The sequence below is a fragment of the Microtus oregoni genome, unplaced genomic scaffold (assembly GCF_018167655.1).
Source record: "Microtus oregoni isolate MIOR12 unplaced genomic scaffold, Mior012 000016F_ref0000370, whole genome shotgun sequence".
NCBI lineage: Eukaryota > Metazoa > Chordata > Mammalia > Rodentia > Cricetidae > Microtus > Microtus oregoni.
Genome location: NW_024543075.1, coordinates 21678938 through 21823116, shown reverse-complemented (window position 1 = coordinate 21823116; position 144179 = coordinate 21678938). Strand labels below are relative to the sequence as shown.

Below are 144179 nucleotides of genomic sequence, written 5' to 3'. Positions count from 1 at the left end.
CCCTCTCTCCTGCTTGCAGTACAGGCAATGAATGGAAAGGGATGGGAGTGGGAAGGGGGCTTGCTCACATTAGGTAAGCACTCTGTCCTTGAGATGAGGTGTTGCTAGAAAGCTCAGGCTGACCTCAAACTGATGACCCTCCTGCCCGAACCTCCCAAATGTTGGGGTGACAGGTATGTGCTACCGTGACTCATGGCTCAGTCTCTGTAATCTGAAATGCTGTTTGTCATATTTGGTCTTTTGAGATGGTCCTCTTGGAAAAACTGAAGCATTGACTATTTTTAGCTTTGTTCCCTTGTTTTAAAGACTCCTTTGTCTTCTTGCTTATGTAAGAATAATAAATTCAAACTCACCCAGCAAACATTCAAATGGTTTTAGGATTTAGCATCAGGAAGGCAAGCAAAATGAGGATAGAAACTGGCTGCCAAATTTGGCAGCCTACAGGATCTTGATGGTGTTACTGGAAGTCACATTACCGGGGCGGAGGCAGCAGATGCCAGACTGCAGAGGTTTGAAAGGGAAGGAGCCGTGAGGATCTGCAGTCTGAATGCTGGCCCGGAGTGCAGCCTAGCAGAACAGCCTCGCACAGCCAGAAGGAGCTGCAGGCCTCCGTCTCCTGCCACAATCAAATATAGAGAATACTTACAAATATTTTTAGTGCTTCCCTTTCAAATTTAGATTTGTTTTTGGGTTTTTTAGCGTTTTTTATTTCTTGGGGCAGGGTCTCTCTCGACAGCCAGTACTGGCCTTGAATTCACTAAGTACTCAAGGCTAACCTTGAGTTTCTGCCCCTCCTGCCTCTACCCAAGAACTGAGGTTACTAGTGTGGGCTGCCACACCCAGTTTATTCAGGGCTAGAGATTGAACCCAGGACTTCCTGTATGGTAGGCAAACACTCTACTAACTAGCTGTATCCCTAGCCCTTTGTTTTCGGTGTTTGTGTGAACGTTAATCCCGCAAGACAAGAAAAGTCCAGAGCTTTCACGCTTAAAGGGGACCAACAGACAAGACTAGCTGTGTTCAGTCGTTGACTTTCATGCAAGTACTTGTTTGTTATACCAGCCTCTGCATTTTTATGTGTTTAGTTCTACTGGTGTTCTTTCTGAGATAAGTTAGCACCTGTTGGTCTAGAAAGAGATCCTCCTGCCTCAGCTTTTTCAGTGCTGCAGCTGCAGCCATGTACCCCAATAAACTCTGATCGCTGTTCCCCAGGGAACTCTGATATCTGTTTTGTTGGTTTTAAATTTTAAAAGGTGTAATGTGACTGAGTGTTTTGCCTGTGCACCACGAAAAGGGGATTGATGGGATCCTCTAGAGCTGGAGTTACAGATGGTTGTGTGAGCCTACTTGTGGGTGCTGGGAATGAAACCTAGGCACTCTAGAAGAGCTGCCAGCACTCTCAACTGCTAAATCATCTCCCCAGCACCTTAATTTTTTTAAAAGTGATACCCTTTCTTCAAGAAGACAACAGCTAAAAGATTCAAATTCTGATAGCTCAATTAATAGACATAGCTAAGTGGCATTTCTCTTAGTCGTGTAGAAAAGAGAACCAGGTACTGGTGACATCTGGCAATATCCCAGCAGCCTGATGGTAGGCAGGACCTTAGAAACCACCTGTCTCTAAGAGCCAGGCGGTGGTGGCACACACCTTTAATCCCAGTCCTCGGGAGGCAGAGGCAGGTGGAGCTCTGTGAGAAGGCCAACGTGGTCTACAAGAGCTAGTTCCAGGACAGGCTCCAAAGCTACAGAAAAATCTTGTTTTGAAAAACCAAAACGAAGAAGAAGAAGAAGAGGAGGAGGAGGAAGAGGAGGAAGGGGAGGGGGAGGAGGAGGAGGAGGAGAAGGAGGAGGAGGAGGAAGAAACCAATTGGTTCTGAAGCTGTCAGTGTTGCTCACAAAAGAAGCAAGCACATAAGGTGACTCATGAAACCTATGAGTCCGATGAGCCGAGGTCTGCAGTGGCATCTCGAATGAGCCCAAATGGCCATGAAAACGGCTGCACCAGGCACAGCGTGTGATCTCATCATCTTCCTGCAGCGTGGGCACAGATTCACTGCACATGAGCTGGCATCATTGGCTGGCATCGTTTAGGGGCTTCGGTGGTTAGTGGATTATTGCTGTTGCTGTTGTTGTATTTTTGCTCTGTTTTGTTTGAGACAAGGTCTTAGTCCTGGAACTCTTTACATAGACCAAGCTGGCCTTAAACACATAGAGATCCACCTGCCTCTGCCTCTGCAGTGCCGGGATTAAAGGTGTGCATCCTCACTGAGCTGTCTTTCCACTTGCCTTGTGGATGCAGCCTGACCAGTGCCCTCAGGCTTCTGCCATTGTGACTCCATCACAGCCTTCAAGTGTTTCATCACAGCAACGGGAACAGAAGTGAAGACAGGGACCTTGGATAAAATTGGTCTTTAACATTAGTATTGAATTACCACTTGCCTGACAGTCTAATTCCAAAGGCCAACCTCTTATCCACTGCATTCAGCTGCCTGCCCTCGGACCCTCGAAACCAGCTTCCAAGTCTGGTAGCATCTCCTTTCTCCCCAACTGTGTTCCCTCCCTCTCTCTCTCTCTCTCTCTCTCTCTCTCTCTCTTTCTCTCTCTTTCTCTGTCTGTCTCTCTGTCTCTTTCTGTCTCCGGCTCTCCCTTCTCTACTCTTAAACTATACATTTAAATCTTCAGTAAGTGTAGCTCTATTATAGTCAAAATACTATGCTCAAGGGTTTGGTTTGGTTTGGTTTTCTAGTGTTGAGGACCAAACCTTGGGCCTTGCACATGCTAGGAAAATGCTCTTATTACTGAACTAGAGCCCCAGACCAAAGATGGGTTATTTTTCAGTTCCATTCTTCGCTTTGGTATAGTAGGTTTTCTTGAAGGAAAGGGACACAGGTTTGCATCGGAAGTTGCACACGGTGCATGTTTCATGGGGAAACATGCTTGGGCTCTGTTTGTGGGTGGGGGATGGGTGTTCAGCGGCAAATGAATGACCTGCAATTCCTTCATTTCCCAGGTGTGGAAACTGAGGCCCAGAGAGGTGATGTGATTTGCCTAAAGTCATGCAACTAGTGGCAGAGCCCGGCCTCGAAGCCAGGTGTCCTGGATCGCAAGATACCCCCCTGCCTGAGGAATGGAACAGGTAACGTACCTCACAATGGGGGTACGGGTCAGTCCTTGCAGCCTGAGGTGCCTGATGTGTATTGAGTAAGCAGAGGGGGCAGGCCCTCCCAATCTGACACACTGCATGGGGTTGAAGCCAAAGAATTGAAATTCAGCCCCTAAGACCCAGAGACAGCAGCTAACAGCCACACCCCCATGTCGCTATCCCCACCTGAAGGTGGTTCTTCTCTGGTCATACACATGTCCATCTCCAAACAGCTTGGCAGTGACTCGCCTGGCCATTCTGCTGCTCAGGCTCTCATCAGTGCAAGTCCCGGTGTCATAGAATGCAGTGACTGCTTGCAGAAGATGCGTGAGGAGGTCAGAGGGAAAGCAAATCAGGGACCCACTTGGAGGCTCCTCTGGAGATCCAGGAGGAAGCCAGAGAAAAGGCTCGCGATGGGGGAAGGGGGCACACGGTCTGCTGGTCGCCCTGGCATGCCGTGGTTATTAGCTGGTAAAATTGGTCAGTAGGAACGCTGCAAGACAGACAGGAAATAAAGCCCACCAAAACGGGAAGGGAAGGGAACCCTGGTTTCGTATATTTCCATTGGTTTCTATGAAGGAATTTCTTAAGCCAAGTATCGGCAAGGTCATATCTCACATATAGTAACCTGTAGTAACCACCTAAGTTACTCTAAGTGAGATGGAGCCTGAGTGTTAAATGTAAACCTTGATACCAGCCATTGATGCTATGTATCCATATCTCTTAAGAATTGTCATATTTTTCTATTCACTCAGTGGTTATTTATGTGCCAGGAATATATCAAGTATTCTATATAAATATCCTTAACCCCCCTGGAATTCAGTCAGAAGAAGGTGTCCAAATAAGCTAGTCTCTTGGACAAGTTAATGGGACAAAAAAGGCTTAGGAGAAATGACTCAATTCAATACTATTGATTCAGGTAAAAGCTTCAAAAGACTGTATTTGTAGGTTGACTTTGCCTAGGTCCCTTTGAGACTTTTCATTCCTGGTGAACACCACCGAAGACCTACCTGAGCTGATATCTCTGACTCTGGCGTTCCCGATAGAGCGGACACCTGGGTACACACGGCAGCCAGGAGACCCTGGGGAAAAGGCTTGTAGAACAGAATGTTACAAAGGAACATCTTAAGCAGGTAGTTAGGTGCCAAGGAATCACGGCATTTTGTTACAGGTGTGTGGTTACTCACTGAGGGAGCCTAGAAGCATCTACCCTCCATGTGATTGACAAGCAGGGTGTGAGCAGGAGGCAGTGGGCAGTAAGTGGTCCATGAATCACTTCTGACCTCTGCGAGAAGAACATTCTATGCCATACGAGGTGTTGGAACGAGGATTCAGGTAGAGGACTAAGGTGCAGCGACCTCGAAACGGGCGAAGAAGACAGGATTATAGGAGGCCAGGCACAAGCCTGAATATAAAGTCAGATTGAGCATCCAGAACCTCCAAGTCCCTCTTGAATAAGGACAGACTCCATCCCATTCACACAGAGGCCTGGGCTACAGAGGAGGGAAGATGAGGGAACACCCATCTGGAGGCATCCAAGCAGGAGAGGAAGAGGGGGGACGTAACACTTGTTGCTCCTTTCCTTTTGTCTGTACAAATCCCCACTAGTCCTTTCACGGTTGCCATGACAACTACAGCTCCTGAGAGTCCTCATTAATTAACCCAGGTACTCACTCCCAAACTCAAGAGGACGTTTTCTCGGCACTGTTGACCAGGGCCAGCTCTCAGCGCTAAGCTGTTCCGGGATCTCCGGCTGGCCATCTTGGGTACCCCTCAGATACGCACCATTCATTCACACATGTAGCTCTCCTGTCCTTGAAATTCATCCTCCACAACACAGTCTTTCCCTTTTCTACATCCCCCGCCTTCCAGTCTCTGTCATTCTGTTCCCTCTCGAGACTTACCTATCTCACTGACTTCGGGGCTTGGCACACTTTCTTAGCCACACTTCTGAACTGGAAACTCTGCTTGACTGTCTACGAGCCACCCTCGTCAGAGGCAGCACAGTTCAGTTAGGCTCCTGATACCGTTGTTTGGCTCTTCTTGCTGCAGAGTCAAAGTCCCAGAAGTCGGCATCTAAGGGCTCAGGTCCACCACCAGATGCTTAGATCCAGGGAGGTCCTTCCATTTGGGGGCAGAAGTCAGGTGTCTCACAATGTGTTCTTGTTTGACATAATCTCAGGAGCTGATTCTCCCAAGAAAAGAGGCATTAATAATGGGAAGTGATTTTAGCTTTACACTGCAGAATAAAATGAAAATATAAGCCTCCTATCATTCATGCGTGTATGCGTGCATTTATTTTGTAGTGCTAGGGACCAAACCCAGGGCCTTCAGCATGTCAGGTAAACGTTGTACCCCTGAGTCACAACCCCAGCCCAGCAATGTAATTTTCAAGTGTTTACTAGTTGTGCGTTTTCTAATGATAGAACTACATAAAATTAATTTAGGATTTCTATTGAATCTAGCACTCTAAAATACCATGGCAACATGTGATCAATATAAAAATGAGGCAGTAATATGTTCCTCTCCACTGCTCTTTTAAATCTTTGAAATCCAGGATGATTTTTTTTAACTCTTAACAGCTCAGTTCAATTATGCTGCTAAACTTCTAAATTTTCTTTGGAGATGTATGATCTACATTTATAGTCACAGCTGAAAAAGAATGACATACCCGTGTTGTTCTGGACATCTTCCCATTAGTGAGGCATTGCCCAGTGGACTTTTGTTTTCTGATATCTAATATGCATTTCCGTCATAGCCATCTTTGTAGCTCTTTTGTTTTTATTTTTGCTTTTGTTTTTCAAGACAGAGTTTCTTTGTAGCTTTGGAACCTGTCCTGAAACTAGCTCTTGCAGATCAGGCTAGCCTCAAACTCATGAACTGACAGAGATCTGCCTGTCTCTGCCTCCCAAATGCTGGGATAAAAGGTGTGCACCACCTCTGCCCAGCCTTTGTAGCTCATCTTTGTCACAATTGTTTGACCTTGTAGCAAAAGCTTGTCTGCTTCAGTAGGTTTATTTTATTTTAATTTTATATACGCTAGTGTATTGCCTGCATGTATGTCTGTGTGAGGGCATCAGATCCCCTGGAACTGGAATTACAGACAGTTGTGAACTGCCATGTGGGTGCTGGGAATTGAACCTGGGTCCTCTGGAAGAGCAGCCAGTGTTCTTAACCATTGAGCCATCTTTCCAGCCCATTTCATCAGTTTTAAAACTGCTTTTGTCCAAACCGTGTCAACACACTGTCTCTGACACTGACCCAACACTGAGAGCAGGGGGTGCAAAGGGGATCATATACAGCAAAAATACTCACAGCTTGTTTGTTTGTTTGCTTGTGTTTCTGGTTTTTTTTTTCAAGAAAGGGTTTCTCTGTGTAGCCCTAGCTGTCATGGAACTTGTTCTGTAGATCAGGCTTGACTCAGAATCACAGAGATCTGCCTGCCTCTGTCTCCTTTCAACTTTTGTTCATATCAGCAATATGTTCTTAAAAGTATTCTTGTTGATTCTGTAGAAAATTTACATACTAGTCGGGCAGTGGTGGCACACACCTTTAATCCCAGCACTTGGGAGGCAGAGGCAGGTGGATCTTTGTGCGTTTGAAGCCAGCCTGGTCTACAAGAGCTAGTTCCAGCACAGGTTCCAAAGCTACAGAGAAACCCTGTCTCAAAAACAAAAACATACAAGCAATATATAGATACATACATACACACATATACACACACAAATACACACACTGTTGACCCATCACCACTGAAAATATGCATATAGCTTCATGGATTTTTTTTAAAAAAGATTTTATAATATTTTATGTATCTGGGTGTTTTATCCAAATGTCTGTCTGTGAAACACATGTGTGCAGTGATGGTGTTGGAGTCCCTAGACCTGTTACAGACAATTGTGAGCTGCCATGTGAGGGCTGGGGATCTGGGTCCTCAGGAAGGACACCTGTGCTCTTAACCACCCGACCATGTCCAGCCCTGGATTCATGTTTGAAAGTGCACCAAATCATCCTAACTGATTTGCACCATGAAAGTTACATCTTAATATAAATTCCAATCCTTTTCTAGATAGGGAAAAGGAAATGTTTCTTTCCTTTTGAGCTTCATGGTTATCCTCTTCATGTCTACTGTAATATTGACAAAAATAACAGCAAGCGCCGTCATTTTCTGCCTTCGGCTATTAAGTACCTTTTTGTTTCAAGAAGATCTTGAATTGGAACTGACAGTCCCATGAGTCTTTGTGAAACCCGTGCACAATTCAAGCCGCGAGCGTTGGCTTGGTCCCAACGTTCCTCCCTTCCCAGCCTTGTACTCCCTTTGGAGGAGGTTCCATACATTGGCAGTGAGTCACCGCATTGTACATACACACTGAACAGTTTTAGCAACTGTATCCATGACACTTTCTCGTCTGCTCCTGAAAGCCACGCAGATATTTTGAGTATACATCATACGGTGGGATGAAGCAATAAAAGGAAACATCAGTCTCCCTCCTGTTTGGAGATCCCGATGAGTCTGCATTTCTGGAGTACCATCTGGCACGGCAGGAACAACTTTCCCATAGCGAACTGAAAACTCTTCCACACCGAATGCAAAAGATTACAACAATCCTTTCCACAATTGTGACTTGGCAAGGCTTCATGATAAATTTGGAAGATGTTTAAGAGTGAATATGCCCAATTTTCATAGGGCACTGTCTCGGTTTCCTTTCTGTTGCTGTGATTTGAAAACAAACCAGGGGCTGGAGAGATGGCTCAGTGGTTAAGAGCCCTGGCTGCTCTTCCAGAGGACCCGGGTTCCATTCCCAACACCCACACGTTGACTTACAACTTTCAATAATTCTAGTTCAAGGGGATCTGATGCCCCCTTCTGGCCTTCTTAGGTACTGCATACATATGGCGTATAGACATGCATACAGGCAAAACACTCACACATTAAATAAAAATAAGAAGTAAATGATAGTAGAGAGATAAACAGGAAGCAACCAGTATACTTTGGAGATGGCTCAATTAGTGCTTCACAAATGTGAAGACCTAAGTCTGATCCCCAGCACCCACTTAAAAAGCCACATGGGGCTGTGCACGACCATAGTCCTAGCAAGCAGGCTTTGTTTGCCAGGTTGCCAGACTGAATTGATGAGCTCTGGGTTTAGTGAAAGACCCTGTCTCAAAAAATAAAGCGGTGCATGATTGAGGAAGGAAGACATCTGACGTTAATATCCTGGCTTGGTTTCCTTATTTTTATTTGTTTGTTTTTGTCTATTTGACACAGCTAGAGTTATCTGGGAAGAGGGAACGTCAGTTGAGAAAATGAGATGTCTCTATCAGACTGGCCTGTAGGCAGCTCAGAGGGGCATTTTCTTGATTAACGGTTGATGTGGGAAGGCCCCTGGATAGGCAGTCCTGACTGGTGTAAGGAAATAGACTGAGCAAGCCACGTGGACCAAGACAGTCAGAAGGCTCTTCCATAGTCTCTGCTTCAGTTCCTGCCTTCAGGTTCCTGACTGAGTCTGGTGCCCCTCAAATAATAATATAGTGTGACAGGGACATGTAAGTTGAACACACCCTTTCCTTTTCAAGTTGTGTTTGGTCATGATCTTTATTGCAGCAATAGAAAGCAAACTAGGAGAGTTAACCCCTGGCCTCTGTACTTGACACATGTATAGCATGCAAATGCAACCCCCTCCCTCCCCCCCACACACATGGGTGGCTACCTCTGAACTTCTTTGGAGGGAGAAAGACAGCCCAGATCTACTTGGATTGGGTAAGAAGTTGAGCCTTCAAGTATTACTTATATAATTAAAATTAAGTTAGAAGAAAGAACTTAAGAAAGAGGAAGTCATGACAGAAGTAGGAAAATGAACAAAGCATCCAATTAAATAGAACTAATTGCAGCACACATTAGAAGGCGGCTAAATAAGTTATCCCGTGGCACAATATTTAATACAAATGTTAAAAGTAAGTCTTCAAAGGGAAGATACACAAATTACAGGGTGGCCTCTCCGTAAGTCGAAAATGGGAAATGCCAGGCAGTGATCAAAACTAATCTACGAAGCTTTTCGCCACCAGTACTTGGCTACCGGCCAGGGAATGCATCCCAAGCTACTGCTGCTGCAGAAACTCGCGACCGCAGGACCATAGGCATCCAGTCCCCCTGCTTAATGGTTCTCAGCCCGCACAGCGCTTGTTCCTGGTCCTTCTTTCAAACCCAGCCCCACTGTTCTTTCTTCCTTTGGCTTTCTCTTTTCTCATTGCTTAGATGTGTGTGTTGGTAAATGGTAATTGGGTAACAGAATCCAAACAACACAGCCTTCCTTCCGGGTAGGACAGAAGCAGGGAAATGGTTGCTAAAGCCTATATGGGACACGCATGGACGCATTTAATTTTTAGTTCAGACTCAAAATTACCCTAACCCCTCCTGACACTGACTAAATAAGTTAGCCAAGAATGGTAATTGAATTACAAGAGGCGTGAGAATCATCTTGAACTCTGTTGAAAAAGCACCCTGGACTCAGAGCTTCTCAGCGCGTTAGCTGAGTTGAAACGGTACTTTCCTCAGCCAGGATTGCGGTCATTCTGAACTCTCTAAGCCCAAGATGTGTGCCCGAGAGTGAGGCACAAATGGACAAATCCTAAAAAATAGAACACGAACACTGACAGCCCAGGACAGCGTGATTCATGCTGCAAACGACAGAGGGTTTCGACCTCAGGAAGGACAAAGCGCGAGGCCACCCAGTGGAACAGCACAGACGAGAGCCTTATATTGCTTGTTCTGCCGTACTTCCAGGCCTGCCTAATGCAAAGTGAACCAGAAGTGCCCAAAGACAAGACAAAGGATGTCTAAAATAACCAGAAGACAAAAGTAAAAGAAACAGAACAGCCACACTAGCTGGATGGAAGAGGACACGCACACAAAACATTCGAGACAGAGCGTTATTCCGTCTCGGAGAGTACATTCCCCCAGCATGGTAACATTCACAGAGTCTATTAGTGAAAAAGCGTAGCATTGACAGAGCTAAAAAAAAAAAATAATAATGGATATTGGGCAGGCGAAATGGCATGATGGGTAAAAGGACCTGCTGCCAAGCTGGACAGTGAGTTCAGTCCACTGAACCCCTGTGGTGGAAGGAGAGAACCACTCCCATAGGATGCTCCCTGACCTCCACACGCGTGTCATGTCATGGTATGTGAGCCCACACACATATACACAGGAACCCACAAAAATAGATGAATAAAATATCTCAGTAATAGATATTGTCCAAGAAAGTGCAATTCTATTTTTAAGCATATCTGCCATAATTGCTACATGTTTCTGTTGCAGGAGCAGTCCTGAGGAGCTGCTCCTCTTCACGTAGCATGCACTGAGCATTCTGAGAAATGTTTTCCTTACTCTGGAGCATGCTAAGACACCTGGTACCTACTGGAGACCAGACTGCTGACAACGAAATAATTTAATTGGACGTTTGGCAGTGATGGTTCATTTTGTTTACTTATTTATTTATTATTTGTTTCATTTTATTGTAAGTAAAGAGGACAAGGGAGATGGCTCAGTCAGCAAAATAATTCCACAACCTCAGTTCAACTCTCAGAACCCACATAAAAACCTGCCCGTGAGCTGGAGAGATGGCTCAGCGGTTAAGATCACTGGTGGCTCTTGCAGGGGGACCTGGGTTCTGCGTCCCAGCACCCATGTGGTAGCTCACAACCATTTGTAACTCCAGTCTCGGAATCAGAAACTCTCTGATTTGGCTTCCGTGGGTGCCAGGTACACATGTAGTTCATAGATCTACATGCATGCAAACACTCATATACATTAATTATATAAAAGCCTAAAAAGAAAAAGGGAAAAATCCTATCACTGGGGAGGTGGCAATAAGTGGATCCCTGGGTTCACTGATCTGGCTTTCTTGGTAAGCTCCTGGCCAGCGAGAAAGCCTGTCTCAAAACAAACAAACAAATAAAACAGCACCTGAGAAACAACACTACATAAACACATGCATGGGGACCCTTAAACATGCACACGCATACACAGAAACTGAAGACATGTGTCTTATACTGTCCCTTATCTTGAAGATGTCCTTGGATCCAGGAATGTGTACACAATTCATATACTGGCCGAGTCCATTATTACTAGATGCGTGAGAAGGCGCCACTCCAATGCCAAGTGTAGCTTGAGACATCAAGGAAGCATGCGCCTTTCTCCATGACACCCTTCTGGCAGGCCTGGTGTGCAGCTCCACGCAGAGTGCTTGCCTGACATGTGCAGATGGTTTGACGCCCACCCCGCTGCACCTCAAAGCAAACAAACAAGTGGATACCCTGGCAAATGCTGTTGTCATACCAGATGTTTATTGTTTTATTATTTTAACTTTGGCGCTGCTGAAACCAACTTCTGAAGCTAAGCGTTCTTGCCATTCTCAGACTTCGACACAAAGGAAGAAAAGATAGGAATACGTGAAAGTACATGGAGAGTTTAATTTTCTGTTCTGTAGCATCCAGCATAGTTTTAGAGTGCTTAGAATGTTTTGGAACTCTAGCCAGAGCAGGCGAGATGGCTCAGCAGGGAAAGGCACTGGCCTCAAAGACTGACGACCTGACTTCTGTCCCTGTGCTAGGAGGAGAGTCCCCTGACCTCCCTCTACGTACCGTGGCACACATACCTATGCATACACATGCCATAATTCACAATAATAGTAACTAAAAGTAAGCATTCAAAAATCTTCAGAAATCTCTTTAGATAAAAGTCCATGTTTTGTATTCTAAAAATATTTGGATCCCACAGCTTATATCTTAGAGGGTTTGGGGTGGGGCCATTGAGTTGATTGCCCCATGAGCTTCAAGTGAAGCCTTGACAAAGAACATCGAAATGTTAAAAATGTTGAGAAGTCCAAAACCAAGCAAGAAAGCAACTATTTCCAGTCAGACAGAACAGAATACAATAATGTAAATATCTTAAAAATGGAATCGACAAACACAAGATGATAGATAAGCAGCAAGAGTGTACATGCTTTTCAAACATATAGAACACATATAAACACAGGAATGTGTGAGGACGAATGGAAGGGAAGTGGTTCCCAGGGCAGATGTTAGAGAGTCAAGTACTAGATAGAAGCAAATAACAAATTATATCAAGTTAATTTTTAATTAAGAGAGTGTGTGTGAGTGTGTGTGAGTGTGTGTATGTGTGTGAGTGTGTGTGTGTGTGAGTGTGTGTGAGTGTGTGAGTGTGTGTGAGTGTGTGTGTGTGTGAGTGTGTGTGTGTGCGCACAGGCAGGCAACACGTGTGGCAATCAGAGGACAACTCTTTGGGGTCTCCTGCTACCTCGTGTGATTGGGGATCAAACTCTGGTCATCAGGCCTGTCTGTGTGCAAGTACCTTCACCTCTTAGCCATCTCTCTGGCCCTCGAGGTTTCTTGATGTTGTTGCTGTCGTTTGTTTTGTTTTTTAGAAATCAAAACACTTAAAAGTCTTGAAAAAAATCATCCAGGCCAGGCACAATGGGGCCCACCTGGAATTCTATATCCCAGACTCTGAGGCACAAGGATCTTGGGTTCAAGGCCAGTCAGAATGCAGAGTGAGGGAATGGGGGTTAGGAGAAGGAGGAAGAGCTCCGGAGAGAAGGAGAATGATCCAACTCTTGAGGAAACTAGAGCTACAGTTTCTGTTTTTGTAAAAAATGATAAAAAGGCCAGGCAGTGATGGTGCATGCCTTTAATCCTAGCACAGGCTGATCTCTGGGAGTTCCAGGCTAGCCTGGTCTACAGAGTGAGTTCCAGGACAGCCAGGGCTACACAGGGAAACCCTGTCTTGAAAAGCAAAATAAAACAAAAATAACATGGACCTTTCAAAGCTGATTAAGATGTAGACAATCCTGTAACCAGAGGCAAAATCATAATCTGAAATGTTTTTATTACGGAAGAATGAAAAGACAGGGTCAGGAGTGGCTCTGTGGGGAAGTTCTTACCGTACAAGCATGAGACCTGGAATCCAAATCCTCAGCACTAACAAAAATTCCTAAATGATGGGTGGGCATGAAGGCCCGCCTGTAACCCCTGAAGTGCAGGAAACAGGTTTCTCAGCATAAATTGGCTTCCTAGACTGGAAAGCTCTGAGTTCAAGTGAGAGATCCTATCTCATCCAATAAAGGAGAATTACTGAGAAAAGGAACTCGGTATTAACCCGTGGCCTCCACATGTCTGTAAACTCCAAGCCCCTGGCACATTCTAGTATACATACAAGCAGGCAGGGATACCAGACACAAAAAGACAAAAAGCAAAGATCCATGAGAAAGGACCAAAAGACTGTAAATGACAGGTAAACAGAACAACTCATGATGGAAACAGGCATTACTAACTTAAGTGATAGAGAGGAAAAACATTAAATAAAATCATAATCTGAGCCTTTGGTAAAAATCAATAAACTAAAACTAAAGCTCTAGACAGACTTATCAAGGGAAATGAAATCAATACAATAATAATATTTTGAAATAAAAAAGGGTTTTAGACACCTGCAGGGGAATAGTGAGAAAATATTTTGTAATACTCTGCTAATTAAATTTTCAAGAATTTTTTTCTTTTTTTCTTTTCTTTTCTTTTTTTTTTTTTTTTTTTTTTTTTTTTTTTTTTTTTTTTTTTTTTTTTTGAGACAGGTTTTCTCTCTGTGTAACAGCTCTGACTGTCCTGGATCTCACTTTCTACAACAGGCTGGCCTCGAACTCACAGAGACTCACCTGCTTCTGCTTCCCAAGTGCTGGGATTAAAGACATGTGCCACCACCACCTGGCTAAGATTTTCTTTCTTTTAAGGCAAAATAGGGACTTAAAAGGGAATGGCCCAGCAGGCAAAGCTTTTGCTGAGGAAGCTTGAGAACCAGAGTTTGGATCCCAGGAACCCACATAAATGCCAGAAAGATGTTGTGGCCCATCTGTAATTTCAGCAGAGACATGGCAACTCTGGAGCAAGCTGCCTAGCCAGACTAGCTAAAGGATGCACTCTGGGTTCATGCGAGACTTCGCCTCAATATATAACAAGGAGGGCAATTGAGGAAGGTACCATAGATCAGCCTTGCATCTCCACATACATATGCACACACATGACCATGTACCTACCCACATACATCTTTACAGGCATACATACCACACACATGAAAAGCCAAAACATAGAGTGAACGATGCCTGTTGGCACACTTACATTCGGAGTATATCCTACCTTCCTACATTCCTAGACCATGCTATGTCCCATGATCATGCTGTGTTTAGCCAGTATCATTTCTAAGTGATCATGGAGCAATAATTTTATAATGTTGTGGATTTTAATTTTTAGTTTTTATGTGGTTTTCCCAAAGAAAGAAAGAAAGAAGTCTTTGTTTTCTCTGTGCTCTGGTATCGTTGGTAAGAAAGTTGAATGGCCTGTTTCCGGAAGCCAACTCAAAGGAAGTTCTTCCCCAAGAAAACATGCATGGCTGATAGATTTTAGGTGGTGAGCTGGGCAGGGTTCCTGTTTACTTAACTCTTTAAGATGCCCAGGGCTGGGGATGAAGCTCAGTGGTTGAACACTTACCTTGCATATGCGAAGCCTCGGGTTCTACCCTTGAACCAAATAATAAGAATAATCAATAGTGGTAGTACTTATAAAAATTCACAGTAGTAGTCCTAGTTGAAGTAAAATTTAAGGACAACTCACTTTCAAGCCCCTTTCTTTGCTTCTCAGTAAATGTTACTCCATGCTCTTCAAAGAAAATGGTTCTGTGATTAAGAGCACTGGCTGTTCTTGCTGAGGACCCAGATTCAATTCCCAGCACCCACAGGGAACTCTCTGGAACTGGAGTTCCAGATGCTTTCTTCTGGCCTTCCTGAGCACTGCACTGGTATACAGACACATAAGCAGGCAAAAACACTCACACACACATTTTAAATAGTGATCAAATATGAACCAAATCTTGTGTTTATTCTCGTAATTATTTGTGTTGTTCTCGAAAAAGAGATCAATTTGATTGTGCAAAGTTTTGCAAAATATTGTCTTCCCATTTGGTCTGTAACAGTACCTACACTTCATATTCCAGGTGGTAAGTTTTTGAACTGTCTCTCTTTTTTTCTGATCGTTCAACTCATAATTTACCTTTTTCCAGATTTATTTTTATTTTTAATAATGTGTACATACACACTTAAGAGGGTCTTCTGTGAGAACAAGTTCTCTTCACCACCGAACCATCTCTTCAGCTCCCTTCCTCTTCCACTCTGTTCTTTCTTTCTTGAATCAAGCTTAGAAAAGGAACTTTACCATAGCTGCTTTTGGGATCTTGTTAAGATTTTCCTCCCAGACTGTTAATAGACTTCATTACTATAAAAATTCCTCAGGACCACAAACAATGTTGTTCTCTGTTGTATATTGTAGCACTTGACACTAAATTGCAAAGATGACCTTTAAAAATATCCACATTCAGAATGGATACAATCCACAATGAGAATGTACCTCAGTCCGCGGAGAGTTTACCTAACACACAGGAAGCCCTGAGTCCCATCCTCAGTACTGGGAGTGGTGGCGCCCACCTGTTATCTCAGTGCCTGGGAGGTGGAGGCAGGGGAATCAAGAGTTCAAGGGCTACCCTTGGCTACATAACAAGTTTGAAGACAGTCTGGACTATACAAGACCTGCTACAAAGTAATTAAGTAAGACAGATAGACAGACAAACTTTCTTTTGATTTTTCTTCCCAGACTGCTGGCCGGGAGTTGGTCCTTCAGGTCTGCTGAATTCTCTTCTTGTGTGGTGCTTTCCACATCAGTGAAGTTCCGCCCTCTGTGTTCTGACTCAGTATCCCTGTTTGTCTTGGTTGCCTTCCTTAGTCTTGGATCTAAATTCATCTGATACTTATAGCTCTGTGTTATCTTTTATCTGCTATGTGCTTGTTTAGACTTTTAATTCCAGTCTTATATTTAAAAAAAAAAGGTTTGGTGTATTCTTTTCAACCCAAAGCTGAGTTTTCATTTTAAAAAATTATTATTTTTATTTATTTTAGGTGTGTCTGTGCATGAGAGAGAGAGCAAAAGTGCAGAGAACAGCTAGTGGGAATCAGTCCTTTCCTTGTGCCCTGGGTTCAGACTCAGGAAATGAACTCAAATTGTTAGGCTTGGCACTGAGCCCTTTCATCTGGCCAGCTCAGGAGCTTTGTTTTGTTTTGAAATGTGCATTGGTGTTTGCCTACATGTATGTCTGTCTTCTACATGTGTATCTGGCACCAATGGAAACCAAAAGGGTGTGTCACATCCCCTGGAGTCACAGATGATTGTCAGTGCACGATGGAGTTCCCCATCCTGTCGGTGCTGGGAATCAAACCCAGCTCTTCTGAAAGAACAGTGGGTGCTCTTAATCATGGAACCTTCTCTCTAGTCCCCAACCGTGGGTTTGGTTCATATTGTTGTTGGTTGTAAAGGTTTTATTTTAGTGTGTGTGTGCATGTGTGTGTGTGTGTGCACGAGCGTGTGTGCACGAGAGTGCAGAGAGCAGGTGATTTGGGGGTCAAAACAGATCTCCCTCTCTTTTTATTAATTAATTAATTAAATTTTTTTTGGGGGGGGGGTTTCAAGACAGGGTTTCTCTGTGTAACAGCTCTGGCTGTCTTGGAATTAGCTCTTGTAGACCAGGCTGGCCTCAAACTCACAGAGATCTGCCTGCCTCTGCCTCCCAAGTGCTGGGATTAAAGGTGTGTGCCACTATCACCCAGCATCTTTTTTTATTGTTTTTATTGAGATATACGTTTTCCCCACTCCCTTTCCTTCCTCCCCTCTTCCCTCTCCGCTCCCACCCTCTCCCTTACTCAGGAAATCTCGTCTTTTTCTCCTTCGGCAGATCCATATATGTCTCTCTTAGGATCCTCTTTGTTGCCTGGGTTCTCTGGGGTTGTGGACTGTAGGCTGGGTTGCCCTTCGCTTTCTGTCTAATATCTGCTTACAAGTGAATACATACTTTATTTGCCTTTCTGGGTCTGGGTTACCTCACTCAATAGGCTTTTTTTCTAGCTCTGTCTCTTTGTCAGCAAATTTCAAGATGTCACTATTTTTTTCCTTGCTGATTAGTACTCCATTGTGTAAAAGCACCAGTTTCCTTATCTCAAAACAGATCTCTTAAAAAGGTGGAGCTTCAGGCAGCTGTGAGCTCCTGCTGTAGCTTTTACTTTTTTGAGCTCATCTGAATATTTTTCTCTTTATCAAATTTGAATTTGATCCTTTGGGGGATTTATATTCCAAGTTCATTGATGAAATTTTCAAATATTATTTGTCATAATTCGGTCATCTTGTGCTCTAACATCTCCTGTGTGTTCAATAATCTGATACAAGGACCGTTTGCTGTGCTGTACTCTGTATTTATTTCTGTATGCCGTTTTCATCTTTGTTTTAAATGTATTCCTTTAGAAAATTCAAATCTGCTCAGGCAGGAGTGGTGCACACCTTTAATCCTAGCACTCAGGAGGCAGAAGCAGGTGGATCCCTGTTTGTTTGAAGTCGCCCTGGTCTGGAGAGTGAGTTCCAGGACAGTCAAGGCTACAGAGAGAAACCTGTCTTAAAAAACTAAATTAATAATAATAATAGAAGAAGGAAGAGGAGGAGGGAAGGAAGGAAGGAAGGAAGGAAGGAAGGAAGGAAGGAAGGTTGATTTAACTCTGTTCCCAGAATTGCCAATTTTTGGAAATATCTATTGACCTCCAAAAGTAAAAGAAAAATAACTGTTTGCTGGTATACTGTATTCTGTTCAGCTTTCTCTCAGAGATAGGAGGAGCAGGCAGCAAAAAGAAACAGGTGATGAGCCCCTCTTCTACAGGTTTGTTAAACCCCGTACCTGGTAGGCTTGGCCCTGGGTGTTCCCTCCCCAGCCTTACTTGGGGGCTCCACCCTCAATCTGCTCACTAGGTGTGGTGAGGAAGTAGACAGCAGGGTGTCTCTGCCTGCCACACAGGCCACAGTCCCCCAAAGATGGTTATTTTTCTTGGGTTCCTCTTCTGTTTGGTCTCTTTTATGGAAGGCAATGGTAATAGCAAACTCCCTCTCAACTAAATAGTGCCAGATCTGGATGCCTTGTGGCTCTCCCTTGGGCCTAGACATGAGCAAGGGGCTGCTAGTGTTCCCACCCTCTGGCCCCTCTCTTTACCTGCTTCTCTCCAAATTGCAGGACCTGCTGATATTTCCAGGGTTGTCACCCTTTGCCTTCTGTGTTGCTTTCCGATTGCTGTGATGGCATACCTGGAAGAAACGCCTGAAGGGAGGAGGCTTTATTCGGGCTCACAGTATGAGAGCAAACCGTCCGTTCTGGAAGCCAAGGCCCAGTGGCTAGGACAGCTCATAGATGAAGAGGCTGGCTCCATTCAGTCAGCAGTGAGGAAGCAGAGAAGCTGAAGCTGGTATAGGACTAGAACCCATGAGGCCTGCCCTCCAGTGACCCATCCTCCAGTTAGGCCCCGACTCCTCGGGTGTCCCTCACATCCCCAGTTCCATGAACATCTGTGAACAAAACGTCTCTTGAATTGAGAAATTCCTGTGTAGAAATGTGTCTCGAGGTAATAATGACAGACGTGTCTAGTGCCTCCTCCCCAGGAATCATTGCTGGTCCATCTAAGTAGCCATGAATAGAGAACTGCAGGAGAAAGCTATAGAACTTCCATGCAGTAGAATCTATGTGGCCTCTAGTGGTGTGAGGATTGGTTAAGGAGCCTTCCCCTTATTTACATAGAGCCAAACAGAGGGATGCTGCATTTGTACAAATATGCTCACATAGCAGAGTTTCGCAAAAGGACAGACCATGCTGGAGCAAAACCATTATCACTAGCATCGAGTCCATGGGCAGAAGAAATTTGCGAATGGGCCACTTAGGAGACGGTGTGAGATCACAGGTGATCCCAGATGGTCGGAACCATCTGACCAGAAGCAAGTAGAACAGTTTCACTTACTCCAGCAGAGAAGGTGAGAAGAGGGAGGAGAGGGTGAGAAGACAGGTCAGAGAGTTCCTAAGACATGCCCAGCTTGATGGTTAGCTGCCAGAACTCCAGAGCTCAGAAAGCCCCTGAAGTCAGAGTGACAGTTTATGACAATGACGGATGCATACTAAAATCAGCCCGGGAAAGACATGCACAGGGCAGAGGTAACTGTACTTCATTGGCCAGTGTGGATGATGGGCGACCCTGCGAACTTAATGTGTCCAGGGCTGCTAAGCCATGCCTCAGCATCCATGGTTTTTATTTGGGATCAGGTACCCAGTCTTCTTAAGTTCCTGGGTCAATGGTGAACCTGATGTGTGTGTGTGTGTGTGTGTGTGTGTGTGTGTGTGTGTGATAGATAGATAGATAGATAGATAGATAGCACTGCCCAATGCCCCCATCATAAACCACACAACATGAGCTACTAGACATAACTACCCCATTCCACCCCACCCTGCCCCATCCAGCTGATTAAGGCTCTTAGCAGGCAAGATAGCCCCAGGGCTAAGAGGCTACCTCCCAGGAGCAGACCAAAGAGAAGTCCTTCCTTTGAACTGTTGCTAGGTTTGGACATCTTTCTTGAAGGAGGTATAAATGGAATCACGGACTTGTCGGAAGATACATGGTCGTGGTTCCCAGCCAACAACTCTTTCAGAAGAATAGGCTGTGAGAATTCCTGAAAAGGATTTATTCACCAAGGTCTGGTGGAGATTTGTGAGCAGGCAGAGTCTTGCATCAGAGAAAAAGTGTTTGACAGGGGGAAGGGTAGTAAGTGAAAGTCCCAACGAGCTGGGGAAAGCAGGTACGCACCAGATGGAATCAGGCATGAACTTAGATTGTAATATTAGCGGACAAGACTTGGAGGTGGGGAGGGCATTCTGACGAGAATGAAAAACTAACATAATACATGTGTGTATGCATATGTATATGTGTACATTTACACATAGTGCTATGTGTGGGGGTGTGCACATGGGTATATGTATATGTAGTGCTTTTGTGTGAGTATGTGTATGCATGTGTCCATCTGTTTCAGTTTAAGTGCTATGCATATGAACACCAAATGTCAATGTCAAGTGTTCCTCCCCAGCTGCTGTGTCTCTTCTCTCACTGGGGTTTGTTGATTAGGCTAAACTGGGTGAGCAGTGTGCTCCAGGAATCTGCCTGTCTCCCCCTCTCCAGGGCTGGGCTTACAAGCATACAGCACTGTGTTGGCTTTTAACACACACGCTAAACCATACCTCCCTGACCCCAGCATACATTTTAAAACATTATTCTGTCCATTTCACTTTGGGTGGGAAGCTACACGTGTGGTTATAGAGACATTGTAAGCTTCATGAGCATTCATGAGAAACACGTGTTAGAGGCGCAGCATGAGGGGAGGGCACACCTGGGATGAGCCCCAACGCTGGCATCGACTCTCTGACCTATCTTGATCTTTCAGTTCACTTTCACTAACCAAAGACAGTCCAAAACTTAATGGCGCAAACCCTCATGACTCCTAATTGTTTGTGAGTTCGTGGGTCAGCAAGGTAGTTCCTCTGGGCTGGGCTGGACTTCTTCATGTGGTCAGCTGCAGGCTGGAGACAGCAAGTCTGCTGATAGAGGCTGGGCTCTGCCAATGCCCAGGCCTCAGCTGGAATTGGGCTTCACTCTAACAGGCCTCCTGAGAAGCTGGCCTGATCTTGGATGTGTGGCAGTGGTCAGTATTCAAAAAGCAGATGAAACTGTGTATGGTCTCTTGCAACCTAGGCTTAGAACCAGCCTGCCATCTTTTGCCTGCATTCCCAGTCCACGTAGACAAGGCCAGTAAGGGAGAAAATAGATTCCCCTTTCAGTGAGAGAGAGGCTGCTGTCACTTTGCAGAATGACAGCGATGTAACAGGTAAGGAGGGGTGGAGAACTCTGATCATCCTTCCACCGTGGTTGTCTGAATGAAAATGGCCCCACGGGCTCATAGGGATTGGCACTATTTGGAGGTGTGGCCTTGTTGGTGTAGGTGTGGCCTTGTTGGAGGAAGAGTGTCTCTGGGGGCAGGCTTCAAGGTCTCAGAAGCTCAAGCTTCTGAGTATATTTTCTGAGTACATTCTAGCATATTTTGTATTCTCTTCCTGCTGCCTGTGGATTTAGACATAGAACTCAGATACCGCTCCTGTATCACGTCTGCCTGTGTGCCAACACACTTCCCGCCATGATGATAATGGGCGAAACCTTTGATCTGTAAGCCACCTCAATGAAATGATTTCCTTTGTAAGAGCTGCCATAGTCATGATGTCTCTTCACAGCAAAAAAACCTTAACTAAGACAGCTACCATGTGTGAGCAAGCTTTTGGGGACCTCTGAAGTCCTCAATGGCTTTGTCTACAGGACAGAGACAACGTCTCCCATCTCAGAATTGTGACAATTCAGTGGCTGGTGCCTGGGAAGATCCTGCTTCTAGCATAATGACTGTTACTCTGTGTGCTTCTTCTACTTGTTCATGTCTGTCTGTCTGTCTTTCTTCATTTTTCGTTTGGTTTTTTTTTTTGTTTTGTTTTGTTTTTTGTGGTTTTTCAAGACAAAGTTCTCTATAGCTTTGGTTCCTGTCCTGGAACTAGCTCTTGTAGACCAGACTGGCCTCAAACTCACAGAGATTCTCCTGCCTCTACCTCCCGAGTGCTGGGATTAAAGGCGTGCGCCACCATCGCCCATCTCATGTATTTCTTCTTCTTCTTTTAAATCAACTTTTTATGCTTAAAACCAGACTCATTATCAACACCACCATGGCTTTGAACTGTCTTGAGTACTGAATTCTCCTCACACGTATCAGCCCTCATACTGAACAAGTTCTGACCTGTAAAAGACGACTTCTTTTTGCTCCTATCTTCCAGCCTTTGTCCACAAGCTCAAGAACATCTTGTGTATTTCAAAGGTTGGGCTTAGGGGAGGAAATTGCTTTTGCTCAGCACAGTTAATAAGGCCTGTGTGACTCATCTTCCTTCCTGGGTACTGTGACTCCAAACTGGCTGGAATGGCCTGAGGGAACCCCACGAGGCCTATCTTGGAGCGTTCCCACATCTGTCTTCATTGCCACAGTCAGATGCACTGGGGTGCAGTGGGCTCTGGCTCCTGCTTCCCATCCACATCTCCCGAGGAGAGGTCACCCTTTGCTCTTCCTTGAGGTCAGCGGTGGCTTCAGGTAGAGATGCCCTGGAGACCAGACAGCAGTCCGTAAGCAGCACTCCCTTGCTGTGTCTCAGCCCTGATTAGTGGAGAGAATTACAGTTTGCTTTCACACCTTCTACAATTTGCTAGCTTCCCTTTTTAGCAGAGTCTCCCAAGTTCCTCTACGAAGAGCGCCCCAGCCAGACGTAATGATCCTGCGGGGACCCATGGTTTTTAACTTTCCCGCTTTCTTTCATGGTCCCTGATCCTAGCTTCACAGTTTCTTCGTGGTACTCTATGTTTCCTTTAGAACCACATTTAACCAATACAAAGGAATCGACTTAAAGGAAAAACAGCCTTACGTAAAGAATCGTGTGGGTGAACCCGCAGGACAAAATAAAGTGGGATGCTTCAAAGATCAGCTCGGTAAGCTCATTTAAGAAAAAAGTCTTAGCCGGGCGATGGTGGCGCACGCCTTTAATCCCAGCACTCGGGAGGCAGAGGCAGGCGGATCTCTGTGAGTTCGAGACCAGCCTGGTCTACAAGAGCTAGTTCCAGGACAGGCTCCAAAACCACAGAGAAATCCTGTCTCGAAAAACCAAAAAAAAAAAAAAAAAAAGATAAAAAAAAAAAAGAAAAAAGTCTTATAGCTACCAGCTAAAACATAAGCTTTCTTTCACTGGAAAGAAAATACTCAGAGCAGAAGATGTAGCTTGCAGAATGCTTGAGTCGGAACCACAGAGCCCCGGGTTCAGGCCCCAGCACCACATAAATCAGGTGAGGGGCATCTGTAAGCCCAGCACAGGAGGTAGGCAGGAGGATCAGAAATTCAGGTTTGTCTACATATTGGGTTCAAGGCCTGCCTAAGACCCTGTTTCAAAGACATAGTAGACAGCTGGGCTTGGTGCCTCCGGCCTGTAAGGCAACACTTCTGCGTTCCGTGGCTCTGCCTATAACTCAGCACTTGTTAAGGCAGGGGGACTGTGAGTTTAAGGGTAGCCTGGACTACATCGAGCACTCTTGTCTCTAATAAATAGTGGATTCATAGTTATCTTCCCCCTATTATATTCCCCAGCAGTTTGATGTGTCAGCCATGGTCTGCGGCTGTATGTGCGCAATACCTGTGTCTCCCCAGCCTTGGAGCCCCAGCTTCTCACTGAAGGGCTGTGAGGTTGGACACTCTGCTCCCCTCCGTGGGGAAGGACTGGCTACCAGTGACTCATGGTCATGCTTTGCCAAATAGTGTCACTACCACAGTGGCAGCAAAGGAGGTGGTGGGGCGCTAGTTGTAGTTGTGGGGTAACAGTAGCAGCCCCAGCCATGGGAGCGTTTCGGGGGGCGGGGGGGGGGGGAAGAGCTGAAGCAAGAGTATCAACCACACTACTGAGCGCCTAAGGGAGACCCGATATCCACACCACCCTCATCCCTGCGTACATTTAGTTCTCACCATGACCCTGAAGCAGCCGACATTTTTTTAGTGTCCACATTTTGCAGATGCGGACATTGAGGCTTAGCAAGGGAACAATAAGAAAGCCAGCACTGCACAGATGCAAGTTTGCAATACTTAGGTTCGCCTGGATGTCCAGGTTCATGGTCTCCCAGATGACCCCTCCCATAGGAATGCTGCTTCCGGGTGTGTAACTGAAAGGAACTCTGAGGCAGCTTGAATCTTTAACTGATGTCTCAGCCATGTGCAAATCTGCTTCTTCTCTTCCATCTGCATCCCCCAGAAAGTCAATAAAACCGTGGAGATGGATCCTGTCTCTCCTGCACCCCCAGCCCCACCAGTGCCGTCTGAAGCCTTCTGTGCTGAAGAGATTCAGATGGAAAAGTGCTGGCACCAGGTTGAGCAGGGTTCTCTAATAAAGACACTGCGCATCACACATCAGCTGCCTTTGTTGCTATGGTGACAGCCACAATTCCTCCCAGACAGCTCGGGTCTGCAGGGAGGGTGGACCCTGGGGGAAGCAAGTGTATTTCTCTAACCTGTCAGACCCTGTCACCTTTCCTGTTTCTCTCACCTCTCCCACCAGCGCCCCCCCCCACTTCCTTCCATGGGATGACAGGGGCGCTGGCACCCCCAGGCCGTCATAATTAGCATCTGGCCAGGAGCCCAGAGTTCTGGCAGCACATTCCTCACTTTCCTTGCCAGCCAATCTCCTTTCCCCAGCATCCCTTCAACAGCACTGCAGCAGCTGTGCGCAGACAGCCCCAGCCCCAAGGTCACCGCGGCACCAGCAATGACGAAGCATCCCCTTCCTCCCCGGGTGGGCAGGGCACTAGCTGATGTTTCCCTGTTGCCCTAGCCATTTGGAGGTTATAACCTTAGGGTTATGGAAAAAGAAGCTAGCCTTAGGAAGATGGAGAAGGCTAAACTCTGTCTAGTTCTTGGAGGGGTTAAGAGATTCTTCTGGCTGAGATTCACCAATTAGGTTCAGAGAGAGAGAGAGAGAGAGAGAGAGAGAGAGAGAGAAAGAGAGAGAGAGAGAGAAAGAGAGAGAGAAGAGGAGAGGAGAGGGAGAGGGGCAAGATATCCCAGAAGGTTGAGGAAGTAATCAAAAAGTCTGTATGTCAATATTCCTTGAAGTTTAAGGGGTTAAAGATGGCGGTGGCAATAACAGCCAAAGAGAGCTAGTTGCTATGGTGACAGCAGCACCACTCATGGAAGCTGTGTTCCAGGCACTGTACTGAGCACTTTACAGGCATTAGTTTGTGGAGTCCTGACCTTGACTGCATATGTAGAAAACTACATGGAGCTACTCTGGTCACTTCCCAGAAGGGAATATAAGGCCAGGAGGAGTTAGCACTCATTCCCTAGCAAGCAATCAGGCGAGCCGAGAAGTGGTACGCTCTGCAAGATGAGTCCCCTAGATCCTTCCAAACTCAGTGTTATTTACAAGTGGGTAAACAAAATTTGCCGGAAAAAAAAAATGTTAAGAGACATTAAGAAGGGGCTGGAGAGATGGCTCAGTGGTTAAGAACACTGTGGCTCTTCCAGAGGACCTGGGTTCAATTCCCAGCACCCACATGGCACAACTGTATGTTACGTGCAGACCACAACTGTCTGTAACTCCTGTTCCGGGAACCCAACACACTCACACAGACATACATGCAGGCAAAACACCAATGTACATAAAATAAAATGTAAAGAGAGAGACAGACATAAGAAATGTGGTTTATTCCACCAGATTGGAGTCTTACTGGAAGAATTTAAACCACCATAAAGAACCTTGAGGGATATTTGATGGAACACAGACTCTGCAGTGAGACAGCAGCAAGCGGTCATGATCAACGTTCCTTGAATGGGATTCTGGCATTGTGCTTATGTAGGAGAATACTATTTTTAGGCAATACAGGTCAAAATATCTAGGGAGATGTACAAAGCCTTTAATTACTGGCACATATGATGGTGTCTTACAGAGCAACACAGTGATATGTGTATTGTGTAACAAGGAGAGCACAATATTGACAATGGTTGAATTCAGGCAGGTCGAAAGGATGGAGCATTGGCCGCATGTGTCCAGGTTAGCTGACCTGTGTCCCAGATGACACTGGATAGCAGTGTCAAAAGCTTGGGCATAGTGAGATGGCTCAATGTTGCTCAAGCCAGGTCCCTTCAGTCAGATCCTAGAACCTAGAACACAGTATTGTCTGTTAGTCTGCCTGCCTCTCTCTCTCTCTTCTCTCTCTCTCTCCTCTCTCTCTCTCTCTCTCTCTCTCTTCCTCCCTCCTTCCCCCTCTCTCCCTCTCTCCATCCCTCCCTCTTTCCCTCTCTCTCCCTCTCTCTTCCTCTCCCTTGCCCCTCCCTCCTTTCCTCTATTTCCTCCCCCCCCCCTCTCTCTCTCTCACACACACACACACACACACACCACACAAAGAAATGATATAAAATAACTATTAAAAGGCTGATGCCCCCGAATGGCTCATCACAGGTCATCAGCAGCATGTCGTCAGAGCTCTTCCCAGAGAGAGGCCTGCACTCACCCAGGGGTGCCTGCTGTGTTCAGAGAGGAGCTGTAGTGGCAGCAAAGAGGAGAAGGGGGTGTGAAGAGCAAATTCATTCTCAGCTTCCAAAGCTCTGATCCATCTTTTCTAAATGCTCACTTTCCAGTATAAGGCTATTTGAGGTCCGGTGCTTGTCAAGGTCCACTTTGTATTTCCAGCATGTGATTCAGATAGTTGGTGGGGCTGAACACGGTGTGGCTCCGTGACAGAGCACATGCTTGGAGTGCCTAACGCCCTGGGTTTAATTCCTTGGCACCGAAGAATAAAATAATAACTAAATATAGTATTAAATGATTCCAGTGAACCTCACTCTGGACCTCCATAGAAAGGGACTTGCAGCATGACAGAGCCTGGATTTGAGATGGAGGTGGGGCAGCTCTTTCTCACTATTGCAATAGGACTACACAGACAAGCAGATAAATTCCTCAACGCGTTGATTGCAACGGATGGTGAGGTTTCATAAACCGATCCGTGCAGACCTTACTTATTCTCTTAAAATACAGACCCCTCACCCCACCCACACACACTCCCCATGGTCCTGATCTGCACAAGCATGTTAGAACAGTTGTCTCATAAAGGGTCACCGAAACGTTACAGAAAGGAAGCTAACACAATCCAACGTCTTCACTCAACACTACTGACTCCGCGCAGTTTTCTGAGTCCTCAGGAGAAAATGGGAAATGAAGAAACAGAGAGTCTGCAGATGGACAGGGATGACATATTGGAATGGGCAGAAATGTACAGAAAGATGTGTCTGCGTGAAAAATAAAATCTTATGATTCTCAATATGTATTACTAAGTGCAAAGGGGAGCTAGAGAAGGGGCGTTACTAAGAACAGCCATTATGACATGATTGTTTGGAAAGCAAGTAAAAATGAAAATACTGTTGCCGGGGAGGTGGCACAGGCCTGCCACCCCCAGAACTCGCCAAGACTACCTCCAGGGTGAATGCCCGAAGTTGCTCTAGGTCCTAGAGTCTAGGCCATGGGTACATTTTAACTAAAAGATTTGTTTCAGAGGGTGGGAAGATGTGCAGTGGTAGCTTGCTTGCTGTGCAAAGCAAACCCGAGTCAGGATCCTCCTCAGCGCCCACATAAAAAGCTGGGCAACCTGGCGGTGGTGGGCATGCCTTTAATCCCAGCACTCGGGAGGCAGAGGCAGGCAGATCTCTGTGAGTTCGAAGCCAGCCTGGTCTACAAGAGCTAGTTCCAGGACAGGCTCCAAAGCCACAGAGAAACTTTGTCTTGAAAAAAAAAAAAAAAAAAGCTGGGCACAATGGTACTCATGTGTGCTAAGGGGAAGGAGAGTGGAAACAAGATAGTCCCAGGGCTTACTGGCCAGTCCGCCTAACCTAATATATGAGCCTGAGTGATCTGTCTCAAAAGACAAGGAGGCCATCTCCGCACTCACTCAGGGACCAGCTTTGTGAACTGTCTTTGCAAGGTAAGGTGAGCCTTAACTCTCCCATCCACCCCTGTCATTATCTCCTCAGACCCACCCTACACCCCCAGCCTCAAACCGCCTTTATTCATGGGCTCTCTTTGCTTGATAAATGTAGCTCTCACCTCTCATTCAAAAAACCCTCATTTTTCGGCAGAGAGCAGCACAGACAGAAAGCCACCAATGTTCAAGATCCAGAGAGCAACCAAGTGCGGGGTGCCAGCCCCAGTGGACATCTCTACAGTGCAATCCCTACACCTGAGGCTCAGGGAACATCTCAAGAGGAGGCTGAAACATAGTGAGAGCCAAAGTTGTGACCTTGGCTGTGGGATCCATGTCTCCTAGAAATGCCCAGGAAACTGTACCCACTCGTGATACCACAGCAATGTGGCTGCCTAGACAAGACCTGAGCCAAGATAGCAACAATAGATTAGATTGCTAAAGTGGAAGGGGGGAAATCTCATGGGGCCCCCCACCCCTTGACAAAGAACTTCAGGAGCTGACGACTGCCGATAGAGGGGGGAACTAGTCCTTCAGGGGTGAATCTCCTAATTAATTATCCAGTATCATGTGGTCAGCCCCGAAATCCTATGCATCCCAGCAATGCTAAACAGATTCGTTCAACAGATTGTATTTATATATTTATGCATATGTAACAATAATAAAGAAAAAGAGGATATGAGTTTGAGAGGGAGTCGGGGGACAAAGGAGGGGTTGGGGAGGGAAAGAGAAGGGATGTATGATGTAATTATGTTTTAATTGAAAATTGTAAATTACTTAGAAAAAAAAACACGGTGGAGGGCAATCAAGAAAGCCATTGTCAACCTGTGCTTTCCACGTACATCCACCCAGAGGGAGGAGGGAGAGGAGGATGGTCGCTTCTGATTCTGAACATCACATCTGGGAGCTCAGACCATCTGCTGTTTGTGTTCTGAGAGCCTCTGCTTCGCTGTCCACTGGACATTTTGCTGCTTCCTGTCTCAGAGCCCAGCACGGGTCACTCTATCCCCTCTCTTCGCGAGCAGTCCTATTCACCTGGCCTAATGGAACGATGCATTAGGAGCTAAGCAAAGAGGAAGGGCTGGCAGCCTCCCAGACGCTCAATGCTTCCGGGAAGGACATTTCATTAGATAATAGCTCCTGTCCGGGCGTGTGTCCACAGGATGTGAACACTCCACACTGCTCTGCACTCAAACTCTCCATCCTCCCTGCCTCTCAATCGGTCCTTTCTTCTCCCCACTCCCCATCTCTTTAGTATCTCTCAGCAGGCAATGACCTCCTTTCTGGACTGATGGAGACACACTGGGTTCCTGCTGGTATTACTTACTCGGTCATTATTTTCACCACCAAGTCTCTTTACAGAATCCATGACACCCTTCCGGCTTCTCTGAGTCCTCCGTGGTCTTCTTTCTTCCTCTCCTCTTTTCTCTCTCCTTTTCTTCCTTTTTTTCCTTACAAATTACCAGTTTCTAGGCTCCGCGAGCCTTTTCTCTCTGCATTTACTGGAATGGCTTTAAATATGACCACGGCACCCCTCACTTACGGCCATCTGGCATCACTCCAACACCCTCCATTGCTGTCTGTTCTGCTCCTGAATATCACCTGGTAAAAAGAATCTTTAAAATTCTTTTTATTTCCATACTGAGAATTGAATCCAGGACATGCTAGGCAAGCACTGGGCCACTGAATTATATCGCCAGACCTTTAAACAAATAGTTTATGTTTTATTTGTTTGTTTATTGAGACAAGGTCTTACTGTATAGTCTGGTTGGCCTAAAACTCACTCTGTAGACCCGGCTGGATTTGAACTCACAGAAGTCTGCCTGTTGCTACCTTCTGAATGCTGGGATTAAAGATGTGTGATTCTATGCCCAGTGGGTGAGGGGGGTTCCAAAGGTGTGTGATTCTATGCCCAGTTAGGAGGGGGGTTGTTTGTTTTTATTTGTTTGTTTTGTTGTTTTGGGGGAGGTTGTTTTTGTTTTGTTTTGTTTAAGTTAAGGTCTTCCTGAATTGTCCAGGCTGGTCTTGAACCCTCTCTCTCTGTAGATCAGGCAGGTCTTAGACCTGTGACTGATTCTCTTCCTTCCTAAGTAGCCGGGGTGCTGGGCCTATGTCAGTGTGGATTCCTTAAATTCCACACAGCAGACGCCAGGGTGTATTAGCCTTCACTAGATCTAGTCTCCTCCCAGCTTCCTTTCTGCAAAGATAAGCTCCAGAATCCACCAGCTGCCCCTCACTCACCAGCATCCTACAGTCACAGACTGCGGTGATTTACTGTGAATGGCCTGAGGCCACTGCTTTGTTTCTTATGCCTTTAGCTTTTTGGTGGCCTCGGCTCGTCTCTGCCGACATCAAGGGGGCTTACATAGACATGAGGCCAGGGGAGCAAGCAGGCACTCCACACACATTTGTTGAATTAATGAAACCAGCTCCTGCCTTAGACAACTGATACCTCTTCCATTGTCCCCCTTCAAACCCACTGTTCATACCCACTTTGTGATCAGCTTTCTATGGCAGGAACCTAGAATGACTTTAAAAAAAAACAAAAAAAACAAAAAAACAAAACATGGTTTCTCTATATAGCTCTGGCTGTCCTGGAAGTTGCTATGTAGACCAGGCTGGCCTCAAACTCAGAGATCCGCCTGCCTCTGCCTCCTGAGTGCTAGAATTAAGGCTTATATTCCATTATACCCAAATTTTTTGTTTGTCCACTTTTGAGTCAGAGTCTCACTATGTAGTCTTGGTTGGCCAGGAACTCACCATGCAGACTGGGCTGGCTTTGAGCTCATAGAGACTTTCCTGTCTCCTAAGTATTGGGATTAAGGTATACCACCGCGGCTGGCATGTCTCCCTAGTGATTACTTTCTGCTATCCTTGCCCCTATAAAATCTCTCCCCCTTGAATGTGGGAGAGAGCAAGACACTTCTCATAAATTGAACCTGTCAACTTGATGAGATGCCATGTCCCTGTGTGGTGAGAAGGCTCTGGCTTCCTCCCTGGGTGGTCCTTCTTACTGGGTCTCTGAGTCAACCCCTGTGTTTCTCTGTAGCCTATGGAGAGGCCCATGTGTCAAGAGATCTGCCTGCATCTGCCTCCAGAGTGCTGGGATTAAAGGTGTGTACCACCACTGCCCGGCGAACAAGACAACTCTTAAAAAAGAAAGCATTTAATTGGTGCTTGCTTACAGTTTCAGAGGTTTAGTCCATTATCATGGCAGGGAGCATGGCGGCACACAGGCAGACATGGTGCTGGAGAAGTAGTTGGAAGTTCTACGTTTGGATTCGCAGGCAGCAGGAAGAGAGCCACTGGGATTGACTTGGACTTTTGAAACCCCAGAACTCATCACAAGTGACACACTTCTTCCAACAAGGCCACACCTCCTAATCCCTCTCAAGCAGTGCCACTCCCTGCCGACCAAGCATTCAAACATATGAGCATATGGGGACCATTCTTAGTCAAACCTTCACAGAAAAAGGTTTGAATAAAACTAGCTTTCCAGATAGCTCAGTTACTCCTGTGCCTCTTCCAGGAAACTTAGCTGTTCTTAGAGTATCTCTCAGTAGTCCTTACAGCTTATATAAACTTGGGAAGGGAGGGTCTTAGTAAATCTGGGACTTAGTTAGTTTCAGGGACTTCCTGAAGCTATTTTGAGTTGTATATGCCTACTCTTAACAAACTTCCCTGCAGGAAGGAGTGTTCCACCTCCATTCTGTCTTCATGAGCCTCCCCCTTAGATGGAGGTTTTCATCTCAGAGGAATCTGCTGCTCAGCGGAGAACAAGGAGTCTATGTGTCCAGCACAAACTCAACAAAGTAGCAGAATTTCCAGCCCCACCTGCAACTTTTATGCCAAATGAAGTAGCAGCTCCGGTAAGGTTCAGTGTGAGAGTCACTCCTCTACCTCCCCAACATCTGGCATATACCCTCTCCCAGAGAGAGGGGTACGGTGCTGAGAGCTAAGATTCTGGAGGCTCTAGTTCATAGCCTGGCTCTGGCACCTCCTATATTAATTGTTTTTCTAGTACTATGCTAAAACACCATGGCTAAGGCAACTTACAGAAGGAAGGGTTTATTTGGACTTACAGTTCCGGAGGGAGAAGCGTCTGTCATGATGAAGAATCATGGCAGCAGGCAGCAGGCATGGCGCAATACGAAGGATGCTGAGAGCTCCCATCTTGAGCCACAAGCACAAAACAGAGTGAACAGGGATTGGTGCTAGTCTTTAAGCTCTCAAAAGCCAGTGGCCAGTGACCTATTTCCTCCAGCGAGGCTACAGTGTTCACAAACAGCACCACCAGCTGGGGAACCAGTGTTCAAATACAGCTGAGGTTATGGGGACATTCTCTTTCAAACCACCACACCTGTATCAGGGCGGGGAAGGCGTGAGAGAAGAACGCAGCTCGCAGCATCAGGACCCTGCAGTGGAAGCTATTCATGGGCTGGCTGACCAGGAAACAGGAAGCGAGACAGGAAGGGGCCAGGGAGGATATTACCAAGGACTTGCTCCCCATGAACTGCTTCCGCCAGCCATGAGGAAACCCATTGCTTTAGACGTTAACCTAAAAGGTAATAATTTTAAAAAGACAAATAAACCTGGTGGGCACATTTTGACATTCAGCCTGAAGGAGCTAGCCCCTGGTCCATGGTGGGCATCCTGGCAGTGCCCGTGAACTTGTCTGTCTTCAGGGCTTCCTGAGTCAGAAGTGGAACAAACCCCACCTCTGTCAATTAGAAATTAATCTCCCTTGCTCCCTATGTGATCAAGCCTTTGTTTCTTCAGCACCTCTGGCTTCTTTTTCCTTCTCCCAAGGAGCCAACTTGCTCCCACCTGGGGATTTCCAGAAGCATCCCGTCTTTCTGTACCAAAAGCTGTGTGTCTCTGGTATCATCTTTGTCTCTTTCCTGTTATACTAACCGTGCTGGATATGGTGCCTGTGATACACAGTAGGTGCTTAATAAATGCACATTGAATTTAGCATCATACAATCTTTGAAGGTAGTGAATCATCAAATGGCTGGTGGGGGTGGTGGTTAATACTATACTGTGAGTCTGTACTCGGAACATTGTCAAAGTACCTTAGATCCTGGTGATCTTAGAAGGACCTCCGAGTCTCCGTTTCCTCACTGGTAAAAGGAATATCATAATAATGGTTGCTATGAGGACTGAATAAGTTAATAAATCCAAAGAAGGTAGACTCTGGCATACAGCAAACACAATATAAATGTTTAAGTCTAAAGAAGGTAGGATCTGGCATACAGCAGACACAATATAAATGTTTAAGTCTAAAGAAGGTAGAATCTGGCATACAGCAGACACAATATAAATGTTTAGGCATTGTCAGACTTCAGTTGCCGGCTGCGAGAGTCTGAGAAGGTCTGAGGCTGAAGTACAAAATGGCTGCTTCTTCCATCCCCCACACTTATGTTGCCCCAGGGACACTGCCTGGGCCAAGTAACCACTCAGCCCTTGATGTCGAGGGTACTTGGAGGAGAGGCCACTGGAAGTTTCTGGAGAAAACCAAGGTCTCACTGGCTAGGAGATGAGGCCACCACGGCTTGGTGGGGGTTAAGTCCAACCCGAGTGTGTTTATTTTCCCCTCTGTCTGGAAAGGCCTCTCTGGTCTCCATGGCAACATGATTTCCTGTCCTGGTTTTCCCTTGGAGGAGATACCTGCTAAATACAGAGGCTGAATACAGGGTGGAGGCCAACATGGGGGCTGCTTTCTTCAACCGCCTCCCCCATGTAAGCTGAGTGGCTAGCCTGGCCAGGGGCCATGTCACAAGAGCCTTTGTTTACGAGTGCAGACATCCAACTTGGGGTGACGTCATGGAATCTAGTCTGGAATCCTTGCTACGCCCCATTTTCTTTCTTTCTTCCTTTTGGAGGGCTTTGTTACTGGGGCCGAGGGCAGGCTCAGGCACAATCTCCGGTTTGCTAAGAATATTTTCAAATCCTCCTAGCCGCAGGCCATACCCGGGATCTGGAAGCTTCCCTAGCAGTCATTCAGTCATTCCTTCATCCAGTTTATCAGTTATTTAGTTCATTCAGCAAACATCTGGGTCGTGGTTAAATGCCAAAACTGTTGTAGGGTTGACGAAGCAGAGACGAAGAGACCTGGTCTTTTCTCTTAAGCAGCTGTGACCTTAGTGAATGGAGACAGGGTGAATGACTAGACCCTGCAGGAGGGCTGAGGCTCCCACACAGGCCCCGGCAGAGATGCTGTGGGGCTCTAGTGAACAGCAAAATCTCTTAGACCTGCCTGCATTCTGATTTGGTTCCTAGACTCAGTAGCCTTGATCAGATTCTGCCCCGAGTCTCCTCATCTTCTCGCCTGTAAAATGGGGACAGCAATGGGGGTAACCATGGGGAAGCAGTATACTGCATGGTGATTAAGAGTTTTCATTTTGCCAGGAGTCGGCTCAGCTCTTAGCTCTCCCTGGCCCAGCTCTGTGTCTTGTGGCAAGCGGCTTAGCCTGTCTGCCAGAAGTTGCCTTCTGAACTTGGCATCCTGTTCTGTGTGGTGCCTTCAGCCCTTCTCCACGTTCCCACTGCCTCGGGGCCTCCTGTTAGCCTACAGGAGCAATCTCCCGGCTCTACCTGAAGTCCTGGGGGGGGGGGGGGGGGGGCAATAGGAAGCAGATCCTCAGCAAAAGCTGGAGCACCTATGTGATTAGCCTTTTTCATGTGTATTTGGATGTATGCATGCATGAGCATGTGGCGTGTGTGTTGCGGGGGTGTCCTCACACACATGACACCCAGGACGACCTTGGGTGTCATCTTCAGGGATCTCACCTGCCTCCTTTGACTGTCTCCTTCCTTTGTCTGGAGCTCACCTGCTAGGCCAGACTGGAATCTGCCTGTCTCCCCCTCCGCATGTGGGCCACCACAGCCAGCATTTTTACACGGCTCCTGGGCATCAAACTGAGGTCCTCGGGCTTGTGCAGCAAACTCATTACCACCTGAGCCATCCTCCCAGTCCCCCGCAATTACCTCTTCATGTCATTATCTGGGGTTTTGTTGTTAGTGCTGCCGAGGAGGGGATAATGTTGTGTTGTGTCTTGCCGGAAATCCAGATCAGGTCCCATGCTTGCAAAGCCAGCTCTACCACTGAGACGTACTCCAGCCCTAACTATCTGTTTATTGCCTGTCCCTCCTCCCTGCCGGAAATAAGAAGCCACATGCGCCTCAATTTACCATCTTACCTCTACCTCCAAGAATGTGGGTGGAGCTAGAGATCAAGGAAGCGGAAGGGTGGAAATGACTGAAGGATGAAGTCAGCTCAGTGTGGCAGCTCACGCCTGTTATCTCAACACGTTGGAGGCTGAGGCAGGAGGATTATTGTGAGTTTGAAGCCAGGCAGGGCTACATAATGAATCCCAGGCCAGTTTAGGCCATCACAAAAATAAAACCCATGAGGAAGTCAAACTTCCTCTTTTACCATATGATCTTTCTAGTGCAATTTAAGACTCACCAGGCTCTTGTATTATGCTCTAGGCACACCAGTCTGAGAAGCCATGCAGCTGCACACTACTGAGCTCTCTAGAACAGATCTTCTTTCTTCCCTATCTGGTAGTGCTGTCCTCATACATGAGCTTACCTGTGTTCCAAACAACTGTTTGAAGGAGACAGTGTGCGGGGCGTGCTGCTGTTTATTCAAGGCCTTTCCCACCCCCTCTCCATCACTGTAGAGCCTCGTGAGGCGTTCATTGATCCTCAGCTCCAGGGAAGCAGGGACACTCTGGAGCCTGTTTCAGTGACAGATTAGGAAATCCAGACCTTGGGCAACTGGAGTGAGCTCTTCTTCTGACAAAGATTGGGCTAACGGTGGTGTGATGGTGATTAGATTATCACTTTAGTCTCCTAAAAGATGAGCCTCTGGGCATGTTTGGGAAGGGCTTTCTCGGTGAGGTTAACTGAGGTGGGAAGGCCTGTCCGGTGCCGCGGCCCCATCCCATTCATTCATGTGCCAGACTGAATGAAAAGGAGAAAGCAAGCTGAGTACCAGCATCCGTTTCCTCCTGCTTCCTGACTTTGAGTGTCTTGTGACCCTTAAGCCATAGCCACCGCTATGACTTCACCAAGCATGATGCGCTCTGCCCTGGAATTGTGAGCTGCTTCTGTCAACTTACACAAGTCACAAATTCTCAGTATGGAAAGAATATGTCGTAGTCCCATATCCTTGGACACGGTTGAGTGAAGAAGTGAAGCTATCAATCTCCTAAGGCTGTGTTCTCTCACTGAACCTCAGAGAGCTATCTACGAAGAGCCGAGCCACTGAAGCTAGTGACTATCAGGGTTGTCAGCTCTCTATCAGGGCTCCTTATGGCGTCAAAGCCAGCTGGAAATATGTTTTCTGGCCTTAGAAATGCCCAGGAACATTGTAAGTGATATAAACCTGTAACATGGGAGTAGAACCCAGATAGGGAGCTGGCATTCAAGCAAGTTTTAAGAGATGGCAAATGTTATTCATAAGTGACAGGATGGGGACAAGGTATTCCAAAAAGCCCTCTGGCGGCAGTGACAAGGTGGACGGTCTTTAGGACGAGAGGCAGGACCATGCTGTGAGTGGATGCGTGGTGTAGATGTGGTCAGGGCAGATGATGAGAGAAGACATTAGACAAAATGTACCCACTGCCCTGACCAGCAAGGTGGCATGTATCTCAGGCAGAAGAATCACTTGAGCCAAGGAGTTCAAGGCTAACTTGACCAGCAAAGCAATTCCTCCCTTTTATAAATATGTAAACTAGGGGCTGGAAGATGGATTCGTAGGTAAAGAATCTGCTGCACATGTAAGGACCTGAGTCTGGATCCCCAGAACTCACATGAAGTCAGACATGGTAGCATACATCTATACTAAGTGCTTCCACAAGATAGGAGGTGGAGACAGGAGCATCCCTGGGAGCTCACTGGTCAGCTAGCTTGGTATATGTGGTAGTGGATGATGGGGGACCTATCTCAGAGATAGTAGAAGGTGAGTACCAACACCTGTTCTTGTGGCACACATGCATGTGCATACACAAAGATAATTAATTAATATATTAATATGTTAGATGATATTATAACATATTAATCTCTATATAGAGATATATAAATTCTCCCTCTCACTCCAGATGCTCTTTGTGGGCCCAGAGAAAACTAGTGTTATTTGTTCATTCGTTCGTTCGTTTGTTCAGGGCTTTTCCATTCTGCTGGTTGCTAGGTGCACAGCAATGAATCAGACAGAGAAAACAACTGCCTTTTCCAAGCTCACAGATCAGTGAAGGAGCAGACAGTGAACAGGACGAGCAAGTGCACTCACCATGCTGGTTGGCTAGATGTTGATGCAGCCATGAAGACAAAGCTTTCAGGGGAGAATGAAGAGATGATCGAGTATAGCAAATGATTTAGCCATAAAGTTTCCAATACGTGGTCTTCAAAAACGAGACTTTTTTTTCTCAAACAAAATCTTCCAAAAATCATCCTAACAAACACATACACACAAACACTTTTTCTTTCTTCTTTCTTTCTTTGTTTTGTTTTTATGGTTTTTTTTTTTTTTTGAGACATGGTTTCTCTGTAGCTTTAGAACCTGTCCTGCCTCCCGAGTGCTGAGATTAAAGGTGTGCACCATCACCGCCTGGCTTACTTTTTCTTTAAACTGAAGCATTTCTTCATTATGCAGCTCTCGGTTGGTCTTGAACTCTCAATCTTCTCCCTACGTCCCCACAGCTGGAATCCTGGGTGTGCACCATCCACTTTTTAAAAAATTACCATTATGATTAAAACCATCTTTCTACATAAAAGCCAAAGCATTGACCAGTGGTGCACACCTTTAATTCCAGCATTCAGGAGGCAAAGGCAGGCAGAGCTCTGTGGGTTTGAGGTCAGCATGATCTATAGAGTGAGTTGCCAGGGCTACACAGTGAAACCCTGTTTCAAAAAGCCAACAAAACAAAAGCCAAAGCATTGATCCAAACTGTTTATAAATATTAATTTATTTATCTCCATTCTGTGGAAAAGGAACTCAAAAGTCTATGATGGACTATTAGCCAATTAAAATGTCACAGTGGTAAGCTGTGTATGGTAGGATATGCCTTTAATTTCAGGCAGAGGCAGATAGATCTCTGTGAGTTCAAAGTCAGTTTGGTTTATATAGTGAGTTCCAGATCATCCAGAACTACATGGTAAAACCCTGTCTATAAAAAAAGAAATGTCACAGCGGCTGCAGCTCAGGACTTCAGAACTTCCATCTAATTAACACACCAAAACCTTGAGACGGGTTATTGCTTGAGACAGGATCTCATGTAGCTTGGAACTCACTGTGTAGCCAAGGATGGCCTTGAACTTCTGTCTCCTCTTTCCATCTCCTAAGTCTTGGGATCAGAAACATGTGGGACACCACACCTGTTTTTACACAGTGTTGGAGATCAAACCCAGGGTTTGGGACTTGCTAGGTAAGCTTTCTACCAACTAAGCTCTGTCACCAGCTTTCTTGCTGTTTCGACTGTACAAAGCCCCAAGCAAAATGAATTTCCTTGAAGGCTGTGTTTGATTAGATAAGTGAAATCTTTCCAATGTGTTCCAAGAGACAAAAGGTTTTAAGCAGGTGACGTGAGTCAAACCTGCCTGCAGGACCAGGCTAGTCTTGTTGCCATTCTTCCTGATTAACACCCATTCTGTTGTCTTATATAGCTGTATGCTCTCTTTTTTAAAAAAATTATTTATTATGTATATAGCGTTCTGAGCTACCAGATCTCATTATAGATGGGTGTGAGCCACCATGTGGTTGCTGGGAATTGAACTCAGGACCTCCAGAACAGCAGTCAGTTCTCTAAACCTCTGAGCCATCTCTCCAGCCCTCATTTGTTTTTTAAATTCCAAAGTTCCAGTCTTCAAGGAAGGACTGCCTGGAATGCACTGGAGACCTGGTGTTTTAGTTTGGTTTTCTAGCGCTAGTTCAAAACAAACCAAAAACACCTTGGGGAGAAAAAGTTTATTTGGCTTACATATCCTGCTCACAGTCCGTCATCAAGGGAAGTCAGGAACCTGGAGGCAGAAACTTAAGCAGAAGCCATGGAGGAATGCTTCTTAGTGGCTTGCTCTACACAGCTTGCTCAGCCTGTTTTCTTTTACACCCCAGGACCACCTGCCCGTGAGTGGCACTGCCCACAGTGGGCTGAACCCTTCCACATGGATCATGGGTTAAGAAGGTGCCCCCACAAATTCGCCTGATGGTCAATCTGAGGTTTTTTTCTTTCCAGATGACCTAGACAACCCTAGACAATCCACACCTAACCAGCAGCCGGTTTGAGGGAGAAAACTGTTATGTACCATGGTTGTTGTAGGTGGCAGACGTTGTATTAAATTATTTGTCAAAAAATCTTAGACTTGAGCCAAAGTCTTTTACTTACCCAGTGGCAAACTGGTAACATTGCCATCTGTAGCTTGCAGAGAATAATGATAATCCTAAAAGATAATCACTGAAACAGTCACTACCTGGCACCGTCATTTTGTGAGATATTAATTCTTAGTTTGTTCCTGGTGGATTAGTCCCTCCCTTCATCCCAGAAGTAAAATGGCTCTTTGAGTTTTCTCACTAAAAGAGGTTCTGTTGACAAGGCAGGAAGTGGAAGCGAGTGAACAGCCAAACATGGTGTCACCCACCTGGAACCCCAGAACATGGGAGGCGGAGGCAGGAGAATCACTAGAAGTTCAAATCCATCCTGGGCTACAAGCAAGTTCCAGGCTAACCAAGGCTACACGTGGAGACCCTGTCTCACAATAGTAAGAAGAGAAGGGAAAGGAAGGAAGGGGAGAGAAAAGAAAGCTAGAATCTTCATTTCCAGTTTGGTTTTCAGAACGTTATTTATGGGGTGGCCACAGGTTGGGTCTTCCCTGAGAACAAGAAAAGGTCAGTGTCTCTCTCTGGTGGAGGGAGGTGGAGGGCAAGCCAAGGCAGAAGAGCTTCGGGTTAGAAACAGGTAGATCTAGGGAGAACAAATGACTCTCTCCACCTTTTCTACCTGTTGGGAAGCAGGCTGCTTCCCAGAGAAATGATCTCATGTTGGGCATTTGGACTGGGGCCTGAGGCTCACAGCCTAGCCTTGGCTCCTTGCCCAGGTGGGCACAGCAGCAGCCAAGCTGCTTATCTTCCAAATACCAACAGCACACGGATCCAGATACCGATCTGAACTGTAGCGAGCAAGCAGCAGACCTGCGAGCCCTTCCGCCTGCCGCTGTGACCGTCCTCAAGGACATTTAGTTCCTTCCGCTCACTGATGGCTGAGTGGGCGTGTCCAGCAGCTGCCCCCCATCCCTGATCCCCAACACACACTAACCCTTGCCCCCAGCCGCACTGGATCATGTGCTGAGCCCTTCCCAGACATCTTGTTCAATCTCATCCCGAGGGCTAATGTTTTTCCACTTTCGTAGATAAGGAAACTGAGGTTCAGCAATAAGCGGCCTGGGGTAGGGGTAGGTTCCACACCAAGCGGTCTCACCCCGGAAGCTGGGGCTGTGAATCACAGAGGCCCTGTGTGTAGCTAAATCCATGGAACCGAGGAAATCGGGATACCAAACTGATGGCTTAGCCCTGTGTAACTGAATCTATGGAACCAAGGAAATCAGAATACCAAACTGATGGCTTAGCCCTGTGTAGCTGAATCCATGGATCAAGGAAATCAGAATACCAAACTGATGGCTTGAGCATGGGTTACCCAGCGTAGGCAACTTTCCCATTCTTTCTCCCCATTCCATCTTCTCATAGTATGACTGTGTTTTCAGTTATGTCTGTGTTGTTCAAGAAGGTTGCCAGAAGCTTCTACAGCTACGGCTATCCTTGTGGATATGCAAGTCTGCTTCTTTGGTGTCTCAAGCAAAAGCACTTGTTAAAAAAAAAAAGCACCTCTTTAAAAAACAAAAACAAAACAAAACAAACAAAACCAGAGTCCCCTGTGTTGCCCAGCCTGGCTTAGAACTCAGAGATCTGCCTGCCTCTGCCTCTGGTGGCGGAGCTGATAGTTGATCTGGTCTGATCTGGTCACGTCACAAATCTTCATGCTCTGATTTTCTAATAAAGCAACTTTGCCCAAGAGTGACTTCCCCAGCAGAGTGACAGCCGATGGGTGAGGGAAGGAAAAACTGTGCTGCTCGGTGGAACCAGAGTCTGAGAGGCTCCCTTTAAAAAAATCTGTGACCACGGTGCCTATTTAGCTTGAAGATGAGGGGCCAGAAATGAAGGTTGATTCTGGGACCGGTGTTCAAATAATCGCCTACCACTCCAGCAGTGGCGCCAGAGCATCAGAGGTGGGAGATGCTGCGTTAGTGACCCTGTCATCTGGAGGGTGACAAGCGGCGTGCTGCTGGTTTTAATAGTTGCTTGCCTAGTGTCCACTTTTCCTTTCCTTGGTCATTGTGTTTGGGGCGAACTGAGCCAAGTTAAACGGTCCCTCATCCTTCTTTGAACGTTGGAGTGTGAGCAGGCTTTGTTTCAGGGATCCGGGTGTAAAATGCACCGTTGCAATAATGGGTCGCACACTCAGAACTTGTTCTTGCCCTTACCTGTCTCTTCTCTCTGCCCTAGTCATGGGCTTGATGGCTGGAGCTTAAGCAGTCCTTCTGAGGCCAGGAGACTCACACACACCGAGGCCCTGATAGCATGTGAACTGTTGAAACAATGGAGGAAGACTACTTATGCCTGGGCAGCTTTGTTTGCCTTTTAAGAAGTGTTTTAGAATTCATTATTCCATACGTGTGTTCACATGTAGTACCAGTGTGTGAATGTCGGTGTGCTCGTGCCATTGCGTGTGCACAGAAGTCAGAGGTCAACTTTTAGGAGTCGGTTCTCTCCTTCCCACATCTTTCTGTGGATAGAACTCAGGTCACCAGGCTTGGGTGGCCAGCACTTTGTCCCTGGGAGCCATCTTACCAGCCCTGCATTTCCTCTTACTAACCTTCTTTGGATCCTTTGTTGGTATGCTTGCTTCTTCTCTCTTCGCCTCACTACACAGATTTGTGAGAACGAGGAGCTCTCATTGTTTAGGGTCTCATAAGGTGAAGCGTGGTCTGTGGGCCCACAGCAGCAGCACCTGGGATCTAGACAGAGATGCAGCTTTGGGCCCAGCCCCAGATCCCAAACGGCACACACAAGCTCCTCAATGACCTCACGGTTGCGTTGAAATACAAAAGATGGGAAGTTGGGGGTGGGGGTGGTTCTACAGGTATCATCAATGCTTGCTGCTTAAGCATGAGGACCTGAGTTTGGACCCCAAGACCCAGGCGAAAACTCCTGGTGCACCTGTAATCTCAGCACTGTTGTGTCCCTGGGGTTGGCTAGCCAGCCACAGTAGCCAAAATGGCAATCACCAGGCCCCACGAGAGATCCTTGATGCAAAAAAAATAGTGTGGCGAATGATTGAGGGCATTCATTATTGGTCTCTGGCCTCCACACATATGTGCACCTCACACACATACACGTGCACACACATGTACATACACAGCTCATTGCATTCCTTTTCCATAGTAAACTTTTGCTAAAACTAAAATTAAGCAATTCTAAAGCACGAAGACCCATAAGTAGCTACAAACTGTGACTGATGGCCACCTCACTGATACAACGAGGTTGTTTGGACTCCACCAGATTGGATTAAGTGACATTTGTGGTAGATCAGCCGCGATGGTTTGAGTCTGAAATGTGCCCAGGCTTAGGAGTTTGAACACTGGCTCTGCTCTGGTGAAGCTCTTTAGGGAGGCCATGGAAACATTGGGAGCAGGAGATACATCTGGCAGAGATTTGTCACTAGGACAGGCCTTTAAAGGTTAGAGGCTAGCCCACTTCTGGTCGGAGCTCTCTGCTTCCTGTCTGCCACCACATTGTGACGTGCTACAAACTCCTCTCCACACCACACTGATGAAGCTGTCCCAGACTCTCCAATCACCTCCATTTTCCCAACACCGTGGACTGATATCCCCTAAAATGTGAGACAAAATAAAACCTTCCTCCTTTGAGTGGCTCGTGTCGGATATTTTGTCAGGGCAATGGGGAAAAGTAATTAATTTAATTGGCTTAGCTCACCATCGCCAGCGTTAGTGAAAGAGAAGGAACTCGTGGGGGCAGCCAGGAAGAAGGATGTGCAGAGAGTAAGTTCCTATACGGGTATTTACTATGTTCCAGGCACTGTGAGAAGCCGCTTATTTAGTCTCCCTGGCAACCGTGTGACTCATTCTATAGATGAGTAAGCCGAGGCACAGAAAGGGCAAGTTACCGAGCTGATAAGTTACAGAGCCAAGACTATAGCAGCCATATGGTCTCTGCAGAGTCTGGGTTGTCTTCCTTGAGCTTGGCCCAGTCTCTAGGGAGAGTTTAAGAGTACCTATGAGCTGGCAGAGAGAGCGTACAGGTCAGATAAGAGTTCATGTTTCTGTTTCCCCTCCAAGTCAGTGCTGCTCAGGAAGGGAGAGTTAGAAAGCGCTCGATTTTAAACCTCACCCCATCAGCATGCGCTTGCTGAGCACCTGGTGCCGTGAACTGGGGACTCCCACGCAGGAGCTTTCTTCTGCCGTCACCGACAAGGGGGCAGGTGGGCAGGTGACGAACGAGTCCTAGGAGGAAGCAGGCAGAGTGAGAAAATCCATGGGAACACAGACCAGGGACACTAGTCCTGGCTGTTTCCATGAAGAAAGATGCGGTAGACATTCCACTGTGCCCAGTGTGCCACTGTGCAGGGGGTTTGCAGAGGGGGTGATAACACATACAGAAGCTCAGAGGCGGCCAGGGGAGCCCTGTTTCTTATAGCCAGCCCTCAGGGGTGGGTTTGATGATCTTGCATTTTTCGGATAAGGAAATCGAAGTTCGGAGAGGTTTAGGAACAAGTCGGAAGCTAGTGTGGCCCAGGAAGTTCAGCAGCTGAAGCGGGCTCTAAACCCAGATCTGAGGCAAAGACTGTGTTGTTCCTTTCACATGCCACCCTGCCCCTTGCTGCCAGACCCCCTATGTTGTCTGTGCCTAGATACAATTCCAGTGCTGGGTGGCAGCCACAGTCCTGTGGATTTCTTTGCTTTCACCCCTTTCTCTTGACATTTGGAGCTCCAAGTGGCCTGGATCATGACAGTGAGGGTGTTCTGTGGCTGTGTTCAGTGAGTAGGCTCAAGATGTGTGACTGCTCCCTTGCCTAACTGGCTGGCTTAAACCAATAAGAAACCAGCAAATCTTATATTGAAGGGTGCCAACCCCAGATCCTTGACCCTATTCCTCTGTGTGTGGTTCACCAACTATCGTGCTAACATCTCAGGGTAACGTCTTAACAAACCACTATCCCCTACCACCCCTGTGCTATCAGATCCCTCTGCGGTTTTGTTTGTTTGTTTGTTGTTTGGTTTTGTTTTTTTTTTTTATCTTTCACTGTCCCAATGCAAGGAAATAATGAGATGTGTTACAGCCATTATGATTTATTATTAATAAATGCATGTGGTACAGAACCAGGGAAGTGGATTTGAGTCGGCCCTCACTAGGGAAGAACATTCAGTTCTGGGAGGAAGGATGCCAACAGGCCATCCATCCAGTGGAGGGTGTCCAGAGAGTGAAAGGCTCAAAGCCAAAACGAGTGAGTAACATTGAAAGCATTTGGGGTTGTCTGGCCTGCCTCAGATGACTCAGGAGGAGACCGCGCTTGCTCTGAGCTCTGAGCTCTTGCTCACGGGCCCCTGCACACTTCATTTGCTTACTTGCAGCTGAGGCTCCAGTGGGCCTCTCTCAGGCCTGCTTAACTTTCCTGACTTTCCTCCTTCGAGCCCAGGGCCCCGCTCTCTCCTCTCCCATTTACCACTTTCTTTCCTTAACGAGACAAACAAGAGGAAACAAAGTGCTGTGCACTGAGTGGTTGCTGTCTAAACAGATCCTCCTGTCCATCGTCTGTCCGTCTGTCTGAGCTTACAGAAGATGGCACCGCTTCTGCCTGTGTCATCCCCAGCCGACATCCATCTACATCCTCCCACTCTCCCACCCTTCTACAAGGAGGCTCCAATCTCGAGCTGATGTGACGGTTTAGTGAGGAGTCAGGGTACCTGCCGAGGGTCCTGATGACCAGAGATTGAGCTAGGAATCCACGTGGTAGAAAGACAGAAGCCATCTCTCAAAAGTGTCCTCTGACCTCTACACATGCGCCATGGCATGTGCCTGCCCACACACATGCATGCAAAATAAAAGAATCAGTGTACAAAGTAGGTAAGAAGCTTAATTTTTTTCTGTCTTCTAAACGGGCCCCACTCCCACCCCTCTGCTCACTTAGTTTCCCATGGTCCAGTGAAAGGATGTGCATGTCATTTTGTTTACTTATTTGTTTGTTTGTCTTGAGCCAGGTCGCACGTATAGCTCAGGCTGCCTGATGCTCAAAATCCTCCTGCTTTAGGCTCCTGGGTGCAGAGACCACCAGGAGTCCGTGCCATCATGCTTGGCTCCGTGCCAGCACTTTTTTTTTGCCTTCTTACCGAGCTAGCTCTGTTAAATCCTTCAGCTCATACCACAGAACCCAACATCCCACTAAACAATGGCACAATGTTTGATTGCCACTTCTGGCAACAGCGTGTTTGAACTATAATCCACAGACTATAAAAATTCACACATTTAAAAGCACGCAATGCAATGGGCTTTGCAATGGGATATTCATAGAACCGTAAGTACAGTGTGAGAACATTGTCACTACTATAACCCCATAATCTTCCAATTTCCTACCCCAGTCTTAGGTAACCATTAATTTGCTTCCCATCTCTATGGATTTGCCTGTTCAGAACAATTCGTGTGAATGGAATCAAGTGATAGCATGTACTCTTTCTTGTTTGACTTTCTTCTTAGCAAAATGTTCCCAAGTTTTATCCTCTTGATGGCACGGGTCAGTTGTCCCCTGGCTTTTGTGACAAGTAACTTTACTGAGCAGATCTGCTGCACATTCGTCTCTGCATGCCTCGGGTGATGGACTTTTGAGTGATGTGCACTCCACTCCTGGCCGCTAGGAAGAAAAGTGCAATACACATGTGTATGGTTTTGAGTTGGCACATGCTTGCCTCTCTCTTGGTCACACGCCTAGCACTGGTAGAGTCCAGGGAAAGTTCAGGCTTGGTTTTGTGCAAATCTGCCATTCCCCTTGGTAAGGTGGGAGGATTCTATTTCCCCCTGTTCTTGTTATTGCTTGCTATTAACTGCCTTTTTTCACGACAGCCTTCCTTGTGGTGTAAAATGGAATTCTGCTGTGCCTTTGGTCTGTGTTTCCATGATGACTCTTAGACCTCCCATTTTTGTCCCAGATCCTGAACATCTTTTGATGTTCATTAGCCTATGTGGTACCTCGTCCTTACAGACACACCATGCAGCTCCTTTGCATGTTTAAAGCTTTGGAGCTGGTGTGTTTTTGTTACTGTGTTGTACAGATTCCTCACTTATATTCCACATGCTAGTCTCTTACTAAAAATGTGATTTGCAAATATTGTCTCCCATAATCAAGTGATATGCTTTCACCTTATTAGAATTTCCTTAGATACATCCACTGTCTACTTTGGCTGATGTCCAGTTTACCTTTTCATTGCTGTTGCTTGTGCTTTTTAGTGTCACAGCTAAGGAATTATTGCCAAGCCTGGGACCATAAATATTTATGAGCCCAACATTATAAAGATCTATCTTTTCTTCTAGGGGTTTTGTAGTTAATAGCTTTCATCTCTGATCCAGCTTGAGTTAATCTTTATATATAATATATGGTATGAACAATAACCAAAGAAAGCAAAAAGCATAGTTTGTTGTAGGGCTTGCCTTCATTCTTTTGCTTTCGGATATTTAGTTGCTTCGGAGTCACTTGTTTAAAAAATACTCCTTCCTTGTTGAATTGTTTTGACTTTCTTATTGCAATTACATTGAGCACACGTGTGAGATTGATTTCGGGACCCTTGCCTCCATTCCTTTATCAGCGTAACCATCCTTATAGCAATCTCCAACTGTTTAGTTATTGTGCTCTCTTGGTAACCAGGAATACCAACTTTGTTCGTATGTGTATGGGAGGGGATGGAGAGTGGAGGGAGAGAAGGAGATGGGAGGGAGAGAGGGAGATAGGAGCAGGAGAGGAGAGAGAGAGAGACCCAGAAAGAAAGAGAGATTCAGAGAGAGCAAGAGAGATTCAGAGAGAGGAGAGAGATTCAGATAGAGGAGAGAGATTCAGAGAGAGGAGAGAGATTCAGAGAGAGGAGAGAGATTCAGAGAGAGCAAGAGAGATTCAGAGAGAGGAGAGAGATTCAGAGAGAGGAGAGAGATTCAGAGAGAGGAGAGAGATTCAGAGAGAGGAGAGAGTGCGTGTGGTGTGGGACTCTGAGTCTTCTCACACTAATCAAGTCCTCTACCGTGGAGCAACACTCTGAGCCCCAACTTTGTTAATAAAAGATTATTCTGTCCATTCTGGATCCACTAGATTTCTCCATCAATTTAAGATTGACTCGTTAATTTTCACAAAGAATCTAGCTGTGATTCCAACGTTGATGGAACCAAATAAATAAATTTGGTAAAGAAATTTGTGTTTTATCATCTTTTTTTTTTTTTCTTTCCAAGTCCTGGAACTGGCTTTGTAGACCAGGCTGGTCTCGAACTCAAAGAGATCCTCCTGCTTTGGCCTCCAAAGTGCTGGGATTAAAGGTGTGCATCACTACCACCCAGTTGAGTTTTCTCATACATGAGTGTATGTATTCTTGGATACCCACACACACATGTTTACACATACATACACAAAAAATGTTAAGAGAAAGAAGGAAGGACAAGGATCCCATAGTTTCCTCAAGAACACACCCCAATGACCTGCTCGCCTCCCATGAAGCCTCACTTCTTAAAGTTTTCATTCCTAGGTCTAGAAAGATGGTTCAGCAGTGGAGTGTGCACTGCTCCTGCAGTAGACAGAGCTCAGCTCTAAGCCCCAGCATGCAGTGGCTCAAAACCACCTGCAACTCCAGCTCTAGGGGATCTGACGGCCTCTTCTGCCCTCCGTGGGCACTCATACCCAGCCACATGCAAATACATAGAATTAAAAATAAAGGAAGTGTGTTTGTGCCTTTTAAAGAAAGTTTCCACAACTCGGTGGTACCAACCTGGGGGGTAATCTTTGAAGGAATACTAATGATCTAAACTATAGGACTGGCAGAAAATAAGGTGAAACACAAGTAATGGCCACGGGAACAAAAAGAAAACACTAGGGGACGGTGTCCCTACCATCTTGAATTGGGGGATAATTTTAAAAGTAAGATCTCAAAAGTCACACACTAAAAAAAAAGCAAAAAATTAATGCATAAACTTAAAATAACTACAGAACAGTAAAGTATCTGAGACCAAGCTAAAAGCACTGCTGTATGAGCTCAGTGGCAGAGTTGTTCTTAGCATGCCTAATATCTAGGGTGCTGTCCCCAGGACAATCATTTAAGGAGTTGAAAATTTTAAACAGTTTACTTAAAAATAAAGTTTACAGACCATACCATAAACAAAGAGACAACTGCTTTAATATACAAAGAGCTCTCATAATTATAAAGAATAGGAACTGCTCATAGAGAAATTTGGATTATTTATAAGTAGACACACACAATATACATTTAATGAAGAGTTTGCTGTGAAGCCATAAAGACCTGAGTTCAGATCTCCAGAACCCATGTAAAATCTGGTTGTGGCAGAGCAAACTGTAACCCTAACGTTGGGGCATAGAAACAGGTAGATCATAAGGGGCACTGCCGAGCCAGACTATCCCAAACAGCAAGTGCTAGGTTTAGTGAGAGACCCTGCCTCAAATACTAGGGTGGAGAAGTAACTGAGGAAGACATCCTGATATCAGCCTGCACACACATACAGGAAGGAAGGAAGGAAGGAAGGAAGGAAGGAAGGAAGGAAGGAGGGAGGGAAGAAGGGAGGGAGGGAGGGAGGGAGGGAGGGAAGGAAGGAAGGAAGGAAAGAAGGAAAGAAGGAAGAAAGGGAAAGGAGAGACTGATAACTAAGCTAATTAAGGTAAGGGAATGGATTGACAAGCACTCTTCACAATGGGAAAGAACATGGATGTGTTTCTAGTGGCCTACAAGGATCTGAGCTGGTACAATCCCTTTTGGTATTTGATACAACCAAACAGTCTATTTCTATGAGTCTCTGCCACCAATGTTTCAAATATATCAACAAATGTGTAAGCAAAAGGAATTTTAGAATAACTGCAAACTAACAGAAAAGTTTGAAGTACCCTAAAGAGCTCTTTCTTCCTGAATCAAAGGAAAATAAATTGCTGACCATCTAAAAATACATCCAAATGCATGCTAATTGCTTTGGGATAAAGTCACATCTGATTTCCTGAAAGCTGGGAAGTTCTAGTTAGTCTCACTACAACCACCAAAGGCAAGAAATTAACATGGACACCATCCAAGCCCCACATTTCTTTTAGTCTCTGGATTGCATTCACACAGAGGATCCAGTTTGCAATCAAACATTGCTTTTTAATATTTCCTTTCTCCTCTCCTTCTCCTCTCTTGACTGGGGGCAGAAACCAAGGGCTTACTCAGCTTAGGCAAATGCTCTACCACTGAACTACACCCCCAACCTTAAAAAAATTCCCTAAATTGCCCACACTGGCCTTGACTATTCGATCCTCCTCAATAGCAATCTCCCAAGTAGTTGGGATCTCAGGCCTGCTTCACCAGGCCTGGCTTTGGTCTTCAGTCAGCAACAGTTCCTTCATCTTTTCTTACTAGTTAAAGTCTTGACACCCTAAAAACCACCAGCTTGCTCTTGGAAAATTTAATTTGTGTGAGTTCTTCACGATCAGATTCAAGTTGTACATCTTGAAAAACACAGGAGTGCAGGGCGGCAGTGGCTCACGCCTTTAATCCCAGCACTTGGGAGGCAGAAGCAGATGGATCTCTCTCAGTTTGAGAAAAACCTGGTGTACAGAGCTAGTTCCAGGACAGGCTCTAAAGCTACAGAGAAACCCTGCCTTGAAAAACCAAAAAGAAGAAGAAGAAGAAGAAGAAGAAGAAGAAGAAGAAGAAGAAGAAGAAGAAGAAGAAGAAGAAGAACAACAACAACAACAACAACAACAACAACAACAACAAGAGAAGAAAGACACAGGAGTGATGCTATATATCTCTCGAGGATGCTGGGCTCGCATGTGTTGGCTCCTGTGATGCTAACTTCGATCACTTCCCTGAGATGGTATCTTTTTTTCCCCTTTTCAGTTCATAAGCAATTTGTGGGAGATATTTTAAAATTATGTAAACACCCTGTTTCTCATCAGAGACTTTTTGAAACAGCTTTATTGATTCGCATATTTAAAGTGCATAATTTGATGAGTTTTGACATATGTCTACAGCTGTGAAAACATCCCCACAATCACGCTCGCAAACCTATCTGTCATCTCCTAACATTTCCCCTTTTTCTTTCCTGTCATCCTTCCTTCTCATCCTTTCCCACACTCTTCCTATCTGCAGGCAACCACTGATGGCTTTTCTGTCACCACAGAATAATTTATGTTGTCTGAGACTTGGTACATTGAATCATCCGTTCTTTGTCGCCCCCTTCCCCCTCCTGTCCCCTGTGGCCTGGATTCTGTCACTATGATAACCCTGAAATTCCTCCACGTTGTGTATGTCAGCAGCCCACCTCTTTGCTGATACACACCACACCCTTCTGTGCAGAATTCACAGTTTCTATGCCTTGGTTGGGTTTAATTAATTGATTCATTTTTTTTAAACTTTGTATTAAAGGCACAGTTTTGTTTTTCATAGTTCTGGGGCTTGGGTCAAGATCAAGATACTGACTGTTTGGCGAGGGTTGCTTCCTGCTTTCCCAGGTGCCATCTTGTTGCTATTTCTAGAATCAGGAAACCACTGGAACAATTTTGTCTCTTGTTTCTCATCTCTCATAGATCACCATCTCCATTGCTTGATGTCTGCTGTTTTTAAAGCCATTGTCTCATAATTTGTCTAGCATTTTTTTACTTGTTTTTTTTTTGGGGTGGGGGATCATCCTAGCCAATCCATTTGGTTGGAATCATCAGACTTTGAATGAATGAATGAATGAATGAATGAATAGATTTTATGAATATATTTGTCTATTGATAGACATTTAATTTCCTATTGTGTTGCTATGATTCTTTACTACCATAATGCATTTTAGTGTTCAAATTATCTTCCACTTGGTCAGGAGGCATAAGCATCACTAATGTAAAATAGCATTTCTCTGCTAAAACCTATAGAGCGGGAGTGGAGGAAGGTAGCCAGGATGACAAGACAAGGGACATTATCAGAGAAAGGAGGGAACAATATTATTGCTTTAGCTGTAACTGTCTGAGGGACCTACTCAAAAGAAGAGGTACCCATTTGATCCTCACTAAAGCCACGAAGATGCCTGGTGGGTCTGGTGGCAAGCCATAGAACTATTGAAAGGTTGCTCTTTGTATTTGTAACATAAATCAAAATAGCAGTTGAAGAGACCATTGGGGAGACTAGACGAATCCTATTCCTGCCAGTAGTCCTGATGGTGACAGACGGCTGCCTGGCAGAAGAATGATGCTTCTTGACACTATTAAGGAAATACTAGAGAAGGGGAGGTGACATTTGTTCTTCTTTGTTCTAAAAATACCTTTAGTTAAATGGTTGGGCCTCCCAAGCACTTAGTCAGGTACTGGCAATACAGCAAATGCAATGGACATGCTCTACTCTCTGGGACCTGACATGTCAGGTAAATACGTTTAAATAAGATAACATAAGTTGTCTCATGAAAACACATGAGATTCCGACCCTGAATACGTCAGTTCTTTACAGAGAACTGGGCTCCCACTTCAATAGCAGAGAACTAGAATGATGCCAATTTACTAGTCGTACTTGACTCATTTCTGCATTCTGATGAGAATCAGAGAATCTCAGGGATGGTTTGCAAAGGAGATGGCATTTGAACTCGGCTTTGAAGTGGAATTTGTGAGGTAGACACAGTGGGGAGCAAAGGCCTCCCGTTCACACAGAACAGCATGTTCAAGCCACAGAGCTACTGAAAGACACAATAAACTGGCTGTAGTTCAATGTCACTGGATCACGAAATAGGGATTCTGAGAAATGGGGTAGGGTAGGCTCCTGAAGGCCTTTATGTTACGTGAGGGGTTTCAGATGGCGTTCTATAGAATGCAGCTATTCAGGAAATTTTTAGCCTTCGAGCCGTTCAAGAGCATTTAGCGGCCGTGGGAGCTCATCAGATTTACTGGCTAGGGAAACCTCTTTGCCAGCAAAATAGATACTTAGGTGAAGGAGATAAGCAGGTGGTAGGAAGATCATACGTTCATTAGCAAGAACTACAAAGAGCCTAATATGTACTAATATGTAATTCTTCTACATGCGGAGATTCGAGGAACAGGGCAGACATGTGCCTTGTTCTCCCAAACTTCCCAGAGAATCAGAGACTCAAAGAATAAACAGATGGCAAAGAAGTTTTGTTACAAATGTGATTAACGCTATGGAAAGTCTAGAATAGCCTCAGAGTACATGACTGGGAGAGTCAAAGTGAGTGAAGAGCATGAAGAGATGAGACGGGAGAAGGCAAGGCTTTCTTGAGCAAGGAGACGGGAGCCTTTTAGAAAACGAAAGGCTGAATGCTTGAAGCAAGGTGAACAAGGAGGTGATGAAAGGTCATGGCTAGGGTAATGTTGGGGATGACAAAGATACTACATGTGGAGCCAAGAGCCCTCAGCGCCTTGGCATTATTTTAAGATGGACCGTAAGAGGATGATGGTGTTTTTATTTAAAGTTAGAACATCCAGGCTGTTGGATGGGAATTGTCCAAACACACGGCAAACAGAATGAGCATGCGCACTGCTGGCGACAGCGAAATCATGACCCTTCACCCACTTGGGAATGCAAATGGGCACAGATTATTTTAATAGCATTCTGTTGTTTCTCATCCAGTTAAATATGTATGTATTCTGGGGTGCGGCAATTCTGTTCTAGAGGTATGCTAGTCAGCTCTCTTCTTACAAATACCTGAGATAATCTACTATGAGAATAAGAAAAGGGTTTGGTGTTGTTTGTTTGTTTGTTTGTTTGTTTCCAGCTCACCATTTTGGAGCGTTCAGCCATTGATCAGTTGATCCCATTGCTTATGAGCTTGTGGTTCAGAATATACTACTGCAGAAGTACAAGGCAGAGCAGAAATACCTTGTGGCTGAGAAGGCCAAGAGAAAAGGAACAGGGGTTCCCACTATCCCTGTCAAAGATAGATACACCCACAAAGACTTGAGAAGCTCTCACAAGGCACCTAAAAACTCCCCCATTTCCCAGTGGTTCCATGCTGGGGAAAAACCTTTACCACATGGCCTTTCGAAGGCATTTTGTAACTCAAACTATAGCACCAGGTATAGTTGAGAGAAATGAAGACATGTACAATTGTTGTGCCAACGTTTCCTGGGGAGATGCAAAATAATGTCTACTCATCCCAGATGGGGCATCTACCACAGACCAGAGTCATAGTGCCACCAAAGGCCAGCTTTAATAAACAAGGGGTTTACTGGGTCCCTTACAGGGATATAGGTGAGGAAGTACAGGAGCAGAGGTAACGCAAAGGCCACTGCATCACTGATAAGCTCACCTCACCCTGGATAACCGCTCAGGAAAGCTGCACCTGGAAGCTTTCAGAATGAACACATGAAACTCCTTCAGTTACAGTCTTTTCTCCCTGGCAATTGTTCATTGCTGATAGGACCTTGGAGGGTAACCTTGTGAACTTGACCGGTTTCAGCATTTCCCAAACTTGTGAGAGTTTTCTTCCTCCCTCCAGGAGGGAATGTTTGAATTCAGATGAAATTGTTCCACAGATGTCCACTGTGTAATAGTAATAGTCCCTAACTAGAAGCAATAACTGATCAATAGAAGGACTGGCAAGCAAGTTTTGGTATATCTATTCAATGGATATTACCCACAAAAAAGAAACAAATTTGGCACACAGAGCATATAAATAAATCTTCGATTTGTTCAGCTAGAGAAATCAGACGGAAAAGGGTATATAGGGCGTGACTCCATTATATGAGCTTCCAGAATGAGAGTACTGATTTGTGGAGATGTAAACTGTAGAAGTAGTTTTTAGGTGCTCAGTGTATGGGAGAGGATGGGAGAAAGGGACTGAGAAGAGGCACAAGGGAATTTTCTTGAGTGACAGAACCCTTTTATATTGATTGTGGTTGTGGTTACATGAATACCTTTGTCATAATACATGAGGGTTTCCCCTTTAAATGGGTGAATCATGTTTTGTGGAAAGCATAGCACCATAAGGAAAAAAGAAGAAAAAAGGGATTGAGAAAGGGACACTGGAGTTTTCAGGGTGTGCTGGAGGGGGTGTCAGTGAGAAAAGAGAGGAAGAAAAAACGAAGAGAATATTTCCAAAATAAAATGTCCTGCAGTTGCATTGAAAGAAGGGGGTGGTGGTGTTAAAATTAATTTTTAGGTCTCTAGTTGGGACAGCTTATGGACTGGTCCTTTTCCTATTGGCCTGCCACTTGACTCCATTACAACATGCTTACCCTGTTTCCCCCTCCCGTCTTGATAATTCTATCACTGGAGTATCAGGCTTTCTCAGGGTGCATTCCTTGGCTCTTTTATGGTATCATAGGAATGTTCATTAATGAAGTCTCTAGCTGGGGTCCACATCTTCAGCTTCAATCAGTTGCACATAGAAAGTACTTATGACAACGTTGCGTCAGTCCCGGGTACTCACAGACTTCTGTTATTATTTCCTTAGTAATACAGTTTAGTAACTCTTTGTGGATATTCACTTTGTACTGGGTATTATAAATACTTCAGAGGTGATTTAAAGTTCATAAGAAAGCCAGGTGTGGTGGCATGTCCCTTTAATCTCAGCACTCAGGAAGCAGAGTCAGGGGGGGATCTTGGTGAGCTGGAGGCCAACCTTGTCTGCATAGTGAGAACCTATCTAAACACAAAAGCAAAACTGCACTCACTATATAAGTGAATTTATTTTCTGTTTGCTCAGGACTTGTCTGTTCTAGAGCTATGGTGTGTGCAGTGTAATTTCGGTCTTTGAGGTGTAATTGACTAGCCTCTGCCATGTCAGTCTTTGTGTGGGGCACAGTTCCTCCATGGAGTCCTCAGAGCATTTACAGACTGAGTGACATTTGATTTCCTTTCAGTTACTCTGTCTCCTTTACAGCATATGTATGTATACACATATGTATATATTTAAAATGATTGTGTTTGGTTGATAGATTATATTATCTGTGATCATCATTTTTGGGTGGCAAAAGGTTGTAGTTATAAAGTATCATCAAAAAATATGTTAGGTCTAATGCATTTGAGATCTGCAATATAGTGGTTAGGAGGGGGCTTTAGAATCAAACTATATATACACACACACACATACATATATGATGTGGGAGTTGATGTATGCTGTGAATATGTTTTTATTGCTATTGGTGAGTAAAGCTGCTTTCAGCCAATGGCTTAACAGAGTAAAGCCAGGCTGAAAGAGATGTACAGAGAGAGTAGGCAGAATCAGGGAGAAGCCACGTAGCCTCCACTAGAGGAGCCTGCCAAAAACTTTGCCGGTAGGCCATAACTTCATGGTGATGCACAGATTAATGGAGATGGGTTAGTTTAGGATATGAGAGCTAGCTATCAATATGCTTAAGCTATTGGCCAAACAGTATTATAAATAATATAGTTTCTGAATGATTATTTCGGGTCTAAGTGTCTGGGAACAAATGAGCAGCATTCCAACAACAATTTGGCGCCACTAACGTGGTAGACTATATCCATGTAAAACACACACACACACATACACACACATATAAAATCTTAATCACAACCGGGCTGTGTTGGCACACACCTTTAATCTCTGCGGGAGGCAGAGGAAGGTGGATCTCTGTGAGTTCAAGGCCAGCCTGGTCTACAGAGCTAGTTCTAGGACAGGCTCTAAAAGCTACAGAGAAACCCTGTCTCGAAAACAAAACAAAACAAAAAAATCTTAAATCACTTATTACTTACGTGATTTTGGGAAAATTAATCACAACTGCTAGTAAAAGGGGTGTTAACACTCCCACCTCATTGGGTGTAGAAAGACAACAATTAGTGACTAATTAGTATTTGTAAAGTACTTAGAATAGTTTGGGATAGCACATTAAATACTGAAGAAATTGTAATTAATGATGTAAACACACTCTCTCCTGGAAAGCTTATCCATGTTCATGTTTTCAACTTCTTTCTCTTCATTACTGTGAAGACTTTCTCAATTTAAAAATATTGGTTGGGGATGTAGCTCAGTGGTATAGTGCTACTTAGCATACATTTTTGCTATGCTGAGCATTGCAAAGAAAAATTTGTATATATGAATGTTTTGCTTGTGTATATGTGTGTACACCACATGTGTGCCTGATGTCTGAAGAGGCCAGAAGAGGACAATGGATGTCCTGGAACCAGAATTACAGACAGTTGTGAACTACGGTATGGGTGTTGGGAACTGAACTTGGGTCCTCTGGAAGAGTACCAAGTGCTCTTCACTATTGAGCTGTTTCTGCAGTCTCCATTTTGGTTTTTGATAAAGAGGAAAAATTAATCCTTGCCTTCCAAATACATAATTTGTGAATTATTAGTCCAGTCATTTAGCCTTCTCAGTAAGGTAAGGATGAGAGATTGGAGAAAATTCGTGCTGAAGCAACCGTAGGAACTGAACAGAAAGACAAGTGAATAAATAGAGGAAAGGCCCTGTCTTAGTTTGCCTTCTTATTACTGTGATGGACACCACAATGACAAGCAACTTGGGGAGGAGAGGGTTTGTTTCAGCTCACAGTTTATAGTTCATCATACAGGGAAGTCAGAGCAGGAACTCAAGGCAGGAACTGAAGCAGAGGCATGGAGGAGTGCTTACTGGCTTGCTCCCAATGGCTTGGAACCCACTTTCTTTTTTTCTACTTTTTTTTCCCTACTCCCTCCCTCCCCCCAGAGTTTCTCTGTATGATAGCCCTGACTGTCCTGGAACTTGCTTTGTAGACCAGGCTGGCCTCAAACTCACGGATATCCACCTTCCTCTGCCTCCCAAGTACCTGTAGCTTACTTTCTTATACAGCCTGGGATTGTAGGCCCAGGGATGGTGCTACCCACAGTGAGCTGAGCCTCTCCACCCCCATCAATCAAGAAAATGCCGATAGATCCACCTATAGGCAAACTCTGTCGGGGTTCTTCTTCCTAGATGATTCCAGTTTGTGTCAGTTTAACAAAGAAACTAACCAGGATAGGTCCTATTTAACTTTGAAGCTGGGGATTTATGGTAAAGCACTAGCATTCAGGAAACAGAGGCAGGCAGACCACTGAGAGTTTGAGGCCAGTCTGGCCTACATAGAGAGTTCTAGGCTAACCAGGCTACATAGTAAGTCAGACCCACGTCTCAAAGCTTACTGGCCTTTACTTGGTACTCTTCATTTTATATTTTATAATTTTTTTCAAAAAATGTTTATAGGCTCATAAAATTAAAAACACTAATTTATTTATTTACTACAACACACATTTCTCCCAGAACAGAACAGACAGTGACATAGCTTGTTTCATGGGAGAGAGTGGAGCATCTCTAAGCCAGTTGGAGGATTTAGGACAGAAAAGAGCAAAAGGAAGTAATCTGCAGAGTGAGTTTTCTGAGAAAGCAAAAGGGAACAGGCTTTAAGTAGAGGAGAAATATGGCAATCACAAGAAGCCCTGTGTGCATCGAATATACAAGAATATATATACCTATGTGCACTTAATATACAAGAATATATGTACCTATGTGCACTTAACGCCTTATATTGCCTCATCTACCTGTAGGTCTGCATCTTATTGTATTTACGTTCAGGTATGCGCCTACATTGTACTTTTTTACAATTATTGCACTAATTATAGCTCCATGATTTATGTTGCTGTATCTTATTGTATCTATATATAGATTTATATGCTTTACGGGTATTTATCTTACAGTATTCACAATTAGGTGTTCACATGTTTTTCTGCGGACTAGTCTGGAATCTGCCTTTTCATTCTTTTATTGTAACCAAGTCCTCCGGCCGGTATTTTCCCACTCCACCTTTTCCTGCCGCCGCAAGTGGCTGGATGCTTTTCATGCCATCTCACGTCGCCGGACTTCGGAGCTAGTTAACAGTTTTCACCCTTCCCAGTGTCGTGAGTTAGTATCTTGACGATGAAGTACTTAAAAGCGATACCCCCAAGTGATTATTTCTTGAGTAGAAATGAGTGGAAGTGGAATTTGCTGAGTCAAGGGTGTGTAAAATTTTAGGCGTAAAATCGTATAGAAACCTCACAACCGGCCTCAGGTACGCGTTCGTCACCTGAGGAGAGGCTCGAGCAGAGAGGTTAAATAATCTGGCTCAAGGTCAAAAGTAATTAGAGGTGGGTGAATTTAAAAACGGGGCGGGCTCCTCCGGCAGCAGCAAGGGTGGAATTTGCGGTTTGGTGGATTTTTTTTTTTTTAAAGGCGTGTTTCTGTGAGGGAGGGGGGCCGGGCAGAGGGGAAGGAAACTTGTGTCGCAGTAAAGAAGGAGGAGGGGAGGATCGGACTCAAACCCGAGCCGGCCTCGGCGAGAAAGGCTGCGGTCTGCTGTCGCCAGGCCCCGAAGACATTTGCGGGGAGCCTCGGAGTTCCCCGACAGCTCCGGTGAGGTCCCGGCCGCGTCGGGCCGTTGCCAAGCGTCTGCCCTGTCCAGCAGGCCTAGTTGCTAGGGCCTCCATCTTGGGGCTCCGAGCCCCGCGCCCCCGGAAGGGGTTGCCAGTAGGGCATTCACTTCCGGTCTGGGGCCTGCGGCGGCAGCGGTGGCGGCGGCGGCGGCGGCAGCGGGTCGGTGTAGAAAATGGCGCTGGTGCAGCGGCTCGGGCCTGTCCCCGCGGCGCTGCGGAGGGCTTGAGGCTCGCGAGCCTCGTTCCCCGCGCCCCACGCGCTCGTGCACTTTACACACATGAGGTGAGCGGACCGGAGGGGAGTCTCGCTCGGGGTCGGGAGGCAGCCGTCGGCGCTGCCGCAGGACCCCTTGGGCTGCGGGGCGGCGGTAGCACGGGGCAGTCCCCGGGGTGCGCAGGCCTGGGTGGGAGGCCGCGGGCGGCCTGGGAAGCTTCGGCCCCGCGCGGGCTGCGGCGCTGGGCTCGGTCGTCCTGGGCTCGGAGGCCCGCAGCGCTGCAGCCCGCAGCCCCGCCCCTCCCCCACCGCGCGGGCGCTCTGCCGCAGAAGCTCTGTTTTCACGCGCATCCCCCCTCCCCCGTTTTTTTTTTTTTTGTTTTTGTTTCCTATTTCAGAGAATTGGAAGCTAAAGCTACCAAAGACGTAGAGAGAAATCTTAGCAGGTAAGATGGGCGAGCCCTCAGTCTCCCGCCCCCTTTATAATAGTGTGTTTCTACTCTGCTTCTGCTTCGCCCTTCCTGGGTTTACGGACTCTACCCCTCCCGCCCCCCCATCCCGTGTCATTTGCTTTCGCACGCAGGGAACAGACATTCGGGAGAAACGTCCTCAGGGAATATTGCATGGGGGGGGGAGGGCATTGCAGGGAGACGCGTAATTAAGAGTGTGTTCGTTCTTAAAAAGAAAAGCAAAAGGCAGTTCTTGTAAACTTAGTTAAAGCATTCTCACCCTTTTAGAATTTAATTAGGGGACTTGTGCATTAATTACTATTGTAAATGGTTGCAGGCATTGTGTGACTCATGATTGAGGCGGCCCTTATGGCGGGCTGTCAAACTGTTTTGGCTTCCCCGTTATTACTTTGTAGCTAAATTGTTGCCTTTATAAAAAGATACTATGTGTTCGCATTTTTTTCCTCTCTGTCTCTGCACATTGTAGTCAGGCGGATTCTGTTGCATTGGAAACAGTTTTGTCCTTGAACTTCATCGAGCATAAACTGCGTTTTGTTTTCTTTGAAACTACATTTTAGTCTGTGTTCAGTGTGTGCTCTTTTTATCAGCTGGGAAAGTAATTAAAAATCGTTCTCAGTAAGTGATTATCACTTCTGTTGGGCCTGAGTGCTCTGAGTGCTTTTTCACTGGTAACTTAAGCATCAAATACTACCTCAAAGAAAAGGGTTGTTTCTTGTCCCCCACCCCCAAGTGATGCATTTCTGGAAAACGTTTGGTTTTATTGAGCTGTAATTGCTTCACCATCAGGGAATTGTGCTATACTTAACCCTTTTTCAGAGCCATTTTAAAACAGGCTTTCCCTTCCCTATTCACTTTTTTCTTTTGCATCATATTTGGACTCAGAGAAACTTCGAGATTAATACAATCTGAACAGCTTCATTTATGACTTACGTTTGTTTGTTGGAAGTTCTAGGCTTATGTTGGGGTTATTAACACACTTGTAATTGCACAAATACTTTCCACCATGTAGAAATTATTCCAAATTTCTGGCTCTTTGAATTTATGTTAATCTGTTGGGGTGACTGTTAAAGAATCTGTTCTGTTGGCAAAGGAACAGGATTGGCTTACCCAGTGAGAGGTTTTCTGGAACTCTAAATAATTACGGAACCATTTAAAGGGACATTAAAGCTGCTATCAGTGGCTAAATAACTGTCATCTGTATGCTTAAACAAGTTATGTTGTCAAAAACTGGGAAAGAAATAATAAGATACACAGCCAAACAAAATAGATTGAATTATTAAGGTGTAATTTTAGTAACAGTGTAGGTGTTGGGTCTTTTTCTCCCTCCATTTTTGTTTCGGCAGGCAGCCACATAGGTCTTGTTTCTGTGAGGGTACCTAGACCTTAGGTAAACATTGTAATACAAGCATGGTTTTTACTTCATCATGATCGGGCAGAACTTGGACTCTCTTCTATTGGCCTTGTATCAGAGTTTGAATTCCAGCTCTGCCTCTTAAAATGACCTTGACTCTTGGCAAGTCAATTGGCCTTTCTCTGTCTAATCTATGAAATGAGAGGCTTGGTCCATCCAGTTGCTAAGGTCTCTTAGGCCCCTTGGGTTACATAAAAAGGAATCCATTGCTGTCACTGTCCATAGAAGGCATGTACAATCTGGTGGGGAAACTATAATATGTGCATAAATAATGGTAATACAAGGTAGGTGATGTAGGGGTCAGAAGGGGATGGTGGTCCACCATGTGCTTGAAGCACCTCAGTTGATCATATAATGTGAAAAAGAAAAATATTGAGATTTTTTTTAAAGCACTGTCCAGTGAGAAGGGAGCAATTAAGGTGCTTTGAGTAGAGAAAGAGGTGATTAGATTAGATGGACACATGCTTCAAGTAAAAAGTGTCAATCTTTGCCTGGTGGTGGTGGTGCAAACCTTTAATCCCAGCACTCGGAAGGCAGAGACAGCCTGGTCTACAAGAGCTAGTTCCAAGACAGGCCCCAAAGCTACAGAGAAATCCTGATTGGGAAAACAAAAAAACAAAAAAAAAAAATCAATCTTTATTAGTACCCTACTCAGGACTCCGTGGCAGGTAGTATTCATCCTAGTAAACTTAGCATTTTCTAGGAACCAGTGAGGGATGAATGTGGGTAAACTTAACAACTAATCATCATCTGCTTGCTGTACTCATCCAAAGACTTTGCATGCCTCCTTACCCTCAAGAGGCTGGGTGAATTAATGGTTCTTAGCCTTGCTTTACATATAAGAGGTTTGAGGTATAAAGAGGTTGAGTAACTACAGGAGGTCTTACCACTGGTAATTGCAGGAGTCATCAGCCTTCATGCTCTGTTTAAACTCTTACTGAAGGTAACACGCTTCACTTTGAAAAATTGGAACATTTCTTTTCAAAAGTAGACCCTACAGCCGCATGCGATATGTTTATCTTGGACCTTTTCACTATGGACACTGCTTATATTTTACAGCAGCTAATTAAATTATTTGAGGACTGTCCTTTGTAGTGTAGGATGTCCAGCATCTACCAGGAGTACTCCCTACTCAGTGTTTGTAATGATCAGAGTGTTTTCAGATTCTGACAAACATCTCTGGTAGAAGGTGGGGATGGGGGGCAGGACTGTTAGAGATCTTGGTTCAGGTTTTGAAAAGTCCTAAGTATATAAATGATGAATTCATATAAGCCTCTTTTTTTTGTATAATGGAAGCCCAGCAAACCCCAATATGTGTGTCCAGCTTGAAAGCTCTGTTTTGTGTGTGTCAGAGCTGTGTTGCCATTCTTCTTTCCAGGGATAGTGGCAAACCCTTACCAAGATAGTCCAGGTGTCCAGTGGCAGTTAAGCAAAATGGTAAAACAGACATTTTTCTCATTAGGTTAGCTAGCATTTAAAATTCACTTTTTGACCTTTAGAATTGTCTCACTTTGCAGTACCATGTACTTCATTCAAAAGAGGGAGCTGTGATGTCTAGATGAGGGTGACTACCATGGGAGTGGAGCTTAGGAATCAAATCCAAGTTCAGAGAGGATGTTAGAACAGAAGAAATGAAGACTCCAAATCCAGTAAGCATGTAGGAATTTGGTCTAGCAGAAAGAGCAAGTAATTAATCAGACTCTCTTAAGGTATGTTATCTGGAGGGCTTTGAATGTCAGGCTGAGAACTTACACATTTAGATGGTCTAAGGGGCCTCTGCCTGCCTTATGGTAAGATGCCAGTGTGATAGGAAACTCTTCTAGCCTAGCAGTTGTGACCAGGTGTGTACATGCTGGTAGAGAGAGGTGAGAAGATGAGTTACTGAGGAAGTGGAACCTGGGATTTCAAAGCAGATTAGTAGTGAGGGGTGTTCTGCATTTAGGGTAAATGAGAGATTGACCCAGTCTCCAATGAAATTTATTGAAATAGAAATTTATGTGAGGAGAAACAATGATAAGTTACAGTCACAGTTTAGAGGGGAGACAGAAACCCTCCATTAACTACTACAACTCAGTTGATGCAAAACAAACTTTTTTTTTTTTTTTTTTTTGCATGTATGGGTGTCCAGAAGAGGGAAAGGGAGTTGGATCCCCTGGAAGTGGTGTTACGGATGGTTCTGAGGTGCCGTGTGAATCAAGCCTGGATCTTTTAGAAAAGCAGCCAGTGCTTTTAACTGCTGAGTCATTCCTCTAGCCCCCAGTTGTTACACTTTTTGAAAGTATATTTGGAGGTTAAAGTTACAGAGTTAGTGAATAGTCAGAGCTAGATCTTAAGGCATCAGTTGGTGTCTATTACTTCTTAAGTGAGAATGCTGATTAAGGGACTATCTAGATTTACAGAACTGGGACTCCAACAGGTCTTCTCACTCAATTCTGGTCTTTTCATTGCACAGTAGATAAAACATAATGTACATTTCTGCTCTTTGGACAGAAAAACAAAACAAAACAATTATCTCACTATGTCTCATGCCCATTCTAGTGCTTTCTATAATTTAGGAGTATTGTGTAAGTAGAAGTTAGCAAAATTTGTGATAGTGATCCCTGCTCCCCAAACCAACTGTTAAATGCCATTGCACAGCAAATATAAAAGGTTGCCCGTATAGCATCTAACCTAGGATACTTTTGACTGAACCATGAATATCTGAAACAGATGCTATATCGCAAGAGACCCAAGACAACAGAAGTGAGCCAGGCTGTACCTCTCTCTAGATAAGGCTATTTGTTGTTGCTGGTCTCCAGTTGTTTAGGTGAAAAATCATCCTGATTTGCTAGGCTTTGCTGTTGTTTGCTCTGATGTGGTTTGTAAACTAGGCTTCTTTCTAGCTTAATTTGGAGATGATGTGGTGAATTAGCTGCTAGGATTAATGAATACAGACTTGGGGCTTAGCTTAAAACTGACTCTGCTCTGGAAAATTTGAACATAAACATTATAAAAAGAATAGTTTATAATCTCTTTTGAATTTTGGCATATTAAATATATCTGAAAGTATAATTTGAAAGGCATAAAGTCTTTTACAGTTTGATTTTATGACAAACTCAGAAGTATTCCCCACGATTGGAAATACTAAAATGGCATGCGTTATATGTATTCTTTTCAGTTTGGATACTCTTACTCCAGATTGAGATAGTGTTCACCAAATTTTCATTTTAAAAAAAAATTATTTGAGGGCTGGAGAGATGGCTAGGCAATTAAGAGCTCTTGTTGCTCTTGCAGAGGACCCAAGTTGCACTCAGTTCAGTTCTTAGTGCCTGAGTTGGCTGGCTCACAACCACTTGTAACTCCAGCTCTGGGGGATCTACTAGCCTCTTCTGGACTCCATGGGTACTTGGCACTCACATATGCACATGCACACATAATTAAAAATACAATTAATCTTAACAAAAAGTCATTTGTAACCTTAAGCAAAGGACCAAAACTAGCGTAACATGCTCGTGCTTTTCATGATTCTTTATCATTACACTCTATCCCCAAAATACAGCATTATAGTACATAACAGTCAAATGACCAAACATGTAACATTTAACTTTACACTAGGGTCTGGAGGATGGCCCAGCGGTTCAGAGCACTGTCTGCTCTTCCAAAGGTCCTGAGTTTAATTCCCAGCAACCATACGGTGGCTCACAACCATCTGTATGAGATCTCGTGCCATCTTAAGGAAGAGACCTGGTCAGTAGTCCTCATCAACTTAGACCATGTAATCATGGACAAGTTCAACAGAACTGCCGTATATGGGCTGCCCATGCATGCTTCAGCATTGCCAGGGCATAAATTTCATAGGTTTATATTTACTTATTTTCAGTTGTCATGGTGGGTTTTCTTTTCACCATTTCTTTTTTTTTTTTTTTTTTTTTTTTTTTTTTTTTTTTTAAAATATTTATTTATTATGTACACAATATTCTGCCTCCGTGTATGCCTGCAGGTCAGAAGAGGGCACCAGATCTCATTACAGATGGTTGTGAGCCACCATGTGGTTGCCGGGAATTGAACTCAGGACCTTTGGAAGAGCAGGCAATGCTCTTAACCACTGAGCCATCTCTCCAGCCCCCTTTTCACCATTTCTTGATCCAGGGTTGCATTAGCTGTCTTGTCTCTGAAGCTTCCTTGCTACCCCTTTTGTGAGAGTGCAATTTTTGATTAGTTGTTTTACATAATTCAATTTGGGGTTGTCCTATCGCTTCTGAATGATCAGATTGAGGTTAAATCTTCTTGGTTGAAGTGTGTCTCACCATTGGTGATGTATGTGTTCTCAGCACATCTCTGCAGGTGTTCTTGACCATTTGAAAGGAATTTCCTGTAGCATTATTCAACACTTGCACCTTTATGCTGGCCTAGTTAATGTTTCTTTCATTATAGGAAATGCTATAATTTCAGTTTAGTTTAAACTGAAACCCAAGTTTTAAAATTACAGAAATTTTAAATCTACTTTAAATTGACTAGTGGTTGTGATTGCTACTTTTTTTTTTTAAAGAGGGTATCTTTTTCTTTCTTTCTTTTTGTTAAGACAGGTTTCTCTGTAGCTTTGGAGCCTGTCCTAGAACTTGCTCTGTAGACTAGGCTGGCCTTGAACTCATAGAGATCCGCCTGTCTCTGCCTCCCAAATGCTGGGATTAAACCACCTGGTGTTTAAAAGTGTTTTTGAAGATAGCTTCCTTGTTAGTGGACATAAAGGTTGTTTTCAACTTTGATCAATGATGGTTGGTAAGAAAATGAAACATTGGTTAGGTTTGTAATTTGTATTCTATATTTTATTTATTTTGTTTTTGAGACAAATTCTCACTAGGAAGCCCAGCTTGACCTAAAATTTGGGATCTTGCCATATACTTCTCAGTTCAGTACGCTCTGCCTCATTGTGCTGGGTATTTAGATTATCTTGGCATTGTGGCCGCAGACAAGGTAAGGTGCTCATGCTGTGAGTGTACAGGGTATGGCAGCTGAAGAGAAGTACTTTGGAAAATTGATTATGTATTTGAACAGAACAACAAAACAAACACACTCAGAACCGAAGACTTGGTATGCATTAGAGTTAGAGGAGCTCGAAGAGGAGTTCCATGAACATAAATAGAGTTAAAAGTTCTATTTAAGATGTCTTACTTTAAATATCATTTGCATACTCTGATGAGTTGGCTAGGCAGCAGAAATCCTAGCATTTCCTTTCTTGTAACCAGGGAGAAACATTTGAATTTTCGGCAGTAAGTAGTGTTATGTGACAATGACTCAGCTTCCCATTTGAAGTGGAATGTTCAAAACAGATTGAAACCTAGTTGAAGAATTTTATACTTTGAACCTTAAGAGATATTTTGTGCAAACAGCAATTGATTGAATTTTGTATAACAACAAACAAGACTGAGCTAGTTCACTTGTTTTGCTGTCCTTAGTGCATTGCAATCTGATAGTGTTTATTGGGCAGTTTGCTGCAGAGATATTGGATGTTTTTGTAGGGATGATGTCTGTGTTTTTGTTGACTTTAGTCCCTTTTTTCTTTCTTTTTTTTTTTTTTTTTGTCCCTTCTTTCTTCTGTTTTGTCCCCTGAAAAATGCATATGTGAGCTAGCAGGAGGAAATGGTGCTGCCTGGTACCAAATATTCTCTGACCTGAAGAGCATTCTAGTATCGCTTACCTGTTGTTAATTGCCATAGAAGGGCAAGAGAAATGCATTCTTGTGAATCCTCAAGCAGGTGTGAGGCACGTACAGGAAGCTTAGTGAGCATGTAACAGGTTTATTGCTTATGTAGCTAAGGCTCTTCTGGATCCCATTCCTAGTGGGGTACACCTGTAATCTCAGCTCTTCTGAGGTAGAGGCAGGGGGCACCCAAATTCAAGGTCAGCAAGTTTAAGGCCATCTGGGCTACCTGAGACCTTGCCACAAAGTATAAAAATGGAAAGGGACGTAAATAAGCTTTCTCTGCATTGCTTACTGCAGGGTAGCAGTTGTAAGCCAACTACTGGAGACTTCTGATTCCTCAGTGGCTGTGGAATCAGAGGCAACTGTGCTCAGTACTAAGATTTTATTAGTGCTGTCCTGCTTTTGATCTATTCTCAAGTTCGTTTCTAAAGTGTCATTCTCTGTTCCTTCTGCTCCTCCTTGCATCATGTTGTCCTCACTGGCCCTGAACTCAGCCTCTCAGCTGTTTTTGTTTTGTTTTTTTGAGACAGGGTTTCTCTGTAGCTTTGGTTCCTGTCCTGGAACTAGCTCTTGTAGACCAAGCTGGCCTCGAACTCACAGAGATCTGCCTGCCTCTGCCTCCTGAGTGCTGGGATTAAAGGCGTGCTCCACCACTGCCTGGCTGACTCTGTTTTTTAATATTAGCGCTATTGAGATCAAATCGCCATGCATGTGAAGTATGTGTCTTATATTCATCACTTCTGTGATTCCAGACCATGTTCACACTCACACACCCTCTCCCCAAACCCCAAATACTAAGCAGTCACTCTTCATTTAGTGTGCCTTCCAGCTCCTGTCAGCCACTAGTGGAATTTTCTGTTCTGGGCATTTCATAAATATGGAATCACACACTAGAATTCTTCAGTGTGTGTGTGTTATTTGGTGCATTCTCAAGCTTTACCCATGGTGTGTCATTGTCACTATTTCATTCCTTTTAATGGGTGAAAAATACCATCCCATTGTGCAGGCCCCATTTGTCATCTTTTGCTGATATAAATATGTGATATTTTTGGTCTGAATTGATAGGAATTGAACTCAGGGCCTCAAATGCCAAGCATGTACTGCGTTGCTAAGGTGCGACCTCAGCACTGTGCCACATTGTATTTATCTCTGCATCACTTAGTAGGTGTTTCAGTTGTTTTCACTTAAGAGTTGACTAATGCTCCATTAACATTTGTGTGCTAGTATATTTGTATGGATGGTTTACTTCTATTGAATATCTACCTAGGAATGGAATTAATTACTGGGTCGTCTGGTAGCTGTAACCTTTTGAGGAACTGCCAGGAGGTGTACAATGTAGTCAAGTCATTCTCTTCACCAGCAGCTGCCCTTGTACACATCCTTGCTGACACTTGTCCTTATTAATTGGTAGGCAGGCATCTTTGTGGATGAAGACAACTCGTTGTGGTTCTGATTTGCATTTCCCTAATGACTGATGAAGTTGAGCATTTTTTCATGGCCTTTATTGGATGTTTGACTTGGAGAAATGTCTATTTATAGTCTCTGTCTTTAAATTCCAGCTTTGTCCTCTCCTCCCTTCACGGTCTCACTGCTACTCTGGCCTGGAACCTGTTTTGCTTTCTTTCTAAGTTCTGGGGTTAAAAATGTCCACCACCATGTCTGGCTTGTTTTTAAATTTTTAAGTGGATTGGTTTTCAGTTTTTTGAAGCAGGGTTTCAAGTAGCACAGGCTAGCCTCAAACCTGATATGTAGCTGAGGATGACTTTGAACTCCTTGACCTTCTTGCTTCTCCTCCTCCTCCAAAAACTGGGTGTATAAGCATGCATACCACATAAGTTTTGGGGTGTATTTTGTATTGTTGAGTTTTGAGAGTTCTTAATGTGTTATATCTATATATTATGTATTTATGCTTATGATTTACAAGTATTTTCTCCTATGTAATTTTTCACTTTCTTGTTGGTTCCTTGAAGCACAAATATTTAGGTCTACTTACCTATAATACTGTTGCTTGTGCTATTGGTACTCATTCTAAGGTTGCAAAAAATTTTGTTTCCCAACAGTTTTATGGTATGTATGTATGTATTTATTTATTATGTATACAATATTCTGTCTGTGTATATGTCTGCAGGCCAGAAGAGGGCACCAGACCTCATTACAGATGGTTGTGAGCCACCATGTGGTTGCCTGGAATTGAACTCAGGACCTTTGGAAGAGCAGGCAATGCTCTTAAGTACTGAGCCATCTCTCCAGCCCCAGTTTTATGGTTTTTACACTTAGGTCTGTCATCGCATTTTGAGTTGTTTTTGTGCATGATATGAAGGCTCCAATTTCATTCTTCCAATTTTCCAGTTGTTTGGCACCATTTGTTGAAAAGATGGTTTCTCTGGTGTTCTTGAAGGTCAGTTGCTCATTCTGAAGGGCGTTGTCTCAGGATTCTGTAGCTGTAACATTTGGTTGGTCAGCTATCTGTAGGCCAGTTTCCAGTCTCTTTGTTACTGTGGCGTTGTAGTTAGCAGGCTTGAAATGAATCCTCCATTCTCCTTCTCAGGAGTGCATTAGTTCCCCTTGTGTGAATTTTAGGATCAGCTTGTCAGTTTTAATGAAAAAGTAGAGTTTTTTTTAAGATCAGTTTGTAGATCAGCTTAGATAATATCACCATTTTAATGACACTAAGTCTTCTAGTTGTTCATAAATATAGAATCTTTCCAGTTATTTTGGCCTTTACTTTTTCAAAGATATACTGTGTTTTAAATATACGGTTTGTACTTCTTTTGTAAAATTTATTCCTAAGTATTATATATTTTTAATTGGTACCAAGGATCGACACTAGGACCTTACTAAGTATGCTGAGCTTGTACTACATCACAGCTATTCTACCGTCTATGCTATCTGTGAATAGAGATAGGTGTACCATATTCCTTTCTGATCTTGCTGTGTGTTTGAGTGAACCCTCCTTCCCTTTCACTTTGGCCAGCCAGCCAGCCTGCCTACCCGCGGCCTTCCTTTTTTCTTGTTATTTTATGCATGCGTATGGGTGTTTTGCCTGCAAGTGTGTCTGTGCCTGTGAAGGTCAGAAGAGGCTGTTGAATCCCCTGGCACTGGAGTTACAAATGGTTGTGAGCTGCCACCAAACTGGAGTTCTCTGAAAGAACAGTGTTCTTAACTAGTGTGTTATATCTCCAGCCCCTGTTGTTTTTGTTTTGTCTGTTTCGTATAGTGTTGAAAGACAAGTGTCCTAAACTCTGGGCTTTTCTGTAACTGCCCTCTGTCAGTTTAATGACATTTTCTAAATCCAGTTGGATTTATTTTCTTGGTGAAAGCATTTTTCATTTTTGTGACTGCTGCTCTTGTGTACTGATGGCATCATGTAGAGCTGTCTTCATTCTGTTAACATTGTAATTGATTTTGACTTGGAATCTGGGGGGTTAGCTGTTGCTTTGGGGTGTTTCATATGCTGCACTGAGTTGTTTTTATGTATTCATTTCTATTTTCTCTATATTCTTGCTCCAACTTCTTTCTGTCCCAGCTTGTCACTCACAGTGTCCTGAGTTTTCTGTAGCCTGATGATTAGTGTACCCTTACTATGTGCCTTCAGTTAGCACTTTATCTGTATTGCCTAATTTAATCTTCACAACAGCCTTTTCAGAGAGGTACAGCTGGACGTCACTAATTAGAGGACAGAGGCTTGTGAGATGTTACACACCTTTGGAAGGCCACACAAGCTGCTGCTGGAGTTGAGGGTTAACTTCTCCTCTTCTTGACATGGGCCCCAGAACTCTGCACTGCAAGCTGTGCTTAGAAAGGGCTGCTTTGATCCCGTCTTTGAAGAAGTAATATGTGGTGGGAATAAATGAAAGGAGCACAGTTAGGGAATGTTAGTAAAGGGAAGGAAGCAGGAATTGTTGTCTAATTAAGAGCCTCTCTCTGCCAGGGAGTACAGTTCAAGTAGAACTGGTTTTGTCCCTGGACCAGTAATTAGTCCTTTCTGGAGCAGTGAGATTAACATCTAAAATAATTAGACCATGTATATTGTTTAATTGAAGGTCAAGGGTGAGGTTTGTATTGGTTGGAAAGAAATGTGAAGGAAGTAGTAATTGAGCTAAGCTTCAGAAGGGAAGTGGGACTTAGGGATTTAGGTAGGCAGCTTTACCTTAGCCTGTACCTGACAAGCTATGGAAGAGTGTTTTTAACAGTCGATGGGAATGGAACTAGTATTTCAGGTTGTAGGTCCAAAATAAATAGTTCCAACCCTGTAGACTACAGAGTGCTGCTTTCCTCGTGGTGGGATATCTATTTGACTAACTTTTCTCAACCTAAACTTTCATTATTAGTCCTCCTTTTTATATGCATAGTATTTTTACTGCTTGAGAGAAACTTGCTTGTAACAAGATGCTCTTCTACCCCTAAAAGCTTGCATTTTCTAAAATCAAAGGTATTTTCTTAGTAATTAGAGTGCAGTTCTCATAGTTGGGGAAATAACACTGACATTCGTAATTGCTAATGAGAAGACCTTATTAACATTTTATGTATTGTTTCAGTAATGTTCGTCATATCAAGGCAAAAAGAAAAAATATTTATTTTATTTTTTCTGGTTGGAGAGTCAATGTAAGGCCACAGGTTATATTTGGTTTACCTGCCTGTACTCTGGCACTGGGTTGCAGTTCTTTGTTGTGCAGATTTTTGGTGTATAAAGAGTGAAGCTGTTTTGTAGGTTGACTCTCTGTTTCTGTTTGCCTGGAGCTCCTCATTAGGTCCAGAGCTGTGTTTTGGACAGAAGCAGCATAGGGGACCGAGGTGCTTTTCTTTGTGTGGGGAAATTCATGAAGTCACTTCGTCTCATTGCCACGGATGTTAACTGTACATCAGGTTTCGTCATACTTTGACAACATGTACGTATTCTTTTTCATCAGTGTATATTTTACAGTGAAGATCAATCTTCATTCTTTATTTACTTGATGATTCATCCACATCAATGTGGAATCACAGATTCTTTTCAGAGGCTTATAATTTTTTATTAATGTTATTTTATTGCACAAGTTCTGGGAGTAATGGGAGGTCTAGTGAGACCCGGATTATGTGTCACCTGGAGCCTCATTGCTTTTGGTTTGCCTATTGTCTCTTCCTTTTCTTACCTTACATAGTTTGAAAGAGAGTATCTTGTACTTCAAGCTGGTGTCTTGAAATCTCAGTGTAGCTGAGGCAGACCTTGAATCTTCCTGTTTATACCTTCCAACTGCTGGGATTACAGACATGTGTTGCTGGGTTTGACTTGTTTTTAAGTTAATATTTTGTAGTTTGCATGAAAAGTAATTCATTTGGATATGGTGTTTTCATACATATATGTCAGTCTACTCTGCTGCTCTTCCTCTTTCTCCCTCAGTGTCTTCTCCATCCCCCGTCCTTCCTTCGTGCTGGTCACCTTCCATCTCCACGTAGTATAGCCCCTTTTCCTTTCATTTCTTTTTACTACAGGAGTTATTGGAGAAACTGACTCAGCTGACTCATTCCCTTACCAGTTTATGCTGTGATTGGGTTTCCATCCTACTATCTGCTGATGTTAATTAGGTTACCAGTGACTTTACTGTCTAGCACTGACTAGTTTATTGATCAACACAGAAATCAAGACTGAGGAGAATGTGAAGAGGAAAGCAGTAAAGCCATGAGGAATGGGTGGGGGGCATCAGGAGAAAAGAGGGTAGATAGGGGTTTATAACAAGAGTGAGCATGCACTTGATGTGTGTGTGAGGGTGGCCCTGACTGGGCCATCAGAAACGTTACCTCTTGTTTCTGTTCCTACAGCAACTCTAACCACCCATCCGTGCTTCATTGTTGTTTTTCTGACCAACTTTAAAGTCTAGTTACCATCAGTATTTTTCCTTCATGCTGTCAGCTGCCCCACTGTGCTGGCTTTGCTTTTCCTTTGCATTGAGGTTTGGGCATTACACATTCACTTGGATTACTTCTCACTGTACATTCTGCTGCCTATTTTTACCCAACACTTACTTCTTGTCAAGATTCCATTGTGTATCAATCCTGTTAACCTGTCAGGCTAACCAGTCTTTATGCTTCCCGGGATTCATGTCATTCTGTGCTCTCTTGACTGGAAAAGCTACTTTTTTTTTTTTTTTTTTTTTTTTTTTGTCTGTAGAAATTCTCCCTCTCAGGTTTTATAGTTGGTGAGGAAGACCTACAGGATTCAGCATGTAGTTGTATGGAATATTTGTGCAGCCGTTACTGCTCAGGGATCCTGATCGGGTTCACTTTCCCTGACAATTAAATAATTAAAAGGCAGGGGGGAAAGTTTCGAGAATGACAAGTAGAAGTGGGGAAATTCTTAAACACAGTAGACAGACTCTACCAATAAAGGCTTTTATTGGGGAGAGAAAACACACACAGAAAGCACACAAAAATGACTGCAAAGCAAAGTAGGGACCTTGGAAGCTGAAGCCTAGCCTCTCCTTGAGTGGTGGGGATTTAAAAAGTTTTTGAAGGATTTTTTCCCCTAATTTAGGGTTGGTCAGTTTGAAGAAAGCCAGAATGGCTGATTGACCCTCAGTAGGGAACCAGTGGAGGGAGAAAATGCCCACAAGGCCTTTGTTTTAAACTGTCAGGCTTTTGTCCTAGGTTAGGAGGGTGAGGAAGAAGCCAGCCTTCTTGGAAGTTCACCACCTTCATTAGCTAGTCATGGATGGTCCCTCTCCTTGTCTTTCTGCCTATCAGGGAATATGTCTTAACTCCAGGTCCCTCAAAATGAAAGGAAATTGAAAAAAAAAATCAACAAAGGAAACAGGTATATAGGTTAAATCTCTGAGGAAACTAGGTGTCAGCTTCCAGAGTTCCACTCCATGCAGTTAAAGAAGATATGCTTAATTTTCCTCCTGTCAAAGGGAAACATTTTTAAGATAATTTGCCAGAGGCAAGGCTTGTTAGAAATTTATTGTCCTTGGGCTGGAGTGATGACTCAGCAGTTAAAAGCACTTGTTCTTGTGGAGGACTTAGGTTAGATTCCCACCGTCTACATAGTGGCTCACAACCACCTATAACTCAAGTTCCAGAGGGTGTGAAGCTGTCTTCTGACTTCCTCGGGTACCAGGCACACGTGCACAGACACACATGCAAACAAAAGCATTTGTACACATAAAAATAAATAAAAGTAGATAAAAAATAAATTTATTGCTCAAGGCTTCTCTTGGAGACTGGTTTCATGTCATATTTGGAGGAAACAATAAGGTGTTGAGGTGGATTGTAGTACTTGTGCAGTTCAGGCACCGGTACCTACTCTCATCAGTTATGGAATGAACGCCATTGAAATCCAATTTTCTGATATAGGCCAAGGATCAGTTTGTAGTTAACACCTACTGTGCTGATTTTATTAACTCATTTCAGCACACCATGCAAGCCTAGTTCCATCAACATTTAACTGTCTGGCATGCCTATACTATAGCTTAATGTTTTCCTCTGGATTAGTCTGCTGCTATTGTTTTATAGTATTCACTTATGTATTATTCCCTTTCCAGTGGCTTGGGATTAATGAATCACCTGAGAATCATCTTGAATGTGTAATGTAACACTGACACACTACTTAAAAAATAGAGAATCTGCAACTTGTGTTTTCCCTTTCCTACATTAGGGGCATTCCTTCCAGTGAGTAAGCAGATAGGCTCCTTTTCATTATGCTTTTCATGCAGCAGCGGCTTCCTCATTGATGGGACTTGCAGTGTTTGCTTTCAGAGAGACTTGCAGTGAACTTTCATATGCATATGCCTTATGCTCTAGTGCTTCACTGCTGTAAGACATCCTCAAGGATGGTGGTAGAATGATAGCTGTCTGTCTGTCTGTCTGTCTGTCTGTTATATTACTTGCCATACCGCTGCCATACTTCCAAAAAGTTTTATGATTTTGTGTTTTACTTTTTTGATTTTTATTTTGTTACTGTGTTTATTTACTGTGAGCACGTGTGTATGTCATAATGTAATGCAAGTCAGAGGACAACTAAGAAGGAGCCATTTCTCTCCCCTTTCACATGTGATTCCTGGGACTCAAACTCAGGTTATCAGTCAGGTTTGGTGGTAGGCACCTTTATCTGAGGTGCTATCTCACTAGCTCGTTTCTCTTATGTTTTTAAAACTCTCCAACTGCACAGGGCCAGATTTTACAGTATTTACTTGTTATGGTCTAGTTTGTCCCTTATCATTGTCTCATATACATTCACAGGAGAAAAAAATGAAATTTCTTAAAATTTTTAAAACCATTTATTTATTGTCTGGTGGGGGGTAGTGGAAAGGGGCAGGTCAGAGGACCACCTGCAGAAACCACTTCTCGCCTACTGGGTGGGTCCTGAGGATAGAACTCATATGGTCAAGCCGGGTGGTGGTGGCGCACGCCTTTAATCCCAGTACTCGGGAGGCAGAGGCAGGTGGATCTCTGTGAGTTCGAGACCAGCCTGGTCTACAGAGCTAGTTCCAGGACAGGCTCCAAAGCCACAGAGAAACCCTGTCTCGAAAATCCAAAAAAGAAAAAAAAAAAGAAAGAAAAGAACTCACATGGTCAAGCTTGGTGACACCCTCTGATTCATTTTGCTGGCCCCTGAAAGTTTAAGGTCCCTAGTGCTGCCTGGCAGCATACACATAAAATTAAAATTAAAATTAAAATTAAAAGAAAATCACATGGGAGATGCAGTTTATATACAATGACATTTACATTTTGATTCTAGGTAGTAGGTGTAGCAAATGTATACAGCTATATAAACTCCACTCCAGTCAGAGCATTTCTGATTCCTACAAGATTCCCTTTGGGCACTCAGAGGCTTTATATGTGGTGCAGGCTATAAGTAAGAATACTAAGTTCTCGTAGAAGGAGAGCCTTTCAGGGGGAGCCCAGTTTCTGTTTAGCAGCATGTAGATTCATAGAATGATAGCTTTGAAATATCCTCCTACTAGCCTTGAAGGGAGTATGACTAAAATATTGGAACTGTGGAACATGTGAAAACTGAGAGGGGGGGAGGGAGAGGGACAGGGACAGAGATAGACAGTCTGTATGTTTCTCTTTGGGGAAAGCATGAGTGGTAAGGACAGTATTGAATAACTTTTCCCCTATCCTTTGAATGCCAATTATTAACCCCTATTACATTTTGAGATCTGCAGCATGTGCCATAAATACTAAGAAGACACTTGCTAACTTTGGAAAACAAGTACTAAATAAAGTTTAAGAAAGGAGAAGAATCAGAAAAGGATGAGCTTGTAGTTGCCAGAAGGCCATGAAGAACAAATGCTATTAAGAGTGATATCTTGACACAAGTGGGGTCATTCTTTGGATGCCACTGGAGACCATGGTAGTTAATAAACACTCCTTATCTTAGCCTTGGGAAATACTGTGATGCAAACATGTTTTTGTTTTTTCTGATATAGGACCTACCTCACTATGTAGCATAGGCTAGCCTCAAACTTGTGATCCTCTTGCGTATGCACACTGGTATTTACAGGCATGTGCCACCATATGTGACTGTATCCCAGTTCTGACATGGTGACAGTAAGGCTTTTGTTTTTGAGTTCTCCCTATGTCCCTGTGGACATACCCTTATCTTTGTGTATGCCATTCAATCTGCCACTCTTGTATACTGTGGTCACCTTGGCCTTTGACTTTGTTGGGATGGTCCTTACATAGAATATAAAGGAGTCTAATTATGCATCTGGCGTGAATCTGTTATTTCAGTTGTGCATGATGCCAGTCTTTTCTGTTTTCTCAGTCTATTTACATCCCTCCCTCACTTCCATCAGAAAGGCTAGATTTAAGCTCTTCCAGTTTCCAGATTTATCTATCTTTCTGGTTTTATTTTGTTACATCCCCACTGTCATTCAGCCTTAACAAATGGTTATGTTTCCCACTGAACCTCTTCATGACTGCCTGTTGTTTATAGTGTGTCCTCCAGAAAACTTATTTAGGGCAGTTAGATACTGTTTTTGGATATGATGGTTTTCTTCAATATGCAGAACAGTTCTTATTCGTATTATGAAACTTAGACTCTAGGCTGACTAATGAAGGTAGCTAGAGAGGTTCCTCCGTATTTTCATAGCTTTCTTTTCTGAGTAGACTGTCCTTGAATGATAGGACTAATCCAAAGCACCATGTGAATGGACAGGCCCCACTTGAGTGATGGATGGAGAACCAGTAGCCTCCAATAAGGAGAGCTGTGCACTTTGGGAAGAGACCTGTGAGCCTCCTTTGGAAGTTTTAGTTTCCTTAGAGAGCATTCTTTTCAGTTTTAGGTAGGTTTTTAAAGCAGATACTTCCTGTAACCATGCAGACAGGAAGGACTCAGGGATTAGAGTTGTTGATGTGGTTGTGGCTGTAGTGGATCTGGCTTTTCTGTTCCTTATGTTGTCCCCCCTTCCCCCGCCAGTGTCTGCCTTTTCTATTCCTTATGTAATCCCTCCACCAATGTCTTTCTGCTCCTGTTGTTCCCGTCTTAAATGTTTTCTAGCGCTCTACTAAAGGGGTGGCAGGTATATCTACCTAAAACTTGTATGTTTATCATTGGACATGATTCCCTTTGTTGTAGTTCATTATTAATTTCTCTCTGAATTTCAGTGAGGTGGAGGGAGAAAGAGGAAGCAGTTTCTCTAGTCCTGATACCCTGAACAAGAGGATCTTTCTGTTGGCAACTTTGAAATTTTGAGTTTCTAAAAATTTAAACAAACTTAAATGAATATATTATTGTTTCCAAAGAAAGAATAGTTTGAGATTATTATAATGCTAAAATACATGTTATCTATTTATGAATAACTTGTATTTGAACAATGTGTATGACTGGGTGTGTAGCTCAGTGATGGAACTCTTGCCTAACATATGCAGGGCTCTGAGTTCTTTGATTCATATTCACAAAGTATGTTCACTCATGCACACACATACCCACAAACATATGCACACACTACTGTAAGAGAGCAGAGAAAGCCCATCCTAGGACCATCCCAGCCCATCACCATTAGGTACTGCTTGATAATTGGGACCCTTAGCAAGCTAACTACAACTTACACAGTGTTTATATCCTAGAATTGGAAGGAACTTGAATTTCCCAGTGTAAAACTTGTCATTTTTTTTGTTGCCTTCCTTGATATGACATTAAGATGAAAGCCTTCATACTTGTGAAGGAAGGCTATGTCAATTAAAGAAAAGTAAATTGTACTACATGGTAGCTGTGTGGCTAGGTCGCAAATTGTGTTGAATAAAGACAAATTTGCTCTATTTCTTATAAGTGAAAATGAACCTGTTTGCAACATTATTTTTATTTCCAAATCCATTTTGGGAAAGTTAATTGCAACTGTGTGGTTCAGGGATTTAGTGCAAGAAGAAGAACAGTTGATGGAAGAAAAGAAAAAGAAAAAAGACGACAAGAAAAAGAAGGAAGCTGCTCAAAAGAAGGTAGTATGTATGTGATAAACTTTGTTAAGCAGTTTGAACGTAGAGTAAAAGGAAATTACTCATGGCTTTGTTAAAGCATCTGCTTAAGTTTGTTAACTTCATTGAAGATTCATGTTAATATTTAATGTCTTTGAATGTGCATATATAGTAGTTTGCTGAATGTGTAATTCAATGCATAGATAATCTTACTGGTTTTGAGTTTTTCAAAGGTAAGTACATCTCATAGGTCTTTTTCTTTCAATTAGTGATTTCTATGTATTTCATTATAATTTTATAAATTGGAAGAGCACAGAATTTGTAGCTGTACAGTTATATATAACTTAGTGACTATGAAGATAGACATGGTTTTGAAGTCTTACTTGCTCATATACTCATAGAATGATGTGTCCATCAATTTTATTTAGACTTCCTAGGCCTCAGTTTCTTTACATTTTGTAAGTGTTGAGTTAAATGAGGTGATAAAATACATGTGCAAAAGTAGGAAATAATGTAAACTATATTTAAGCAAGTTTTGACAGGATAAAGAATAAAAGTCCCTTTTTATTTGATACTAGTCCTGACTTTATATATTTTCAGTTTAAATTAAGATACTTTAAAACAAGGCCTAAAGCATTTACTGGAGAGAAGAACTGTGGCACACAAAATACAGGATAAGAAGCTGACCCGAAGCAGAGCATGCCAAGTTAGCAAACCTAACTAACCCTCAGTCTTCTCTGTCGAAATTCTCAAGGACTTTCAATTGCTCTAAAAGACCCAGCAGTTACTGTTCATTCTTTTAATGAAAAAGTCCTGCTATGCTTTTACAGTGCATCCCTCTCTTAGGTGCTAGGAACTGGACTAAGTACAGCAGGGCACTTCGCTTCTCGTCATTCATTAAGAAACAGCACACATCAGGGCACATAAATAAAGTGTATCTTTATGGGCATCTCTAGAGGCACAGAGGAAGATCCTTAGCCTGAGATGGAGTGAGAGAAACAGGACATTTTCCTAGGATAGAAATGAGTCAGGTGATTAAGGAGCAGAAAAGTACCCGAAGCACAGTAAACTCAGAATGAGGAATTTGTAGTCTGTACATCCTAAAATGTGGAAGCTTGGTGTGAGGTGGGGGGAGGGTGTAGGAATATCAGGAGATGACTCAGAAGCAGGTAGTGGTAGGCAAATTCTCTTCTTGAGGAAGTTATTGACAATTTTTTAGTGAATGACATGAAAGTTTGTATTTTACCTTAGGAAAGTGTTGAGTTGCATTGGAAGGGATTGACTGGCTTAAGGGATTATTGACATAACCCATAGAATTTGCTTAGTGGCTATGAAGATAGAACATCTAGCTTGACTTTTAGATTCTGTATTGAGTGATGAAGTATATTTGGGATCAGTTAACCTACTTAGATAATACAGACCAAGGAGAAGTGATAAATCAGTTCTAGGTGGTGCACCTAGCAGGTATTCTGGGGCGGGATGGAGTACAGAGCTCTTTGGAGGACTGAGTGTGAAGAGGAATGGTAGGGGACACTAATCTGTCAGTCTAGTCTGGTTGCTCTCAGGGGAAGCAGAAAAGAATACATAGTATATGCATAGTATGAGTTTGTATAGGGCTCTTACGTTGGCTCATGCCATGGGCTTCCACCAGAGGCTTTTTGATATTGTATGGTCTTAGCAGTTTGGTCCATCTTTATTTGGTATTTATGAAAGAGTTGTGTCCTCTATGTCTAAGGTTAGAAAAAGCTTACTGTATTCTTGGGCCATGGTGTCATTTGCCCTTAAAAGAACTTCTGAAATAAACTAGAAGCTGGTGAGTAGGCTGCTTGGTGTACTTAATGTAGAATCTTGTTTGACAAGCGTCTTAGTGTTTGTTGCCTTAGGCCTTGTTGGTCCTAAGTAGTTCAAGATTTAGCTGGTAAGCTACAGTACAAAATATCTGGGAAAGAGCCTAAGTAATGTTTAGGCATATGTGTTTGGAATAAGCCCTGCTCACTGAGAAAATTCTGCAAAAGGAAGACATTTAGTAGAATAATTTCTCTAAGCACTATTTTGTAGTGTAATTTTAAATCATAGCATATAGAAATAATGACTCAATTACTAAAGTTTATTTTTTCCCCTCACAATCAACTTTTTAAATCACCAAGTCAGTAAAACTACTCCCTTATGTATGCATAAATTTACATGTAGCACTTGAATGGGATTTATCCTGTTATTTGGCATCTCATCAAATCTGCAGTGACAAGTTTTTACTCTTTTCCCACTTAGCTATTGTTTCCACCTTCACATTCTCATCATGTCCCACTAGAACCATCAGAGGCTGAGAGATAAAAATGTCTTGTTTACTAGATCTCCCACATGAACAGGTTATTGTGTGTATCCTATCTATCCACTGAACAGTCTAAAGGAAAGGCTAAAGCCCTCAGTTATTGTTAAATTTCGTTGTCTAGACTGTCACTGTAAATACAGCTTCTCTAAGTTGCAGAAAACTGAATTTGAATGCAACCTGTTGGCAAAATAAGGACAGCTGGTATTTCCATACACTGCTACCAAATAGTTCCTTAAAAAAGAGGAAACTTCCAGATTGGCTCATATGAAAGACCGTGAGTCACAAACTGTTAAGACAAGCTTTGTGGAGCTTTCTTTTTGTTTCATGTAGGAGCCAGCAAGTAAACTCCAGTAGGTGGTAGGAGACAAACATGAGTCAGGTGGGCAGGACCATTTTCACATGAGTATTTGAACATCCGCTCATCATAATCTGCCTGCTCTAGGATGTATTAGCCATGCACTCTCACTTCTGAAGACTTCAGCTGCTACCTGTTCTAATCTGTTTGTGTTCAGTATACGTGATTTCAGTGGCTAACCTTAGTTTCATCAAGGCAACAGAAGCAGAAGTAAAATTGAAACCTTCTTTTCCCATTAGGGTTTCTATTCAAAACTATCACAGCACTCTGCTTTCTATGCAGTGTTACCTTGTAAACTTTTAAATTGAGATATAATATATTAAGGAAAATTTTATAATAGGAGATAAAATGTAGTTTATCTTGCTACGAATACAGAAAACATGTAGATTTAATTTCCTAACAGCCCCTGTGTGCCTTTGAAATATAAGTTCATATCATGCGCTTTTTTTTTGCTTCAAATAAAGAACCGAGTAACACAATTTCTTTATTTGAGTGAGATATTAAACACAGCTTTGAGCCTACTAAGTAAGGAAGCTCTACACTAAACCAGAGTCCTATGCCCTTCCCCCCTTGATAGCTTATTAGAAACCTCAAAATTCACTCTAGTATTTTAACTATAAGTCTTTCTTATTTTGTTATTAAAGTATATGTTTAAATATTTAGTAAATTGGGTACTTTTAAAAATGACATTTTCTACCCTAGTAAATGAACATGGAGCTCAGTGAGTTTATGACTGCATTTTTCCCCCAGGTTTTTTAAAAAATTGTTTTTATTGAGCTATACATTTTTCCTCCTCTCCCCTCTACCCTCCCACTTTGCCCCCCATGCTCCCAATTTACTCAAGAGATCTTGCTTTTCCTCTTTCCTAAGCAGATCCATGTATGTCTTTCTTAGAGTCTTCTTTGTTGTCTGGGTTCTCTGAGATGATGGACTGTAGGCTGGTTATCCTTTGCTTTATGGATGACTTCATTTTTAACATTTTTCTGTTATAAAAATGTGGCTATGTATGTACAGTGCTTTTCATATAATGAAGAACCTTCTGATTCTTAGACCTAGAAAATAATTTGATGGCGCACAGGCATAGTTTCAGCCATTAAGAGGGGATAGGGCAACAGCAGCAACACAAGGGCTAGCACAAATCTCTCCCCAGGTTCCATTTTTAGAAGAAAAATTTCAAAAGGGATCTTCAGGGAACTGCAGTGAAGAAAAGGGAGGTTGAGAAATAGGTTAATTATGGAGGGATAATTTAGAATATCCTTCACTTAAACATGTAATTGTAGTTTCTAGAAAGCTATAATAGTGAAGGGTTGGGGAAAACAATAATACAAACTGGTATTTCCTGATATAAAGTATATTTTAACATTAATGCTATTTTAGTTGCTGTTACTGTTTGAATTGAAGGGACTTTTACAGGTTTTATGGATGTGAGTTACTAAAGCCTAAAAGAGACTTAGGTTGTAGAAACATCTAACTTCTTTCCTCCCTTTGGGGATAATGCATAGAGTCTCATCAGTGCGTTTCTCTGTAACCTTGGTGATAACAGGACCAGACTGAGGAGCACTCATTGAGGGCGCTGAAATGCTGTCCCTATGGCTCTGTCCTTTCACACCCCTGTTCTTCCTCAGACTAGCTACCATTTGCTAACTCATAGGAAAGACTATTGGGTAGTACTTACCTCATTTTTAAAAAGTTGAGCCTGGTGTGACTCAGGCCTTTAACCCTAGCACTCAGGAGACAGAGACAGGCAAGTGGATCTTTGAGTTTGAGGCCAGCCTGGTCTACAGAATTGAGTTCCAGGACAGTCAGGGCTACACAGAAAAACAGCAAAACCCTGCCTTGAAAAACAAACAAAAAAAAAAAAAGGAAGAAAAAAAGTGAGTTGAACTAGATTAATTCTTTATTCTTTTGTGTCTTTGTTACTTTAAAAAAAACATCATGACTGCAGTTTCTCCTCCCTCTTCTCTTCCCAGTTCCCTCACTCCACCCACCCCTCTGTTTCTGTTCAGAAAAGGACAGGCCTCCCATGGATATCTTAGTTACTTTTCTATGTGAAGAGACACCATGACCAAGGCAATTCACAGAAGAGTTTACCAGGACTCAATTCCAGAGGATAAGAGTCCGTGACCATCGTGGCAGGCAGACATGGCATTGGGGCAATTGATCCACAAGCAAGAGGCAGAGAGAGCTCACTGAGAAATGGTGTGGGCTTTTGAACCACAAAGCTTATTCCCAAGGATATATTTCCTTCAACAGTGCCTCACTTTTAATTCAGTTGACAAACTGGGGACCAAGTATTCAAACATTTGAGCCTGTGGGAGGCATTCTTATTCACACCACCACTGTTCAATTATAATATTGGGAAGGTGTTGTAGATGATCAGAAAGGAGAAAGACGAAGAACTGGCGGGGGCGGGGGGGGGTGTCAGCACATTTACAAATGTGAGAGGTAGAAATGAGCTAACGCTCAGGTAGGCAGTTTAGCTGACAGCAGCAGGAACGTATACCTACTGACTGCTCCCCAGTGTCCTGTTCCTTCATTTGAGCCAATCTGAAGTCCTGAGCCTCATGACAGTGCGGAGAGAAGGGCATTCGCCTCTGTTTTGCAGATGAGGTAGAACGTTAGCTAATTTAGAAAAGTTGAGTAGTTTGATTAAGTCACACATTGTCAGTAATAAAGGCATGGTTCAGAACCTGAGCCCCTATAGTTTGCTTAGACACTTTGAAAGTTAGGCAGGCACTGCAGAACTACTGGGAATGAAGCATCCATTGTCCTGTCCACTCCTATCTAGTGTCTCCATTTGTAGAATCACAACGAAAGATTGTTTTAAAGTGAAAAATGTTAAATATTTAAAATGCCAACTGTTTGCTTCCATGTTTGATTTGTTAGAACCTTGTAATTGTTTTGTAGAGTAACTATATCTATAATGTCATGTATTTTCCTAATCTAATCTGTAATGTTTTATTGCTTAATCCTCAAAATAATTCTGAAATATGAACTGGTAACTTCCCCTTTTGAAGAACTAGGAAGTGAGACTCAGAGAGTTGAAAAGGAAGGATCATTTAAAAGTAAAAAAGAAACAGTTTTTAGTCCCAGCACTTGGGAGGCAGAGACAGAAAGAAGCATTTCTGTTAGTTCCATGGCAGTCAGGGATACATAGTGAAACCTATTTAAAAAACAACACAAGAAAATATAAAGGACAATTCTAATATATTTATGTAATTTAGTATAGAGCCCAAATATTGCTGTTTTAATATATAATTCATACACAATATTTTTAATAAAGTAGCTTTTATTCTTTGAAAATTTTTCACTATTAGAAATCTGGTATATATTTTGAAGATCTCCACTTAAACTGGCCTTATTTCCATGGTCAGTAGTCATATGTATGACTAATGGCTACAGTTTAAGGCAATAGAGACAATCACTATTAAAATACGGGGCCCACTTGGAAACTCCCATTATAATAATTTGTTGATCATACTGTGTTCTTGGACGAGGTTCCAGAAACCTGCTTTAAAGAAGCAAAATTCTACCACTTGCATTTACTTCTCTTCAGTTGTAGGGAGCTCTTGATTTCTATTGCCGATGTTCCTTCACCCTGTTAGGTTAGTGTTTTCAGGGTTAGAGACCTTGGATTACCTCCTCAGGGCCATTCTCTATAGGAGACAGGAATACTGGTGAGGCTGTCAATTATTCTAGAACAGCTACTCTTAACCTGTGGGTCGTGACCCCTTTGGTGAGGAGGGTCAAACTCTTGGTTGCTTAAGATCATTGGAAAACACAGTTATTTACCTTATGATTCATAACAGTAACACAATTACAGTTATGAAGTAGTAATGAAAAGAATTTTATGGCTGGGGGTTCCACAACATGAGCTGTATTAAAGGGCTGCAGCAGTAGGAAGATTGAGAACCACTGCTCTAAACAACATAAAACTGCTTTCCCACACCAGCACAGTCGGGGAAAGTCACACTGGATACCTTTGGTTTTAATGTCATAATTTCTGCGTCTTGCAATGTATCTTCTTTGAAAAAAATATGTAATTTTTTTAGAATGACTTTGGGCTTACAAAGTAATTCTTATGCTGATTCTTTGGCTTTATAGTTATAGCATATATAACACTTCTAACACTTTGTAGAATTCTTACTGAGTTCTCTGAAGGAATTATTTTTTTTCTATAATCTGATTTTCAAAATTACTTCTCCCTAAAATAAATAATTATTGTCAAGGTAGTTGACAGGCCTCTTAGCATTACCCTTCCATCACTGTTTTCCTTTTAATTTTGATCCATAAAATATAAGATGGGCCTCCATTATTTTATATATCTAGTGCTTTAAAACTGGACATAGCATCATAATGAAGATGAACATTTGGTGTGGCTTCAAAAGTAGAGTAATTGTTACATTTTTTATTACATATATTTATAATGATAAAACTTAAAATGGAATTTTTGGTAGCTTAATAATTTTATTTGACAAAGCAAAATGAATTATGCCTTGAGGCAGTTAGGTAAAACTTTGTCTAAATTTAGAAATAATTCTTTGTTATTCAGCTACTAATATTTAGCCTTTCTAGTCAACCCGAAAATTCTTGAATCTTACTTTCAGGTCTCCATACCAATTCTGATGAGAAGGTGATTTTGCTTGGGGACATCTCTTGCAGATTCTTGTTCTTGTCAAGGCCCTTACAGTTTGAGCTGGTTGCCTATGTGAGCCTCACTGTCCTCCAGCCTTCTCCTCGGTGTTGGTGTCAGAGAACTAGCTAGTAAACATGGGCACAGGTTCAGCTGCTCAGCTGCTCATCAGTCATTTCATGAGACATTAGATGTGTCAGAAGCTACAAGTTAGTTAAAAAAGTTTTCTCACCTAACAAATATTGAAAAGTTGACTGTATTAACTATACTAATATATGTAATAAAATTTGTATATTATATAGATATATAATTTATATAATATATATTGTCTAGATATCTATGTATAATATATTGTATATAATTAATAATATATTAACTCGATATCCAGAAGTTTATTACAGATTTGGCCAAAGTGGTTATTTATAACTTTTGTAGAAAATATAATTAGTCTTTGATTATTTGAAGCTATTGAGACATACAAAATTTGTAAGAAACCTTTTTATACAAAGGTGATAATTACAAAATATTTTAAACATAACATGAGAAAAATATAGCTCACATTTGAAAAATTATAAGCCACCATAAAATGTCTTCTATGCTTTATGTCTAATGAATGATTACAGAAATTTTTATTACTAAACATAATATCAAGAACAATGGGGCACATCTATGGGAAAAGAATGCTTTGCATGTCTTTTCCTATACGGTTCATCTAAATGATAATTTCTTTAATAAAATGTATATCTTATATAGTAATATGAGCATTTTATCATAACAATTCATTTCTTTCAGTTTCATATTTACATTGTTTTTTGTTTGTTTGTTTTCATTTTAGGCCACTGAACAAAAAATCAAAGGTACGTTATTTAAAGCTATTTCTTCTTCTTTCATTGAAAGAAAGTTGTTTATGTGCATTTTTTTTTTCACTTTGGGACGGTAAAGAAGTTTATGAAGAAACCTGGGGTGGGACAGACTAATGCTGTGTGGTCACCTTGGTGTCTTCCTTTGGGGCTTTTTTATGGTAAATGTCACCATGTGGAAAAGGTACTGCCCTAGGGCTGTTTTCTGAGTAGTCCCGTTTTCTAATACTGTGAGAGTTTGGGGGCAAATGCCTTCCCTTCGGTCTTTCATTCTAAAATCTTATGTGCAGGGGTGGGGAAAGTTTCTGCCTGCTTCGTTCCTGTCCTCTGTCCTTTGTAAAGACATAGTAGTGACGTCTGTTCCTGTATTGCCATTTAAGTAATAGGATGCTAACCCAGCAGTCATTGAGCCAGGAGTCCTTCAGCTACCCAGCCCTGAGTACTGAGTAGTGAAAGTTGTACAGCTCAGAGACTGAACTTAATTGGCTCCAGCATACGAAATTGGGGTTTTAGCTGTGTCAGAAGTGTGTGTTATGGTTATGAGGTTAACACTATTTAAGATGACATCTATTAGAGTTTCTTGTATAAGAGTAAATAACAGATAAACCCTCTATTTTACTGAAGAAAGTGTTTACATGAACCTAAGGAAAATTTGAGAGACAGAATTTGAGGATTTATTTACAGTTTTGAAAAAAGATGGAGAGAAATCCTTAGTGTTTTGACACTTTGCAATACCAGTGTTGATTTATGGAAAAGATTCAACAGAATCCAAGAAATATGCATATGTAGATTCAGCCATGAATTTAGGTTAAACACCTCCTGGGAAAGGAGAAATGTCCTATTCTGTTCTGCTTCAGGGCTCCCATAAGTGTCCTGTCCTTACCCCACCTGGTAGTTTCTGGAGAACTTCTAGTCTCTGACTGGGAGGTAAGTCAGACCTGTATTGAACCTCAAGGACCCGTGTAAAGTACTGAGCATGGCAGCTTGCTTTTATAGCCCCAGTGCTGGGATGCAGGTGGGAATCAAGTCACAGTGAGCTTTATGAGTGTATTATGTAAATGTTATGCATTCATATGTGAACATACCAAGGAACTTGGAGTTTAATAGGCAGCTGGGAGCCACTAATAAAGAACTTAAATAAAGTGGCATGGCTTATTTATTTTGTTTTGAGACAGGGTTGTTTCTGTATCATAGGCTAGGCTGGAACTAGGAGCTCTGAATGGTAGACATGTGTCACCATGTCCAGCGTCTTTCATGTTTTCAAACTGTTAACCTCTATGTGTGGAAAACTGGCTGAAACATGAGTGGAGATTTTAAGAGTGCTAAGACAAATACATTTCTGGACAGAGGAGATTGGTAGACAAAACTGGTAATAAGGATGGAATATTTGTCTCTGCGTCGGGATATAAAGGGGATTGACGGCATACCAGCCTAGAGACGTCGTGATCACAGAGAAGGAAGACCAGAGAGGGATGATAAAGAATATAGGGTAAAGAGAAGAGATGCCAGGTATAACAGTAGTAGTAGCTGCTGAGCTGCTCTATGATGGCACATACCTTTAATCCCAGAGACCGAGGCAGGAGGAGCTCTGAGAGCAAGGCCAACCTGGTCTAAATAGTGAGTTTGAGGCCAGTCAGAGCTACATTGTGAGATCTCTGGTGAGAAGTCTTCATGTTACCTCTTTGGAATGTCAAGGAATCCGTTTTTGATGCTGAAGAACATTCCAGTGTGTGTGTGTGTGTGTGTGTCTTCCCATCTGTTTGTCTCTGTGTGCTCATGCACAAGTGTATGCTACAGTTTGTCTACTGACACATTCGTGTTTTGCCATATCTTTGCTAATGTAAGTAAGTCTGCAGTGGGCCTGGAGTCAAGGTGCTGCCTTTGTCTCTTTGGGTATGTACTTGAGGAGGTACTGCTGTGTCGTATGATGCATTTAGTTTTCATTTTAGAGATGCCATTTGTTCTTCTCTCTCAAAGATCAGACCTCATGCTGAACAAAGTTCAGGGACTTAAGTGATTTTGTAGTGCTCAGAGTAGTAAACAACCATCAGAAAGCTGTGGCTTCAAGCATGTAATATGGTGTAGGTGATTGAGGCTGTTGAGTAAATGGAAGTTGTTTGCAGCTGATGTGATACCCCAGAGAATCTGGTACACGTAGCTGCAGTTCATTCTGTCACTTAGGTGGGAGATTAATCCCTAGGAGAATTAGAGTAGTGGTGAGATTAGTCTGGCTTATTGTTTTGTGTACCATTGTTCTACTTTGTGAGATAATTTGGAGACCAATATGTGTGCTGACGTTTGAAACAGAACACAGATGATGCTGATTAAGAACCTCCTAGTGGCAGATTCTCTTCGTCCTGTGAGAGACGCTTTGAGTTGTGTAGCAAATAAGATTTGTAATTCTGTACTAACAAGATAGAAAAAAAAAATAGCCACCTACTTTCATGGAAAATAGTTAAGAAAACAATTTTGTTTGATTTTCAGAATCCCCATTTTTTTCCCCTTGCGAAGGAGGGAAGATGACTTACACACGTCAGCTTCGATTAATGTACACGGTACTTTCACAATAATTAGGACTTTCTCTTTTAAGCTTTTGAAGAAGAATTAAGATGAGTTAGTAAGAGTAGCTATATCAGTTATAAGTCCTCCAAGAAGACACACACCAAAACATTTCACCTGTATTAATATGTACACTTACTGTTCCTTTAATTCTGATAAAAGGAGCATTTATGTTTTAGATTGTATTCTGAATAAGAGCCCTTGTTCTGCTGTGTCCTAAGGGAAATATTGCTGGGATGGCCAAAGACTGAGAGCTTTGAATCACTGCTAAAAGACAGTAACTGGGAATGACTGTCACCTTTGCAGTCTTTATTTCTGTGGTTTTGGACAAGTTCCTTGATAATCCAGCCAATGTCTGTGTTGTAGAATGAAAAGGTAGTGGATTAGAAGCTGTAGGGCCTAGAGGCCGAGTGTTGGATAGGTATTGTGCATTCAGGTATGTGGGTAGAAAATTTGGGTTTTTAGAGAGCAGCACTTTGAGCTAAAATCTACAACTGTGGCTCATCCCTGTCAGAAGTGAATGCGGATCTTGGTTTGTTTTCCTTTGTTTTTCCATTAATGTTAACTCATTGAGCCCACATTAATGTCTTATTTTAATTGAGATGAAATCATTTTTAAAGTGGTTAGTCCATTATTAGCCATTCCCCTGTTAGAGAGTTTGGCTCTCTTTATAGTAGGGGAATGGCTATACTCTTAATTTCAAGTTAAGATGAAAGTTAGTGTTGTACACTAAAAATGACAATTGTTTTGGGATCACACTGATTTAACCTAGCTCTGTTTAGCATTTTACTAGATGCTTTTGCATGCACAGCTTGCTTCTGTGTCTCTGTCCATTTATCTGTAAAATGGGAATAATACCTCTGGTAATAATACCTCAATAGTATGGAATTATGATGAAAACAGACATACATTGGGTTAGATAGTCCTAGCCATCTTTCAGCTTTTTGAAATAACATGGTAGGAGATAACTGCAGCAGTTTCTGGGCCTTCCTACCCAGATAATGATTTGCTTTTTACTTCCATTAAAGTAGAGCCCAATCCATTCAAGGTAAATCATAGTGTATTGTGTATTGTGTTTACATTTAGGCATGAGTTGTATCATCTTTAACACTTGGGGGTGGGCGTGGGGCGTGGTAGCCAAGGCAGGCTGGAGAGATGGTGAGGTTAAGATTCTGACAGTTCTTATAGAGGATTGGATTTAATTTTCTAGCATCTATACTGCCTCTAAATCCAGCCTCAGAAGATCTGACATCTTCTGGTCTCTTGGATGGACGGGCAGACAGGACCCCCACCACACACACACACACATACACACACATACACACACACACACACACACACACACACACACACTCTCTCAGTAAAAGAGTCAATCTAAGATTAGTAGGTTAAGATTAGAATTTTCTTGCCTTTTTTAAAAATTATTTTTGTGGGGCTGGAGAGATGGCTCAGAGGTTGAGAGCATTGCTTGCTCTTCCAAAGGTCCTGAGTTCAATTCCCAGCAACCACATGGTGGCTCACAACCATCTGTAATGGGGTCTGGTGCCCTCTTCTGGCCTGCAGGCATACACACAGACAGAATATTGTATACATAATAAATAAATAAATATTTAAAAAAAATTATTTTTGTGTGCATTGATATTTTGCCTGCATATATGTCTGTGTGAGGGTATCAGATCTTGGAGTTACAGACAGTTGTGAGCTTCCATGTAGGTGTTGGGAATTGAACTCAGGTCCTCTGGAAGTGCAGTCAGTGCTCATAACCCTTGAACCATCTCTCCAGGCCCTTCTTGATTTTACTAATATTTACTGTACTAATTTTTAATGATTTGCCCATTCTTGTTTACCTGTTTAACTTTGAATTTTTGTTAGTAATTCACATGCGTTAACTGTACATGCTTATTTGTTATTGTTGGATTAGTGATTGCTGTATTTCTCACGTTATATAGAGTTCTAATCTGAGATCTAGGATTGTGGCCATGAGGGAAAAAATGCCATGTATCGAGAGAGCCATGCCTGAAGTCAATCTACAGATGGGAGAATATCTGATTAGGAGCACTAGGCCCCACAGACACACATACACAGAAAAGGAAAATATATACTCAAAGGGAAACAGAATCAGATAGCTTTTATAATGTTAGCTTTGACTTCCAGGTCTGAGTTATGTGGTTGTGTTGAATGTTTTCTTAAATTAGGCTTTCATGAAACTGAAACAGTGCATTCATCTTATGTCAGGGAAGGTGGGGATAGAGGAGGAAAAGAACAGATCCTTTTTACTTAAAATATATGTCTGTTTTAAAACTGGAACAATTTTATCTGGTTAAATTATATGTTTTTAAACCTTATTTCTTATTTGACTTTGTTTGTTTGTTTGTTTAGATAACCCACTTTTGATCCAGATTTCTGTTAGAAAATTTTGCCTATGATCCTAAAGATCGTGGAAACTTAAGCATTCTGTAGCATTAATTATTCACTAGGTATTTTCTATTAACTTCCAGCTGAATTTTTAGGTATTGTCACTTTATTTTTGAGTCAGAAAAGAAGTTAGAGCTCTGTTGGTGTTGATCTATAGTATGTTGTAGAACAGTTTTCCAGACTTGCTTGGACATGTGTACTCTGTTTCAAAAGCATAAATTTTGATAAGAAGTATGTCTATGAGGCTGAAGAACCTCGTGTAGTTAAATTAGTTCTAACAAATTTGGAGAGAGCTGTTGGAACTTAAGAAGGACAATGTGGCCCTTTTCTTCTCTAGGGTGTGCCTCTTGGTGAGAAGTAGATCTTTTATTATCTTTTTTCTGAATCTTACATATTTGGACAAGATTCAGCAGTAGTGTATATTGTGAACACTGTAAACAAGTTTCATGTCCAATGAAGCCCCTGTATTTTAGAGTAGACAGAGCTAGCCTTCTGTTAAGAGAAGTTTCATCCTGTGTTTAGCTAACAAGGCCACCTACAGCAGAGCTGTCAAGAATCTGCTACTTAAGGAATTGGGGGGGTGGGGAGGAGGCCTTGAGTAGGAAAGTAGGTAGAGTCTGTTTAGGGAGCAGAGCTGTTCTCTAGAATTTGTGAGATAAATTAAAACTAAGTGAACTCAATTTAATATTTTTTATTTGCTATTTAATTTTGAACTGGTACTTTATGTTATCTTGCTGTTTGATATTTTTCCTTGGGGACTTTTCTGTTCTTATTCCTTCAGTTTTTTGAGACAGGGTTTCTCTGTGTAGCCCTGGCTGTCCTGAAACTCATTCTGTAGACCAGGCTAGCCTCAAATTCAGAGATCCACCTGCCTCTGCCTCCCGAGTGCTATGATTAGGCATGTGCCACCACCACAACACTGGCCGGGCCCCTAGGGACTTCTCAGCAGAAATATTAAGGTTTGCTCATGCCTACATAAAATAAACTTTTAAATATTTTCTAACAGCCATTCAAGTCGTACCACTTAGTAAGAGTTAATTAGTAGGAGTTAGTGGATTGACAGGGAGCTAGTTCCTAGACTAACTCTTAAAACCTTAAAACACTACTTATCAGTAAAAATATTAGCATTTTATCTTAGGGCTTTCCAGTTTAAAGACTTTTTTTTTGTTGTTGTTGTTGTTTTTTTTGCATTCAGCATTTCAAAATTGGCTGGTTACTGCAGAATATGAAATTTTTGTTATGCTGGGGAAGTATCTGCAAGACAGTGTTGTTTATACCAGTATAGTGTTTTTCATGCTTTCGGTAAATTTGATTTATAAACTCATTTATATTGGTAAAAGCTATTTATTATTCTTATTGTTCAACTAATTGGCTTCTTTCCCTGTCTTGCTGTCTCAAAAATGCAAGGAAATGGAAGTTAAGAGACCATAGTACTTCTGAGGCAATAAACTGTTCAAATGCTTTCCCTTGATACCTTACTAAAAGATACAAAGTGGAAAAGCAACAGAAGTTGGAAACCCCTTTTACTGAAAAGTTTTGTTGTGGATACCTGTCTGATAAGTGTTGATATTCTCATTGGGTACATGTCATATGAAAGTCTGTGCTGAGGTTGTGGCTCTCGGGAGGTTGGAGAGATGAGAGGAAGAGCAATGTCTCCTTGTGAAGAACACAGAGTAGGGAAACAGCTAGAATAATTGACTTTGAGTGGTTAAGATTTTAAGGGGACACTGTTTTGTATTGGAGTTGCTTTTACACTAGGGAGGACCCATGTGGTATTGTCTGACAGCTAAATTTTGGATATGCTGTTTTGTTATGTGTTAACTTTCTTCTATCTGCAATGATCTTGTTTTCCTGACACAGAGTTTCACATAGCCCAAGCTGGCCTTAAACTACGTAGCTGAGAAGGACCTTGAACTTTTGAGTCTCTTGTCTCACCTCACCGTTGGGATTACAGATTATAGATGTGAGCCACCTACATCTAGTTTATACTATGCCAGGAATCAAACCCAGGCTTTATGTATGTTAGACAATCACTCTGCCAACTGAGCCACATTCCCAGCCCCTATTCTGTATAAAACTTTTAAAGAATATTTACAAATAGTATGTGAAAAAAATATATCATTTGAACAACTGTATTTTAAGATTTTTTTTTCTTTTTGGTTTGAGATAGGGTTTCTTAGTATAATAGCCTAGCTGTCCTAGAACGAGCTCTATAGACCAGGCTGGCCTCAAACTCCCAGATATTCCTGCCTCTGCGTCCCAAGTGCTAGGATTAAAGGTGTGTGCCATAGTTGTATTTTAATATTTTTTTTCAAATTTCTGATAATTTTATACATGTGTACAATGAAATGATCATGTCAACTAACTCCCACCACTACCCGGCTTAGGTTTTGTTTTGTGGTTTGTTTTTTTTTTAAGCTAATTAGGGGAACTTTCTGTATTTTTCATGTTATTTACATTGAGTAAGTGAACTTGTTTTCTACATATGACTTTAGATTTTATTATGATTGATTTGTTCAGCAAACTAGTGAACTTCATCATCTTTTTCCTCTTGATCATCATGTAGTTTCAGAGCTATTTCATGGTACTCTATGGATCCTGTACCTCATTATGCTGGATCTTGAACATTTTATTGAAAGAGGATTCAGTAACCAGCACTTGCAGACTATATATGTACTGCAGCCTCAGGATTTGTCTGAATGGTGGAGAGTAAAACTTTTGGTCCTAGGAAATAGTTAGAAGGCTGCTGTAGAGGGCATTGATGAATTGTTTTCTAGGCATAATGGGCAGAGATCTTTAAGGAAACTGTCAAAGTATTTTGGGCAGAAAAAATTGCATGGACGACCATGATAACTCATTTTGAGAACTGCTAGCATTTGGTACAGTGGAAGAGAAAGGAACTGTATTATGGACATAACAGTATATGGATTTGGAAAAATGATGGAGAGGATTCATTTCAATGAGTTAGATTCATTCTGAAAATAGTTTTATGATAGTTATGACTGGAGGCAGGTAGGTAGGTGATAGGCTTAGGGTGTTGTGAAAGTGTCTGGGGCAGGATAAGACCAAGCAAGTGTAGGAAGTTTTTGCAGAGTAAATTAATACACACCTCACTCACAGCAGCACCACAGGGGACATGAAGTTCATTTGCATCCCATCAAAGAGGTCATCTGTTGGACCTGCTTTGCTTATTAGTTAGATCTAGAGAGCTTGGGATTAACTGAGGAAGCTATCCTGTTTGAGCAACCATATCTACTGAAACAAACAGCCTCTGACCTTCTGCCTTTGACTTAACTTGTTCTTGTGATTTCTTCTCTTTGATTCATAAATCTCTTTTCTGTACCATACCGTTTTCATTTTATAACTCTTTAGGACTTCTTTTTCTGTCTATGTTGAATCTTAAACTTATATTTTTAGTTCAGTCTGCTTTGAATTCTAGGACTATATATTCAATTACATTGTATGCATGGATTTTTCTATAGTGATGGTGTTCAAAATTGAGTATAGGAACCCTCAAAGGTGCTCTAAAATTATTTCTTGAGAACTGTAAGAGCCCCAAGATTCTCTTCAGGATTCAGATTGGATGCTACAACAAGTGAAATGAATCTTTTTCGTAGAATATCTGGGGCAAATGTATGAACTCTCACACTCTGTGCTTTTCCAAATCAGTGTCTTTTTTTCTATTCTGCCTCTCCTATCTTCTTTTTAATCTCTCCTAGCTTCCCCTAGCTTCTTCTCCCTACAGGAGCTTTGAAGTGATTAAAAAAAAAAAATTACAAGAGTTAACTCTCATTAGTCAAAAGCACATCCCTAGGGTAAAAAGATAAGGAACTGAGCCTTTGCCGTGCCGTGGTAACCCAAGGTTACAGGAGTAAGACTGTGAGCAGACCCTAGACCAGGGGTGGGGGTGAGGGATATAAGGCACAGTGCCCAGTGACAAACTTTGAGACATAGGTCTATTGTCAGCAGACTGGCAAGCAAAGAATTGGCATGCTTTTCTTAAGATGCTTTATGTAGTAACCTTGGTTGGACATCTGTGACTCTGACTTTGTGCATAGCTGTAAGGTTTTAAACTCATGATCTATTTACAAAAAGCCTTTAGTCTACTTTTGAACTAAGTGAGCTAATTATGTGCAGTTAGCCTGAGCAAAAAGGAACAAAACAAACTTTTTTTTGAAGAGTCTACGATCTTCAACAGGCAAATAGATCTAGTTATAAAGCATGCCCCAGCACATTTTCTATAGACCAGAACTATACAGCTAAATGAAAAGTCATCTTCCTGACAATCCACAGATATATGTGCCCGTAAGATTGAGTTGTAATCATGAGATTACATATACACGTCACATGAGATTGCACACTACAATGCAGGTATTAGGGGGACACCAGGCTGCTTTAGCAAAAGTGAGCAACAGTTTCCAGAGTTGATGGTCCTGCAGGCCTTGCCTGGACAGGATTAACCTCCATCAGAATCACTCCTCTGGTGGGTTGACATCTGAAATCAGTTGCCATATGCTGTACATTTCCATGGTGTCTGACAGTAGTATTATATTGGTATTCTTTTACTGTGCTCTGGGACCATAAAAAGACAGATGCATGTGTCTTAAAGTAGTATAAGGCACACAAACAAAAAACACAGTGGTGTAGATAAATGACCCAGACCTAATGGGTATGTTCATAATTTTCTGTTTCTTCTATGCTAATTAGTTCACCTGTTTACTTTTCCCATTTCTTTGTTGGTATTAAACATTCCCTTCTCTAGACTTTCAACTAGCTACAGGGTTGAGGGTTTTGTTTTGTTTTAAACTTATTTTTAAATTTAATGTTATTTTTTTGAAATAGGATCATGAGTAGCCCAGACTGGCCTCAGACTTGATGTGTAGCCAAGGATGACCTTGGATTTCTGATCCTCCTGCTGAGAATCAAGCCCAGGGTAGCTTTATGCATGTTAGGCAAGCGCTCTGCCATTTGAGTCAAATACCCTGCCCTTGAGAGTAATTTTTAGAAAAGTTTTTTTTCATTTCCCTTAAAAATATGTTAACTGGTTGTTTTGCTGTAATATAATCAAGCCTGTCAGTTCACTTTATAATCATTGATTTCTGGACCTAGTAAGATGGCTCAGTAGATAAAGATGCTAGCTACTAAGCTCAACACCCTGAGTTTGGTCCTTTGAATCCATCTGATAGGAGAGAACTGATTGCCACATATTGTCCTCTGACTGCTGTGACAAATGAATAACCTCACATACACACAAAATGTAACTTTAAATTTTTTAAAATTGGTTTTTGTTAGTACTTTACTGATTCATTCTTTCTGTTGCCTTTAGTTTATTTGCCTTCCTGAGTTGTCTATTTTATATCTTGATTGTTCGAAATAATTACACTATAAATTTATCTTTGAGCACTAGCTTAGCTGAACCTCAATATGTTTTATTTTAGTGCTTTATACTATTTCCTAGTCTTGCAATTTTGGTAATTAAGGCAGTTTTATTTACTAGCTTTGTCATTTATAATGATGATGTTTTTGACCCAGAAAATTTGTTGTTTATATAGTTGTTTATATTTATACAGTTTATAACTTATCAAATGATTTCTTTGGTTTTTTTGAGACAGGGTTTCTCTGTGTAACAGTCCTAATTGTCCTGGAATTAGCTCTGTAGACTAGGCTGGCTTTAAACTCACAGAGATCTTCCTGTCTCTGCTCCCAAGTGCTGGCAGTGAAGGCATGCACCACCACCATCCAGTGAGGCTTTACCTTTAAACAAATGAACTTAACTCTTTCATATTTGTGGTGATTATACATATTATGAGGGCTTGTTCTTTGTATTTTAAGCATTTTATATTAATCACAATTTTGAAATTTTTATTTTATTTTCATGTCTTTTGAACATGTTTTTAGTTTTTTTCCCCCTTCTGTCTAATGGTTTGGGTTCTTACTGACATAATTAAGTATTTAAATATATATGTACAACAGCCAGAATTACCCACTACTGATTACCTATACCCTTTAAATTCATTTATTAGCTTTATTTTTTTGAGATTTAAAATTTTTTAAATCTAATATGTGTGGTATATCTATACACCATATGCATGTCTGATCTCTACAGGGGTCAGAAGAGAACATCCTGTTTTCTGGGCCTTACAGACAATTATGAGTTGCCATGTGGGTGCTGGGAATTGAACCTAGATCCTTTGGTAGAACAGTTAGTGCTCTTAACCACTCCAGTCCTGTGTTTTGATTTTCAGTAATATAATTGATATTAATAAACCCTCTATTCTAGGATCAACAGCTTACTTTACTAACTTAAGTTCACAGTCAGTTGTCAGATAGCATGTTGAATCCAGTATTAAGCACATTAAAAAAAACAAACAGACAAAACAGGCTTTTTTTTTTTAATGTTGCCTATAATTTCTAGTTACATTTGTTTTATCTTCCTTTCATTTTGGAGGCACTTTAAGTATTCTAATACTTTGTACTCTGTGTGTGTGTGTGTGTGTGTGTGTGTGTGTGTTAATGCATAGAGATCAGATGACATCTTGTGGGAGTCTTTTTTTTTTTTTTTAACCATGTGTGTTGTCAAACTTACTGAGCATAGGTTGTCAAACTTAGTGGCAAGCTTTTTTACTTCCTGGGCCACCTTGACAGCCATAAAATATATTTCAAATCACTAATCCTTCCATATTATTGTAAGATGCACAAAGGAATATATGTCATTATTACCTATTGAGACCATTATGTTAAGAGAAAAAAATTAAGACATAAATTAGATCAACAAAATACTTGGCCCAAATTATTAAAAGACTTGTTAGTAAGCATAAAAAATAAAAAGGATGGACCTGGAGAGATGGCTCAATAGTTAAGAGCATGCACATATTGCTCATACATACATATAGGCAAACACTTAAACATATAAAAATAAATATTCTTTTTGAAGACTGAAAATGATGGGGCCAATGAAATGGTTTGTGGCCAAACCTGACAAAACCTAAGTTTGGTCCCCAGGATCTACGTAGTGGAAAGTGGGACCTGACCCTGAAAGTTGTCCTCTGACCCAATAAGTTCTTGTGTTCTCTCTCTCTCTCTCTCTCTCTCTCTCTCTCTCTCTCTCTCACACACACACACACACACACACACACACACACACACACTCTGTCCTAGTCAGGGATACTACTCAGTGATACTACTGCTGTGATGAAACACTATGACCAAAAGCAGCTTGGGGAGGAAAGGGTTTATTTCGAGGCAGGAGGTGATGTATAGGTGCCGTGGAGTTGGGCTGCTTACTGGCTTGCTCCTCATGTCTGTTCAGCCTGCTTTCTCATAAAACCTAGGACCACCTGCCCTAGCCATACCTATAATGTGTAGCCCCTCTCCCATCGGTCACTAAGAAAATGCCCCAAAGCCTTGCCTTTAACTAAATCTTATGGAGGAGACATTTTCTCAATGAGGCTCCCTCTGCTTTGATGACTAGCTTGTGCCACGTTGACATATACTAAATAAATAAAATGATGATGATGATGGATGAAAGAGTTCCAAACAATAGAGAGAATATTTGTTAGTTTTTCATTGTAATTTCTCTTGGACTACAGTTTGCTTGAGTCCTGTAAAAAATAAAGTCACCTTGGAAAAAAAGGAAGACATGGTTTTATATTAGAAAATGTTAATGTGAGAGAGAGTCAATCAAACTCAGCAAGTCTTTACAGAAGGGAAATTAGTTTGGATTGCTGAACTAAAGGCAGCCCTGGAACTGATGGTGCAGAAGGAAGCTGGGTTGAATACTCTAACAACACAGAGAGCAAAGCCTCAGTCACAGCATCTTTACAGTAGAAACACTTGACAATAGCTCTTGTGAAGGCCACAACAATAGCATCTATTGAATGGTTACAGTTTGCTGGGTGATTGGCTTAGGCCATCCCTGCTTTATAGAATTTGTTTATAGAATAGAAACAAATGAGATTTCTAAGTTGGGCTAAGGGTGTTTTATTTAAGCCTTTACCAGAATTTTCTCAAGTGTCCTCACCAGAGTTTTATTTTGTTCTATAGTGGGATTGAACCATTGCAGGTATATAGAATGGTGTGCCAGCTGTCTTAGGGTTTCCATTGTTGTGAAGAGACACCATGACCACAGCAACTCTTATAAAGGAAAATGTTTCATTTTGGTGGCCCGCTTAGGTTTAGACGTTTAGTCCATTGGTGGGACATGACAGTGTGCAGGCAGACATGTGTTGAAAAGGTAGCTGAGAGTTCTACATCTTGATCAGCAGGCAACAGGAAGTGGTCTGTCTCACTAGGTACATGAAACCTCAAAGCCCTCCTCCACAATAACACATTTCCTCTAACATATTTCCATATATACTCCAACAAGGCCATACCTCTTAATAGTTCCACTCTCTTTGGACACTATTTTGGACCTTTTCTTTCAAACTACCACACCACCATTACAGAATAGCCAGTACTTAAACAGGCATATGTCCTGTGCTTTGTAATGACTAAAGCCGTTTGATACTGGAATGTCTTACAGCAGGTTCATTGAGGCTGAAGTTGAAGCCTAAGTCCAGATACCATGCCAATTGTGGTTTAGAGAATGAGGTCTATTTTTGCAGCTTTAAGGTGCTTCCATTAGTTTATTTACAGATATTCGTGCTGAACAGTTAGAATCACCTATCACTTTCCAGTCAATCATGCACCACACAAGTATTTTCTTAGATTTGTCTAAGGTGCTGTCCAGGTCATTCCTCACTCTTGAAAGCTGCACAGGTTCCATCCTGTCTCCTGCATTTGCATCCTGTTCTGAACTTGTTCTTTGCTTAGATATATTCACCAGTGGAAAATTCATAATTTTGCCCTTTATATGGAAATAAAGCCTTTTCCACCTGTATCTTCTAAATACTTAAAGTAGTGACCAAGTACAACATGACTATATCCACTTGTAACCCCAGCACAAGAATGTGCACCCTTGTGGATACTTGAGTAGCTTGTCAGGAGAAGTAAAGTTTGACTCTAGGCAGTGGCATCTCTTCAGAAATTTGAGCCTCTGAATGAGGCTGTTGTGACGCTTAAAGCTTCTGTTCGGGTTGTTTTCATAGTGCCTTTGAGTTTGAGGGTAAGGTGTACTTCACTGGCTAATCTTTTCCACCTCTGTTCTTTTGTTGGAATTAGTGCCAGAACAGATAAAGCCCAGTGTAAGCCAGCCTCAGCCTGCCAACTCTGATAACGGCACTTCCACAGCAACCAGCACTAATAATAATGCCAAGCGAGCTACAGCCAGCAATCAGCAGCCGCCGCCGCAGCAGCAACAGCAGCAGCAGCAGCAGCAGCAAGAGCAGCAACAGCAGCCACAGGCCTTGCCTCGGTATCCTCGTGAAGTACCTCCACGATTTCGCCACCAGGAACACAAACAGCTTCTAAAGAGGGGTCAGCATTTTCCTGTCATAGCAGCAAACCTGGGATCTGCTGTTAAGGTGTTAAACAACCAATCAGAAAGCAGTGCTGTAACAAATCAACAGCCACCAAATAACGGAGAGGTGCAGAACAGCAAAACCCAGTCAGGTGAGAAAAGACCTTTCCTATAGGACTCATTTTTGGTAGTGTAGTAACGTTTATAATCTCTGATTTTTTTTGGTGATATGTTTTGTATGGCAAGAACTCAAGAGCTGGGCTTTAAGAATCCTGAATAGGCCACTTGAGTGGAGAATTCTTTACTGCCAGTTACATACTTACCTTACTTAGAAAGTGAATATTGTGATTGTTTTCATCTTCTCTCAGGTCCCATATTTATTAAGTTTGTAGTTAAAAGTGAGCCCTCCCCACTCCTTGTGCTATGCGGTTATGTACATTTCCTCTTCTGCAGCCCTCCACAGGGTAGCTCTCATCATTATCACTGACCATCCCTGGTGACTATCAGTTGCTGCCTGGATGTTCTTTTATGTATGCCAAGCATTGCTCTGTGTTAAAATATATTGCCCTACTTCACAGCTAGTAAATAGTACATTTTGGACTCAAAGTTCTGTCTGATTCCAGAGCTATGCTCATAACCACCATGGTGCTCTTTGGCAATACATTACTTGTGATAGGAAAGGAAAAGGAAGACATTTCTAATCCATGTCTCTAGAGCTGCACATTATGAGAAGGACACACATAGTTATCATGATTAAAACTACTCCCTGTTCCCCCAAACCACTTACTACCTGTGTCAGATTGATCAAAAAGCTAATTCATGGGATCTTATGGAAGCATTTTCTCCATTGAGGTTCCCTCATTTCAGATAACTCCAAAACAAGATTAGTTAGCTTACTCTTACATTTATAGAAAGACCTTCACTTTCCAAAACAATTTAACATTGTATATAATCCAGGTTGTAGATAATTAAGAAGTTGAGGGGGCTGGAGAGATATCTTAGATGGTAACAGCACTGACTTATCTTCCAGAGGTCCTGAGTTCAATTCCCAGAAACCACATGGTGTCTCACAATCATCTGTAATGAAATCTTGTGCCCTTTTCTGGCATGGAGGTGTATAGGCAAGAGGAATATTGTAGACATAATAAATAAATCTTTTTTTTTTTTCAGGGTGAGGTTGAATGTTTATTCAGGGGGTTATGGAGGAGGATGGGTGAAGGGGGGCAGAGAGAGGGAGAGAGAGAGAGGGAGAGAGAGAGAAGAGGAGAAAGAGACAGAGAAGGGGGGAAGCAGAGAAGTGGGAAGAGAGGCAGAAGCGAAGCTGCCTCTCTGAGAGGAAGATGGAAAAGACAATAAATAAATCTTTATAAAAAGAAGTTGAATTTTATTTGGGAAGCCAGATTAAAAGAAAATGTATTCTTCATTGACATAAGCAATCTGTTACTAAGATCTTAGGAGAGTGTTCCTTATCCATGAAATGCCTGAGTCCCTGCTGTGAGCCAGGTAGGGTGGTATATGATAAACGGGCAGTGAAGGGACGTATATTTAGAAAAGTTTAGGTATGCCTCTTCCTTTTGGGAAAGGGAAGAATAAAGCTATTTTAAAAATGGAAACAATGGTAGTATAAGAGTTGTGTATCTCAATAAGTGTGGGGCTGGAAGGATGTTCACTCAGTAAAGTGCTTACTGTGCAAGCATAAGGACCAAGTTCAGATTTTTCAGCATCCCTATTTTAAAAAAACCAAATAGAGTGATACACATTTGTAATCCCAGCACAGGGAAGACATGGTAAGGGAGGATCCTTGGGACTTGCTGGCAAGCTAATCTAGCCAAATTGGCCATGTCCAGGTTCTGTGACAAACCTTGTGTGGAAAAATAAGATTGGAGACACCTAGCATTGGGTTCTGTCCTCCACATGCACACGTGCCAACATGTACACATACACAAAATGAGTATGGGTCAAAAGAGTCAAGTTTTGTAGATGCTCATTCTGATGAGAAGTTACCATGTGTGAGCATAGGAAGAAAAAGCCTCCAAAGAAATCAATGAAGAAGTCCGTGCTGCCTCCCCATCCCTACCTGCTTTTAGGAGGTACAGGCAGGGCTGGAGAGATGGTTCAGTAGGTCTGAGTTCAGTTCCCAGAACCCACATGGCATCTCATAGTTGCCTTATGCCCTCTTCTGGTATGCAGATGTTCATGCAGGCAAAGTACCATATACATAAAATGCATAAATAAATAAATTCTTTTAATAAAGAGCTTGGCAAGCAGCTATACATTTATTTGGAGGCATTAAATCCCGAAGCCATTAGGTAAGGAAGACTGAAACTTAAACACTCCAGAGAATAAAATTGGCACATTTGTCTTTAAAGGTTTATTTAAATTTTTTTAAATATATCTGTACATGTGCTCCTGCATGAGTACATATGTACTATGTGTGCAGGAGCCCACAGAGGCCAGAAGAGGGCATCATATCTCCTGAAACTTGAGATCAAGGCAGCTGTAAACCCCTTGTAGGTACTAGGAACTGAGCCTGGATCCCCTGCAAGAGCATTAAGTGCTCTTAACCACTGAGCCAGCTTTCTAGCCCTGGTACTTTTTGTCTTTAAAAGATATTTCTAACTCTCCTCTTGCAAGTGTATTTCATGTACTTACATTAATCGATCACTGTGTATTCTGTTTGTAGTGGTAGCTGAAACTTTAGCTATAAAACAGACCATGAGAAGTCAGTGAGCCAGAAAAGGTTCCTTGTAAGAATCAGATCTTACAGAGCTAATGGCAATGAGTGTGTCGATCGCAGGACTGCTCTTCACAGGGTGTGTGTCATGACTGTGTACAAGTGAGGTGCATATATTCTTTTTTCACACATCAGATAGTACCATATTTGTTCTACACATTAGGAAGCAGCCAACTAGTGATGGCAGTGTAAGTTACATGCTCAGACACTCAGAGACACTTTAATTGTGTAGATGATACAGAATTCAGAATTGCTTGTATTTAGCCTTTTTAGATTAGGAGTAGATTTGGCATGATGCAATACATAGAAATCAAATTCAAATTTTCATGGTCAAGAGGAAAAAGATGCCTCTCTTGTCCTAGTATATTCTGTGCAAAGAGTAAAATGAATACTTAGATGAGATGCAAAACCACCCTCAGGCTAGCAGGTAAGGGATATAAATAGTGGGTTCTCTTCTCAAGCAGCTCTGCACTTCATTTTTGTTAGGACCTTGTGCAATGCTAAGCCCTGACCTGTCATTATCTGATATAGTCTCCAACAGTGTGATTGATGGGGGATATCAAGATGGTTCATTAGGTAAAAACACTGGCTCTGCAAAGCCTAATGACCCGAGTTCAATCTTAAGAACCCTGTGAAGTTATTAGGAGAGAACTGACACCACAGAGTTGTCTTCTGACCTATAGCACACAGGTACTCACACTTACATAATGCACACAGTAGGAACAGTAAACACAGTCTCAGATTACCTCTTTGCACTTGACTCATAGCCTGCTCTTGCTCAATTAGCCTGAGTTAGAAGACTCTAGTGGTGGTAATATCACTCAGCAGCCCGGACAGAATAGTGTTTTTATGGCCAGAATGCTATAATCTCTCCTTCTCTTCTATATGGCATAATCCATGTGGTACAGTTACAAAGACTAGAACAGTTTATGTCCATCGTCTCTAGCCCAAGGGCTGGCACCACTCTTAGTTGACTCACTGTGTTTTGTTTTTTCTGTCACACACAGCACACATACATTATGGTTAAACCTTTTGAAGGTGAAATGGTGAACCTCATGGCACTTCCTCTTTAGTGCCCTGACACTAGGGGTAGTCTCTTCTCCAGCTTTGACACTGTTGTTTATATCTCCTGTCCACAGGACTACTAACAATTCATCAGTGTCTTCTAATAGTTGTTCACATTCCTGCTCGGCATTTCAAGGTAGCTTTGTTTGTTCATGGTATGAAATATAAAAAAGCATGTAAGATAGTACCATATTGTTTATGGATAAATTCAAATATAAAATGTAAAGGTTTTATTTGTCTATTGGCAAAATAGACATGTAGAGAAGAATGTAGGGAGTCTTCCCCTAGCACTCTGTACTTATTAAAGTGGTGTTACAGAAATTATTTTTTATCAGTTTCCTGTATTTGAAATATTCCCTCCCTCCATTTTTTTTATTTTTCTTTTTTAAAAGGAAGCTCAAAGACATTTAAGCTATAATGTGAAATGAGTAAAAATTTGGAGGGCATTAAGATTTCTGAAAGTGTTTGAAGATTGAAATGGTCTTACCCCTCCCGTTGGTCTCTTCCAAGGTAGCATGTATAACTTGCACTTCTAGTACCCACTGACCTTCCTTTCACCTGGGAACACTGTAATGTCTACTTGCTTTGAGTTTCTCTAAGTCACTATATTCTTGAGACTCTTAGAGAACTTTTGTCCTCCTATTTTTAGAAGTTTTACAGTAATGGCATACACTGCTATAGTTCTCTGCGATCTTCCTCTTGCTCACTAACCAGAGAGCTGTTGATACCAGGATGTCAGATGCAGACTGTTGAAAGTATTGAAATGTGAATTCTGTTTTGTTTTCAAAAGTCTCTTGTAAGTAGATGTTGTTGGTGTTGGGTTTTGATTTTTTTTTTCTTTCTAATCACTTCTTTCTTAAAAGCTTCATTTTTAAGAAAGTGATTCCGTTAAAATCAGGAGGAACAAGGCGAAGCTGTCCACTCTCTGCATGTCTCTTCAACATAGTTCTTGAAGTTCTGGCTATAGCAATAAGACAACAAAAGGAGATCAAGGGGATACAAATTGAAAACAAAGAAAGTCAAACTTTTGTTATTTGTAGATGATATGATAGTATATAAGTGACCCACAAACTCTACCAGGGAACTCCTACAGATGATAAATACCTTCAATTATGTGGTAGAATACAAGATCAACTCAAAAAAGTCAGTAGCCCTCCTACATACAAATGATAAGCTGAGAAAGAAATCAGAGAAACATCACCTTTCACAATAGCCACAAACAACATAAAATATCTTGGGGTAACATTAACCAAAGAAGTGAAAGAATTGTACAAGAACTTTAAGTCTTTGGAAAAAGAAATTGAAGAAGATACCAGAAAATGGAAAGATCTTCCATGCTTTTGGATAGGTAGGTTCAACATAATAAAAATGGCAATCCTACCAAAAGCAATCTATAGATTCAATGCAATCCCCATCAAAAATCCCAACACAGTTCTTCACAGACCTTGAAAGAACAATAATCATCTTCATATGGAAAAACCGAAAAACCCAGGATAGCCAAAACAATCCCGTACAATAAAGGAGCTTACGGAGTCATCACCATCCCTGACACCTATGAACACCTGATTTTTGTCAGAGAAGCTAAAATTATACAATGGAAAAAAAGCATCTTCAACAAATGGTGCTGGCATAACTGGCAACATGTAGAAATATGCAAATAGACCCATATCTATCCCCATGCGTAAAACTCAAATCGAAATGGATTAAAGACCTCAATATAAATCTGACCACACTGAACCTCACAGAAGAGAAAGTGGGAAGTAGACTTCAATGCATGGGCACAGGAGACAGAGTAACAATAATAAATAAATAAATAAATAAATAAATGAGACCTCCTGAAATTGAGAAATTGAGAAGCTTCTGTAAAGCAAAGGACACAGTAACACAAAAAGGCAGCCTACTGAATGGGAAAAGATTTTCATCACATCAGACAAAGGACTGATCTACGAAATATATAAAGAAATCAAGAAATTAGACATCAAAATTCTAAGTAATCCAATAAAAAATGGGGTACAGAACTAAACAGAATTCTCAACAGAAAAATCTCAAATGACCGAAAGACACTTAAGGAAATGTTAGACATCCTTAGCTGTCAGGGAAATGCAAATCAAAATAATTCTGAGATACCATCTTACACCTGTCAGAATGGCTAAGATCAAAAACACCAACGATAGCTTATACTGGACAGGATGTGGAGTAAGGGAAACACTCATCCATTGCTGTAGGAATGCATACTTGTACAATCATTTTGGAAATCAGTATGGCGGTTTCTCAGAAAATTGGGAAAAAACCTACATCAGGATCTAGCATTACCACTCTTGGGCATATACCCAAAAGATGCTCAATCATACTACAAAGGCATTTGTTCAGCTATGTTCATAGCAGCATTATTTGTAATAGCCAGAACCTGGAAACAACCTAAATGCCCCTCAAACTGAAGAATGGATAAAGAAAATAAAGCACATTTACACATTAGAGTACTACTCGGGGGGAAAAAAAAACAATGGCATCTTGAATTTTGCATGCAAATGAATGGAACTAGAAAATACTATCTTGAGTGAAGTAACCCCAGACCCAAAAAGATGAATATAGTATGTACTCACTTGTAAGTGAATACTAGTTATAAACAAAGGATATTGAGTCTATAGTAATAAGGTAAACTCTTAAGGAAAACATATAGATCTACCTGGAAAGTCCAAATAGACAAGATTGCCTGAAAAATTGGGAGCATGGGGATTGGGAGGGAAAGGAAGGTGGAAGGGAGAGAAAAGGGGAGAGGTGAGGAGAATTTGAGGGAACGGGATAGTCGAGATGGAGGAAGGACAGAGATGAGAACAAGGAAAGATATCTTGATTGAGGGAGCTGTTATGGGGCTAGCAAGAAACCTGGCTCTAGAGAAATTCCCAGGAATCCACAAGGATGACCCCAGCTAAGACCATAAGCAATAGAGGAGAGGGTGCCTGAACTGGCCTTGCCCTGTAGTCAGAATGACGCATATCTTAAATATCACTGTAGAACTTTCATCCAGCCACAGATGGAAACAGAGGCAGAGACCTGTACTGAGCTTGCAAAGTTTAGTTGAAGAGTGGGAGAAATGAGAATATAATCAAAGAGGTCAAGCAAGACCTTGATGGGTTCACCCACTGAAACAGTTTACCTGAGCTAATGGGATCTCCAATTCCAGCCGGATTGGGAGGGAAGCATAGGACCAAACCAGTCCCTCTGAATGTGGTTGACAGCTGCATAGCTGGGACAGAGTGAGGGGCCACTGGCAGTTGCACCGGGATTTATCTCTACTGCTTGTACTGGCTTTTTGAGATCCTATTCTCTTTGGATGGATACCTTGCTCAGCCTAGATATAGTAACGAGGGCCTTGGACTTTCCCCAAAGTAATGTGCCTGAGGAATAGATGGGGGCTGGGGGAGTTGTGGAGGGGAGGGAGTAGGAACTTGGATTGGTATGTATAATGATAAAAGATAAGTTTGTTTTCCTTTTTTTAAAAAAATAAAAAATGTTAAAAATCTCTGCATAATGTCTATCCTCTTCTTGTACCCTCTGCTCCTCTTGTGTATTTAACAGTTTCTCTGACCAGCTCTCAAGTTTTATTCCTTTCCATGTCTGTTTCATGTTTCTCCATGTTTCAGGGGCCATGTCATCTGGAATCTTCAGCTAATATTAGGTTCCTTTAAACTCAGTATGTCCAAACTTGAACTCATCTTCCTTCTTGATGCCTCTGTCCGCCACAGATTGGCACACCATTCATTCACAAACCCATCTAGAGTCATCAAAATCATTCTTGAATCTTACCTTTGTTAGTCATGACTCACGGTTTATCATGCTCTGCTCATTTTGAACTCCAGATTTCTGTTTCTTTTCTCCCCTTTTACTGTCAGTTGCTTGCTTAGTGGAAGGACATAGTCAACATCTGGTCAAAAGCAGCATGCTTTTCCTGACTAATGTGTTCAGCTTTCTTGTGCCTTCTCATTGACATGTTGTCTCATTAACTGATTCCAAGACACATCAGCAGAATTGAGTAGTTATCATAGACCATCTTGCCCATGAAAATATTTGTTAATTGGAGCAGAAGTTTGCTGCTCCTAGACCAACAGCTCAGAAATAGGTACTCTGAACATTATTTACTGAATCATCATCAGCCCTGAGTATTATTTACTTTTGAAGCTTTCTTCTGGTGAGACTTAAAATGTTTAAGTTAAAAAGGGACATTTAAGTATTTGAAAGGGGAAAAAACTATTGAATTTCCTTCAGCTTCAATTCTTGTTGAGAGTGTTGCTTCTTCCATCAGTCATTTAGCTGACATCAGCTGTTTTGACTCTGCTCTCTAGACCCTTTTTGCACAGGTATCCCCAATACGCTGTTTCATCCTTCTAGGTCTGGGTCAGCTAGCGCCTCTCCTAGAATTGTTTCTGAATGGGATGCTGATGGCATTTTTTGTTTGTTTGTTTTGTGTTTTCAAGACAAGGTTTCTCTGTGTGGCCTTGGCTGTCTTAGAACTCACTCTGTAAAACCAGGCTGGCCTCTTAAGTCAGAGATCCCTCTGCCTCCCCAGTGCTAGTTTTAAAGGTGTACACCACCATGCTCAGCACTGATGGTAATATGGATTTCACTTAGTAATGTGTAGCACCACACTGTATGAAAACTTTGATTTTACATTTACTCAGTAATGCTCCCTTCCTTCCTATAATACAGGGGTTTACGATCGCAGTGTTCCTCACTGTTTCTTGGGGCAAAGTCATGGTCATATTGTACTTACGAGCCTGAATGTTTTATTCCTCATTGCTTAGAGTAATGAGCATTGGTTTCCTTCTTCTACTGGACTTTTGTGTCTGATCAGCTTCTGACTGATTCCTGAGTTGCCATTTCCTTTTGCCACCATTTCTCTCTATATATGGTAGCATTTTCAAAATCAAAAATGTCTTGAGAAGTCATCTGTAATAATTCACTTTAGAAATAATTTATCAATTAGGATTTATTGAAAATATCAAGTATGCTACAGTTTCAAAATGGAATTTTAAGTCATAATTACTGAAGGTATCTCCATATTTTCCTAAAGTAATTAAGAATAACAGCAATATTAATTTTATTCCTAAAATAATTAAAATAACAACAATAGCAAACCATTAGATCACCACAAACATCTCCAGGCAAGGTCAATGTCGGAATCAGAGAACACTTGTAGTAGCATTAAAGGTGATGGAACCCCTTTGCAGGGTCAGCAGCTGCTGCTGTTTTCATTCTCTGTAAGAAAAAATTGGTTATTTTATGGTTTCTTTTTTTGGTGTGGGCTGGAGGTAGATGGTTTAGACAAAGACTCACTTTGTCACCCAGACTAGCTTGAAACTCTTCATGCCCTTGCACCAGCCTCCTTAGTACTGGGATGACAGCTGTAGCAGGGCTCCTGCTGTTAGCCCCAAACTCACAGAGACTTGCCATGGCCTGCCTGGTTTCTTTTCTTTGATGAATAAAACATTCTCTTTACCAGTAACTTGTTTTCCTCCCTTTTTAAAAAAACTTTAATTATTTGCTGGCTTTGATTTATTGTCTCATTTAAAAAAAAAAAACATTTTCCAAGTCCTCTTCTCCTACAAATTTAAAATGTTGACCTTTGCTCTAACTTTGGCATCTACTTGGTTCTGTTAGTAAGTTGGCTTCAGGTTTAGTAGTGCTTATACAGTCTCTTGGTGTACTGTGTTGTCTGTTATGTGATCCTGCAGGCTCCCACTGTTTGAGACTGGGGGCAGTTCTTGTACTTGTTAAACACACATGTCTAAGTTACTTTTAATTCTCTTATACATCTCTGGTTGAGCACAGAGTCTTGCTGCTTCATTCCTTCCAGGATTGAGTTTCTGTAGCAAGTTTATTTCTATGGATTGCAATAAAGCCTAATTATATAGGACTTTCAAGTATTTTTGTTACTTATTTTCTAAGTGATTTTATGACTTTTGGAAATCGAGATCTCTCTCTCTCACACACACACGGTATATAGTAAAGTCACTTTTTCTTGGTAATTTTTATTTTTTGACAGAATCTGTTGTGTAGCTCAGGTTGACCTCTATCTAGCTCATTATGCAGCTGATGATGACTTTGAACTTACGATACTCCTCTTTCCACTACCACATCCCTCCACTGCTGGGATCATAGACTTGTATTACCATGCCCAGTTTGTGCAGTGGTGGGAACTGAACCCAGGGCTTTATGTATGCTAGACAAGCATTCCACCAACTAAGCTATGTCCATATGATTGGGTTTTTTTGTGTCCTTGTGAATTTATCTTGTTATAATGTATCAGGTAGTCCTTCCAGCACAGGATTGAATAGTAGTGTTGTTGACATGTATTCTTTTTCCTTGTTGTAGTGGGAATGCTTTGGGCATTTTCATTGTTCACTCCAAGTCTATACTCTTATTTTCAGTGTGGGTAGTTTTATTGTTGATGCTCAGTGATTTTTTTTTTATTGCTGCTTATGGAAATGTCAATACATGATGCAGGTAATTGTAGTTGACATCACAGTGGTCCAAGGTGGGGATAGTGATGAAAACGGAGCTGCTCTCGATTTGGAGGGAAGGTTCACATTTAGGAATGGGTGATGGTTTTGGTTTATTGTGCACATGGAAGAATAAAAGCTAAGGCTTAGGTCTTAGCTAGTGGTTAAGAAGTCTTGCTGCCCTTTTGAGAAGACTAAGCATCTTCCCAACACCCAAATCAGGTTGGCTTACAGCTGCTGCCTGTGACTCCAACTCCAGAGGATCCAGTGCCGTCCCTTCTGACCTTCAGGAACACACACACCCCAGCCACACAAATGCATGACATGTTAAAAAAATAAATTTTTTAAAAATTGGAAAAATACTGCCGGGCGGTGGTGGCGCACGCCTTTAATCCCAGCACTCGGGAGGCAGAGGCAGGCGGATCTCTGTGAGTTCGAGACCAGCCTGGTGTACAAGAGCTAGTTCCAGGACAGGCTCCAAAACCACAGAGAAACCCTGTCTCGAAAAACCAAAAAAAAAAAAAAAAAAAAAAAAAATTGGAAAAATACTTAAGTATTTTTATTAAGTTAAGGGAAATTAGTAAAAAAGTTTTATACTCCACATATTTTCTAGAAGGAGGCATTGTCGAGGCGTAATTGTAGTAGACTTGACACTAGCTGTGATATGTGCTGTCATTTTGTTCTTAATGATGGTCTGGTAGCACAAGCCTTTGATCTCAACATTTCTATAGGTAATGCTGAAAGATTGTTCACAAATTCAAGGCCAACCTGGGCAACACTTAGAGACCCCATCTCAGCATTGGATCAGGAATGAAGCTCAGTGGTAGAACGCTCACCCAACATGAAAAGAGTTCAGTTCCCAGCATTCTTTACCCTCAAATGAAAATAACATAACCTCGTTTCACAGGTTGTTGCTCTCTAGCCGCTATGAAGAATCCAAGCTTGAGTCCTATTGTTGCTGATGTGCTCGTCGCGGAATTTTAGTTACTTTGATTTATGGAGGACTCTAACTTATTTTGTGTCTTAGTTAGGGTTTATGTTGCTGTCATGAAACACCATGACCAAAAAGCAAGTTGGGGAGGAAAGGGTTTATTTGACTTACACTTCCATATCACTGTTCATCATCAAAGGAAGTCAGGACAGGAACTCAAACAAAGCAGGGGCTGATGCAGAGTCCATGGAGGGGTGCTGCTTATTGACTTTGTCTCCATGGCTTGCTCAGCCTGCTTTCTTATAGAACCCAAGACCACCAGCCCAGGGATGACACCACCCACAGTGAGCTAGACCCTCCTGCATCAATCACGAATTAAGAAAATGCCATACAGGCTTGCCTACAGCCTGATCTTATGGAGGCATTTTTTGTTGTCATTCGTTTTTTTTCTTAAGAGTTTTAATCCCAGCACTCAGGCTAGGATTAAAGACCTGCACAACCAGACTTGACTTGGAGGTCTTTTCTTAATTGAGGGTGCCTTCCTCTCGTGTCTTAGCTTATGTCAAGTTGACGTGACACTATCCAGCACATCTCTTGCCTCTCTCATTCAGTTTCTATACGTATTTTAACTGTTGCCCCTTGGTTTCTCTCCTGCAAAGTAAGGACAATACTTGTGCTCTAGAATTGTGCCAAGGACTTGGTGCAGATGTTTGCAGAGCTGCTGCTGTGTAGCAATGAATGCTAGCCATGGGTTGGTGTTGCTGCTGCTGTGTGTTGCAGGATAGAATTATTTCTTCTCAGGGAGACTAGAAGACAAATGAAATTGACTGCTTTTGGCGGTGGGAGAAGGACAAGGTTCTGCATAGTCTACGTTTATCTCTGAGTCACAGAGCTCTGCCTCCTGAGGGTTTGGATTAAAGATGTGACAACACCCAACTTCTGATCGCTTTTTTGATAAAGTATTTCTAAAAGGGAGCAGTAGTCTGTGCTCTTTGCAGTACTTACTTGAATTATGCTCACTGGTTACTTTACAGGTTGATCTCTAGTTGCTTTTCTTGCCATTCTTAATCGCTCTTATTATCTACTTAGCATTTGTGCTTTGAGAGAAAATAGTAGAAGCAGAATCATTTTTCCATGGTAGCAAATCATACTATTAATGTGACTCCTTACTGCCTAGTCCATTTTCTCCCAAGTCAAGTCTCTGAGCGTGGACTGCCTTAATTCATCACTGCCACCTAGTCTTCCTTACTCCAAAATTCTTGGTTTGTTGGAATTTTGCCCATCATACATTTAGTGGGTATCCCTATGGGGCTTTCTGTTCCACACAATACTATATGGTGTCGAACAAAGCAGCACAATTCTGCCTGTGAAATTACTGAACATGGAGAATTGGTGGCTGGAAGATGACTAGTACCTCAGCTGTACTGCGGAGCATCTTGCTAATGTTGAGGAGCTACATGTATTTGTAATGGATCATCATTTTTCTCAGCCTACTTAATATCATTTTGGAAATGGTTTCCACTTTATAAATAGTTGTACTTCTCCTTTATTCTAGATATAAATCATAATACTTCAGGATCCCATTATGAAAATTGCCAGCGGGGACCTGTGTCTTCTACAAGTGACTGTAGCACAAGCTGTAAGAATGCTGTAAAGGACTTGTTGGAAAAAGAAGCATGGCCCTCAGCCCCTGGCAGTGATCCTGAGTTGGCCTCAGAATGTATGGATGCTGATTCTGCCTCCAGTTCTGAGTCAGAGAGAAACATCACTGTCATGGCTTCAGGGAATACAGGTGGTGAAAAAGATGGCCTTCGGAACAGCACTGGACTCGGTTCTCAAAGCAAGTTTGTGGTTGGTAGCAGCAGCAATAATGTGGGTCATGGAAGTAGTTCTGGGCCATGGGGCTTCCCCCATGGAGCCATAATAAGCACATGTCAGGTCTCTGTGGATGCTCCTGAAAGCAAATCAGAAAGTAGTAACAATAGAATGAATGCTTGGGGCACTGTAAGTTCTTCATCAAATGGAGGGTTAAATCCAAGCACTTTGAATTCAGCTAGCAACCATGGTGCCTGGCCAGTATTAGAAAACAATGGACTTGCCCTAAAAGGGCCTGTAGGGAGTGGGAGTTCTGGCATCAATATTCAGTGTAGTACCATAGGCCAGATGCCTAACAATCAGAGTATCAACTCTAAAGTCAGTGGCTCTTCTACCCATGGTACCTGGGGCAACCTTCAGGAAACTTGTGAGCCTGAAGTAAGTGGTACACAGAAGGTTTTATTCAGTGGTCAACCTCAGAATATCACCACTGAAACAACTGGACCAAATAACACTACTAACTTTATGACCTCTAGTTTACCAAACTCCGGTTCAGTACAGAATAATGAACTGCCTACCAGTAATCCAGGGGCCTGGCGTGTGAGCACAATGAATCATCCTCAGATACAGGCTCCGTCAGTTATGAATGGCACTTCCCTTTCTCACCTTAGCAATGGAGAGTCAAAAACTGGAGGCTCCTACGGTACTACATGGGGTGCCTATGGTTCTAATTACTCTGGTGACAAATGTGCAGGCCCTAACGGCCAAGCCAATGGTGACACTGTGAATGCAACGCTAATGCAGCCTGGCGTCAATGGGCCTATGGGCACTAACTTTCAAGTTACCACAAATAAAGGGGGAGGTATGTGGGAGTCTGGGACAACAAATTCCCAGAGTTCACCATGGGGAAGTGGAAATGGTGCGAATTCTGGAGGAAGTCGAAGAGGATGGGGAAGTCCTGCACAGAACACTGGCACTAGTCTACCCAGTGTTGAGTGGAACAAACTGCCTAGCAATCAGCATTCCAATGACAGTGCAAATGGCAATGGTAAGAAGTTTACAAATGGATGGAAATCTACTGAGGAAGAGGATCAGGGTTCCGCCACATCTCAGACAAATGAGCAAAACAGTGTGTGGGCCAAAACAGGAGGCACAGTGGAGAGCGATGGTAGTACAGAGAGCACTGGACGCCTTGAAGAAAAAGTAACGGGGGAAAGTCAGAGTAGAGATAGAAGAAAAATTGATCAGCACACATTACTCCAAAGCATTGTAAACAGAACTGACTTAGATCCACGTGTCCTATCCAACTCTGGTTGGGGACAGACTCCTATTAAGCAGAATACTGCCTGGGATACAGAGACATCACCAAGAGGGGAAAGAAAAACTGACAATGGGACAGAGGCCTGGGGAAGCTCTGCAACACAGACTTTTAACTCAGGGGCATGTATAGATAAGACTAGCCCTAATAGTAATGATACCTCATCTGTATCAGGGTGGGGCGATCCCAAACCTACTCTGAGGTGGGGAGATTCCAAAGGCTCAAACTGCCAGGGGGGGTGGGAAGATGATTCTGCTGCTACAGGAATGGTTAAAAGCAATCAGTGGGGGAATTGCAAAGAAGAGAAGTCTGCATGGAATGATTCGCAAAAGAACAAACAGGGGTGGGGTGATGGACAAAAGTCAAACCAAGGTTGGTCCATTTCTGCCAGTGATAACTGGGGAGAAACTTCCAGGAGTAACCATTGGGGTGAGGCTAATAAGAAATCCAGCTCAGGAGGTAGTGACAGTGACAGGTCCATTTCTGGTTGGAATGAACTTGGTAAAACTAGTTCTTTTACATGGGGAAATAATATAAATCCAAATAATTCATCAGGATGGGATGAATCTTCTAAACCTAATTCTTCCCAGGGATGGGGAGACCCTCCAAAGTGTAATCAGTCTCTAGGTTGGGGAGATTCATCAAAACCAGTTAGTTCTCCAGATTGGAACAAGCAACAAGACATTGTTGGATCATGGGGGATTCCACCAGCCACCGGCAAGCCTCCTGGTACAGGCTGGCTGGGAGGACCTATTCCAGCTCCAACAAAGGAGGAAGAACCCACAGGCTGGGAGGAGCCATCCCCAGAATCTATACGACGTAAAATGGAGATTGACGACGGAACTTCAGCTTGGGGAGATCCGAGCAAATACAACTACAAAAATGTGAACATGTGGAATAAAAACATCCCAGATGGCAGCAGCCGCTCAGACCAGCAAGCACAGATGCATCGTTTGCTGCCATCTGCAAGTGCTGTCTCAAGCAAGGAGGCAAGCAGTGGCTCTGGTAAGCGTTCCTCTTTGGAATACAGTGGTATTCTGGAAGCAAACTTTGTGTTGACATACTGTCTTAAGATTTGTTTAACAGAGCACTTGGATATGCACATCGAGGCCTTTCAGCTGTACTCTAGGAGTCATGTTCACCAGGCAACAACTTGGGCAATGTTGCTGTGAACCTTACATGTTCTGTTCTCCGTTAGGAATGTAGAAGGGGTTAAGTATACTTCTCTCAGTCTGAGTTAAGGCTTAACCAAGTGACTGAGTACAGTACTATAGGTATTTGGTATTAGACTTTAGAGGAATTTTCTAAACTAGGCCTCTAAATTTTAAATTAAAAAGTCCACATCCACTCTGATAACAGGGGATATAGTGTGTGCATCTAAAACATTGCACTGTATCTTTCTAGTATATTCCCACTTTTCCTCTCCTATACTGAGCAAATTCTTTTCTGTATAAATTGATATAGCAACATTTTCTTTAAATGTGACAGGGTCTGTATTTCCTTTTTTAATGGGGATTTTGTTGCGTGATGTTTCATTGGAAGAGAGATGGCAATATTTTCATGAATTCTTTTGATACTTAATTGTGGTTTGTTTGCTTGTTTTTAAATATGAGTCTAGTCTGATAATTTATGTTTAACTCTTAGGGCAGGCATCTTTGTTTTCATTCTTTAAATGAAAATTTTGTGGCCTTTTTTTGGTCTTAGACAACTTCCAACGTGATAGTGTAAACTTTTTTTCCTGTGTACTTTTAAATCAACGTTAACCAGTATGTATAAAGTGCATTGCTCACCTAGTGTAGTCGTGTAGTTAGTTGTTGTCTATTGCAGTATTGGGGGAAGGGCATCCCTCCCATAGGTGTGGCTGGTATAGCCCTTCCCACCACACCTGCTGCCTCAGATCACAAGCTTCTGTTCAGTTAGGAACTAACTTCATCCTCAAAGGAACAGGATTTCCTATAATTATTCAAAAGAATCTGCCCTAGCATCAGAAGGCAGTTTTGAAAGAAAAGGTTAAAACATTATACAGTTAAATTATATTAGTGCAGAATAATTTATGTTCTTTATATAAAGTGTGCCTCATCTCGTCGCAGTGTCATTGTTTGGTGTGTGACTGTGAAGTTCTTCGTCTTGTTTTCCAAGTATTTCCTTGTCCTTTATTTGTTATGCTTCCTTATATGCGTGTTGATGACTTCTTTTCCCATACTTTCTAAAGGCTGGGGTGAGCCCTGGGGGGAGCCTTCTACTCCAGCCACGACTGTGGATAATGGAACTTCAGCCTGGGGTAAGCCCATAGACAGTGGTCCCAGCTGGGGAGAACCCATTACTGCGACATCCAGCACATCCACGTGGGGCTCCACCTCTGTTGGTCCACAATCATTAAGCAAATCTGGTAAGTTATTTTTGATCTTTAGTAGCCATTTTGTAGTGGTACTGATGAACTCATTAACTATATTTAAATAATAGGCTAGTGCTTCTAAATTGTCACTGATGTAGCTTTATGATGTGGTGTATTCTATATGATGTTCAATACATTTTTCTCAAAACTGTAACTACTAATGACTTATATATCCTCCACCTAATCTAATTTCTTTCTTATCTCATTCAATTATTTAAAACTGACTTAGCTTTCATGCCATTCAACCTGAAAGACTAAATATATATATTTATAATATGTAGTTATTCATATATTATAAATAAATTATAAAATACATTTTATAATTTGTATAAATATTGATGATTTATTTATACAGTATAACAAATGTCCAAGCCATTAAATCTTAACTGAGAAGGACCCTGAGATACAGATGAGTGAATGTTGTTTTTTACCATGTTAGGGTTAGGATACCTTGTAGGAGCCTCAAGAGCTGTGTGTGTGGAGATTAATTGCTTACTACCTGCGACTTCAATACTCTTTGACCAGTCCTGTAGAAGCATATAAAACTAATTCTTTTGAGCCTCATCCATCCTCTATCCTTTGTGTCATTTTAAAGATCAAGAAGCTGCCATTGCCTGTGTCTAGTTACTCTCTGATTTGCCAGGTGGTGATGGTAACACACCTTTAGGCCTAGCATTCAGGAGGCAGAGGCAGGAGGATATCTGTGAGTTTGAGGCCAGCCTGGTCTACAGAGCAAGTTCCAGGACAGGTTCCAAAGCTACACAAAGAACCCTGTCTCAAAAACCGAAAAGGGGGGAAAAAAAGAAAGAAAGAAACCCTCTGATTTATGAAAACATGGGAAATTTCATTTGATGTTTTTTTCTAGTGAACTTTCAATGCAAAATAAACGTATGTTTTCTATTGCATGTATTTGAGAAGGTGTGTTTAGCTCCAATGTGCTAAATCTGCACTGTGATATATGTTTGCCCTCTTGGAAGAATTGTTTCATTAAAGTCTGTCTTTGTATCACAAATCTACAATTCAGGGCCCAAATCTATGCAAGATGGCTGGTGTGGTGATGATATGCCATTACCTGGAAGTCGCCCCACTGGCTGGGAAGAGGAGGAAGATGTAGAGATTGGGATGTGGAACAGTAACTCATCTCAAGAGCTTAACTCATCTTTAAATTGGCCACCATATACCAAGAAAATGTCATCAAAGGTAAACATTTCAAGACCTTTGCTCTTGAAACTTTAAATCTGAAAGGTAGTTTACTCACAGAAAATTAATCTATTCTGCCCATTTATGGCAGTCAGTACAGTCCAGGCAACCCCCAACTTAGGCATAGCCTCTTGAATGGGCAGCTACCTAGAAAAACATAAGACCACAGGAACTTCCTTTCTCCCCACTGCTACAGCTTGGGATTTCTCTCCTCCTCAACTCCACCAGTACTGCTTGGGGCAACCCCAGCCCCAGCCCCAGCCCTAGGTGGTCCAGCAGTGGTGAGGATGAAGAGAAGGGCAAATCTCCATGTTGACTCTCCATCTCCTGCCAGTTCATCTCCATCTTCATTTTACCTCCTCACTCAGAGTCCCAATTTTCCCCTTACCCAAAATCACCATTCTCTTTATTCACTGATCATCATTGTCCCTTCCTCATCCCTAAGGTCCTGTGATGAAAATCCCTAGGAAGGGCCCCGGTTCCAGGTTGTGTTCCCATACCTGGCTTTACATGAGAAATGGATTGTATTTGTTCAACACATAGTCTTTTATATTCCAAGGTCTTCTGAAGTTTTGGAAATTGCACCAGTTTGCCAAATATGTCTAATGTAGAACCAGGTTTAGGAACTATTGTGTCCTGGGGAGTAGTGTTGGGGGTTGGGGGGGCTGGAGGCAGAGTCTCCTGGGACATCTTTCAAAATAGGTACCCAGTCTCACAAGTGACTCTGAAATGTCCTCATCACCCTTTTTGAGAATGATTGTCTTTGAGGACCTTGATAAGTCATATATTTAGTGTATACCTGGCCTAGCTCAAGGCCAAGGTTATTCCCTTTTAATCCTGGGATTCAAAGTCTAGGACCTGCCATTTTCATTTTATAATTTTTTTCATTTGGCTGGATTTGCCTATTGATGCCTGGCCATGTAGCTTATGATGTGCTTTTACATGTTTTACATAAATCATTGATTCTCATAACCTTCTGAGATAGGACACTGAGGAGGAAGTTGAGACTGGAAAAGGTGGTGACTTGCCCAAAGTTGCATAACTAGTAAGTGACAAAGCAAGGACTTAAGTTTAGGTCTTGAGATTCAAAACCTTGTTCTTCCCACTGGACCATGCTGTTTTGTGACTTTGTCTTTCCTTACAGGGTCTGAGTGGCAAAAAAAGGAGAAGGGAAAGGGTGTGTAGCCTTTTTACTCTTTCTCCTTTGTCTCTACTAGTAAAATCTTTAGACAGCAACTGCAAACTCTTATTTAGCTTCTGCTGTGTGCCAGGTACTGTGCTTGGTGCTGGGGTTCCCATACACTGAAGAGCGGCCCCTTCAGGGGATCCTAGTCTCTGGCGGGGCATCAGGCGAGCTTCATGGGCTATCGAGCTCCACACAAATGTGTGCTGGGATGTGAAAGGTGCCTGGGGTGGCCTGATAGAACTGAAAAGTCAATGTCTAAAAAGAAGTGACAAAGAAAGCTGGCTCTGTAGTTAGATGAAGGAAAGAGAAAGTGTTATCATTCCAAATACTTGAGCTTCGTTATTTACTAAGTATGGAGCCAGTGAAATTTAGTAGAAAGCAACTTCTGTGGCTTTTTAAAAACTTAAAGAGAACTGTCTAACATTAGTGTGTAAGACCAGCTGGAGTAGAGGAAGGACCATAGGTAGGGATCTCAGGAGGCTACTACAGCATCCCAGGTGGCAAGGAGAAACAGTTAGAAATGCATTTAATAATGGAAGGGGCAGAGATTGACAATTGTTCAGACCATGGGAGGCAGTGGAAGGGGGAACAGGAACCAGAGATGCCTTCAGAATCTTTGGAAAGGGTTAGGTGCTTGCTTTAGAGCTCTGCCTTTGTGGGGAGTTAAGAAGCTGTGCTCTGTTTCACAGTCAGAAGGAACAGGTAGTAGCATTGGGAAAGAGACATTCATACCCAGAAGGTCCTTTGGTCATCACATCAATGTGAGGCCTAGATCTCTGGCTTCCAGCTTACCTCTGTGACAGCTGCCATTTATAGCCCTTTGGTTCTCTATGTAATTATCTGTACTGTGTAGCCCACCAAAGCAGCTCAGATGCTGCTCAGGATATTGTGTTCTTAGCAACACAAATTGAAAATTTTAAAGACATTATGATATATAAATACTTAGCAGGTACTTGGTGGGGGTCTTTGGTTTTTCAGCAGAGTGCTCATATTATGATTAAGTTGTAGATTAAATTGTTACGACTAATTTGAGAACCTATTTATTGTTTTTTACTTTGGTATGAGAATTCTAAAAGTCCAAATAATGATATATGTCAGAGAGCACGGTCCATTTTAAAGTCTTCCATTACACAGAGGCCCGTTTTTCTCTTCACGGGTCAGTAAGGCCCTTTGCTTTTGTCTTTTCCTTCTGACTGCCTGCCTTTAGAGATTTCTCTATACATTACAGCTATACCAGAGGACTGGAGCAAAGGAAGTTGAAAACCAAATGAGTTTATTTATTTAATTGCTAACAACTCTGGTAAGAGTTGATTGAAGGAGAAAATATTGGCTAAAAATGAGAGTTGGGAATTGTCTTGAAGTTTGATTAGTCCATCAGTATGTCCAGATAATTAGAGATGGCCATGGCATCTTCTCTACTCTTTTATTTTACAAAGGGAATGATGAAAGGTGGAAACAAACAAGAAGACGCATGGATAAATCCATTTGTTAAACAGTTTTCAAATATCAGTTTTTCGGTAAGTATGTTTTCTTAGCAGCCTCAACCTCTTTAGTGGTGGTTCATAATTTATCCCAGTTTTATTTTTTTATTTTCTTCACAATTATTCCTCATTGTTAAGTCTTTAAAATATGAGCAGAGTTAAGAGTAAAATTAGCCAGTCCTTAATTCTTAAATTTTATAATTTTCTGCACATTAAAAATATACTAAACCATAATAAATAAATAAAAACATAGGACTGGAGGGGCAGTTCCATGTTGAAGAGCACTTGCTGCTCTCCAGAGGGCCAGAGGTCTGTTCCCACCTTTTACTTGGGGGTGGTTAACAGCTACTTCCACTCTAGCTCCAGGGCATCTGAAACTATTCTGGCTTCTGCAGGCTATTCCAGACGTGTGCCAAGCATACATAAATGCAGACAAATTTAAAAAAGAAAAAAAAAAGTATGATCTGCTTGTAGTTCAGATGATGAAACACAGGGAAGTTCTTCACTCCTTGTTTTCTTTGGTAAAGTCTGCTAACACATTGCTTTTTCCAACTTCAGAGAGACTCACCAGAAGAAAATGTACAGAGCAATAAGATGGATCTTTCTGGAGGTGAGAGAAAATTAAATCATTCTGAGTTGGTATTTATCATTGACAAGCCTAGCTGAGTTATGATCTTGCAGAAAGTACCCTCACCCAGTGCAGGAGAGCAGCCCTGGCTGCTCACCACAGATTTGTTGTTGCTGCACTGTGTGAGCACATGTGAGTAAAGTAGGTTTCGCTGTTCCTTTAAGGGACACATCACTGTGCTCAGGTAGTGCTAGTGTCTGTCAGGCTCTGCTGTCCCAAAGTTCCATCAAGAGTAGGGTTATTCAGCTGAAAGGTTTAGTCATCTGGATCAGAGGACGGTGTATAAAAAGACTTAGATAAATGACAGATACATCCTAAACCATAGTCAGAAATGCCAGCCAGGCCATGACTGAGACAATCAATCTAAACGTGGTGGTTTTAGGAAGGGAGGGCTGGGTAGTTGGTGCAGCCTGACTGGGGGAAGGTGCTGCATAATTAGATCAGGCTAAATCAAGAGTTGGCTATTTTTACTTCATTCTGAAAATAGGGGGTTAAAAAGGTTTGTTGTTGGGCTGGAGAGATGGCTCAGTGCTTAAGAGCATTGCCTGCTCTTCCAGAGGTCCTGAGTTCAATTCCTGGCAACCACATGGTGGCTCACAACCATCTGTAATGAGATCTGGTGCCCTTTCTGGTGTGCCGGCATACACACAGACAGAATATTGCATACATAATAAATAAATAAATATTTATTAAAAAAGTTCAGATTAAAAAAAATGTTTGTTTTGGGTTTTTTTGCAAATGTGTATTATTATAGTATTTTCATAAATATCTATGATTTCCTGTTGCTTCTGCTCTTCCCCCCCCCCACTGGTCCTTTCCCCAAATAGTCCCTCTCTGCTCCCCCCCACACACACACACTGAGAAAGACAATGGAATGCCTAGATTAATTCAGTGGAGACTAGGATTAGGCTTAAGAGAAGTTGATAATTATTATAAACAGTTGGCTCTGGGAGGCGTAGGAGATTTTGTGATTTCCACTTTGCCCTTACAGCTTACTAAATGGTAGTATAATCAGAGCGGAAGAAAGACAGGGGGCGTGGGGGGTGGCAATAAATGGAGAAGGAAAGATGAGCATAAATTACAAATTATCAACTGACAAGGAGTTAGAGTAGCAATGGGTTTGCCTGTAAAAAAAAAAAAAAGGCAAAGAGACTGAGATGGTACCCAGAAGAGCACCCATACCTTAAATAGAGCTCTTGGCTTTGTGCTAGCCAGTTGTGTTGTTGTGGTTACCACCCCAGTGTGATTGCATGATCCTCCCTCAGAGGAAGGGAAGGACCACTCTCAGGAAAATGTTAAGCTAGAAGCACTGCACTGCTGTGCAGAGCCAGGTGGCAGCTGGCAGCTTCTGCTGAGGTGAGCCCTGGGGGCCTGGGCTGCAGAAAGTGAAAGCATACTAGAACTGGGGGCCAGCCCTTTCTTGGAGTGTCTTTCCTGCACTCTTCACTTGCTTGGCTGCCAGCCAGCAAAGAGAACAATCATATAAAGAGCAATAGTACATTTCCCCCTTACAGTGAGAACAAACCCAAAATACTGATTATAGGAGGTGGGTACTGAGAGGACACCTCCCCTTCCATAGACATTCTGCTGTGCGTGCTTGAACTTGAGCACAGTGGTGAGACAACTCCATTGTCATCCCATACTCATTGTCCAACAGCTTGCTTTCTTGTGAGAAAGACAGGGTGCGCAATCCCCCAGAGCCATGTGCCACTGAGGAAATGACCCTCAAGCCAGTTTCTTCCTAAATACTACATTAGAGTTAACTTTCAGTAACTTTTGAATAAAGCATAATGGGAAAGAGAAAGGAAATGATTAGCCCATACAAATGTTCACACATTTCACAACTAATTGAAAACATGAGACACACTGTAGGTGGTTTCAAGTGGGACGAGAAGCATTTCAAATGTTGAAATTTTGTACTTGAGAATATTTCTGCAGCTGAACATCTGTAATCCAAAACCTATACTTTGGGCAATATTCAAGGTGGGGCTGCTAAGCCTGTGCCTCATTTTTATGTAGTTGCTCATAGCTCATCCTTTATTTTGGTGGTTCCTTCTTATATTTCTTACCCCTTCCTTACCAATTCTTAGCTGAGTTAACTAGTGGGCTCCTTCAAACTTATCTCCCAGTGGTTTCCATCCTCAAAAGTACTGCCTGTTTTTACTGTTGTAAGTATTCATGACCCTTTAGTAAGCAGAGAAGTACTAAGAAGCAATTCATAGACTCCCTGGGTTCCAGAATATCTCGACTGCCTTCACTCAGTGTCAGAACACTGTTGTCCACTCCATAATTCAAAGCTGTTTGCTCCAGCCCATAGACTGTTCCTGTACCTGCCTGCTTGCTTACATCATTTGGGGGGCAGACTCTCCAGGTGCCTGGCTTTCTTGTACATTTCATTGGAACCAGATTTGTCTTGTTGGAGGCTTTGTCCAGGACCAAGATCTAAAGAGCAGAAGCAGGAGTTTTGGAAGTGGTGTGGGTGTCACTGAAAGACCCACTACCTCAGACCTGTGGTTTCTGGCATATTGAGGCCCACTGACCATGTCCTGGAGAACAGAATTTATACTCTGAGGATGTTGCCTCCCAACTGGCATTATCACTGAAATCTTCAATAAGCTTTTCTACCCAGTTGGCTAACAACTTTCAGGTGATGCCCTGTGTGGTAATAACAGGTAACTCCACATCCTGAGCCTGTACCACACTTCTTTTGCTGTGAAGGAACTGATGGCCTGACACGGTACTGTGAGGTACCAAGACAGTGAAGAAGGCATTCTCTGAGACTGGATAGCAGAAGCTTTGAAGACAAGAACAGCTCATATGCAGAAGCTATGTCTATCCCCATGAAGGCAAATCTGCCACCACCATGGCTTGCCAAAAGGCAGAAAAATTATGATGTAGTTGTGGAACTTGCTGGGTAATACTACAGATAACATAGGTAGCACACCAAATACTGTTTCAGTGCTGTTTAAAGGTATGTGAAGAGCTGACCACAGTGTTTGCCAACCAACAAGGCATGAAGAAGCTAGCAGTGCTCTGGACCCCTGGGTCATGCTTTTCACTCCTCACTGACCTAGAAGCATCGTCTGGCAAAGCCCCAGTGCTGACTGGCAAAGAAACGGATAAATAGATCTAGATGTGTTTTTATAGAGTAGTCAAACAAAGTGAATTTGGAATGAAAGGACATATCAGCAGCTGGCCAATACTAACAGTTCTCTAACAAACAGGTTTGATAGGTGTCTTCCTTGAGTGAGAATAGGTACTGGTGTCTCTCGTTTGCGAGGGAGAATTGAAGAGGGGTATTACTTGGGATTATTGATGATCGGGATGGTTTTTCAGGTACCAAAAGGTAGACTATTAAGATACTTGGTGTATCTTAAGAAATTAATGGGGCTGGAGAGATGGCTCAGAGGTTAAGAACACTGACTGCTTTTCCAGAAGTCCTGAGTTCAATTCCCAGCAACCACATGGTGGCTCACAGCCATCTATAATGAGATATGGTGCCCTCTTCTGGCATGCAAGCATACATGGAAGGAATGTTGTATACATAATAAATAAATAAATAAATCGTTAAAAGAAAGAAATTAATGGCATTTTAAAAGGTGTTCTGTTTAAAGAAATTATTCCTTTTAAAGACTTTTTTACTTACTTGGAATAAGGGTGTTTTTTTTTTAAAGCCAAAAGGCATAGAAAGTTATTTTATTTGAATATTCTTAATCAGATTATTACTAATTTATTTATATTATGAAATAAAGCTAATACATAGTAAACTCATCATTGTTCAATAACATATTATTTAATAATCATTATTATTTATATCTTTAAAGATTTGTAAATTATAATCTAATTAGTACTGGGTTATTATATTAGAGTATTACTCAGCAGTAATAAGGGTGTTTTGATGCTGATAGACATCTCAACATTTGCAAAGAATCACTGGGTGAGATTCTAGGATTGAGGAACCTGTGTAGAACTAAGAGACGAAATCTTTGTGAAGAGATATGAGGTAGATCTGCTAAGTTAGCATTCAGAATACAGGCTTTTGTATTTGGAGGGTCACTTGAATGGGGACAGTGACATTGAAACCCCAGTAGTGAGTGAATGTTAGAGACACGTTCGAGTGCTCTCCACAGTGAGTACTGAGTAAACCCAGGTGTATATCCAAGGAAAAAGAGGTGATGCGTACTTGTGGAGAGGAAAAGAAAAGCCAGCCTTGCCAGTGGAATGATTAGGATAAACCACTGTTGAGTTCTCTGGGGTTTGTTGACTTAGGTAGGTAAATTAGAGGTAGGTAGGTAAATTAGAGGTTGGCAGTGTCCAGCAAAGATAAGGTCAGTCGGTCTTATGGCAGAGCAATCAGAACAAGAAGGGTAATAGGCAGAGAATATCTTGGGTTTTTTTTTATTTTGTTTTGAGAGAGTCTTACTATTATAGCTCTGGCTGTACTAGAACTCACTCTGTAAGCCAGACTGGCCTTGAACTCAGAGATCCGTCCACCTGCCTCTGTCTCCAGAATGCTGGAATTAAAGGTGTGCACCACCATGCCTAATCAGACAATATCTGATATCTTATAGAAGTGAAGACATTGCCCTTTCTGGTCTCTGGCTTCCCCGACTGCTTACTAGGGGCAATATATCAAGTTACAAACATATAATTAGTAAGACTGAAACATTTAAGTCCCATTTGACCCATAATAAGTATTCACTAGATGGTGGTTTATCAAAGTGGGAGGGATGTTTGTTATTGTTATCTTGTTACTTGCTAATGGAAATCATTTTTTTTTTTTATAAAAGCAAGCAGATTCAGGGTGGGAAAATGCTCAGTTGGTAAAGTTTTTGCTTCACAAACATGAAGACTTGTTCATTCCTCAGAACCCACAAAAGATACCAGGCATGCTGGCATGCACTTGTATCCCGCAACTGGAGAGGCAGGCACAGGAGGATTCCTGGAGCTGCCTAGCTAGCCAGTTTATCCTAACTGGTGAGGCCAAAGAAAGACCACATATACATAAAATACTAAGTGGATAAGAGATGATGTAAGATTTCTTAGGTTGCTTAAGAAGTCTGTAAAATGAGATTGTTAACTGCTTTCTGCTTACCAGTCCCTTTTCAAGTTAGTTGGTTCATAAAATAGTACTCTGTGTTTGAAATATGTTATGTATAACATACAGAATTTATGCAATAGAAATGTAGTTTGCTTTTGTTTTGTTTTTTTGAGACAGGGTTTCGCTGTAGTTTTAGAGCCTGTCCTGGAACTAGCTCTTGTAGACCAGGCTGGCCTCGAACTCACAGAGATCCGCCTGCCTCTGCCTCCCGAGTGCTGGGATTAAAGGCGTGTGCCACCACCGCCTGGCCTAGAAATGTAGTTTTTAACATGTGTTTATTGAAGCAGAAATTGTTTTATTTTGGAAATTGAGCATTTTGCTTTCTACGTAAATTTTTCTAAATGAAACAAATTGATTCTCTTCCTGCTGATAATAGTTTATTGCATTTATTAGGAATGTTACAAGACAAGCGAATGGAGATAGATAAACATAGCCTAAATATTGGTGATTACAATCGAACGGTCGGGAAAGGTCCTGGCTCTCGGCCTCAGATTTCCAAAGAGTCTTCCATGGAGCGCAATCCTTATTTTGATAAGGTACAATTTTTCTTCCTTCCTTCCTTCCTTCCTTCCTTCCTTTTTATTTCTTTCCTTCTTTCCCTCTTTCCTTTTTAAAATCTCCAAGACTAATCAGCCATACCTTTAATAGCATAATATTTTAGGAAAAAAAAATGTATGTAATATAAAATAAATATAAGCAAGTGCCTTTCCTATTGATGGGTTTTTGGTTTATTGTTTCATTTATATATATCAGTTTAGCATAGAGGTTATGTGTATATTTTCTTCTTAATCCCTTGAAATATGTGTTTGGCTCTTTTTATGTGCTCTAGAATTAACACTAATTTGATCTCTTCTGTTTTCTGCCTGTTTCCTGTTGGTGCTGGAATGTCATGTGACTTCTCCTCTGTTCCTGCAATGATTTCTCCCTTCTACTTGTTTGCTTGGCTGGTGTTACACATCTTTCTGTCTGTCCAATCAGGATGGCATTGTAGCAGATGAATCCCAAAACATGCAGTTTATGTCCAGTCAAAGCATGAAGCTTCCCCCTTCAAATAGTGCACTACCTAACCAGGCCCTTGGCTCCATAGCAGGGCTGGGTACGCAAAACTTGAATTCTGTTAGACAGGTAAGTCCAGATGTGCATTGTAGGCTTTCTCTTGAATGATCTGTCTTAGTAGTAATGTCTCTCTTGTGTATGTAGTTGCTGTGTTTAAACAGTAGTATCATATAGTAATGAGTGATTCCCTGAAGAATCACTTTGTTATTCTGTTGGTTGTTTTCTAGAATGGCAATCCCAGTATGTTTGGTGTTGGAAACACAGCAGCACAACCCCGGGGCATGCAGCAGCCTCCAGCACAACCTCTCAGTTCATCTCAGCCTAATCTCCGTGCTCAAGTGCCTCCTCCATTACTCTCCCCTCAGGTAAACAAGCTCTTCTCCTCTTTTCTGGGGAAGAACCTTGAATAAGTTTGTGTTTAAAGGCTGAAGTGATGGCTGTTCTTCTAGAGGACCCATTTTGAGTCCTACCCACATGGCAGCTCCCAGCTGTCTGTAACACTATTCCTGGGGAATCTGATGTCGTCTTATGGCCTCTTTGGGCATCATGCAGGCATATGATTCACTGAATACATGCATGCAAAACATTTATACAAATGAATTAAAATTTATGTTTGAGATGACCAGTGGACATCATAATAATTACTGACATCTTGGGATACTGCAAGTACCATTTGGCTGTTGCTGCAAAAGTGTGAGAGAAGGATTAAAGAATGGTTATTTAAATCTAAAATGTACACTATTTTCTTTTTCTCTTTTTTTTCCTGTAAAACCTCTTCAGGAGGACAACAGCAAAGTCAAATAGGATGGTTAGGATTTATCTTCGTCATTTTGACCTACTCTAAAAGAGTGTGTGTGGAATTGTTTCTTAGTTAAGAAAAATACACTTTGAGTGACTGTCACATCTCATAAAGGAGCTCACTGCTTTTAACTGCCTAATTGATAATTAAATTGCATAGTATGCTTAGCTAGTCTGAGATATTGCAACATTACTAACTTAACCATTGTGATCTCAAGGTTCCAGTTTCATTGCTGAAGTATGCACCAAACAACGGTGGCCTGAACCCGCTATTTGGCCCTCAACAGGTAGCCATGCTGAACCAGCTATCCCAACTAAACCAGCTTTCTCAGATCTCCCAGTTACAGGTAAGTATTTATTATCTGCTTGGTATGCAGCGGGGGTTCTGCAGCAAGCACTGCAGTAAACAGAGGCATTGCGTCCATAGCCTGCATAGAGCTGACAGCCTGTCAGAAAAGATGAAGAGTGAGCCTGCGTGGAAGGAAGTTCAAGATGTTATTCAGGGGAGATCCAGCAAGGGACTATAGAAAGGGAAGCATGATTAGGAAAAAAAAAAGCCTGTTAAAGTAAAGCTGGGGGGTGTTTCATTGGTAGAGGTTAACATGCAAAGCCCTTGGTTCTATCCATAGCATTGCAAAAGATAGATTGAACCAAAGACAGGGTTTTTGCAGAATTTCTGGAAACTAGATTGATATTCCAAGGAAGAGGTTTTTACTATGTGAGGCAGGACCTGTGTATGTAGTATAGTCCTATAGGTTCACTGACCGTAGTTACCCTTAACCATTCTAATCTGCAACAGCTCAACAGTGAGAACCCTTTTCCATCTTCTTTCAGCGATTGTTAGCGCAGCAGCAGAGGGTGCAGAATCAGAGAAGCGTGCCTTCTGCTAACCGACAGCAGCAAGACCAGCAGGTAGAAAAGCCCTCTCCACTGGTTAATGAAAGAATTTTATTAAAATTTAATGAAGTGTGCATTTTTAGTCTGCTGTTTGTCCAGAAGTTATAGTAACTATAGAACTTTGATTGGTGTCCTTCCTCCTGGAAGGAGGTGAGTTCAGAAATAAAGAGTGTGTACTTGTGAAGATTCACGCTCATAATTTTCCTGCCTATTTTGCTGTTTGAAGGGTCGACCTCTTAGTGTACAGCAGCAGATGATGCAACAGTCTCGTCAACTTGATCCAAGCCTGCTGGTGAAGCAGCAGACTCCGCCTTCTCAGCAGCCGCTCCATCAGCCAGCCATGAAGTCCTTCCTTGACAATGTCATGCCCCACACTACACCCGAGCTGCAGAAAGGGCCATCGCCAGTAAATGCTTTCAGCAACTTTCCTATAGGTGAGTTCCTGTTTGGCCACTACCCAGGTTACCTCCACTGCCTTTGCAGCACTATTCTTCAGCACAGCGCTGGCCTTAGAGATGCTACTTATTGGGGAGTAACTTGTACGATCTCCTAGATTAAGCTCATCTTCATGCTTCGGGGATGGAGTCTGTGTGTTCACAAAAACCACAGTATTTTAGAAAGTTGTTCTAATGAGAAAAGGATAGACTAGAGGACACATTTGTTTTCAGATTCAGACTGGGATGTGCAGGGACAGAAAGTCTGACGACAGTGTTACTAGGAAGAGAAATGATAAGCAGGTGCTGCTTATGGGAGGTACTGGGAATAAGCCCATTACGTTTGTATTGAATTAAGAAAATAGGTATGAGAAAGACTTGCCTCTTGTTTTCTCCTAGATCACCAGTCTTTTATTCACTGAGGAAATTCAATGCTTGCATGTTTTCTCTTCCCCGGGTTCCTATGTTTGGATTCTTGGTTAAGCATAGCTCATTAATTTTTTTTTTCTAATCCCTCTCCTGCCTGAACAATAGTTTCATGTAAATGAGCCATGTTGTTGTTAGCCCAGCTCTTCTGAAGACCTTAATTCTCATTACATATTCTGGGCTGTACACAGCAGCTGGAGTCTGTGTTGTTCCTGCTGGTATTTCTCTCTGACTGGGAGGTTTCTAATTTGGTTCTTCTGATGTTATGTAATAGACTCTGTGCTAGGGCAAGAGTCCTTGGGATTGTTAGCAGAAGCAGTCCCCATGTCAGTTACCACTGCTAAATACTTTAGAAGGTGCTGAAGGTGAAGGGAAGTGGTTCCACTTGACAGATACAGAACTATGGAGAGCAAGTTGCAATGTTTCATCTCCAGGTGGCCTTTCCATTCTGCTTCACCTACATAGATACTACACAATAGCCTGTGAGCAGAATTTGGCCACTGTCCAGTTTCACAAGGTTTTATTGGAACAGAACTATGTTACTTCTTTAACATAATGTCTGTGGCTGCTTTTGCATAGTAACATAGCGAAGGCTATACATATATTCCCCAAGCTACCTTTTGAAACTTTATGCAGAGTATTTGAAAATTCTTGGTCTAATTGACGGGTCTAAGAGCAAAAGTTTGTTTTCCACAAAAAATGAAATGTAGTGCTGAGCGGCGGGCTACGTTCCCGCCCGGCTACTGCATGGCTAGCTTTATACCCGAAATAACAACACACAAATTGTATTCTTTTAAACACTGCTTGGCCCATTATTTCTAACCTCTTACTGGCTAACTCTCATATCTTGATTAACCCATTTCTAATAATCTGTGTAGCACCACGAGGTGGTGGCTTACTGGGAGAGATTCAGCTTGTCTGACCTGGTGGCTGGATCCATGGCATCTAACTTACTTCCCTTGTTCCCAGCATTCTGTTCTGTTTACTCCACCCACCTGTGTTCTGATTTATCAAGCCAAGCAGTTTCTTTATTAATTAACCAATGAAAGCAACAGATAGACAGATGACCCTCCTCCATCAATGGAACTGGGAATAATTTAAAGAATTTATACTACAGTCCTAATACTGTATTTTAAGACCATTGAATTTCAAACTTGAAAATAAGAACTACTTGGGACAGTGTTTAGACTTTTGTTTCATGACAAACATTTGAAGTGATTCTAGTGCTCGTAGTACCTACATCACACTTTCAAAAACGCTGGCTTTCTATCAGTTTTCTGACTATATTTTATAAAGCAGAATTATCTGTCCTTGGGGCTGGAGAGATGGCTCAGCAGTTAAGAGCACTGCCTGCTCTTCCACAGGTCCTGAGTTCAATTCCCAGCAACTACATGGTGACTTGCAACCATCTGTAATGAGATCTGGTGCCCTCTTCTGGCCTGCAGGCATACAGACAGACAGAATACTGAGAATACTGTACACATAATAAATAAATAAATCTTAAAAAAAAAAAAAGAATTATCTGTCCTTAGACCAAGAGCTTATCTGAGGAGATCATGCTCTATCAGCAAAGACTCAAATAAATTGTGCCTAACAGATATGGGAGTCTTTCTCTCAGGTGCCATTGTTGGAGTTAGGATAAATAGCATCTTTTGGCTAGTCAGCCATCTGTAAAGTAATGAACTTGAAATCAAGAACTGACAATTGAGAGTGATCATACATTATACATGACAGTCTGGGAAAATAGTTAGAGTACAATTACAAACTGTATATAGTCCTCTTAAAACTTTTTTCTCCTATTGTGTGAAGTTTTTAAATGATAAAGCTTGTATGGATGAATAGTTTTACACATGTACAGCCCTTGTGATTTGAAAGCACAGTACTGTGTAATATTAGAGGACCTACTGAACCACACGCCTGTGATTGGACTGTATATGTGTGTTTGCTGAAGGACATTAGGCAGCATTGAAAACAGTTCCTGTATATAATTTTTAGAAAGTAGAAATTTGATTATGGAAGTAAAATGTCCTGTTTTATAATTTTTAAATTTTATTTTAAAGGCTTGAACTCAAACTTGAATGTAAATATGGATATGAACAGTATTAAAGAACCACAGTCAAGACTAAGGAAGTGGACTACAGTGGACAGCATTTCTGTGAACACATCTTTGGATCAAAACTCCAGCAAACATGGTATCAATTATAGTCTTTGACTTCTCTTGGGGAAAAAAAAATGTGGGGTGGGTATGGAGGTAAGATTGCTTAGTGGTTGAGTGTTTGTCACCAGGTCGTACAACCCGAGTTCAGATCTAGAACCACATGATAGGAAGAGAGCCAACTCCGACCCACTTGTCCTCTGAACTTCACGTATACGCTACACACAGAAACACATACGTATAAAATAAAATAAACTAAATAAATAATAAACCCGGGTAACACGAAATTTTGACCTTTATCTCTTTTGTGTTTATGTATTCCAGCACAAAGTTAGTAGAGATAGAGACCTAGCACTTGGGAGGAAGATTTTGTCTTCATCAGAATGAAGTATAAGCAGAGGGGCACAGAGAAAGGAAAGAACAGGAAATATCCTGGAGCCACTATGGTTTTCCACCCACTCTTCATGTGTGCTGTCTGTCACAGAGCACTGAGTGCTTCCTTTTTCTTGCATCTTTACATAATAAACTGGGCAGTCTGGTGCTTACATCCCTAATGAGAAGCTTTACTCCATTTGCAAAACTAAGAAGTGACTATGCCAGTGTGGCTTGCTTACATTTCGTCCTCATGGTTTTCTTTGTAGGTGCTATTTCAAGTGGTTTTAGGCTGGAAGAATCTCCATTTGTTCCCTATGACTTTATGAATAGCAGTACTTCACCAGCCAGTCCTCCAGGTTCAATAGGAGATGGCTGGCCACGTGCCAAATCGCCTAACGGCTCTAGCAGTGTTAACTGGCCACCAGGTAAGATGCTCATAGTGCCTCTGTGTTGTCTGCTTTCACCAGTGGTTTGATCTGGTTTTATGATCAGAAGTGCAGCCCTGACACAGTGAAAGGGCAAACATTGTCTGCATGCTCTGGTTCCTCTGCTCCAAGTAGTGATCATGGCATGGTTCACTGACCTGTGTGGAAGTCTCAGAGAGTCCCCTAGTGGGTGGTTGCTCTCTGGCTCTGTCAGAGGATTCGCTTGACACTGAGGCTCACTGGAAGTGCATCTCTGGCCTGCCTAAGTTTCTGCAATGCTATAAAGATAGAAATTTAGAGAAATTATTTCATTTGTATAAATAAGCAAGTTTATATAGGGGTATATATAATCCTGTTACCAGCCTGGACTTTTAGGAGGCATTGTTACATAGGTTTTAGGAATGATTGGATATTTAGTTTGTATTTTAAAGCCATGCACTAAATTTGAATTTCCATTTGCAGAATTTCGCCCTGGTGAACCATGGAAAGGTTATCCAAACATTGACCCTGAAACTGACCCTTACGTCACTCCTGGCAGTGTCATAAACAGTCTTTCGATTAATACTGTGCGGGAAGTTGATCACCTCAGGGACAGGAACAGTGGTATGTAGGGCCTGAGTTGTGCAACAGCATGGGATAAGAACGTCTCCAGGTGGCTGGTGGGAACAGGATTCCCTCATTCCTCACATCCACGGGGACTGGGACATAGAAAAGCAATTAACTGTGGCCACTTTTAAGATGCTGAGGATTTGTGGCTTGAGTAAGTGAACACCAGGGACATGCAAACATTTACTTTCTGATAACGCTGTCAGCGACTGCCAGATGGACAGTTCACTTATAGTCAACAGTGTTGACATGCTTTCCTCGGGAGAAACAGCCTGGGCTCTTAAGGCTTCAAACACTGAAACTCATGTATTTTCTAAAGGGCTGTCCAGTGAAATTACCCTGTAACTATCGTGGGGCTGTTTTCCACCTTAGGCATATGTGAATATTTTGTCTGTTATTTTGCACTAGAAGAAAAATTAATGAAATGAGTTAGTGAAACACTAAAATAACTGAAAACTTGTAGTATAATTTACAAAGGAAATTCAAAAGTGTCAACTGTTTATACTAATATGAACTTATTAAGATAGCAAGTGTTTGCCACATCATAGTGCTAATTGAAGAGTCCTATCATCCTGAAATGGCAGAATCTACCCAATAGCTGTGTTAGAGTTAGAGCCAAGACAGCAGAAGATAGTGATGCACAAGGCCAGGCTAAAGGGAGTTAGAAGAGTTGTTTGCTTATAGAAACTGCTTCTTTGAGGGTAGAATGTTCTGAAAGTTGAAAGGAAAGATGAAATTTGATATAAAAGGAAGAACCACCACTAAAAGGTTAGAGCTGAGGGCCCATGTATCTAAATGATGTGTAGAATAGACTCTATGGGAGGCTAGTCAGGACTGTCTTAGTGACCAGGTGACAGTCAAGTCTAGAGCTAAACTAGAGGAAAAGACTACAGAGCCCAGATATGGAGAAGGCAGAAGCCCTGGATCTTGGGTAGTGTGTGACAGGGTACTTGGGTGGCCTGACTTGCCAGTAGAAAGTTGTCATTCAGAGTCTCAGGCTAGGAGCAGCAAGAACAGCCTCTTCAGTGCCCAGTGCTTGTCAAGGAGAGCCTGGGTCTCCTAGTCGTTGCTCTATTCTTGGGGAGCAAGAAGGAAATGCCTATTTTGAGCCAGGGCAGAAACAATCAGCAGGAAGGAAGCTGCTGTCTTGGTTCCCATCTTTAATCTTTAGTCTTGTTGGCGTCTATCTTGAGGCATGCTGTGACCCTGCAACTTCTCAAACACTATGCCCTGCTCTGGGAGCTAATTGGACTCTCTTCTGCAGGGTCATCCTCATCCTTGAACACCACGCTGCCTTCAACTAGTGCCTGGTCATCCATTCGTGCCTCCAACTACAATGTTCCCCTCAGCAGTACAGCACAAAGCACTTCAGGTGGGCCCTCTCAGGAACAGCCTGGTGGTTACTTTTCCTCTTGTCTTCTCAGGTAGTTGGGGAATGTTTGTGATCCTAGGGAGGTGTTGCAAGCATTTTTTCTCCCCTTTTAAACTTGAAGTTCAGCGGTCGTGTAAAACAGTTCACCTCTACCACACATCTAAGCCTCCTCAGCCCTGTGATAAAGTACAGTTTAATCCCGAGCATACTGAAAGCCATCTGCATTCGTTTATTTAATTCTCAATCCTTCGCAGACTGATAGCTGTACAAAATGCAGGAAACAGGAATTTGTAGGCACTGCCAGAATGAGTGTGCCCTGGAGAACTAGGCCCCTGCAGGGAGCTAGGTGGCTGTAGTCCTGGGTTTTCACTATGAATCTGCTGTTGCTCGGGTAAACTGTGATATGGCCAGACTTCCTTCAGCCACACTTGGAGGAGCCATGACCTAATGGCCATACACTTTGTAATAACTCAGGTCTGAATGCTCAACAGTTGTTGAAGGGTTTCTCCTCCCTCCTCTCCCCAGTCTTTCAGTGTTGTTTATGGCACTGTTATCTCTCAGCTCCGTTACTGCACACCCACAGCTTTAGCTCTGCTCTGAGCCAGCAAGAATAGGTCGCATCCTGGTTGTTTTTAAGCTAGAAAGGGCCTACATTTGCACCCTAGCTGAACAGATCATTTGCCTTTCTGAGGACACACTGAGAAAGAGCCTTGCAGCCAGTGAGCATTTCCCACACCACTTTCCTGAATCGGGTGACTGCTGTAGCTCTTCTCCCAGGAGTAGATGATGAGCTAAAACTGTTACCTGCTGACCTTGCATCTACTGAGTAGCCCGGTCGGCCTGGGAGGCTGCAGATGTGAACTCTCAGTCGTCTCTTGTGATCTCAGAGAGCAGCTCTATGCTTGCATAATCTCTAGGCAGCAGATGAAGGTCCTGAGGAAGGAATTGCTGTTTGGGGGCTGTTTTTCTCCTTTAGGTCTTTAGTTGCGTTTAGGGTTTTTTGATAGTTTCCGTTTGTTTGACACACTTTTCATGGGATAGTGATATTATTGTATAAATTCTCTCTTTTTCTAACATTATCCCACCTTCTTCAGTTTTGTTTTTTTTTTTTTTTAATTTTCTTTTTTCCTCCTTTCTCCTTTGAATAGCCAGAAATAGTGATTCCAAATTGACGTGGTCTCCTGGTTCAGTTACAAACACCTCTCTGGCTCATGAGCTGTGGAAAGTCCCTTTGCCACCTAAAAACATCACTGCTCCGTCCCGCCCACCTCCGGGGCTGACTGGTCAGAAGCCACCCTTGTCTACGTGGGATAATTCCCCCCTTCGTGTAGGTGGAGGATGGGGAAATTCTGATGCCAGATATACCCCAGGTAGGACACAGCTGCTATGGTGGTTGATGATGAGCTGATTTCTGTAAGCTGGGAGGCCGCACCCTGGGAAGGCGGGATGAGCTTGAATAGGCTTTGTAGTTCATTGCCATGTTTTGCAATTTTCTTGAGGAGTCTTGACTAGTTTCCTTCAGAATGTTTACCCAAACTTGTATGGTGATACATGCCTGAAATCTTAGCACAAGGGGAGTGAGGGCAGGAACATTAAGTATAAGGAGGTTGGTATCATTTGTTCATGAGACCCTGTCTAAATAAGAACGCTTACCCAATGTTGATGGTAATGCAATGGTCGATGGTAGCGAGAGTGGGGAAGTAGCCTTTTTTCAGAAGTTCTTTGGGAAGGCATCTTAAGCGTCTGATGGTTTCCTGCTCATGGCAGGCTTGCAGAGCAAGGCTGCTATATAGAACATGAATTGCAGAGGCTGTATGGAGGACAGCCCAACTGAGCCTTGGAGAGTGGGCTTGTTTGTGTAGTAGTTTGGCCTATCCCAAAAATGACCATGCAGTTTGCTGTTTAAGCAGACATTTGAGAATGGAAGGGGGTGCTATTGATCTTTAAACTCAAGCACACATAGGTCAGATTATTCCAGGAGAACTACAGTGACGTGATTGTGAAATACCTGTAGGTAGTCACAGGCAGTTCTTCTGCTAGAGTGAAAGTGATGGCCATGGGGCCGTGTAGGAAGGCTAGATGGGGTACCCACATGGTAACCCAGACAAAATCAAAGACCGAACAGATCAGTCCCCCTAAAGCTTCCCATCTTAGGGTACATGCAGGGACACTTCCCTGAGGCCTGCCTCTAGGAGCAAATTTGGTAGAAACGATGCCAGAGAGGTAGAAAAGCGTTGTGGCTTATCTGCTTCACAGAAAGAGCCACCTGCAGTAGTGATCAATGCCCGATCCAGACTAGAGTGAGCTGACATCCCACGCCTGTTTGTTACAATAAGGGGTAGGCAAAGGAGATGGGAGCCCTGATGACTGGAACTAACTGTCATTTGCTTGGGCTGTGTCTCTCCTAAATAGTCACAGTGGTAGAGTGCTGACTTCCTTTCTCTTTGTTAGGTTCCAGCTGGGGTGAGAGCAGCTCAGGGAGAATAACGAATTGGCTTGTTTTGAAAAACCTCACACCTCAGGTAAGGAGGCACCTATCTGATATATGCGGTGGACACGGGAGCATGGGAACACTCTGCTGTTCCAGAACAGGGCCTGTCAGTGGTCATCAAGGCTGGGCCGAGCATGATACTCAGTTGCCTTGGGTCTGATTCACTGGTTTTCATGCTGTTATGTTTAGACGAGCCACAAAAATGCAGGTGCCTCCATCTCACCCAATGCTGACTGGGTAGTGCTGGCCTGGTGGCCTGGGCTTTGCAGGCGTGTTTGTGGGATTGTGCTGCACCTCCAAAAACCTTGGCTTGCCCCTCTATATCTGAGCATTTTCTTAGCCCCTGGGCTACCCGCCCAGCCACTCCCCTATAGGGCCTTCGGGTCCTGTTCTGGAGCAGGAGCATGGTGGCTTGTCACATAGCTCTAGGCCCAGTGGACATAAGAAAGGGGTGCTGAACCTGGCATTAGAAGGACCGGGGCACCTCCTGAAGCTCTTTCAAAGAAGCTCCTAACCTCAGCCTGCTCTGTCTAGATTGATGGCTCAACTCTGCGCACCCTGTGCATGCAGCATGGTCCACTGATTACATTCCATCTGAACCTTCAACATGGAAATGCTCTGGTCCGTTACAGTTCAAAAGAAGAGGTAGTGAAGGCACAAAAGTCTCTGCACATGTAAGTTGCCTAGTCTCCTATTAGGGAAGGTCTGGGGGAACTGTGAGTAGAAACCCAGCCCAGGATCCCTGTATAGACCTGGTCAGTGTGGGCCTGGAGAGACTGAGGTGGAGGGATCACTTGAACCCAGGAGTTGGAGGCCAATGCAGGAAATACAACAAGACCCTAGATAAAAAAATGAAAATAAAATCTCAAGGAAGTGGAGAACTGCTTGTGTTGCCTGCAGTAGACAAATCATGGGGTCTAGACACCCCATGATTCTTTCTGGGATACACACTGTGGGTGTGGAGCAGGCCAGGTTCCTTCTGCTCCTTCTTGATTTTTTTCCCCTCAGAGCAAGTCCCACTGCTGGTTAAGCTTGTGAAGCCATGCAGTCAGAAGGTCTTCTCATCTTGTGCCCTCTCCTCTAGGTGTGTGCTGGGGAACACTACTATTCTCGCTGAGTTTGCCAGTGAAGAGGAGATCAGTCGCTTCTTTGCACAAAGTCAGTCTCTGACCCCTTCTCCTGGCTGGCAGTCTCTCGGGTCCAGCCAGAGCCGGCTGGGCTCCCTCGACTGTTCCCACTCATTCTCCAGCCGGACCGATCTCAATCACTGGAATGGTGCTGGGCTGTCGGGAACTAACTGTGGAGACCTTCACGGCACTTCCCTCTGGGGGACCCCACATTATTCCACAAGCCTGTGGGGTCCCCCAAGCAGCAGCGACCCCCGGGGAATTAGCAGCCCATCCCCCATTAATGCTTTTCTTTCTGTTGACCACCTGGGTGGGGGTGGAGAGTCCATGTAACCGCATAGGTGTAGACGCAAACTGTGACCTCAAGAAGAGAAGGAAAGGAGCACTAAGTTGGGCTCGCCGCCTGCAGCCAGGGCCACCTGTGGGAACAGCTATTTTCTGCACATTTTCCACTTTGTTTTCCCCAGAACATATCAGTTTGAATACTTGAATCATGCAGGCCAATATTATAATGTGAAAGGGTATCTATCTATTTACACTCCCAAATAGCGCCATACAGCTAACCGTGTGGAATTGAGCTCACTTGTGGATTCATCATGTTTAGCCTTCAGATTCCTTCTTTCCTTCATTTCCACCCCCACCCCAACCTTTTATTTTTATTTGTTTTGTTTTGGGTTTTTTTTTTTTTTGCAAACATTTTTGGGCTGATGTATGAGCTTTTACCTTTGCACTGAGTGATGTTCTCTCCGTCTAATCGGCAATGTGGGGGGGCAGCTGTTCCAGTGTAAATGTTTACTCAAGGATGTTCTTAAAGGCGAGCGCTCTCTACTCTGCCTCATGTTGCCTACCTTATTGTGGTATCGTGGAGTTTAGAAGATCAAGTTAAGATACTGACGTAGGATTCTTAAAGTATTGCACCAGTTTTTTCATGTCGTAAAACTAAAGAATTTTCGCTCTACAGTTTGAGAAACTGTGGCCACCGCTGTGACCTGCAGCCCGCCTGCTGCCCAGGACGGGCCCTGCACTTTGAACAGGCTTTCCATGTTGTTTTGAAGGTTCCCACGGTGAACCTTCTTGTTTACAGATTTTTTGTTTGTTTTTTGAGAAAAAAAAATGTTTACTCTTCCATCATTTAAAAAAAATTTAAAAGACAAAAAAAAAAAAGAGGAGGGTGGTTTAAAAGACGCTTTCTATCTCTGGGAAAAAGAGCAGCATTTGGCCATGTTCTTCTGTTTTCTATCCCTATCCTAAATCAAAGAGCATGGTTCTCAGGAAACCAGTTCCCCGTCAAAAAAATCTTGTAGTTTCTTATAGGAAAAAAGAAAACCCTGACTTTTAGCACTGATATTACGTATTGCTCTGTTCAAGAATTTTCTCTGCCAAAAAAAAAGAAAAAAAGAAAAAGAAAAAAAAACCGCTTCGAGCTGGAGTTGCCGTCTGCTTTCAGATGCTGTCCTTTATTAGTGAGTGATGATGGTTTGCTGATAATCGCTAGGTGACTTTTTGTAACCCCATCAGTGGCTCTCCTGTCCCTGCTCTCTTGTGACCGTGTTCATGTTTAACTGTTGTACCTTAAAGCCGAGATCAGTAACTATGCATACTGTAACCAAGACATTGGGCTTACAGAGTTGTTTGTTGTATAAAAAAAATTTTAAATGTTGTTGCAAACTAACGAGTTACAGACCATTTTAAAATTTCTTTCCTCCCCAGCTCCTGTTTTTTTGCCCACAAATGGTATTATAATGCTTGCTTAGTCAAAGAAGAGAGACTAAACAAGGGTAAACTTTTAACAGTACAGAATATGCCATCATTTCATTGCCTTGATTCTAACTGTTTGTGTCCTAAGATGCAAAAGAGGTCAGTGGCTTTTAACTGTTTACAAATAGGATGTGATTGTAGATGTACAGTTTGGTTGTGTTGAATTATGAGATCTTCAGATAATAAACCATGACTTTTTTGGCTGCTCAACATTAATTGTCTCTTTTTTGTGAATTTATTTGTAGGCTTTTTATAATGAAAGTTACAAAGTCGCTGCACATGAGGCTCTTCTCATAGAGCAGCAGATTAAAAATCTAAGCAAATATTTGAACATTTTACCTGAACTTCTCCACAATCACCCTGAGATAATGTGAGAACAGTGGAAGCTGTAGCTTGCTCCCTCCTCCCCCGAGCATCTTTGGGATCTTGTTGCTCTTCTGTGGCTTCACCTTCCCCACCATCTGTGCCCATCTCAAGCCTCAGCGGGACCATTCGGAACATGAAGCTTAGTGACTTGACAACATCCTAGTGTTAACCTCTCATACCTCTCACACAGTGGGGATGCCTCCGTCGTGCCCCTTGCTCCCTGCTGCAGGAGCCCAGGGCAGAACTGTTTCTGTATCCCAGTGTATGAATTCAAATCCCGCTCCAGCTTGCCAGCTGTACGCTATTGTCGGACACCGTAGCCTAAGCAGATGTTCAGTGATTCATTCGGTGTGTATTGACTTCCATGCTGGTTTTTCCAAAACCAAAGGTAGCTTTGAAAAACCATGTGTGGAGATGTTCAGAACATTAAGCCGAGTGACCTTTTGGGGCTTTGAGTAGTATATAACTGACTTCATAACTTCGTTAATTGTATTGTTAAAAGTGTTTGGGAGTTTTTTGCGCTTGTTATGTGGAAATAAAGTGTTTGGTTTTAAAAAAAAATTCAGTGGTTTTGATATTTACCTCATTTTTTTTTTTTTACCTCATTCTTAATAGCTTCTCTATTCTCTTGTCATTCTTGAGTCATTCCGAATCCCTCCCCGTTACCAGTACCTCATTCTTGGCCATCGCTTCCCACTGTCCCGGCTGCCAGACCTCAAGTTCCCTGTGGCCTTTGGGAGTCAGCTTGGTGGAATGTGCTCCCATCCATCCAGCTGTGCTCTTAGTTCTGCCTGCCCTGAGCCGCCCTGCAGGCTGTATCCCAACGTGGCAGCCCTTCCTCAGACAAGGCTGTTTTCCCTGATTGTTGGCCCCCAGCAAAGCAGTCCCCTCCCACCTCTGCTTGCTACAGAACCAAAATTCATTGCTGATCATTGTGCAGATACAAGATCAGACCCCCAAGCATCCACTGAGCTCGCCTGTAACCTTCCCTGTCATATATCATAGTGCTTGTTGACATTGGAAGGCAGCAATCGGGATGAGACCTTGGCAGGTCAGAGCACCTGTAAGCCTGGGGTCTGAAGATGGGGCTGTGCCTCTGAAGATGGGGCTGTGCCTCTGAAGATGGGGCTGTGCCTCTGAAGATGGGGCTGTGCCTCTGATGACCGAGCAAGACTGGTGGCATTCAGCTGCCCACCCTCTACAAAGTTCCCCTCTGTTCTTGCTGATTGCTAGGTTAGTGACGCTACAAGGGTGTTTCTTAGAGCTAGAATCCTCCAAACAAACCTGAGAGACCCTGACCCCCACATGACTAGGGTTTGGGCCCCAGTGGGACCCTGGGTAGCCTTTAGAAAGTTCAGCGGGAGGGAGAGTCGCTGTGTGTGTAAGACACTGTATACACATGCCCTTGCTCAGCCTTGCTCTTGCTCAGCCTTGAAGCATCTCTGGAGAGCCGTGCTTCTCAGAATGTACCACTTGCCAGCTCCCCCGACTTCTTAAGCTTTTATTTACTTACTGTGTGCGTGTGGTGCACACACCCAGGTTTTCACACATGCCAGAGGAAGTCGTTGGATGTGTTCCTCCATCACTCCGCACCTCATCCTCTTGGGCACATCTCTCCTTCATGGGCACTAGGCAACCGGCCTCAAGTCCTTGTGGGCTCACAGAATGCACTTTCCCCACCCCAGCCTCAGTTAAGCTTTAATTTTAGGTCCAGCTGCATACAGATGTTGCATTCTGCTGCTGTTTTCATCTGAAAAATGCTGCTGTAAGTAGGTAGTTGCCTTGCTGTCTTTCAGAAAGCCCCCCTAGGACACTGGACAAGGGTGCTGCCTCACTTTTTTTAAAGTTGACTGTAGCCAGGTGTGGTGGTGCACACCTTTGACCCCATTTGGGAGGCAGAGACGGGTAGATTTCTATGAGTGAGAATAGCCAGGACTACATAGAGAAACCCTCTCAAAGGAAAAAAAAATGAAAAAAACCTGACAGGTAAAGTTGCTGAGCCACTGACTGTCGCCTTGAGCTTGCAGCCCTGCCCAAGCCTAGGATGCCTTGTTCTGGCTAGTGGAGCTGATCCGCAGATAGGAAAGCCGTGTTTAGGGGCACTGAAGGAGAACTTGACTTACAGCCCTATCCACATGGCCCTGGATGGAACAGTCTGTAGCCAGGCATGCAGTGTGGGGGCCTCTGGGTTGCTTCCCCGAGTCATCCAGGTTTTTGGTTTGCTTTGGATTTTTTTTTTTTGTTTTTTTCGAGACAGGGTTTCTCTGTGGTTTTGGAGCCTGTCCTGGAACTAGCTCTTGTAGACCAGGCTGGTCTCGAGCTCACAGAGATCCGCCTGCCTCTGCCTCCTGAGTGCTGGGATTAAAGGCGTGCGCCACCACTGCCCGGCTGCTTTGGATTTTTTTAAACGTACTACTTTATGTATGGGTGTTTTGCCTGTTTGTGTATTTTATTTGTGCATCATGTGCACACATGTCTGGTGCTTGTGGACACTCCCTGGAACTGGAGTTAAACATGGTGTGAGATACTGTGTGGATGCTGGGGATTGAACCCAAGTCCTCTGCAGGAACAGCCAGTGCTCTTAACTGTTGAGCCATGGCTCCAATCCCAGTTGCCTAGATTTTAATGAGTTTGATTGTTTAAAAAAAAACAAAAACAAAAACAAAAAAACGATGTCTTTGCAAAGGAAAGCTGGTGATACCTGACATAGAAGATCCAGAAAAAAAAAAACAAAAAAAACCCTACACTACCACCTTTTAAGGGTTGGCCTCCAAGCAGGTACCTAGATGGCATGCCACAGCAGCCACACCTGGCCAAAGAGCACCTGAGAGCAAGACCGGCCAGGAGGGCCACCAGGGAACAGATAAAGGAAGCTGGCTGGGGAGGGACTGAGCCAGGACTCTTGGACAGGAGCCATGCTTCTCAGTCCTGCCTGCCTGTGAGGAGTGCCCGTGTGCTGGTCCCATGCCTCATTTCACAGGGCACAAGGTTTCAAAGCTTTCTTAGTTTTACAAGCCATCACGTAGGTTCTAGCATTTTGTCTGCCGATTCCTGCAAGGTGTATCCCCAGGCCCAGCCTTATTTCCCACATTACTGGCCTGCCACCAGCAGCCCAGTTGTTGGTTCTGTGCCAGATCCCAGAGGTAATAGAATGCTTGTGTCCTGAGTTGATACTGCAGCATAAACAACGTAAACAACGTCACCATGGGAACGTCTGGATGAGGTCAGCAGACCAGCTGGGTGGGTGGCAACGTCTAGTTGTGACGTTAGACAGTGACAGATGTAACCTAGAGTCATTGAGATTCTTTATTCCAGTTGCATGTGGATCAACAAATATAAATAAAAATTTCAATTAAAAAATGTGAACTAGGGGCTGAGGAGATGGCTTAGTGGGTCTGCTGCTTGCTGTGTGAGTTCAGGTCCCAGTACACACCTAAAAGGTGGGGTGG

General features: G+C 42.6%; 1 protein-coding gene across 5 annotated transcripts; it reads left to right on the top strand.

Moving 5' to 3' along the window:
- Window positions 1-58258: 58258 nt before the first annotated feature.
- Tnrc6a (trinucleotide repeat containing adaptor 6A) lies at window positions 58259-141279 on the top strand. 5 transcript variants are annotated; one of them, XM_041666137.1, is made up of 26 exons: window positions 58259-58653; window positions 58983-59030; window positions 70889-71037; window positions 77479-77566; window positions 85695-85716; window positions 99853-100242; window positions 112876-115458; window positions 116666-116842; window positions 117873-118048; window positions 119193-119225; window positions 120671-120751; window positions 121274-121325; window positions 126838-126980; window positions 127423-127569; window positions 127728-127865; window positions 128517-128645; window positions 129133-129210; window positions 129422-129629; window positions 132116-132247; window positions 132852-133010; window positions 133473-133613; window positions 134881-134988; window positions 136137-136358; window positions 137440-137510; window positions 138014-138153; window positions 138564-140010. In XM_041666137.1, exons 3-26 carry the CDS (start codon window positions 70997-70999, stop codon window positions 138937-138939), a joined length of 5835 nt encoding a protein of 1944 aa, XP_041522071.1. In that variant the 5' UTR covers window positions 58259-58653; window positions 58983-59030; window positions 70889-70996; the 3' UTR covers window positions 138940-140010. The 5 variants fall into 5 exon arrangements, with proteins under 5 accessions (XP_041522071.1, XP_041522075.1, XP_041522070.1 ...); XM_041666141.1 differs by lacking the exons at window positions 70889-71037; window positions 138564-140010 and adding an exon at window positions 140610-141279; XM_041666136.1 differs by lacking the exon at window positions 70889-71037.
- The last annotated feature ends 2900 nt before the right edge of the window (window positions 141280-144179 follow it).

Bases quoted from the DNA above. Each gene is read 5' to 3' on its own strand.
- Tnrc6a (XM_041666136.1), top strand. The intron at 132,248-132,851 runs GTATCAATTATA...TTTTCTTTGTAG, and splicing joins TCAAAACTCCAGCAAACATG to GTGCTATTTCAAGTGGTTTT. The intron at 137,511-138,013 runs GTAAGGAGGCAC...TGCTCTGTCTAG, and splicing joins TGAAAAACCTCACACCTCAG to ATTGATGGCTCAACTCTGCG.